The sequence below is a fragment of the Hyperoodon ampullatus genome, assembly GCF_949752795.1.
Source record: "Hyperoodon ampullatus genome assembly, chromosome: 5".
NCBI lineage: Eukaryota > Metazoa > Chordata > Mammalia > Artiodactyla > Ziphiidae > Hyperoodon > Hyperoodon ampullatus.
The window spans coordinates 33992434-34136612 of record NC_136918.1 but is presented as its reverse complement, the minus strand read 5'-3'; the positions used below and the strand labels follow the sequence as shown (position 1 = coordinate 34136612).

Sequence of the window (144179 nt, the reverse complement as noted above, 5' to 3'; positions counted from 1 at the left end):
CAAGATATGGAAACAACCTAAGTGCCCATCAATGGATGAATGGATAAAGAATATGTGATATATAGATGTATATCAAATGGAATATTACCCAGGCATAAGAAAGGTGAAATCTTGCCATTTGTGACAACATGGAGGGAACTTGAGAGCATTATGCTAAGTGAAATAAGTCACGTACAGAAAGACAAATATCATATGATTTCATTCATAAATGGAATATTTAAAAAATAAAAATAAAAATAAATGAACAAACCAAACCAAACAAACACACAGAATATAGAGAACAGAGTAGTGGTTACCAGAGAGGAAGAGGCCAGGGGGAAGGCAAAATGAATAAAGGGGATCAACTGTATGGTGATGGAAACAAACTGAAGTTTTGGTGGTGAGCATGCTGTAGTGAATACAGAAGTAGAAATTCAGTGTTGTATACATGAAATATGTAATGTTATAAACCAATGTTACCTCAATAAAAAATAAAATATAAAAAATCATGAAAAGACATATAATAAAGTACAAGACCAAAAAAAAAGAAAAGAAATAGCTACATTTTGTTGAATGCTTGCTATTTTAGCACTTCTCATACTCTTTTTTATTAAAGTACAGTTGATTTACAATACTATATTAGTTTCAGGTGTGCGACATAGTGATTCGATATTTTTATAGATTATACTCCATTTAAAGTCATTATACAATATTGGCTATATTCCCTCTGTTGTACAATACATCCTTGTATCTTATTTATTTTATACCTAGTAGTTTGTACCTCTAAATCCCCTCCCCCATTTTGCCCCCCCATCTGGTAACCACTAGTTTATTGTCTATATCTGTGAGTCTGTTTCTGTTTTGTTATATTCATGTGTTTGTTTTATTTTTTAGATTCCACTATAAATACTCCTTATACACATTTTACTTACATGGATATGTGAATACATCCATTACAAACATGATCTCATTTAGTCCTTATAACAATGCTATAAAATTGGTATTACTAATACCATTTCATAGGTGAAGAAACTAAGGTTGGAGACATTTCCCCATGAACATACATCAAGCAAGGAGCAGAGCTTGATTGAAGCCAGATCTCTCTAAAGCCTGTGTTCCTAACCATTAAGTTCTGTGCTACCCAGATAAACTACCCCATAAACTGTGGACTTTGTTATTTCATAAGCACTAAATCTGTACTCAGCCTACAGACCACCTGAGAAGCCTTCATGCACTAGTGCTCAGTGATTGATCCTTGACACCACTTGTTTGGGGAAAAGTTCCTGAGGCACTCATCACACTCCCTGAGAAGTCACCTGAGTTGGATTCCCAGCCCTTTCACTTAGTAATTGGGTGGCCTTGGGCAAGTTACTTCACCTTTTACTCTCCTCATGAAGGCAGTAATTCCCACCTTACAAAACTGTAAAGATAGATAATGCTAATACTAGGAGAACATCTGGCACAGCCTGATCATCCTAGACAAATGCGAGTCTCCGCCTTCATCTCTGCCTTCATCCCCAAATGGGAGTTCTCCGCCTTTCTCAATGGACTAGCTACCATTGCCTATGTCTAGGCTAAAGACCTTTTAATCTATACCTTCAATCCTAATCTCTTATTCTTCCTCTAGATCTGTATTTCCTGTTTCCCACCAGGAAGCATAACCAACTCCGAATCATCTTACACTTGAACAATTATTCCCAGTTTTTCAATACCGAATACCATCAGTGCCATCTTCATTACCATCTTTCTGGTCCTTGAGCTTACTTCTTTAAAGTTACCTCCATCTCTCTCTCCTTCTACCTTGTCAGACATTATGTGTGCAGCATAACTACTCTTTCCCAAGAAAAAATGTTTCCACTCCTAGTGCCATATTTTAAAAAGTATATTAGCAAATTGTTTGATAGTTGCCAAGAGAGTAGATCTTAAAAGTTCTCATCACAAGAAAAAAAATGTTTTTGTAACTATGTATGATGACAGATGTTAACTAGACTTATTGTGGTGATCATTTCACAATATATACAAATATCAAATCATTATTTTATCATCTGAAACTAATATAATGTTATATGTCAATTATACCTCATTAAAAAAAATCATACTGTGAAAAAAAAAGTACATTGGCAAACTTGAGTAAATCAGAACAAAATGATCATGATGATGGGGGCCTGGAAACTGGCACACTAGAATGAACATATGTATATCAAGGAAATAGGGAGTTTCCTCCGTTGGAACAGAAGCCTAAGGGTTGTCATTGGGAAGAAAAAGTTCTTTCTCTGTGGGCTTCAAAGTACAGACCTGATCCATAGGAAGTGAATTTCTGCTCAACACAAGGAAATTTTGAGGACTTGAGTCTCTGCCACTGAGGTGGGTTATGGCCATTTGGGGTTCTCTGTCTCTGTTTCATCTGCTTGCTCCTTCCATTCTCTGTGGGGAGGAGGAAGATTTAAGCAAAAAGGACATAGTCACCTTCTGCTGTAAGAATCTTTAGGAAAGAGCTTGCTAAGTTTCAAGTATGTGCATACCAGCACCTCTGCTGAATGATTTTAGACACACTGGAATCATATGCTACCCATTTGGGGCCTGTTTGAAACCTGGCTTCCCAGCATCAGTGGCATGAAACCTAAAGGCTGCTAATGGCAAAGAAGAGATTATAATCCCCCTCTGAGCCAACCAGACACTTCAACTCATAATATTGCCTTGAATAATAAAATGGTATACTTCTTTGGTATATCTAGCACGTTCATTTTCAGCTTGGAGAGCCCCAGTTTCAGACTATTGTTTGGGTCTTTATTTATCTGCCTTCTAACCAAGGCAGTCAATGTTAGCAAGACAGAGACTTCTCTTTATTTTTATTATTATTATTTTTGCAGTATGCGGGCCTCTCACTGTTGTGACCTCTCCCGTTGCGGAGCAAAGGCTCCAGACGCGCAGGCTCAGCAGCCATGGCTCACGGGCCCAGCCACTCCGCGGCATGTGGGATCTTCCCAGACCGGGACACAAACCCATGTCCCCTGCATCGGCAGGCGGACTTTCAACCACTGCGCCACCAGGGAAGCCCTAGAGACCTGTTTTAAATGGCCCTTCTGCTCTTAAGAGTACAAGGACCAGAGCAAAGGGACTTGGCAGATAGGCCCCACTGGCCTGACTACAGAAGATGTGGTGGTAGGATGAAGCGGGGCAGGCTCCTGAGGGTGGGCATGGGGAGAAGGGTAGAAAAAGTTCAGAGGACAAGCAGAGGTGCCTACCCATCCAAAAGGAAACTGCATAGAAACAGAAAAGAAATATTTTGCTCCATCCTCCAGAGTCTGAATGTGTTCACTGGTCCACAAATGGAGGGACATGAGAAGAGAAGTACATAGGGATCTTGGGCTCTGGACGTGCTCAGACCAAAGAGAAAGTAGAATTGATGGCTGACCTGCAGGTGTTGGAGCAGTGTGCCTGGGTTCTGATCCAGATCCCACCACTCACTACCTGCCTCAAGCAGGCTGCTTAGCCTCTTTTGCCTCATCTCTAAAAAGGCCATAATGTCCATGGGCCTCTGAAGGGGATTAAAGGACTTAAGTTTAAATCGGTTAGAACAGCCTAGCATGGGGAATTCCCTGGTGGTCCAGTGGTTAGGGCTCTGTGCTTCCACTGAAGGGAGCACGGGTTCAATCCCTGGTCGGGAACTAAGATCTCACACGCTGTGTGCAGTGCGACCAAAAAAGCCTAGCATGAAGGAAGCCCTCAAAAATGTTAACAATCATTTTCTTTAGATGGGAAGTTGACCTTCAGTGGCTTCCAAAGTTCTTCACCCTCTGAGATGTTTTGTTAATCTTGTGACTTTTTTTCTCCTTCACCTCATGTCCTGGCTCTCTCTTTTCCTATCCATTTCTATAGCTATTCCCCTGATCCAGGATTATATCCTTGTCCTTGATAGGATGAAACAAAAGGAGAGCTTCGCATCGTCCCCATTTTTGTTGGCTTTCAATTGTCCCCACATGGATCTCTTGAACACCAGCCCTTTTCTCCTGACGTCTGCTTTCAGCTCCTTCAACTCCCTTACCGTGTGGTTCTGCACAACAGTGAAGAAAATATCAAGGCTCCAAAACAACATGAGGCAGGTAAGCTCCTACCCAGCCTCCTGACGCAAGTCAGTGCTCACAACGTGACTCACCAGGTAGGCTGGGACAGTTGTAGCATCTGCCCTGGGCTTGCCTTTGCTCCCACCCCCAGCAGCCTGGCCACCAGGAAGCAGGTTCTCCTGAGTTCTCCAGACTTTATCTTTTGATTCAGGCCAGAGTGAAACCCAGGAGCCCCTGAACTCCAGATAAACAACCTGAGAAAAGGCTCTCTCTACCCTGCCTCCAGGTCAGCCCCCAGAACCATGCTTCATCTTAACCTCTGCAGACAGGTCCATTTTCTGGACAGTTTCTTTTTGTTACATTCAGTGTCCTTCTCTCAAGCAGGCACACAGCTTACACAGCAAATCCTGATTGGCAGGTGCATCAAGGAGTTTCACAGGCAAGTTCAAACATGTCTGAAGCCAACCTGAAGGATTGTGCCTCCCCTGTCCTGGCCTCCTGCCATCCAGCTACACAAAGCAGCAGTACCTCTTCCTCTACACATCAGTTTGAACATGTCCCATCTCAGCCTCAGTTCCCTCTGGCTTGAATTTGCACTTCTTATGTTGAAGTTAATTATATGTACTTTTTGCCTCTCAGTCTTTGCCCTTAACATGTCTTAGTCGGTTCATGCTAGTATAACAAAATATCACAGGCTGGGTGGCTTATAAACAACAGAAATTTATTTCTCATGATTCTGGAGGCTGGAAGCCTGAGATCAGGGTGCCAGCTTGGGTGGGCGAGGACTTCTTCCTAGTTCATAGCTGGTGCTTTCTCTAGTGTCCTCACCTAGTGGAAGGGGCTGGGGAGCTCTATGGAGCCTTTTACAAGGCACTAATCCCATTCATGAGGGCTCCGCCCTCAAGACTTAACTACCTCCCAAAGACCCGACCTCCTCATACCATCACACTGGGCATTAGGATGTCAACAAATGAATCTGGGGAGGGACACAAACATTCAAATCATAGCATCATCTATGTTTTCCTCATTAATGTTGTGCTCAGGTGCCTGAGGATAGCGAGGTGAGTTGGCTTCTTGTCACCACATAAGTTGTGTGGGTTTCCACTTTTCTGTTCTCATACATGTCATTTCCCTAGCCTAAACTAACCTGCCTTCTGCCATGTCACCCCCACCAAACTCAGCCCAGAAGATGATTCAGTGTTGGTACTCCAGGCTCACCTTTGGCTTTGCAATTCATGGTTACAAATGTGCAAACATCTCACAAATATGAGGCTTGTTATAAGTGACTTTGTGCTTAGTGGTAGCCTGTGGATTACTAATCAAAATGGCAACAAACACATGCTCCAACTTGGATGGCTTAACCATGAGGACATTATGCTAAGTGAAATAAGCCAGTCATAAAAGAACAATATTGTATGATTCCACTTGTACGAGGTACCTAGAGTAGTAGTCAAATTCTTAGAGACAGATAGTAAAACAGTGGTTATCAAGGTCTAGGGGGAGGAGGGAATGGGTGGTTACTGTTTAATTGATACAGAGTTTCATTTTGTGATGATGAAAAAGTCCTGGAGATGGATGGTGGTAATGGCTGCACATAACAATGTGAACGTACTTCATATGAATGAACTGAACACTTAAAGATGGTAAATTTTGGGAATTCCCTGGCAGTCTAGTTGTTAGGACTCCGGGCTTCCACTGCAGGGGGCACAGGTTCAACCCCTGGGCAGGGAACTAAGATCCTGCATGCCACGTGGCCCAAAGAGAGAAAGAGAGGAAGGGAGGAAGGAAGGAAGAAACTGTGATAAACGAATTGTAGACCATGAAAAGACTGGAATTTCTAACTTGGCTGAAGGGATATTTGAAACAAGAGTAATATGTCAGCTAAAATAAAACCTTAAGTTTAAGAAACATTCTTTTTTTTAAAAATGGTAAATTTTATGTATATTTTACCACAATAAAAAACTTTTAAAGTAATACATAGTGATTATAGAACTTTCCGAAAATATGAATACTAAAAAGAAGAAAATAAAAATACACTTAAAAGGTTATTTTCACTTAATATATTATAAACATCTTCCTAGTCACAAGGATAATCGTCTATACAACTTATTTAAAGGCTACATCATATTTATTTTATTTTATGGATATATATTAATTAATGTAATCAATATTCTATTAGTGAATATTGAGATAATTTCATTTTTTAACTATTAAAAAGATTACGACAAGAAACATCCTTTTAGCTAAATCATTATAACTATTAGGAGGTAGGTGTGGTTATAAAAGGACAAAATGGTGTATTTTTGTGGTGATGGAATTGTTGTGTATCTTGACTGTGGTGGTGGATACACAAACCTACATATGTGATAAAACTGCATAGAACTAGTTACACACACACACACACACACACACACAAAAGAGTACAAGTAAAACTGGGAATGCGTCAACAAGATCTGGGGATTGTATTGACATCAATATCCTAGTCGTAATGTTGTACCATAGTTTTACAAGATGTTATCATTGGGGGAAAGTGGGTAAAGGGTACAAATTATTCCTTATAACTGCATGTGGATCTACAATTACCTCAAAATAAAAAGGCTTAATCTCTTTAAAAGTGAAGGGAAAATGATGCACATCAAAAATTAGTTTATTAAGATAAATTTTTAATAACTGAGTTAAAAGCACTATTTTAAAGGCTTTTGATGCATACATACTACACTCCAGAAAAGTTTTACTATTTATGCTCCTGCCAATCTTATAAGAGCTCTACCCATAACACTAAATATTATTACTAAAAATACCCTTTAATCCAATCACAAAATTATTTCTCATCATTATCTAATTCCCTCAAGGTTTTAAAATCGCAACAGACTGTCATTTATACATATTTAATTAAGTAAAAGTTGTCTCTTGTTCTTTTCATTTTTATATTGGTTAATGCCTTCTCATTCCCATTTGCTGAGAAACTTCCCTTTAGGGAATGCACATTAGAATTTGAAAAGTGCTTTGTGTAGAAGACATTGACGAACATTGTTAATTTTTTTCTCCCTCTCTCCACCCTCAATAGCATTATCAGCTCTATGACAACAGACCCTTTACCCATTTAAGCTCACTCTTACACCCCTAGTACCTAGAGAGCATTTGGCACAGAGTGAGTGCTTAGTAAATAATTATTCAAGAAAGTTTAGAAATTAACCAAACTCTGCTCCTTAAGTTCTGTGTCTTCACTCTGGAATGAGCAGCAGACTCTCAGGGTGGGCTCTGGCAACTATTAACATTACAAGGGTGAGTCTTGTGGGTGTGGAAAGGAAGGCCCCCTGTGGAGCTGATTTCTTGGTTCAGCTTTGCAAATGCAAGGAGGGTGATCTGAAAAAGTATGGGAGTGATAGTTGGCCTATAGGCTTGTAAAAGGTTGGCCATATTATGCCTCAAACCCTAAGCTCAGTCAAAGTGAAACTTGTGTTATAGTCTTGGTGATACAATACTATTCAGTCAATGAGAACCGCAAGCAGTAAAAAAAAAAAAAAAAAAAAAAAAAAGGATGCTAGACAATTGTGGATAATCTCAAACCCACAGTAGCCCTTCCCCATCATATACCTGCTCTGCAAGGTAGCTCAAAATGAGTATATGACAAGTCTCAAATGTTTTTTCCCACTCTACCTCTGTAGCAGGACAGGCAGAGACAAAAACATTGTGAAAAATGTCATGGGGCTCAGCCCTTCCTATTAGAATGTAAGCTGTCTGAGGCACAGATTTCTTTTATTCTCATCGATGTCTTCCAGAGCCAAAAACATTTCCAGCCAATAGTAGATACTTAATAAATATTTCTTGAACTTTTGGGGAAAAAAAAAAATGAGCAAGATGCTCTTGTTTTATGATGCCTGTTCTCAAAGACCAATACCTTCTAGACAAATACCTTGATCTACCCCCCTAGTCCAGTCTTTTGAGAGCATCCTGGGTGCTAGGAAAGACTCCACTGTGAACCTAGGATTCTGTTTGTGTCTGAGCCTGGTGCCCAAGACCTTAATCCCCAGAGCAGCTCCTTAATCTTCTCTTAACCATGGGAGGCTGGGTTTTGAGGCCTGAAGCAGTAGCATAAGACTTGATAAACCAGCTAGGAAGAGGGGCAAGGCACCAGCATGAGGACATGAAGAGTTTCACCCTAGCTGCCCAAGGATGCTTTTACCTAACTGAGAGTCTTTTGATTTCTCATTGGAATTTTCCCCTCTGATCTCACTGAGAAGTTCAAAAAACAGGTACTAACCCAGTACATAGAAACTGGCTTGGGGATTTACTTAACGGTCTTTGGAGAAGGGTTGATGTTGACTTACGGTTTGCAAAGCAGCGTTCTCTCCCTAGTCCCCAAAACACACCTCACCAAAATTGTGTGCAATCACAGTTACCACTCAGTTTAGCAAAGCAAGAGCAAATCGTGACTACCAAAGGCTCCAGGCCTCACATGAGTCATCATTCAGCTCTGTGCATACAGCCCAGATGTAATTCACACAGACATATAGCTGTTGGCTATGTTCTTATACGCATTTGGACCTGCTTCCTGGAATCAGAAAAAGCAGGCTCTACCTGTGACTTCTGCCAGGTTACCCTTCCCATCCCCCCCTCCCCGCCAATATGAAACCTGGCTGGAAGTATTTCCTTGGTACTGTGAAGTTGGGCTAGGGATTGGGAACCTAGCTCCTCACTTGCCAGGTCACAGGTACACTGTGCTCAATTGACTGAGCCTCTGCCTCAGCTTCTCAATGAGGGTTCTTAATCACAGAACCCATTCCAAGCTCATTCCATTCAGCCCCTTGCCTCCTGGCAGCTCACTGCTAAATAATCCAAGAGAAACATTTAGATATCTCCATTACCAGAGATCCCCAGAGATATTTTATACAACATACAAGCTTATGGAATCATTTTACTTATTTATATTTTTTCTCCCACATAAAAAAAATTCCTCTTGGAAAAACTGAATCTTATTATTTGCCACAGTTCTTTAGTCAGCAGTGAGTTCTAGGTCCAGCTCAGAGTTTCAGTTTTTCCCTTTTCTTTTTAGTCTGCTTCTCCAAGTACTTCATCTCTGGGTAAGAGTGTCACACATCTCTGAATCCCCCTTGTCTCACAGACAAAAAGTTCACCTCTTTGTCAGACATGTTTCTATCATGATTGCTGCCCAATTTTCTCATCTCTGCTTGCTTCTGCCCCCAAATCAGTGGCATCCATCATAAAGCCTAGTGCTTCTGAATTTTTTCTTTCTTCACACATCTTCCCCTCGGGGCAAGCTTTCTCTCTTTTGCCTATGAATGTTTTGGTTAGTCAGTGCATGCCACAGTGTACTTTCATTCCCTCCTCCTGTATTAATGGGCATCACTTAGGTTGCTTCCATGTCTTGACTATTGTAAATAATGCTGCTATGAACATTGAGGTGGTTATATCTTTTTGAATTAGTGTTTTCATTTTTTTCAGATATATACTCAGGAGTGGAATTGCTGGGTAATAAGGTAGTTCTATTTCTAGTTTTTTGAGGAAACTCCATACTATTTTCCATAGTGGCTGCATCAATTTATATTCCCACCAACAGTTTACAAATGTTCCCTTTCCTCCACATTCTCACCAACATTTCTGGCATGTAGCCCCCCCTCGCCGCAACTAGAGAAAGCCCGAGCACAGCAACAAAGACCCAATGCAGCCAAAGATAAATAAATAAGTAAATATTAAAAAACAACAACAACAACAACATGGTACTGGCACAAAAACACACATGTAGATCAATGGAACAGAAAAAAACCCATGCACCTATGGTCAGTTAATCTATGACAAAGGAGGCAAGGATATACAATGGAGAAAAGACAGTCTCTTCAATAAATGGTGATGGGAAAACTGGACAGCTACATGTAAAAGAATGAAATTAGTACATTCCCTCACACCATATACAAAAATAAACTCAAAATGGATTAGAGACCTAAATATAAGACCAGACACTATAAAACTCTTAGAGGAAAACGTAGGAAAACACTCTTTGACATAAATCACAGCAAGATCTTTTTTGGTCCACCTCCTAGAGTAATGGAACTAAAAACAAAAATAAAGAAATGGGACCTAATGAAACTTAAAAGCTTTTGTAAAACAAAGGAAACTACAAACAAGATGATAAGACAACCCTCAGAATGGGAGAAAATATTTGCAAATGAATCAATGGACAAAGGATTAATTTCCAAAATATATAAACAGCTCAAGCAGCTCAATATTAGAAAAACAAACAACCCAATCCCAAGATGGGCAGAAGACCTAAATAGACATTTCTCCAAAGAAGACATACAGATGGCCAAGCAGCACATGAAAAGCTGTTCAACATCACCAGTTAGAATGGGCATCATCAGAAAATCTGCAAACAACAAATACTGGAGAGGGTGTGGAGAAAAGGGAACACTCTTGCACTGTTGGTGGGAATGTAAATTGATACAGCCACTATGGAAGACAGTATGGTGGTTGCTTAAAAAACTAAAAATAGGGACTTCCCTGGTGGCGCAGTGGTTAAGAATCCACCTGCCAACGCAGGGGACAAGGGTTCGAGCCCTGGTCAGATCCCACATGCCGTGGAGCAACTAAGCCCATGCACCACGACTACTAAGCCTGCGCTCTAGAGCCCTAAGCCACAACTACTGAAGCCCACACGCCTAGAGCCTGTGCTCCACAACAAGAGAAGCCACCACAATGAGAAGCCCATGTACCGCAATGAAGAGTAGCCCCCGCTTGCCGCAACTAGAGAAAGCCCACGCACAGCAACAAAGACCCAACGCAGCCAAAAAAAACCTAAAAATAGAATTACCATATGACCCAGCAATCCCACTACTGGGCATATACCCTGAGAAAACCATAATTCAAAAAGACACATGCACCCCAATGTTCATTGCAGCACTATTTACAATAGCCAGGTCATGGAAGCAACCTAAATGCCCATCGACAGATGAATGGATAAAGAAGATGTGGTACAGATATACAATGGAATATTACTCAGCCATAAAAAGGAACGAAATTGGGTCATTTGTAGAGACATGGATGGATCTAGAGACTGTCATACAGAGTGAAGTAAGTCAGAAAGAGAAAAACATATCGTATATTAACGCATATATGTGGAACCTAGAAAAATGGTACAGATGAACCGGTTTGCAGAGCAGAAATAGAGACACAGATGTAGAGAACAAACGTATGGACACCAAAGGGGGATAGTGGCAGGAGGGGTGGTGGTGGTGGGATGAATTGGGAGATTGGGATTGACATGTATACACTGATGTGTGTAAAATGGATAACTAGGGCTTCCCTGGTGGCGCAGTGGTTGAGAGTTCGCCTGCCGATGCAGGGGACACGGGTTCATGCCCCAGTCAGGGAAGATCCCACATGCCGCGGAGTGGCTGGGCCCGTGAGCCATGGCCGCTGAGCCTGCGCGTCCGGAGCCTGTGCTCTGCAACGGGAGAGGCCGCAACAGTGAGAGGCCCACGTACTGCAAAAAAAAAAAAAAAAAAAAAAGATAACTAATAAGAACCTGCTGTATAAAAAATAAATAAAATTTAAAAAAGAGTAACTAGGAAAAAAAATTAAGAAATCAGAACACTTCCTCACACCATATACAAAAATAAACTCAAAATGGATTAAAGACCTAAGTGTAAGACCTGAAACCATAAAACTAGAAGAAAAAGTAGGCAGAACACTTTTTTGACATAAGTCATAGCAATTTTTTTTTTTTGACTCTATCTCCTAAGGCAAAAGAAATAAAAGCAAAAAACACAGTTTCCATTTTAAAGAACCAGATATTTCAGAAAGGACTGGTCCTGGAGGCAGTGTGGTATTCCAATGCCCATGGTATGGCTGAAGCTCCGGGGACAAACTGGAGACCACCTCACCCTTCTAAGGGCACAGCTGCCTCTCAGCACCAGTCCTGTTTCCAGGAAAGGTTGTGGACCCAGTTTTGACAGATCTTCCAATTTTTCAAGAGAAGCTATAAAACATAATTTGATATAAAATCTTTTTATTTTTAAATATTAGCAACTTTTTTTTTTTTTTTTGGCCACACTGCATGGCTTGCAGGACCTTAGTTCCCTGACCAAGGATTGAACTCGGGCCATGGCAGTGAAAGCACTGAGTCCTAACCACTGGACCTCCAGGGAATTCCCATTAGCAACTAATTTAAACACTGCATAGACCAAATATATCTGGTGGTTCCATGGCTTTGAACTCTTATGACTACGTATTAAAATTTTCTGTATATAATTTGTTCTATTGTTTGCCTTAAAGACCTTTGTGATTCTTTTTGCCACATCCTCATCAAAATTCCCCCTTTGTACTTTCTAATATGTCCTATCATCACAAGTACACTCTGTTCCCACTGTCTTAAATCCCAGGCAGATGGAAGATACAACACCTGCCAATTCTTGTCTTTCCTGCTTTGTTTCGTTAAACCCTAAAATCAGCATATTGTTAAACAACTTCACATATATCAGTCCCAGGTCTTTCCCTAAGGCTGATAAGATTTGATAAAACTAGTTTAGCTGCTCCCTATGTTATACTACAAAGGCCTCAGAGTATTTGTCTCCCCCAAGCCCCGGTAATTAAACATTTGTCCTTTATGAATCTTGGGATTCATAGGACTTATGCTTTTTTCTTTTTAATTAATTAATTTAATTTATTTATTTTTGGCTGCATTAGGTCTTCCTTGCTGCATTAGGTCTTCGTTGTGGCCCGCAGGCTTTCTCTAGTTGCGGCGAGTGGGGACTACTCTTCGTTGCAGTGCGCGTGCTTCTCATTGAGCTGGCTTCTCTTGTTGCGGAGCACGGGCTATAGGCACGTGGGCTTCAGTAGTTGTGGCGTGCGGGCTTCAATAGTTGTGGCACGTGGGCTCTAGAGTGCAGGCTCAGTAGTTGAGGTGCACAGGCTTAGTTGTCCCGCGGCATGTGGGATCTTCCCAGACCAGGGATTGAACCTGTGTCCCCTGCATTGGCAGGTGGATTCTTAACCACTGCGCCACTAGGGAAGTCCCCTTATACTTTTTTTAAATTTTTATTTTATATTGGAGTATAGTTGATTTACAATGTTGTGTTAGTTTCAGGTGTACAGCAAAGTGATTCAGTTATACATATACATATATCTATTCTTTTTCAGATTCTTTTCCCGTATAGGTCATTACAGAGTATTGAGTAGAGTTCCCTGTGCTATACAGTAGGTCCTCGTTGACTATCTATTTTATATACAGTCGTGTGTGTATGTTAATGACAACCTCCTAATTTATCCCTCCCCCCATCACCTTTCCCCTTTGGTAACCACAAGTTTGTTTTCTAAGTCTGAGGACTGATGCTTTTTACACTGTGGCAGTGTTGTTTCACTGAAAGCTCTTCTTTCCCTGGCAGAAAATGTTCATGGTTTCTTCATGTATTTACTTTTTACTGTTTTTTTTTTTTTTTTTTTTGCGGTACGCGGGCCTCTCACTGCTGTGGCCTCTCCCGTTGTGGAGCACAGGCTCCGGACGCTCAGGCTCAGCGGCCATGGCTCACGGGCCTAGCCACTCCGCGGCATGTGGGATCTTCCCAAACCGCGGCACGAACCCGCGTCCCCTGCATTGGCAGGCGGACTCTCAACCACTGCGCCACCTGGGAAGCCCTTTTTACTATTTTTTTTTTAAATTGTGGTAAAATATGTATATCCTCAGTTTTGTCATTTTAAATATTTTTATGTGTACAGTTCAGTGGCATTAAGTGTATTCACAATGTTGTGCAACCATCACCACTATCTGTTTCCAAAATTTTTCATCTCTCCAAAAAGAAATTCTGTACCCATTAAAACAGTAATTCCCTTTCCCTACTCCCCCAGCCCCTGGTAACTTCTAATCTACTTTCTGTCTCTATGAATTTGCCTATTCTAGTTATTTCATATAAGTGAAATCATATAATATATGTTCTTTTGTGTCTGGCTTATTTTACTTAGTATAATGTTTTCAAGGTTCACCAATACTGTGGCATGTGTCAGAAGTTCATTTGTTTTTATGACTGTAAGATATTTAATTGTATATCACATTAAATGTATATATTACATTTTGTTAATCCATTCGTTAATGAACATTTGGATTGTTTCTACGTTTTGACTGTTGTGAATAATGCTGCTATGAACATTGGCACTGAGTCCCTGATTTCAATTCTTTTAGGTTTATACTTAGGAATGGAATTACTGGGCCATATGATATTTCTATGTTTAACTTTTCAAGGAATCGCCAAACTGTTTTCCACAGCAGCTGTACCATTTTACATTCCCAGCAATACATGAGGTTTCCACTTTCTCCACATCTTCCCTGACATTTATTTTTTTTTTAATTTTATTGTAGCTCTTCTAATGGGTGTAAAGTGATATCTCATTGACATTTTGATTTGTATTTCTTGATGGCTAATGATGTTGAGCATCTTTTCATATGTTTATTGGTCATTTGTCTATCTTCTTTGGAGAAATGTCTATTCAAGTCCTTTGATCATTTAAAAATTGGGTTGTTTGTTTGTGGTTTATTTTGAACTTAAGGGTTTTGAAGGCCTCACCGCCGTAGGTCACAGGCAGTCAGTCTGCACTTTGAAGAGTTTATTTACAACCTAGAGTTACTCTCAACCTAGGAAGATAGACTCTGGTATCAAGGTTTATCCATTTTTAAATTCGGGGCTCACTGGAGAAACTCAGAACTCACTGGAGGATCGCTCAGCCATAGAGTTTGTCCCTCTGGTCCTATCATATCATAAGATAGATGAACCAAAAACTAAAATTAAAATAAAAACAAACAAGGAATTCCCTGGCGGTCCAGTGGTTAGGACTCTGCTTACACTGCCGGGGGCCCGGGTTCAATCCCTGGTCGGGGAACTAAGATCCTGCAAGCAGCATGGCATGGCCAAAAAATAAATAAATAAAAATAAGTAAAAAAGAAAAACAGACAGAAGCAGAGGATAAGATTTGAAGTTAGTCTAGTTTACTGTTCCTCATTCATCAGTTTAACAAATATTTCTTGAGCACTTTATAAGCAACAAGTGCTGTGCTAGGTACTGGGGGTACAGTGGTCAATGACACAGATGTGGGTCATGTGGGAGGCAGAATAATGGTCCCCAAAGATGTCCACATCCTAATCCTGGAACCTGTGAAATATGTCACCTTACATGGCAAAAGGGACTTTGCAGATGTGATCAAGTTAAGGATTTTGAGGTGGAGAGATTATTCTGAATTACCTTGGTGGGCCCAGTGTAATTATAAGTGTCCTTAGAAGAGGGAGGGAGGAGGATCAGAGTGAGAGAAGATGGAAGCAGAGTTAGAGATTCGAAGACACAATGCTGCTGGCTTTGAAGATGGAAGAAGAGGCCATGAGCCAAGGAATGCAAGGTAGCTTATCAAAGCTGGAAAAGACAAGGAAGTACATTTTCCCCAGAGCCTCTGGAAGGAATGCAGTCCTGCCAACCCCTTGACTTTAGGACTTCTGACTTCTAGAACTGTAAGATAATAGATTTGCCTTTTTCTAGGCACTAAGTTTTTGATAGTTTGTTATAGCAGCAGTAGGAAGCTGACACAGTTCCTCATCCCCCAATACAGGCCACTGAGGTGTGGTGGGCAGCAATCAGCACACCTGGGTCTGACTCGTGTCAGTGTCTAGTAGCTGTGTGACTTGGGGGAAAGTTCCTTTATCACACTGAGACTCATTTTCCATGTCTATAAAATGGGGATAGCAATGTCTGCCTCACAAAGTTGTTGTAAGAAGTAGAGATAAGTTATGTAAAACAGTGGGCATTTAGTAGGCTCTTAGTAAGCAGAAGCTATTATTTTTCCCATCACTGTTTATTTTCTTTTAAATGCTTTCCTTTAATTAGGGAAGAAGATGGGAAATCAAAGACATGGACCTTATTTAGAATTAGGATTTTGGAAGGGGAAGGGATTACAAAATGCTTACGTGGGAGTAATTAGGGGAGATTCTCTTCTAGGGAGCAAGGCAGTGGCCCCAGCTGCCCTTCCCGCTCCCTTTTCCTCTCTCTTAGTGACACTATCCTACTGCTCCGCCTCCAGGTATCATACACAAGGATTCTCTTCATCCCATTTTTTTTTTACTGTCATCAAGCCCTGCTTCCTTTTCTCCATCTAAACCCACCCACAAGACAGGCCCTTGTTTTGTTTATCCTTCTCAGTCATGATTCAGGTCATTTTGGTTATATTTGTTCATATTTGGTCATGTTTGCTTTCTATATGCCGTGTTGATACACAGTCCAGATTGATCTCCAGTCCTTGGTCATAAATTGTAATGAGTGTCTTCCTTCTCATAAAGGACAGGCTCCAGCAGCCAGTTCTGCACTGGGTATCTCATTTTCTCTGCCTGTAGTAGCTCATTGGCCAGGATGGACACCTTACCCAAGCCAGGAATTAGAATTTGTGATCTAATCAGTCCTGACTCAGAACTAATTGGAACCATATCCATCAATCACTCTCTCAGGAGAGTGCTAACAGCTATATAATACCAGGGGAGAGGGAGGGGAGGAGAGAAGAGCTCAACAGACATGCAAGATGGCCCAATGCCTCTGCAGTTTCCTCTTCTACAGCTTTACTGTACTTCTGTCTTCAGATTCCATAAGAAAGGACTATACATATCCTTATACATTATACATAGTGTACATACATAGAATATACATATACATAAATATGCATATCCATGTACATGAACATGTATATAGCATATACAAATACATATTGAAATAAATTTCTAGGCCACTCCTTCCCAGTGTACCATGTCAGCAAATGGAAATTTAGATAACTTTCATGGCCCTGTAAATGCTCCATGTGATCAGAAATGCAGCATATCCAGTCAGCCAACCCCCAAATGCCAATCCAGCTCTGGGCTCTATACTTATTTTCTTCTTCCTTCTCACCCCAAACAAGGTTGACTGTGTGGCCCTAGTTCATCAAATATTTTCTATTTTTCTCTTCTTTGTTCTTTATTCTTTATCCTATGAAAGCTATCTGTCTTCTTCCCCATTTTGCAGTTCTCTGGACCCTTGGGAATGGAGGCTGCCTGCTTCATGAAGTGTTAAATAAGGTTTGTTTGTATCACCTAAATTGTCTTCTTTAATCATTTTTAATATACATTTCTCATTTTTCCCTTCAGCCAACTTTAAATGAATTCTGTTATGGCAACCAAAGTGTTTCAGCTAATTTAAAAGTAAAGATCTTTGGGGACAGCGAGCTCTAGAATTAACCCTAGAGGAAAACCATGTAATATAAATGCTGCCATACATCCTCATCTCATTTTATTGCTGAGACAGAGGCCTAAAAACTTTAATGGCCAATGTCCTCCATCATCAAATGCCTTCATCCAAGAGAAAGTCTTTGGAAAACCACACGATGCAGTCATTACCAACATCGAACACTGATAAAAGCATTATATCACTTCTTGAAATGTATAAAAGGTAAGATGAGTTCAGGATGTCCACAGCCCCGGCCAACTGATCTCAATTTCTCTGCGTGTGGGAAAAAAAGAAGCAATAAAAATCATGCACTCAAAGTTTCCTTCTTTCTTTCTTTCCCTTCCTCCCTTCCTTCTTTCTTTCCTTCTTTCCTTCTTTCTTTCTTCCTCTATTCTTTCAGGCCCAAGGTAGTCTGAAAAGAGGCACTTTTGAACAAAAATCCTCTCCATGGTTGCAGACATTAATGTTTCGAATACCTTGTAGGTTTGATTGTTCACACTAAGCTAACTCACCAAACCAGGCAAGTCCTACCGTGTGTTTGTGCAGCCAATAACCCCTGTAGGAAAGATCCAAAGATTGAGTGGGAATATGCTGAATGCCTGCCTTGGGCCAGGCATCTGACTTCTATTCATTCCTCACAGTTATCCAGTGAGGAGGGTGGTGTTTTTCCCATATGACAGGTAAAGAGCTGAGGTTCAGGGTGGTCAAGTAATCTGTTCAGGATCTCACAGATAAAATGTGGTGAATACCATCTCAGTCTAGGGCCTGCAAAAAAATTTTTTTAATATATATATATAAATATTTATTTATTTGGTTGTATCAGGTCCTAGTTGTGGCAGGTCTGCAATTTTTAGTATACTAAGCACAACCTTCAATTGAGAAGGACCTCCTTCCCAGGAAAAGAGTTGTAGAGTTTTCCCACTAGGTCTGGAACAGAGCTCACGCTATAGCCTGTGTCAGGAAAATACTCTGAACATTTATCCAGTGGACTTCCTATGGTTCTGTTGCTATGGATTCTAGGTGTTAACCTAAAACAATAAAACTGCTGGTTATTTTACCAGCAAAACAAGTTTATTCAGGAACAGCAAAGAATTGCAATTTGGGACATGCAACTATGGTGAACCACATGTAAGTCCCGTAAAGCAAAGGAGAGGAAACTCTTTTATAGAGGAGAAGGGAAGTTGAGAGGGACTATTAAAAACAAAAAGTCCATTGGAAGAAACTTGGTGTTCTAAGTATAGTGGCTTTTCATTGGCTGACCTGTTGCCATGCAAGGAGAAAATCTTCCTCCTAATGGTGGTACTAAAGTAGTGTAACTTCCTGCCCGAGATGAAAGGTATGTCTCTTCCTGTTAGGATCTCTGTTGATGTCGAATGGAACATGCATGAGAGCTCCCCTTTCTGGCCTCCCAACTTCATTTTAGTGAGGTTCCCCTTTATTAATTTTCACAAGGGTTCTACTTTCAGAGCTTATTATAACTGCCTTCTGAAGTGGTCAGTGAGAGCGTGAAGGGTTAGATGGACAAGGCCTTGGGCTGGGAGCAACCCAGTGTGGGGTTCTCATCTCTGCTTCTGATTCCTGTGCCTTTGATTCCAAGTCCATAACAAGGAAATAATAATTCTTGTCCGTTCTACCTCACAAAGGACAAAGAGGAGGAGAAGTCACTGCCAAGAGTGAGTCCACCAGTGGGCCAACACACTGAGGTCCAATGTCCAAGGTCCCCTCTCACCCTTAGCAAGATCCCTGTGATGGCAGAAAAAAACATGGCAGATTAGAAAACTCAAGCAGATGCCTCCTGTTAATGTCTATATGCTTCTCCTAGCCCTACATACTATAAGAGCTGCCCTTCCCTGGGGCAGGGGAGGGACCCAGCAAGGCAAGCCAAACTGTCCAAGCCTTATCTAGGTCACCTTGAAGCAAGATAAGCAGGGCTTCAACTGTATTTCCTTGAACACAGAATAAAAGGACAGGGATGAGATTAAGTAGCAGGGAAAAATTAATTGCTCCCCTCCCCTATGGCCTCCCATAAATGCTATTACAGCACTTATAACTATCTATCTTATTGTTTATTTTCATGCCTGTCTCCCTCTGATAGTGAGCAACTTGTAGTCAGGGATCTTTTCATGTTACCCAAGAAAAATGTGAATACATTTTCTGTGTTAAATAAAAATAAAAACATTATAGAGAAGCCTGGGGTCCTCTTTGACCCTCTTTCTGTTTAGCATCCCCAATCCCAGTCCTCTCCTGGGGAGTAGTAACCTTACTTAGCAGGATGAGTGTAGGTATTTTTCTATGTATTTCACCAAATGAGTGTCATACACATATGTAGCTTACACAAGTTCAACTTCAGCCAAAACGGAACAAAACAAATAAAACTCTGAGAGAGACATTGTAATTTAACTAGTACCATTCCACACACCACTGAGTCAATGGCCTGGAGAAGTGTAGGATGAATGACAGAATCCCTCAGTTAAACTCAGGTTCACCAGCTGTCCTGGTGCTTCTCATAGTGTGACCATTTCACCACCCTTGGGGATGATTTTAAATATTTTCCAGGGTATTTCTGATAATACTTGATTTTTGCCTTAGACATTAACTTTTGGACCCAATCCCTATAAGAGTTGTACTACATACACACACTCGGGCTCCATGACATACCATGATGCCCAGTGCAAGATCTGAAATACAGCCATAAAGTTAATTCCTCTATCGGGACCCACAAAATGGAGGCAGCCCAGTGCCCTCCACACACACACACACACACACACACACACACAAATCTAAACCTAAGTCAGCAGCACTTACGGGAAATGCCTCACTGTCAAGGAAGCCTAACACCAATCTCAGTCCTCCAGCTCAGCTTTAGCTGGGTTACCTGACCCTAGAAAATAGGGCCTCCTAGCTAGTCATGCCCTGTTTCGTGTTGCCACTTCTAATGCAAAACTTGCTCTTGCCCAAAATCCCTGGGAAGAGCAGTCCACTGCTGGTGAGGCCCTGTACTTCCCCAGTCCATGGACTGCTTTTCCTTGAATAAAGGGCATCACACTAAATTGTTTTAGTTTTGTCATTTGACTCTAGGATGAATGCTCTGTAATTTTTTAGGACAGAGGAAAGGAAAGAAGGAACGATCTTGGAGTGGTGGTACCTTACGAAAGAAGAAAATCCTGGCTACAGATTATTCTGAGTAATGGTATTTCTGACTTTGCTGAGATGATATCCAGAGGGAACCACCATTCTGCTTATGTGTAATGTGAGTCTTAAACAGTGGCCATTTGGGGGCTACCCTTCAGAGCAGCAAGTGCGGGCTTTCTGTTCTGAACGTGACGTCACGCTAATAGGGCCTCCATCAGCAGGAAATACCAATGACCCCTGTCCACACGAACTCCGTGATTCCAAAATCTGACTTCAGCCAGATGTACTTTTATTTATTTATTTATTTATTTATTTTTTATTTTATTTTTTTTTTTGCGGTACGCGGGCCTCTCACTGTTGTGGCCTCTCCCATTGCGGAGCACAGGCTCCGGATGCGCAGGCTCAGCAGCCATGGCTCACGGGCCCAGCCGCTCCGCGGCATGTGGGATCTTCCCGGACCGGGGCACGAACACGCATCCCCTGCATCGGCAGGCGGACTCTCAACCACTGCGCCACCAGGGAAGCCCTATTTATTTATTTTTAAATTTATTTAATTAATTTATTTGTAGCTGCTTTGGGTCTTCGCTGCTGCATGTGGGCTTTCTCTAGTTGTGGCGAGTGGGGGCTATTCTTTGTTGCGGAGCATGGGCTCTAGGCACGTGGGCTTCAGTAGTTGTGGCACATGGGCTCAGTAGTTGTGGCTCGTGGGCTCTAGAGCACAGGCTCAGTAGTTGTGGTACACGGGCTTAGTTGCTCCGCGGCATGTGGGATCTTCCCGGACCAGGGCTTGAACCCATGTCCCCTGCATTGACAGGTGGATTCTTAACTACTGCGCCACCAGGGAAGCCCAGCCAGATGTACTTTTAAACGGAACCAGTTTGGCTATATTTTCTCTCAAGACCAGGGGAACTTTGGGCCTTACTCTCCTCACTACATTCTCAGGGATCTGGTCTCCTGGCAGGTACTTAGGGTTTTTAGGGTCCTGGTTGATGATTGCTATCAAATCTCTCCTACCCACGAGCTCCTCCTTAACCCAGAGTTTCACTTTACTATCAAATTTATTGTTTTTTGGATATTCGGGGCAATGATTCCTGCAATGGGGAATTCCTTGCAAAGGAGAAGAAAAGTGGATGGCTGATTCTTACAATGTTAAAGATTGTCCCAGAAAAAAAATAAATAAAAAGGTCATCCCAGAGTTGGCACAGCCAGCTCAGAATTGCCAGATAATTTCCCATCAGATCTGGCCTTCCACAGGAAACAGCTGCATTAAGGGAACATCCTAGCTCTTGCCCAGCTGTTCCGGAGGGTGGGGCAGAGCAGAACTGAAAGCATGTAGCTAAGTTCTCATTGTGTAAGCCTTTTAGCCCAGCAAAGGTATCAGAACCAGAGTTGTTCATCCCTTCTGAGCAACATAGAAAATGGGGATTAGAAGGGCTGCTAGAAATAATCTAATCCAGACATGTCATTTTAGATTTTTTTTTCAATCCATTCAGTTTACAAATGAGGAATTTGAGGCTCCAAAAGGGGAAGTGTCTGGTTCAAGATCACATGTTTGCATTATTGGCAGAGGGGAAATGAGAACTCAAGTCTTCTGACTTCTAATTCAGTATTCATTCCTCAACACTGAGCTTTGGAAACACTGGGTGAAACAGACAGGCCAGACCTCTGAGCCTTTAATATGCTAATAAAGCCTTCAGACTTTCCCAAACCTTTTTGACTGGATTACTGTTTTAATACAGTGTCTATTTACATTCTCCAAAAGAGGATTAGAGGATTCCTCATAACAATTTAGGAAATGCTACCTATGCCATGCCGTTATTGCTAAGTACTACAGAAAGTAATTATTCACACATAATCCTTACAATTAACATTATGCAGCACTGATGCTGAAACACAGGATAATCAACCCGTGGCAAACATCACCTGTCATTCTAAAGCTCAGCCATGAGCTGTGCATCTGAAAATGCATAAGTGTATGTGTTGGGGGAGGGGGAATGTGGGCAAGACCAGGGCTAATGGTCACCAAGGTGCAGTCCTTCCAGCATATGGGATTTAGGGCTGGTGAGCCTCCATTCAACATGCATTGGTTGTGCTTCTGAGACGTGTCCTACATCCTTGCCCTCAAGGAGATCACAGTCTAGTAGGGGAGCCAGCACATAAAGAAGAACTGTGATGATGTAATGACAGGGACATGCACAAGGCAAAGTTAAAGGTACTGAGGAGAGGGAGTGAAAAGTTAGGCCTGGAGAAGGGGTTCAGGGGCAGTGGCTAGAAAACTTCCCAGAGGGGTCTTTCCACCGGGTGTTAAAGGCCAAGTAGAATTCACTAGATGGCTGAATGGGGTGAGGAAAAGACTATGTACAAAGGCAGAGAGGGGAGAAACAATATGGGTTTGGGGGCAGCTAGGTAGCTGAGTATTGCTGGTGAAAGGAGGGGCATCACAGGGATATCTGGCAGGGAGCTGAGTATGAAGAGCCTCCTGCACTGTGCTGAGGTGTTTGGACTTCATCTGTGCATAACTGAAGGCGTTAGCCCAGTCTCTCTCCATAAATACCGACCATTCTGTGACTATGCGGAGAGTCAGCTACCTCCTCAGGTCAGATTAAGATTCCAAACTGCCTTGTGAGCAGATGGCATTGTGAGTGTGGAGCTTCAGCGAGAGACACTGGCTGGGGCTGAGTTTCACAATATCCTCTTCTACCACATACAGTTTTGGGGTTTTTTTTGCGGTACGCGGGCCTCTCACTGTTGTGGCCTCTCCCGTGCGGAACACAGGCTCCGGACGCACAGGCTCAGCGGCCATGGCTCACGGGCCCAGCCGCTCCGCGGCGTGTGGGATCCCCCCAGACCGGGGCACGAACCCGTGTCCCCTGCATCAGCAGGCGGACTCTCAACCACTGCGCCACCAGGGAAGCCCCACATACAGTTTTAAAATGGAAGCTACCCACAACTTAGAGACACTACACTGTTCGAGACTGAAGAATTTAGAGTCAAATCTATCCTTATAGCTCTTTTTATGATTAAGATAACTTAGACTCTGAGAAGTGAGGTGATATAGCCAAAGATATCAGCAGTAGACCCAGGATGAGAACCTGTGTACCCTGTACCCAAGACCAGGGCTTTTTTTTTTAACTTGCAGTTAAGTTATCCAAACCAAGAGGAGTTTATCATCAAGCTTGTGCCCATTCATTTAGTCAACATCATTTATTCACTCTCTTCTGTAAATTTGGTTTTAGAGACTGAGGATTCATGGATGACAAAAACCTGGTACCTGTCCTGGAGGAGCCCAAGTCAAAGGTGAGGATATTAGACCATGGGAGGCCCTGGTGGCTCTGGGGACTGACAGCATGCTGAGTGAAATAGGATGGTCCTTCCGTAGCTAGCTTCAGACGATCATTGTGTGAATGAATGTAGGCTCCAGGTTGCCTCTTTAGAGAGAAGCCAGAAATCTAGGTTTTTGAGTAAAATGTTCTGATTTTTAAAACACGGTAAGGGCCAAACAAGATAGATCTGCAAGTGAGTTTGATCTATGGCTGCCATTTTGTGATTCCTGTTCTAGGCAATCGTTTTATATATATATATACACACACACACACACACACATATATACATACACACATACACACACACACACACACACACACACATATATATAAAGGATATTCCAGTGGGCTTGTTAAAAATACAGAATTCGTGGCTATATTCCAAGGTATTTGGAATCAATAGGCCTGGGTTGGGACCCTTTAATCTCCACTCAACAGAAACACTTCTGATGCAGGTGGTCCACAGACCACACTTTGGGAAACCCTGATCTAGCTGTTGTGTTTCCCACTTAGAAGCTTTCATCTCATCCTCTTAATCTTGGGTCCCAGTGGATTCATGCCGCTGATTTAACTGTACTACAGTTCAGTTAGGAAACGCTGTTGTGGATGCCAAGCCTTATACATTCAGTTCATGTCAGTGATGGCAAGCATCCCATGCAAGCTCAAAGAAGGAACAGCAAAGACAAACACAGGAAAAGGCCAGAGGTGTATAGATAGTTTGTAGGAGGATGGAGACAGAGAGAAAGCCAGGGTGGTAGGGGAGAGGTCGAAGTTAACTGCTGCATCACAAAAATTCACTGAGGGTGTGGGCTTCAGAGGAGTCACCCACTGTTACACAGTGACTCTAATCTCTGTCCCTAGCTCTTCAATTGCTTATCTGGCTAGATACTTGATCTGCTAAGAGATGGCCCAGGAGCCTCTTAGAGGAGAAATGATTCTCTGGGTTGCAGCAACACCCTCCCTCCCAGTAGACTATCTGATTTAAACTTTCACCTAAGAGTAACTGTTTGGGGCCATTTTAATTTAATTTAATTTAATTTAATTTAATTTAATTAATTAATTTATTTTGGCTGCACCGCACGGCATGTAGGATCTTAGTTCCCCAACCAGGGATCAAACCCGTGCCCCCTGCAGTGGAAGTGTGGAGTTTTAACCACTGGACCACCAGGGAGGTTCCTGGGGCCATTTCTGGATTCTCAGCAGGGGACAGGCTTCTTCACAGAGCATAAGTTTCAAGGGGAAGAGTATAGGTCATTGGAAAAGCAAAACTACAAGGACAGCCTTGACCTGGCCCCTGCTTACCATGCCAGCCCCATCTCCACCTACACTAGTCCAGCAATCCCCACGTTTGTGGATCTCACACTTAATGCTGTTTCTCATCTCCATGCTTTTGCTTGTGCTGCCCCCTCCCAATGCCTGGGATGCAGTCTGTCCCTTTTTAACCCTCCTTCACCAGTTCAGTGCTTACTCTTTCATCATCTAAGACCCTCCTGACTACCAGGCTGGTTGAGTTCCTCTATCTGTGCTCCCGTGATGCCCTTTCCATACAGTTATCACTCCTTTACTACATTTGATTATATAATCCATTTGGAGATCCATCTTTGTCTTTGGACTGGGAGCTCTTGAGTGCAGGGCTACTTCTTATTCATTTCAGTATTTCTAGAGTTTATTCCAGTGCCTGGCAACAAGCAGGGGCTCAACAAACATTTACTGAATAAATGAGGTTTAACACTAGGGAACTATGCAATCTTAGCAAATCACTTAACCTTCTGGAGTCTAAGATTTTATCTGTACAGTAAGGTAATGATACCTCCCCCCTAAAGCTGTTATGAGAATTAAGTGAGATAATGTACATAAAAGCATTTAGCATAGCACCTGGCTAAGAGGAAGTGACCAATAATATTTTTTAAGCTAAAAGATGATTGAAGAAGTCATCTGTTCTAGCTTCTTGCTTTCATTAAGCCAGTCTCCTCATGCTGCAGGATCTAAATACCATTTTAGTTTAAAGGAAGAAGATGGTAACCACATGCCTCCTTCTAGGGATACACACTAGATTGGGTTTCAAAGAACAACACTCTGAAGGGCAAGTTTTCCAGAGTGCACTCTGCCTGGGTCACACCTAAGTAGATGAGCAGAGTTTGCATATGTAACCAAGTCAAATACTCCTTTTACCCAACTCTCATGAAACAATAAACATTCCAGACTTCCACTACTCTTTAAATCAGGAAGGAAAAATGAAACAGAATCAATGGTCCCAGGCTGACTATGTTCCAAAGATAGGACGTTACTTCTAAACTCTAACCCATCAGTCCTTCTTACTTCCCACGCTTAAGATAATATCCATTTGCCTTTGTAATTGGGAGTGGAGGAAGAGTGAGTAGGCATAGTGGAGAGGAAGATAAAGTGGCTGTTGTTTCATTGTAGTGACTGAAGTAAAATAAAATCAACATACCTTGTTTGTATCATTTTTACACTTAAATTTGCCCTTGAAATAAGGGTGGAAGCTATAGAAGGTCTTAACATATGGACGTATGAGCCTCCCCAAGTCTCATTTAGGACTAGAAGTTTGCCTTTTTTAAGGCAAACAGAAGGAAGCTGCCCAAATCCAGAGTGCAGAGGACCTATCCTCAGGGTGCAAGTCTTTGGACAGCTTGATTCAATCTAGTTCAACGCATATTTACTGCCTACTTTGGGCCAGGCACTGTGCTAAGAGCTGGGAGACAGATACCAATAAGATGTGGCACCTGCCCTAAAGGAGCTCCCAGGCTGGGGCCCCCTTCCTAAATGATGTCCAGGTCTATCAGTGGATGTGCCAAGTGGGAATGACATATGCCATCTCCCCTCCTGTGCCTACACTCATGCCCATTCAGCTCCAATGCAGTCTCAGAATTGTTCTCAACATAGCACATCTGATTGACCACCTGGCCAGGAGTTGAATCTATCCTACAGCTGGTAAAGTATGTGCTTTGGAAACAGGCAACTCTAAATTCAAACCCCAGCTCCAGCACATACTAATTGTGTGGTCTTGGGAAAATTCCTTACCGTTCCTTGAGCTTCAATTTTATCATCTGTAGAATGGGACAGGCTTCACAACAACACCGTGAGGTTGGCACTATTACTGTCCCCATTTTAAAGATGAGAAAACTGGGGCACAGATAGGGTAAATAACTTGCCAAAGATCAAAAATAGAAAGAAGGAGAGCCAGAATTCAAAGCCAGAGGTCTATTTCAGATCCTTTTCTGGTAGCTGCTGGGCTACTCTCCTCTTAGGCTGGTCAAATACTCTCTAGGTGCCAAGAAGCACAGAACTGCCAGACTCGGATGAAATATTCAGTAGAGGGTTTATTAAGGGCAATATTCCATTGGCTGAGACATTAGCTCTGGTTGGAGACAGTTTCTTTTGTCTTCAAATAAAAAAGGCTATGGTGGAGAGGCCTGCTGGATTTGCGAATATAAAGGCTCACGTCATATTTAAACTATGTGGCAGAGTCTGACTCTTGAAAACAACTCAACTGATAACAGAAATATGAGAGTCAGAGATCACTTGACACAGTAGTTCAAGCCCATCTGACTAAAACATGTGCCTCTGGGGAACATTGTTAAAGTCACCACCCATTTCTAAGACAAATCCACGGTGATCAAGGCACAAGTTTAAAAGTAAAAAAGAAAATAAGGCAAAACTTAACTCAGGACTGAGCCATATTAAGTGGGCTGATATTTGTAGAACTCTAGAACAGTGCCTGGCACCTAGTAAACATGAAGTGTTTTGTAAATAAATGAAATACAAACATGTGGGCATGGAGGAAGACCTAGTCAAAAGCACCCATGCTTGGATGGCAATTGATCTTTTTTTCACACCCTTCCCCACTGACCTTAGAAAAAATCTTTCACTTCTGAACCTCAGTTTTCTTCCTTGTTAAATGAAATTATAACAATTAAAAATTCAACGGACTTGTAAGAACCAAATGAGACCAGTGAGATATAAGGATGAAAATATGTCATTTGTAAATCATAAAGCACCATACAAATATCATTATTATTACTATTATTGAAGGACTAGAATGAGGTTCTAAGAGAGTCAAATTTCTGGCGCTGGTGCCCAGGATTTTCTGCCCTTCTCCCCAGCCCCCTCCCTGGCACAGCCCAACCCCTAGCTGAGGGCCCAGCCAAGTAGGGAGTAGGGGAGAGCTGTGTCCCTGGCACCCGGGGCTGGAACACGGAGTGCCCTCTCTCTTCTTGCAGAGCCAAGGATGTACAGAGTTATTGGGAGGAGCTGCATCTTGTGTGCCAGGTCAGCAACATTCAGGGTTAGATAGACTTTTGTGGACTGCCTTGAGAACCCAGTGACCCAGGGTAACCTCATTCCTGTGGGCACTGGCATTGTGAGTTTCAAATGACTGGCTTTGTAATTACACTTCACAATACATTACCTATTCCAGAAGAGGGGACTGCTTATGCAGAACTAAATCGAACTGCTTGAACTATTGTGTGACCATCAGAAAAAAGTACAAAGCCATGGCATTACCATAAACTGTGAGAATTACCGCACAGAAAATTCCCTTTCTTTCTCTCTCACTCTCTCTCTTTTTTTTTTTTTTTTTCCATTTTCTTTTACTGTTCAGGAGAGAACCATAGTTACCTATTGATTTGTCTTTAAGGTTAAATCAAGGGGAAAAACCAAAGTGACTCCTCAGGAATATGTGAAAGACAAAAATTCCATGGATGCCATGTGTAGGATTTAACTACCACGAAGGACAAAAAGCAATATAAAGCCACCAAGGAAAGATGCAACTGCAAGGTAATAGGGAGGAAGTCTTATATGGCCCATGAATTTAAGAGGGAAGCAGAAACCCCCAGGTTGATGGCAACTCTGTAAATACAGCTTTTAAGCTACTTTTAAGCTACTGCCATTTATAGCAGAGATCAATGATTTCTGTCTAGAAATATTTAGACAGGTTTCTTTACCTGAAATAATGTGAGAAGGTAATTAACATCAGATGTTATTTCATTTACACTCCCTGAAACTCCAGCAGGTAAGTATTAATAACCCACTTTTAATAGGTTAGAGAACTGATTCCTAGGGATGGTGTATAGTTTGCCCAAGGTCATACAACTATAAAATGGTAGAGCTCTGGCTAAAGAATTGTCTGCCTTTAGTCAGTGGTCTTTCAATCACGCCATGTTGTCTCCACGTGTAGCCCTATGATAGAGATCTCACACTACCGAACTTGCAAACGGTAGACAGGAAGAGGATCAGTCTGGAAAGTAAAATTTGGTTCTCATACATATAGTAGGGAGTTCAGTCCACCTTAGAATAATGCCTTTAGCTATCTGACAACTGATGGGTATTTAATCTGGGAGATGCTGTTCTATCTGGTTCACTTATTCATAGAAGAATCATTTGTTTATTCAACATACATTTATTGTACCAAGCATTTTTCTAGGCAGTAGGGATAGAAAGATAAGAAATAGTGCTATGCTGCATAACTTACATGTATGTTATATATATTCTTTTCTGTGTATCAATAATTATGGAAAAAATGAACCTACTTGCCTTGTGGAACTTCCTTTCCAGTGAGGCTGTAGAGGACCAATCGTTAAGTGCACTATAAGTGCTGTACTACAAGCATGGGGCGTTTTGAGAGGTCAGTGCTTTCCACAGTGTCAGCAATTATTCCTAAGGCAAATTCACACACATATGCAAATAAGCCATCTTGGGGAATTCATTTTAACCATGTTTGGAATACTTTCAGACTTCAAAATTGTTTTGGCAACAGGTTTAGACAATAAAGACCCCTAGGGAATTCCCTGGAGGTCCAATGGTTAGGACTCCGCACTTTCACTGCTGAGGGTACGGGTTCAATCCTATTCTGGGAACTAAGATCCTGCAAGCCTCAAGGTGTGGCCAAAAAAAAAAAAAGGACCCTCATACCTGTGCTGTCCTGGCACAAAAAACAAAACGAGTGGTGTAGGCTAAGTTTGGCTCAAATCCTAAGATGATTCTGATCCTCCCAAAGACATAGTGTATCCCAGCTAAGTCCCCAGATGTGTTCCAAGTGTCACAGAAGATTTTGGGTAGCTAAGGATCACAGATGAGCTTTCTTATTGTGAGCAGGGCCATCTGTCAGAGGGTTTGAGGCTGAGAATGAACACTTTGCATGGGACCTCTCTTTCCCCAGCCCAATACTTTTATATATGTGAACATGATTTAAATAATTGGGTATAGCCTAAAACAAACACCAGGAATTAATAGATATAAGCACTAGAAGAATCATACACTTGTTCATTCATTAATGTATTCATTCATTCAATATTTAGCGTCCAACAGGGCCTGTGCTTCAGTGGGGAATATGAGATGAACACACCTCTCAGCTCCCAAGAGCGCGCAGTCTAGAGGGGCAGGCGAATCGTGAACACAGACACTTTGTGCAGAGCGAGCTAAGAGCCCATAGTGGCTGTTGGAACAGGTGGGCTTCTTTTTCTGAGAGTAGAGCAGGACGTTATGTTAGAATTTGATTTTGGAGAAGGAGGAGGAAGGTACTAAAAGCAGTGAGCAGAGGGACTTCCCTGGTGACACAGTGGTTGAGAATCTGCCTGCCAAGGCAGGGGACATGGGTTAGACCCCTGGTCCGGGAAGATTCCACATGCCACGGAGCAACTAAGCCCGTGCACCACAACTACTGAAGTCTGTGCACCTAGAGCCCGTGCTCTGCAACAAGAGAAGCCACCGCAATGAGAAGCACATGCACCGCAACGAAGAGTGGCACCCGCTCGCGGCAACTAGAGAAAGCCTGCATGCAGCAATGAAGACCCAATGCAACCAAAAAAATAAATAAATAAGATAAATAAATTTATTTTTAAAAAAAGAGCAAGAGTAAGTGCAAAGCCATGTAGCTGTGAAAGAAACTGATGTGTTCAGGGATGGCGACAAGTCATGTGTGGCAGGAAGAGCAGAGCACAGGCACAGGAGCCAAGGCTGCAGAGGAGAGCAGGGACAGATCATGAGGGCTCTTACACTGAGGAGCTCAGAACGTGATGGGTAGACAAAGAGGCACAAACCCTAAGAAATGTTTAAGCCCAGGAGTGCCACAGTCACATTTGCATTTTAATAGATCACCGAAGAAGCAGTGAGAACAATTACAAAGGGTGAGAACAAAGGTAGGGGACCACTTAGAAGGCTACAGCAATGACTTGACACAAGTAATATGAAAGCATTTTCATTCTCAAAAATTTAAATGTTACAGAAGCTCTTCCAGGAACAACACATTATCCTACTAATGGATAGTTAGGCTGTTACTAATTTTCTTATTATAAACTATGAACATGCTTGTACAGATAGTTGTTCAATAAATTGCTTATGGAAAACACTGTGTCTTTAAAAAGCTAGATAACCATCATCTTGTCATGGCTAAATTGATTTTTCCAGGAGTTAAGGGATGTATAAGATGATAAGGTAACTCTTTAAGATTACTTCAGGACTGAGACCAGGATTATGGAGAACAATACTCAGTCCATCAGAATCCAGTTTGATATAGGGAAGAACTCTCACAGCTCTGGTTCTGGTCTGAGTGTTTGTGTCTTCCTCAAATTCATATGTTTAAATCCTGACCCCCAATGTGATGATATTAGGAGGCTGGGCTTTTGGGAGGTGATTAGGTCTTGAGGATGGAGCCCTCATGAATGGGATTAGTGTCCTTATAAAAGGGACTGCAGAGCTCTCTTGCCCTTTCCACCATGTGAGGGCACAGCAAGAAAGAAGCTGGTGTCTATGAACCAGGAAGAGAGCTCTCACCAGACACTGAATCTTGGACTTCCAGCCTCTAGGACTGTGAGAAATAAATGTTTGTTGTTTAAGCCACCCAGTCTATGGTATTTTTGTTATAGCAGTCCAGACAGACTAAGACAGCTCTCATGGACATGCTTGGGAAGCAAAGGTGAATAGGATGAAAATGTGATTTATTTTTCCTCTGAGCCTGGACCTAAAGAAGAAACTGGTGACAAAGGGGAGAAATTGGGCTGAATGGAAGAGCCTTTTCAGAGCTCACACATGAAGCTGATGGACCACACAGCACCCAGGAGGTAGTGTCCCACTGGATCCTGGAAGGTCATTTGGACATTTGAGGCTTAAAACAAGTACTCTCCACTTTTCCCTCTCTGTGGCAACTCTCTTCCTAGTGGCTTCTTGTTAACACTCGAAACAACTGAAACCCTTCCAAGGTCTGGGTCAGGTTTGTTTGGGGTCACATTTTCCTCAGTTTCTGTACCTAACAGATTGGTGTTAATTCTTTGCTGAAAGCCCTTCAGGGATCAAGATTTCCCAGTATCTTCCCTGTAGACTCATCTCAGGGTCTCCCATACTTTCACAGTCAGGGAGACACCCCATGTCTCCCACCTAAAGCCGAGCTCAGGGTTCTTTGTTCAGATTTTAGAAACAAGGTTGAGGACAGGAGATCAGTTGTGATATTAGAGTTATGGCATCACAGGAGGCTGGAACTCAAGATGCGCAGAGAAGCTTTTGAGCACTGCTCTAGGCTAAACTGTCTGAAGCTCTGAGTATGTGCAGATTTAATAATGGTTAGTTCTTTAGTCATATAGTAAAAAAATTCTTTCACTCGAGAGAACAAAGGATTCCTAAGAAGTGTCTTAAAACTGTAGTGGTGGATCCATTTTTGAATTCTCTTTTCTGCCCCTTTTTTTTAAAAGATTTTTTTGTTGTGGACCATCTTCAAAGTCTTTATTGAATTTGTCACAATATTGCTCCTGTTCTGTGCCTTGGTTCCTTGACCCTGAGGCTCCCAGCTCCCCAACCGGGCATCCAACCCTCACCCCCCGACACTGGAAGGTGAAGTCCCAACCACTGGCCTGCCAGGGAAGTTCCTTTCCTCCCTTCTTAAGCTACACACAAGTGATGTGAAAGCATGAAACAGGCATAAGTTGGGGAGATGTGGCTAGAACCTCTTTGACCTGGGACCAAGCAACACTTAAGTATGAAATCTTCCTCATCATGGATACTTGAAACAAATGCCTTCCTTCTTGGTCCTCATTGCTAAAGAATTATGGCTATAAGGACTATAATTACCATCTGGCCCAGATCTCCTGCCAGATCTTCCTTACAGCCAGTCTGTGCCAACTATAACAACCTTTCAAGAAGGAGATTCCACAGACGCTGAGGAAAACTGTTTCAAATGACTAACAGCCCATACTTAAAGAATATTTCATTTCCTCCAGCTTGCAGAAGGGAAAAATCACAGGAAAGGACATGGCATTGTCAAAGTAGATTCAGTCAAAGAGGTTTTTACCTACATGCAGCTCTGTTATTAAGTTTGGATCATGGATGGGTCCCTCTAAGGCCCTCCCTTGTCGTATCCCATTTTCTCTCTACTGATGGAGAAGAGAAGAGCCCAGTCCTCTTGACTGTGTTTCAGGTGTGTGTTCTCATGTCTCCAAATAGATTGGGAGATTTGGGATAGCAGAGACCACACTGTTTCAGCTCAGCCACTAACTTGTTGGGTAATTCTTTTTTTTTTTTTTTTTTTTTTTGCGGTACGCAGGCCTCTCACTGTTGTGGTCTCTCCCGTTGTGGAGCAAAGGCTCCAGACACGCAGGCTCAGCGGCCATGGCTCACGGGCCCATCCGCTCCGCAGCATGTGGGATCTTCCCGGACCAGGGCATGAACCCGTGTCCCCTGCATCGGCAGGCGGACTCTCAACCACTGCGCCACCAGGGAAGCCCTTTTTTTCTTTTTTAATTTGGGTAATTCTTTAAGATTAAGGCTGCTAGAACATAGGATAGAGAAATGCTGTAGCCACAGTATTTCAGCCAAATCTCTTATAACAGCCTTTCAAATTAGGTGGAGAAATATAAGCTGGGTGAGAATGGAGACACTCCACCACACCAAACGGTTCTGATTGATTGGATACATGTGAATCCAGAGGGAAGACTCTACCAGGCTTTGTCCTGGTCAAAATTTTACCCATGACTTGAATGAATACAGGTGACAACCTGATGAATCTGCAAAGGACATGAAGCCAAACTGGTGGCCTATGGGTCGAATCTGGTCACAAACACTTTTTGTTTTGATTCCTACATATTAAACAATTTTTTGAAATAGTGGTGAACATGTAAAACTTGAGGGGCTTTCACATGAAAGCTCATATTTCTGGCTTCTCTTAGAAAATCAGAAGATTTTGCTTCACTGGGACTTTCTGGCAACAAGTCTGTTGGAATGAAGTAGTGCTCCTCTCCTTAGGTGGGGCACACACTCTCCGCTTGCTACAGTCTCCACCTGGCCTACTGCATTCATTTACCTGACCCTGTGCAGCATCTGTGTCTGTGACTCTTGTTAACCAAAAAGGCCAAAAAAAAAAAAAATCTGTTACTCTCTACCCTGCAGAGAGTCATCACAGAATTTGCCCTCAATAGCAAGATACATACAATTCCAAGTGCAATATTTTCTTTGCCTTTTGTTCAACTAGCAAAGCCTATATCATGTTTGGCTCTTTGGATCTTGATTAAAAGCTGAGCATGAGGGCTTCCGTGGTGGCGCAGTGGTTGAAAGTCCGCCTGCCAATGCAGCGGACACGAGTTTGTGTCCTGGTCCGGGAAGATCCCACATGCCGCAGGGCGGCTGGGCCCGTGAGCCATGGCCGCTGAGCCTGTGCGTCCGGAGCCTGTGCTCCGCAACAGGAGAGGCCACAACAGTGAGATGCCTGTGTACCGCCAAAAAAAAAAAAAAAGAAAGAAGCTGAGCATGAAATAACATGGTGCAGTGAGAAAGGATCATAGAAGCCTGAAGAGCTCAGGCTTAGGGAGGGCTGGAGACAGATTAGAGAACTAGCTGATCTTGGCCTCTGGAAGCCTGACCAGGCACTCCAAATAATTAGCAGCATGGCCTACCAACACCACTGATTTCACAAATTGCCAAGAACAACAAGAAATTGTTGCCACAAGCTCTCCAGGATTGAAAGCACATTGAATCAGACATCTTGCATGGCTGAGGACACTGTCTCTCTGCTATGCTTCTTTGAGATGAATTGATACAACTGGGCTGCGGTCTGTGTGAAATGTCTTCAACCTGTTCTGTTCTGAGAACAGATGAGAACTTGGTTTAAGATCTGATCAGTTAAATTCTAAAACATTTGGAATGGTTCAAAAGAGCTAAAATAGGTTTTGTTGCAGGTGAAAGTGTCATGAACAACTATAATTGCCATAAAAAGTATGGCTTATAACAAAGCCAGAGTTGTTTTGAAAGATGGAAAGAAGGAGCAGAATGTCCCTTGATGCTGTTGAGCAACTTTTCACAAGGTTGTATGTTTGCCCAATACCACTTGAAAATCTATAACGATGGTAGGAGGAAAAGAAAGGAACAATTAGGAGAGAATTCTCATGTCTTTTTTCTGGCCAAATGAGAGTCAGAAAATAGAGAAATGCAAACAGGTGGTAAAGATCCATCACTTACCTCTCTCACAGTCATCTGGGGAAGAAGACTTCCTTGCTGGAAGTTTCTTTTTGTATCTTATGGCTTGCAAGACCTGGCAGTGGAGCCAGGTGTCATTTTTCTACTTAAAATCCAGCAATGAATGGGAACAGAAGCCTTCCCAAGAACCTAATTCAGGGCAAGGGTGTACTTAGGTCCAAGTAGAAGATAGGTCTAGAAAGAATGTTATTCTATATTAAATAATCTAAATCTCATCATGTAATTAATTCTTTTGCTTGGAATCATTCAATGGCTCCTCTTGTGTTTTAGAAGAAGTCCAAATTTCTCCTTGGCCTAGCATCTGATCCTTCACTACCTCCCTAGACTCATCTTCTGTTATATTCCTGTTGATACCTGGCCATCCTGGCCTTTAAGTTCCTCTTATATCTCTTCCCTCTCATCTTTGAACGTGTTCTTCCCTCTACCCGGAATATTGCTTCACTCTGTCTTCAATTCATCCTTCCAGTTATAAGCTTACATATCACTTTTCTCAAGAAGGCCTTCTCTGGGACTTCCCTGGTGGCACAGTGGTTAAGAATCCACCTGCCAGTGCAGGGGACACGGGTTCAAGCCCTGGTCTGGGAAGATCCCACAGGCTGCGGAGCAACTAATCCCATGTGCCACAACTACTGAAGCCCGCACACCTAGAGCCCATGCTCTGAAACAGGAGAAGCCACCGCGATGAGAAGCCCGCGCACTGCAACAAAGAGTAGCCCCCGATCGCTGCAGGTAGAGAAAGGCTGCGTGCAGCAACGAAGACCCAACACAGCCAAAAATAAATAAATAAATATATGTATTAAAAAAAAAAAAGAAGCACTTCTCTGATTGCTACATTAGGTTTAAAAAAAAAAAAAAAACACCCACCCAACAATCTGTTTCTCCTCAGGCTCCATACTATTGATACATCTATCTTTTTTTGTTGTTGTTGTTAAGTAAGTGAGTTTTTTTTTTTTTTGGTTTATTTTTTGGCTGCTTTGGGTCTTCATTGCTGCACACGGGCTTTCTCTAGTTACGGTGAGTGGGGACTACTCTTCGTTGCAACGTGTGGGCTTCTCATTGCAGTGGCTTCTTTTGTTGTGGAGCACGGGCTCTAGGCGCACAGGCTTCAGTAGTTGTGGCACGTGGGCTCAGTAGTTGTGGCTTGCAGGCTCTAGAGCACAGACTCAGTATTTGTGGTGCACAGGCTTAGTTGCTCCACGGCATGTGGGATCTTCCTGGACCAGGGCTTGAACCCGTGTCCCCTGCATTAGCAGGCAGATTCTTAACCACTCTGCCACCAGGGAAGTCCTGATACATCTATCTTGACACTTCTCACTTATTTTAAATTTCTTGTTTAAGATCTGCCTTCCCAGCTCTATACATAGACTTTGGGGGCAGAAGCTATGTCTTATTTATGGTTGTTGCCTTTGCAGTTAGCAGAGTACCTGGCATATAATTCATGTGCAATGAATATTTATTCAATTAATGACTATAATGAAATGCTTTCAGAGAAGAAATAAGAAACAATATTCATTGGCTTTGAAAATCTGAGACCATTTAATCTCCTTTTCTCTAGGCAGACCTCATTTTAGGTCAAGAAGATGAGGGGGCTTCCCTGGTGGCACAGTGGTTGAGAGTCTGCCTGCCGATGCAGGGGACACAGGTTCGTGCCCCGGTCCGGGAGGATCCCACATGCCACGGGGCGGCTGGGCCTGTGAGCCATGGCTGCTGAGCCTGCGTGTCCGGAGCCTGTGGTCCGCAAAGGGAGAGGTCACAACAGTGAGAGGCCCGCATAACGCAAAAAAAAAAAAAAAAGAAGATGAGGAAAAGGAGAAACCATCACTATTTTCTTTTAATTTTTTTTTATACAGCAGGTTCTTATTAGTTATCTATTTTATACATATTAGTGTATATATGTCAATCCCAGTCTCCCAATTCATCCCACCACCACCCCACACCCCCGCTTTCCCCCCTTGGCATACATACATTTGTTCTCTACATCTGTGTCTCTATTTCTGCCTTTGTAAACCAGTTCATCTGTACCATTTTTCTAGATTCCACATATATTCGTTAATATACCATAAGTGCTCAGGATCTAGCAATCTGCCCTCGAGGTGCTCACAGTCTGGGAGGGGGGGTGGGAATGGAGGAGTTCTTATATATATGAAAGAGATTATGTCTGTTCTTGCTTATCAAAGATTTACATTAAAAACTTCATGTAAATGCGAACATAGCCCCACAGAGACCTTAAGTGTAGAATCCATGGTAGTTATTCAGACCAAAAGACTAAAAAAAAGACTGGAAAAAATTTTAAGAAGACAAAAAAAGAGGGCCCAAGGCAAAACCATCAAATACGCAATCCACTATCCACTTAGCTAAACTAGGACCAATTCCCTGTTGCCCCAGGCCTGTCAGTGGGCTGATATCTCTAGCTCCCTTCCTGTTGCAAGCTTTCTACCACTTCACCTTCCTGAGTCTCCTTTCACAGATGGGAAAGAGATTGAATTAAGTCCATATGTACAAGGGTAGACCAGTAAGAGGGTCCTTAGGATCTCCCTTCTCTAAGGCGGGAGGGTGTCTCTCCAGGGCAGTGCTGGGCCACCCAATGAGCAGACTAGGTAGCTGCTCGGCACACCGTAAAGCCCCGCCCTTCCAAGTATTTCCAGAGATTGATGGGGGAAATCCAAACTTTGTTGGGCTCTTTTTCATTTGTTTCACAGGTTGGTATTATTTTTATTTGGAATTATATATGAGAAACACCATCTTTTCAATGCTTAGGGCCTTGAAGTTGCAACTCCTTCCCTGCCAGGGGCTTTATGGCCACATCTGAGACCTTGATCCTAAAATCACCACCCAGGGGAACTATTCTCATGCTAAGAATTCTAAGCCATGCAGAATCAGGGGAGGTTGTGGAGAGAAATGATGCTAAAACTTGCAGAATAAGGTAAATTTAATCTGGACGGCTTTCCTCATAAGATTCTACTTGCTTTCTAGGGGTATCCCAACCTATAAACTTTGTGGATACTCTTCCTGGGAGATGTTCTATGTAAAAGGAATTCTGTGGTCAAATAATTTTGGGAAATATTGCACCTTCTATCTCTCTTAGAAAGATATATGATGTACATCAGCATATTAAATCCTCCAAGAAGTCCTGCAATAAAGGAACTGGTGTAAAAAAAAAAATCAATGTTTTTCAAATGTATCTAATCACAGCAAGAAAAAATTTAAATCAAGTAGCACCTATTAATATCCTGCAATATTGTGTGGAGGACATATTGAAAAATGCTACCCTAGTATTTACTTTTTTGTTGTTGTTGTTGTTGTTTTGGTGATGGGATGCGGTGTTTTCAAAAGAGACGTTGGCACATATCCTGTCAAGTAAATCAATGTTCTCTTGTCAACCGACTTACGAGACGTTGGCACATATCCTGTCAAGTAAATCAATGTTCTCTTGTCAACCGACTTACTTGATGGGAACAGTAAATTCGCATGCTGACCCCCAGAATTCACACCCATGTGGTTTCATGATAAAGCATTAGCTGGCTTTTCTTTCTCTCCTTTCCGAGGGTATTCACCAGTTGATGATGCAAAGGTCATGTGGCTCCCATTGACTTTGCATTTTTATGGGCTTGTGTCAGCAAAACACTACCTGCACTAGCCAAATGAGTCTAAAAACAGACAGGCTGAGCACATCATATTGAAGGAACACGTGTTCTCATTTTATAACAGTTTGAAGAGCTAATGTCACTGTCTACTGTTTATTTAAGCAAAATACTTTCAGGTTCAATAGGGATTCAGGGGAGAGGTGCTGGGGGAGGCAAAGAAAGGGAGGAAAAAAATCATTTTATCAAACTCTGAGCACAGCTCCAGTCTCTCTTCGTCAAGGTTCCTTCCTCCTCTCAAACAAAAGCCCTGAGAGTGTCTGCTTCTTTTACTCCCACAAGGAGCCTTGAGCTTGGGAGGGGAGTGTTTACAGTGAAACACTCGCTAGCTTAGAGCCCTTCAGCTGAATCACCCCATTGGACTGGGAAATGGCTAAGGATTTCAGTCTAAGCTGGAAGCAGGGAGGATGGGGCTCCTGGTTCATTGAAATTCTGTTTCACCACAGTAGTAGTAACATCTGCTGTGAATGTGAACATTTTGTCTTCTCAGAATTTCTGTTTTTCTCTTTTCCTTCCTTCATTTTTTAAAAAATAGAAATTGCGGGTCCACAGCCTTATTCTCACAGCAGCTCTCATGGGATTAAGTACTGCTCCCCACTCCCCTCCTGTCTCCAGTTTCTCTGCAGCCTGTCCACCTCTTCATTCCAGCTGCCACAGCTGCAGGCTCATAGAGAAGGCAGGTCTCCTGTGCTTCAAGGAAATAAATTACTCTTCCCTCCTCTGCCCATCAGGGTGAGAAAGAGAAAATGTGGCCAGCATTGGTTCAGTGCTAACTAGATGCCAGGCACTGTGCTAAGCACTTTCTATATATTTTCTTATTTCATCCTATTTCCATTTTACAGATGAGAAAACTCAGGTTCACCGAGGTAAGTAACTTGCCCAAGATCACATGTCCTAAGTGACAGAGCCAAGATTTGAAGACTGATGCCAAATTTTGTGTCCTTAACCACTATCATAAATTCATTCATTCATTCAACACATGTACCAGGTGATGTTTGAGTACTGGGGAGACAGAGGTGGGGAAAAAAGAATTGACACTTTCAAAAAAAAAAAAAAAAGAATGGACTCTTTCCTTGTGCAGCTTACATTCTAGTGAGCAGACAAAAAATGCACAACAAAGCATATAATGTCAGGTGCTTTTAAGAAAACTAAACCAGGGTAAAAGGGAGGAGAAATGGGGAGGGCTGCTACTCTGTAGAGAGTGAGTGGTCAGGGAAGGCCTCTGTGAGGGGGTGACACTGAAGCAGGGATCACCCCATGCACCTGCGTTTTCACCCAGACACCCACAAGCTGGTGATTCCAGGCAATGTTCTTAGGACTCTTCATTTACGCATCCTGACCCTGACAGATCTCTTTTGTTACCTCTGGAAAACTCCATTTCATGTGGGAGGCAAAGTTGGTATTCTACCATAGAAATATGTCGGATGTCTTCAGAGATGTCCAGGGGAAAGGTGCTCTCACCAAACACAACCATTCATTTTACTTGGTAAACCCTATTCTTCTAGTAACCATGGCTAACACTTGCTAAGCACGTAGCATGTCATGTGTCAAGCTTTACATGTGCCATTTCATTTAACGCTGATAATCACTCAAAAGGGAGATTGTCTTACCTTCAGCTGTCATAACAAAATACCATAGACTGGATGGCTTAAACAACAGACATTGATTTTCTCAGTTCTGAAAGCTAGAAGTCCAAGGTCAAACTCACCAGTTTATGGTGAGAACTGTCTTCTAGGCTTGCAGATGGCTCTTTCTCCCTGTGTCCTCACATGGCAGGGGGCCATGTGTCAGAGAGAGAGAGAGCACTGTGGTGTCTCTTCTTACAAGGGTACTAATCTCATCATGGGGGCCCCAAGCTCATGACCTCATCAAAACCTAATTATCTCCTAAGGTCCCATCTCTGAATATCATCACATTGATTAGAGATTAGATGAATTTTCAGGAGACACAATTCAATCCATAGCAGAAATGTTATTACTCCCATTTTCAGGCAAGGAAACAAGTACAAAGAGTTTAGGTAACTTGCCTAAGGTCACATGCATGCAATCAGTATCCATGTGCATGGACACATAAGCCCATGTTCTTGACCACTATGCTATGCAGCTTCTTTCCATGTGGAAGGATGCATTGATGCAGCATCCAGCTGGAAGACTGGGGAATGCACCTTAAACTCTTCAAAAAGATGAACATATCCTTCTTTGAAGGCATTAAAAAAAAGTGCCTTTCCTTATTTCCCTTGTTCAAATTGTATGCCCTCTTTTCTCCTTAGACATTGAATGAAAGTCAGACTCAGACCCCACTGTACAACAACAAAAAGTTTTTACTTAAAAAATTTTAAAACGGGGGCTTCCCTGGTGGCGCAGTGGTTGAGAGTCTGCCTGCCGATGCAGGGGACACGGGTTCGTGCCCCGGTCTGGGAAGATCCCACATGCCGCGGAGCAGCTGGGCCCGTGAGCCATGGCCGCTGAGCCTGCGCGTCCGGAGCCTGTGCTCCGCGACGGGAGAGGCCACAACAGTGAGAGGCCTGCGTACCGCAAAAAAACCCAAAACAAAACAAAACAAAAAATCTATCAATCAACACTCCTGGCTCTGATGGCATGACTGTCATGTAAACTTCTGGTAATAATTTAGCTTATCCTGTTGAGTTTCTTGCATGGAAAGTGCTGACACCAAACTTGAGTACTCTGTACTGTATTTTTCATTATTAACTAACACTTATCTTTGCAGTTGCTACACATCAATCTGTTGTGCATTTGGTTAGCATGGGCTAGTCCCCAAGTCTCATCACCACTGGGAGCAATGACAAAATAGTTTCTGGGTCTCTAAAGCTGAGGCCTTTTCCAGACTCTATGTTGTCCCTTACCCTTGGGTTGGCATGTTCATCCTTCACACCTGCCATTTCTCCAGTGAAGGTGTACACTCACAAGGCTTCTTTTCCTTGATTGGAGCCTGGATGATCTTGGTCGAGGGTGGCTTACTTTTTTTTTTTTATTAATTCTTTCAGGATTTGTTTATTTCATCAGTAGTGGAATTAGTTAATTCTTTTTTCTTTTTTTTAATTTTGGCTGCATTGGGTCTTTGTTGCTGCACGTGGGCTTTCTCTAGTTGCGGCGAGCGGGGACTCCTCTTTGTTGCGGTGCACAGGCTTCTCATTGCGGTAGCTTCTCTTGTTGCAGAGCACTGGCTCTAGGCACATGGGCTTCAGTAGTTGTGGCACACGGGCCTCAGTAGTTGCAGCACGCAGGCTCAGTAGTTTCGGCACGCGAGCTCTAGGGCGCAGGCTTAGTAGCTGTGGTGCGCGGGCTTAGTTGCTCCGCAGCATGTGGTTTCTTCCCGGACCAGGGATTGAACCCGTGTCCCCTTCGTTGGCAGGTGGATTCTTAACCACTGTGCCACCAGGGAAGTCCAAGTGTGGCTTACTTCTATAGCTGGCTGAACTCATTGGTTATTTAGAGATCTTTATCTCAGTCAGTATTGGACTATAAAAGGATAACTTTAAATCCTATAGCTATTACAACAACCTTCATGCTATTTTTTTCTTGGATAGAGGAGTTTGGAATTTATTCCATAAATAATGAAAAGTCTTTGGAAGATTCTGAGTTTCAAAGGGGCATGATCAGAGTTGTGATCTGTGAAAAGTGTAGAAAAGACCAGAATTGGAAAGGCCTGTAAGAATATTACTGCACTGTTGCAAATCCAATCTATTTACAGCACCGTAGCCACTCTTACCTCCATACAGTTTAGATGGACTTACTTTTTTCTATCCTGACTGCCATCACCCTAGTCTTATCACTAGCATCGCTTCTCACTTCATTTCCTGTAATAGCCTCCTGACTAGTCTCCCTACTTCCTCTTTTTCTCCCACTAAAATTAATTCTTTATGTGGCAGGTAGAGAGTTTGTTTTTTAAAACATACCTTTATTTTGATTTAATTCACCTACCATGAATTCGCCCGTTTAAAGCGTACAGCTAGGGACTTCCCTGGTGGTCCAGTGGCTAAGACTCCCAATGCAGGGGGCCCGGGTTCAATCCCTGGTCAGGGAACTAGATCCCACATGCTGCAACTAAGAGTCCGCATGCTGCAACTAAAGATCCCGCATGCCACAACTAAGACCCAGTGCAGCCAAATAAATAAATAAATATTAAAAAAAAATAAAGTGTACAGTTAAATGGGTCTTAGTATATTCACAAGATTGTGCAACCATCACCACTAATCTAATTTTAAAACATTTTTATTACCCCTCAAAAACCTCATACCCATTAGCAGTCACTCCCCATTCCTCCTTCCTCCCAGGCCTGGCAACCACTAATCTACCTTCTGCCTCTATAGATTTGCCTATTCTGGACATTTCATATAAATGGAATCATACAATATGTGGCTTTTGCTTCCTTGCTTCTCTCACTTAGCATAATGCTTTTGAAGTCGATTTTTGTTGTAGCATATATTAGCACTCCATTCTTTTTATAGCCAACTAATATTCCATTGTGTGGATATAACCGCATTTTACATTTCCACTAGCAGTGTATGAGGGTTCCAATTTCTCCACATCCCTCATGAACATTGGTTTGGTTGTTCTCTACCTTTTATTTTATATATATATATATATATATATATATATATATATATATATATATATATATATATATATATATTGCCACACCACATGGCTTACAAGATCTTAATTCCCCGACCAGGGATTGAACCCGCACCCTTGGCAGTGAAAGCGTGGAGTCCTAACCATGGGACTGCCAGGGAATTCCCTTCTCTACCTTTGTGATTGTAGCCATCCTAGTGGGTGTGAAGCGCTCTTTCATTGTGGTTTTGACCTCTGTTTCCTTGGTTAGTAACTATGTTGAGAACTTCTTAATGTAGTTATTGACCTTTGCTATATCTTCTTTGGAGAAATATTTATTCAGTTCCATTGTCCATTTTAAAATTTGGTTATTTATCTTTTTGTTAATGAGTTGTAAGAGCTCTTTACATATTCTGGATATAAGTCCCTTGTCAAATATATGCTTTGCAAATATTTTTCTCCCATTTTATGGATTGCCTTTTTACTTCCTTTATGGTATGGTTTACAGAACAAATGTTTTTAATTTTCATGAGACCCAATCTATTTTTCCTTTTGTCACTTATGCTTTGATGTTGTATCCAAAAGGCTTTGCCTGACCCCAGGTTGTGGACATTTACGCCTATGTTTTTCTTTTAAGGGTTTTATTGTTTTAGCTCTTACATTTATGTCTTTCATACACTTGGAGTTAACTTTTGTGTATGGTGTGAGGTAGGGGTCCAATTTTATTCTCTGTATGTGAACAGCCAGTGTCCCAGCACCATCTGCTGGAAAGAATAGAGAGATCTTTTAAAAACATAGGTCAGATCACAATCCTCCTTTATTAAAATTTTCAATGATTTTCCATTGCACTTACAATAAAATCCAAATTTCTCTGCCTATCTCTTCACTTTCATTTCACACCACCCTCTTATTCACCATGCTCCAGGTCCCAGGTCTCTCATCTCCCCAAATAAGTAAAGCTTGCTATTCCCTTAGCTTCCTCACGTTTCTTTATTCTCTCACTTTAAATGCCATCTCCTCATAGATGACTTTCCTTAACTGTTCTTTCTAAAGTAAGTTCTCTATTCCATCTCGCTTATTTTCTATATCATCTTTTATTTTCTTCATGGCCTTAATTACCTGTATATCTGTATCTACTTTATTATATTATTTACTTTCTTTGAGTAATGCTTCTTTGCCTCTGCCATAGCGTTTCGCATATGGTGTACATTCATTCAATTGTTAGAAACTATTATTTACAATTAGAAGGGACTTTAGAAATCACCTAAACACTCTTATTTTACAAATGCAAAAATCTAGGTCTAAGGAGGGTGAACGAGTTGTCTGAGGTCAGAAGGAATACTTTGATACTTTGATACCGAGAGCTCTAATTTCCAGGACAGTTTCTTTTTCATTTATAACACTGATTTGCCTTACGCCAATATCATGCTTTTTTTTTTTTTTCCAAAATAACTAAAATGAAGAAATGGTTTTGTAATTCCTTATAGAAATGATATTATTTTTCTAAGCTTTTTTGCTACAATGACTGAAATGGGCCCTCAAATGGAAGGCCTGGCCCGGGTTAGGAAGGCCGGAAGTCACCCTCCAGTAGGGCACTAACTCCTTTGTTTCCCCCTCCTTGGTTGTCCCACCGCCTCCTCCGTCTGCTGCCCACCGCCTCCCTTTCTTCGGAGTCCGCCGCCCCAGCACAACCATCGCCGAGGCTCCGCCCCCTTCAGGGCCCCGTGCCCTGCTCCAAGATGGCGCCAGGAGCTTCTGCACTGGGGGAAGTGAGCTCACGCTACTCCGGAAGGGAAGGGGGGGAGAGAGCAGGCCGGCGGGTGACCAGCCGGGGGGCTGTGGGTGGGGTGGCGGCCGCAGCTGTGGCTTTCACATTTGGGCTGGAGAGAGGGCCAAGGACTTGTCCCGCCCCTGGGAACCCAGTCGAGGGCCCAGGGCCGGGGGCGTTGGAGGAAGTCGCCCCGAGCGTCTCGCCTCTACCTGGAGGCGAGACGACCCTGGGAGCCGGCGTCCCGCCCTCGGCGGCCTCCTTCTCCGACCCTCCTCCCGGGCTGCCCGCGGGCGGCTCCAGCTCCTTCTCGAGGGCTGCGGCGGGAACCGCCGAGCGGGCTGGACCGGACCCTCCCGCTGAGGACCGGCCGGAGGAGCAGAGGGAGCGCGGCGGGTCAGTCCGTCAGCGCAGAGGTCAGGCCGCGGGTTCCCGTCCGTGGTCCGTCCTTCGCCCAGCACTCCTGGCTAGTGTCCGCGACCTCCCCACGCCTCTCCTGCTTCTCCTTTGAGCATGCCACCAAATCCTCTGGCAGGGTGATTTTTTTTCTCCTTACTTTTGCCCGGAAGGAGATATATATTGAAAGGACATCTGTCCTCATCGCTACCCCTCTCCTCTTAAAAGTTTTCCTTCAGGGGGAATGCTTGTATTCCTCCCCTGGACCATTTGATGATTACTACTGCAGCCGTCGTCTGATTTAGCAACTGGGATCACCTTCAGATCAGGTCTTAAATCTTATCATTTACAAAATTACATAGTTGTTCTCTCCCGCCCAAGAAGGGCAAATGGACTTTGGAGTTAAGATGCAGGGGGGTGAACCAGTGTCAACAATGAAAGTCTCCGAGAGCGAAGGAAGGCTGGAGGGCCTGGCCACCGCGGTGACCCCGAACAAGAACAGCATTAACAGCAGCTGTGGGGGTGGAAGCAGCAGCAGCGGCAGCAGCCGAGGCGGCAGTGCCAAAGGCTGGCAGTACAGGTACGGCCCTTTCTCCACGGTGATAGCCTGAGGTCGGGGTGTGCTGGAGTCTGCATTCCTGCAGTTGCTGAAGGATGATGTTTTTTCACTAACTTAAGAAGTAACTAAATCATTTCATTTGGACCTGGGGTCTCATCTTTATTAGCAAGATTTAATTCATTCATTTGTCCATTCATTCAACAGGTATTTATTGAAGGCCTTTTGGAGAACACATAAATGTATCCCTGAACTTCCTCTACGACTCTAGAGCTAATTTTTTCTCTGATTTGATTCTATACTCACTTTTGTTTTTCCTATATTGTAATTTGTTTACAATAAGTCTGCCTCCCTTGCTTGCTTGTTGAGGGTAGGGACTGTTGAACTCAGCTCTCTCCAGAGGCTAGCAAATGCTAGGTGCTCAAAACATGTTTATCCAGTGATGGATGGAATCATTCAATCAGAAAAGATTCTTGCCCTCATGGTGTTTGCGATTTAGAAGGAGAGATGTACATAAATAACCTGAATACAGAGGCAAAAGTACAACTGCTAGTGCCTCCGAAACTCTAAACTAGTGAGATGTTTCAGTTTGACTCGATCAGGCCACTCACACCTCTCTGTCTTTGAGAGATTCTACATTTATTAATTTTCATTGATATGAATGAAAAACTGAAGGAACAGGAAGTGAGTACTGGAGAAGCAATGATAGTTTTATTTTTTGTTTTTGATATGTAAAGGATAGGTGGGTATAACCATCCAGAATCTTTTTTTCCAAATTGAGAAATATTTGACATGTAACATTATATTAGGTTCAGGTGTACAACCTAAAGATTTGATATTTGTTTGTATTGTGGAATGATCACCCCAATAGATCTAGTTAACTTCTGTCACCACACAGAGTTAATTTTTTTAAATGAGAATTCTCTTAGCAACTTTCTTATTTTTAAAAAATATTTATTTATTATTTATTTATTATTTTATTTATTTTTGTCTGCGTCGGGTCTTAGTTGCAGTGCGCGGGACCTTCGTTGAGGCGTGCGGGCTCTTCATTGCAGCACACAGGCTTCTCTCTAGTTGTGGTGCGTGGGGCTTCCTCTTCTCTAGTTGTGACGCGCAGGCTCCAGGGTGCACATGGGCTCTGTAGTTGTGGTGCGTAGGTTCCAGAGTGCGTGGGCTCTGTAGTTTGCAGCACGCAGGCTCTCTAGTTGAGGCACACCAGCTCAGTAGTTGTGGCACGTGGGCTTAGTTGCCCCACGGCATGTGGGATCTTAGTTCCCTGACCAGGAGTTGAACCCGCATCCCCTGCATTGTAAGGTGGATTCTTTACCACTGGACCACTAAGGAAGTCCCAACAACTTTCAAATGTTTGATACAGTATACGGTATCTATATGGTATCTATAGTCACCATGCTGTACATTACATTTCCAGGACTTATTTATTTTATAACTGGAAGTTTGTACCTTTTCATCACCTTCACCCATTTCACCCACCCCTCCCTCTGGCTACCCCCAATCTGTTCTCTATATTTATGAGTTTTGTTTTTTATATCCCATATATAAGAGAGATAACACAGTATTTGTCTTTTCTCTGTGACTTATTTCACTTAGCATAATGCCCTCAAAGTTCATCCATGTTGGTGCACATGGCTAGATTTCCTTCTTTTTTATGGCTGGATAATATTCCATTGTGTATATATACCACATTTTCTTTGTCCAATCATCATTGTCCATCTGATGGACACTTAGGTTGCTTCCATGTTTTGGCTATTGTAAATAACACTGCAATGAACATGGGGGTCCAGATATCTTTTTGAGTTAGTGTTTTCCTTTCCTTCAGATAAATACCTGGAACTGGAATTGCTGGATTATTCAGAATCTTAAGAATGAATGAAATTGGAATATCTCATGGTATTGGAACTATAGGAATGAATTCTTAAATTTTGGTTAACTGACTGCCTGTGTGCCTAGCTCTCGGTTCTTTTTAGCTTTTGTGCTGTTTGTAGTTGTGAAATTTGAAAGGGATTAAATTCAAGATTTCATGAAGGATATACATTTATCATGAATAATATTCATACATGTGAAATATGCAGGACTATATTAACACACAGAAACAAAGTGTAGAAGATTATAACTTTTTATTGATAAGTGATTATATGACAGGAAAGTATATTTAGTTACTGTGAGATGTCTAGGTTCACTTTTGGAATGCATGATGCTTTTTCTTTTGTGGTTTAAGACTAACCATATAAAATTATCAATAACTTGGCAGGGTTATTTTGATATGACTTAAGGAAGCAAGATAAAATAATATTTCATGTAGCCAGAGGTGAGTCTTCTGACATCCTCAACTCTTTGAAACCCAGTCTTAATTGAATTAAAAAGTGAAACAGGTTTCTTAACACTGTCATAAAGCCATATACTTTACTCCTATACTTTGATTCAGGACCCTATTATCCCTTACTTAGGGTATTATTTACTGGTTATATAATTTTCAAACTAGAATCTGTTGGAAGCACAAATGAAAAAAGTTATCAGGGGAAGTGTAACAGGAAATGGCAACTGACAGCATAGGACAGTCAAAGATTTGAAAAGTTAACATGCAGACTAAGCTGTATTACTTCCTAGTAATGCAATCATAGTTACAATGACCTTAAGTCATCCAGAAAAGCACAGTCTGTTTAAGCAAAGAGCTGTAAGATACAGTGGTGAACAATTTCAAGGAAAATAGCTAAAACTTTAAAAAAATACTTAAGTATCTGGAAAATTCAGTTATGTGGAAATCTTCCCCAAGGATGCAGATACATAACGCATTACTGCATTTACATACTGACCTATCTCTTTACTTAAATGAGGCTTGTTCGAAGCTAATCCTTCAGCCTACCTCTCAATCGAATTTGTCCCCTTGTCCTCTACGACACTGATCAAACAATTTTATCCATTGTCCTGCATTGCTCCTTTTTCCCTGGCTTCTTCCTGTGAGGCCCAAAGCTCTAGACTTTAAAAACAGCAACAATAATGAAAACTAACCTAAATCCTTTCCCCTTAAAAACAGTTTACACTCAAACTGCCTCCATTTCCTTAACCCTCATTTATTGCTCAACCCGTGACAGTTGGTTCTGTCCTTACCAAGGATATGAGTAAAAAATGATGAATGTTTTTAGATTCCTATTCCAGTTGATATCTCTGTATCCGTTATTATTCTTTTCATGACTTTTTTGACATTACTTTCTTTTGGTTTCTCCTTTATTGCTCTAACTGTCATGTAATTGCTCCTTTTTCATTTCTTTTGTTGGCTCTTTTCCTTTAGAAGCTGGTGTGATACTTCATCATCTTCTGTTCTTAAGCTCATGTTTTCTGTTTGTTATCTCAGTCTTTTCCATGGCCTCAACAGCCCTCTCTGTAACTTGAGAGCCGTAAATTCAACTGCTTACCTGTAATTTGCTACTATCCCGTTTTAAAAAATGGAGATTTCAGGTTATGTCTTAGGGAGTGGTTGAAATTTAGTAAAGACTGTTGTTCAAACCCTGGGCTTTGGCTTTGCAGACTTAGAAAATTAATTAACATAATGTTTTCAAGGTTTATAAATGTTGTCACATATATCGTTACATTTTTCCTTTTTGTGGCTGAATAATACTCCACTTATGTATATACCATGTTTTGCTTATCTCTTCATCAGTTGATGGACATTTGGGTTGTTTCCACTTTGTGGTTATTATGAATAATGCTGCTTTGAACATTTGTGTTCTAGTTTTGTGTGGACATATGTTTTCATTTCTCTTGGATATATACCTGGGAGTGGAATTGCTGGGTCATGTAGTAACTGTTTAACTTTTTTTTTTTAATTTATTTTATTTTTGTGTCTTTGTTGCTGCATGCAGGCTTTTCTCTGGTTGCGGCAAGCGGAGGCTACTCTTCGTTGCTGTGCGCGGGCTTCTCACTGCAGTGGCTTCTCTTGTTGCAGAGCATGGGCTCTAGGCGCGTGGGCCTTAGTAGTTGTAGCACATGGGCTCAGCAGTTGTGGCTCACGGGCTCTAGAGCACAGGCTTGGCAGGTGTGGTGCACAGGCTTAGTCGCTCCGTGACATGTGGGATCTTCCTGGACCAGAGCTCGAACCCGTGTCCCCTGCATTGGCAGGCGGATTCCCAACCACTGCGCCACCAGGGAAGCCCCTGTTTAACTTTTTGAGGAACTGTCAGACCATCTTCCAAAGCTGCTGCACCATTTTACCTTCTTATCAGCAGTGTGTTAGGGTTTTAATCTCTTCACCTTCTCATCAACACTTGTTATTGTCTGTCTTTTTGGTTTTAGCCATCCTAATGGGTATGAAATGGTGGTGGTGGTGCACTGTGGTTTTGAATTGCATTTCCCTGATGACTCATAATGCTGAGTATCTTCATGTACTTACTGGTCATTTGTCTTATCTTCTTTGGAGAAATGTCTGTTCAGAGGTTTTGGCCATTTTGTTTTTAATTGAACTATAGTTGGTTTACAATATTGTGCTAGTTTCAGGTATACAGCAAATGTCAGAGATATAGATATATATAGATATATATATCAGATTCTTTTCCATTATAGGTTGTTACAAAACATTGAATATAGTTCCCTGTGCTATGCAGTAGGTTCTTGTTGTTTATTTTATATATAGTAATTTGTATCTGTTAATCCCAAACTCCTAATTTATCCCTTCCCCCTTCCCCTTTGATAATCATAAATTTGTTTTCTATGTCTGTGAGTCTATTTCTGTTTTGTAAATAAGTTCATTTGTATCTTTTTTTAGATTCCACATATAAGTGATATCATATGATATTTGTTTTTCTCTGCCTGACTTACTTCACTTAGTATGATAATCTCTAGGTCCATCCATGTTGCTGCAAATGGCATTATTTTTTTGTATGGCTATGGCTGAGTAGTATTCCATTGTATATATGTACCACATCTTCTTTATCCATTCATCTGTTGATGAACATTTAGGTTGCTTCCATGTCTTGGCTATTGTAAATAGTGCTGCTGTGAACATTGGGGTGCATGTATCTTTTTGAGTTAGAGTTTTGTCTTTTCCGGATATATGCACAGGAGTGAGATTGCTGGATCATATGATAACTCTACTTTTAGTTTTTTTTTTTTTTAATTTATTTTATTTTATTTTTATTTATTTTTGGCTGTGTTGAGTCTTTGTTGCTGTGCACGGGCTTTCTCTAGTTGTGGCGAGTGGGGGCTACTCTTCGTTGTGGTGCGCAGACTTCTCATTGCGGTGGCTTCTCTTGTTGCGGAGCACGGGCTCTAGGTGCATGGACTTCAGTAGTTGTAGCACGCGGGTTCAGTAGTTGTGGCTCGCGGGCTGTAGAGCGCAGGCCCGGTAGTTGTGGCACACGGGCTTAGTTGCTCCATAGCATGTGGGATCTTCCTGGGCCAGGGCTCGAACCCGTGTCCCCTGCATTGGCAGGCGGATTCTTTTTTTGTTTGTTTTTTTTTGTTTTTTTGGTGCCGAAACCCGGGAGGCAGGCGGATTCTTAACTACTGCACCACCAGGGAAGTCCCGGCAGGTGGATTCTTAACCACTGTGCTACCAGGGAAGCCCCTATTTTTAGTTTTTTAAGGAACCTCTGTACTGTACTCCATAGTTGCTACACCAACGTACATTCCCACCAACAGTGTAGGAGGGTTCCCTTTTCTCCACATCCTCTCCAGCATTTATTATTTGGAGACTTTTTGTTGATGTCCTTTGGCCATGTTTAATTTGGATTTTGGGGTTTTTTTTTGAGTTGTAAGGGTTCTTTATGTATTCTGCCTACAATTTCTTTATCAGATATATGATTTGCAAATATTTTCTCCTGTTCTGTGGGTTGTCTTTTCACTTTTTTTTTTTTTTTTTGCCATGCCACGTGGTTTGCCAGATCTTAGTTCCCCAACCAGGGATTGAACCTGGGCCCATGGCAGTGAAAGCACCGAGTCCTAACCACTGGGCTGCCAGGGAATTCCCATCTTTTCAATTTCTTGATGAAATTACTTTCAGCACAGAATAATAGAAAATATTAGAAATAATAGAAAATTATTTTTATGAATATTTGTTTTCATTTAGTTTTAAGATGATTTGGTGGTTTTATGTTTAATTATGTTAATTATAATTAATTATGTTTAATTTTAATCCACCTGGCGTTTATTTAGAAATATATGAGATAGTGTGTTATCTATTATTGTGTTACAAATTATCCCCAAATTAAACAGCAGCGTTTTTTTTGTCTCACAGTGTCTGTAGGTCAGTAATGTCTGTGCAGCATTGCTGGGTGGTCTGGTTCTGGGTCTTGCACAAGGCTACAGTCATCTTGAGGCTCAGCTGGGAAGGATCCACTTCCTAGCTCATTCTTGTGGCTCTTGGCACAATTCAGTTCTTTTGGCCTGTTGGAAACAGACCTCAGTTCCTCATGAACTGACCACTGGTGGCCCCCTTTGGTTCCTGGCCACATGGGCCTCTCCACGGAGCATCTTACTACTTGGCAGCTTGTTTCATCAGAGTGAGGAAGTGAGAAGAGAGTGCTAGCAAGAAGGAAGTCACAATCTTTCGTAACCTAGGCATGAAAGTGAAGTCACGTCACTTTTCACTATTCATTAGAAGAAAGATGAGGTTCAGCTCACACAAAGGTGTGAATACCAGCAGGTAGGGATCAATGCAAGCCATGCAAGAAGGTGCCCGTCGGAAATGTTAGTATGAATGGACTCAAGATTGTCATCTATGATTGAGATAGATTTGACAAGTACACAGTTGGAAGTAAAGCTGAGAGTTGGAGGCTGAATTTGACTGTTGGGGAATGAGAGGAGCTACTTGGAGATCAGTTGCAATGACTTAGACATGAGCTAATAAAGGGAAGGTGTTAGTAGGCTGGAAAAGAAGGAAATCATTAGAGGAAGAGTGACAGACCTTGGTGGTTGATTAGGTGATTGAGTAGAAGGTAGTAGTGAGGGAAGGAAGTAAAAATTGACTTCAGTTATCCAGATATAAAACTTTGAAAAGTCTATAGGAGAAACAGATTTGGGGGAGTCAAATGATGCATTTGCTTTTAGGTATGTTCAGCTTAAGTTGCCAGAATGTTTAAGTGACCTTAGAGATATGGTGCATTAGAAATGTAGATAATTGCCTTTGTAGTATCCAGAATGTTTTCACTTCTGTTATCGCATTTAATCCACTTGGATGAAGATAGGGCATCTAAGGCTTCGTTATCCCCATTTTACAGTTGAAGAAAACGGAAATCAAAATGAGTTGGCCAAGGTTATATAGCTAGTAAGTGAAAGAACTTTTATTCCTAGGTAGTTATTTGCATAAAGGTATTAAAAGTAGATGAGCTGTCTAAAGGAATGAATAATTACTGATAAATAATTAGTTTAGAACATGGTGGTTTCATCATTTACTAGTGTTTTAACTCATGCAACAAATACTTTTGAGCGTTTACCATGTGTGAAGCCCTCTGTTAGTTAATTCCAAATTAACGTGTGCTCTCAGAACAATGAAAGTAGGGACCCCAAGGCTTGGTTTGGGAGGGTCATGAAAAAGAATCAGAAAAGGGAAGAGCCTCAATTACATTTGCAAAATATGTCATGACAGACTTTTTTAAAACCAAAGCCGAGATGTGAATTTATTAGATTAGCCTTAAATTTTCTTCTTTCCAGAGTAATTTATACTCATGTGATTTATATTCACCGTTTAAAATAAAAATAGATTTCTTTTTTTTAGATTCCTTAATTCTAGATCCTTCTTTCCTTTTTCATAGTAACGTTCAAAGTTTATAAAATGTGTGTGTTTCCATTATTTTTCTTCATGTCAGCTTTCAGAAAAATTTTCAAATCTGCAAATCTGCCACTTGTTTATTTAAAATGGACAGATGAGAACTACCCAGAGGAGGAATCGAGAAGCAAATTGGGGTGTATGATGGGCCTGCTTTTTCCTCTTTTGGGCTCTGTGCTAGCTAACCTCTGTTAACAAACAGACAGATCTCTTTTCCTCATCATCAGTTAGTATGCATTTCAGTAAATGAGTAGAAGTCTGCAAATGTATAGTATAGAAATAATTTTTGTGGTCAGACCTGGTATCTTCCACTCTAAATACTCTGTTACAGGGAAAAGTACCCATTTGCAAATGGGGAAATGACATTTGCCTAAACATAACCTAATGTTTGCTGTGTTTGAGATTTTACCACTTCTTTTGAGGTTGATTTGAAGAAAAAGTCATAAATGTTTGCTTTTTTCTCTGTAGGGGTTAAAGGGAAGTTGGATCTATATTTCTGTACCCTAGATTTTGTTTTCCTATCTGAAATCTGCTACAGATGATAATAAAAACAAGGGAAAGACAACTTATAGGCATGAAACTGAAAACAGTAAAATACTGTTCCAAAAATCTAGTGAGAACTCTACCAAGCCTTGAACAAGATTTTGGTTTGTTATGGTATACTGTGATTTCTTATATTTTTGCTTTACGAGTTTAAATATAATCCATTTGAGTTCATATTTTCCTAGAAGTGATACTGTATTAAAACTATACAAAGAGGGGACTTCCCTCGTGGTCCAGTGGGTAAGACTCTGCACTCCCAATGCATGGGGCCCGGGTTCGATCCCTGATTGGGGAACTAGATCCCACACGCATGCCGCAACTAAGGAGTCCGCATGCCCGCAACTAAAAGATCCCACATGCTGCAATGAAGATCCCATGTGCAGCCTAAATAAATAAATAAATATTTTTTTAAAAACCCCAAAAACTATGCAAACAACTTAATGTTAGAACATACAAATTAGTTTTTTTTTTAGTATTTTCTGAATAAGTCACGTAATTTAGGTCCCAGAGGTAATTGTCCATCAAATTGACTTGTGGGAAATTATGTCTTTTGTTTTTGGTTTTGAATATAGTAGAGATAGCAGGGCCCATGGTGTAATGGTTAGCACTCTGAACTCTGGAAATAGTGGAGAATATTCTTGATGTAAATTATACTACTTTGAGAGAGGGAAAATCTTTCCTAGCTAAGAATCTTCCACTGTACTGATTTTGTTTAATAAAATGATTTGTGTCCAGACTTGTTCAGGTTTAACTTAAAACTAAATTGCCTGATTAAACAGTCACATTAGTGTTTTGGCATTACCATCTGGGTTTTAGGACAATTTATAGAGTAGTTTAGTTTGCTGGTGAAAGAAAGGATTTTCTTTTTGGTTAATAAGGTACTGTAACAAAACATGATTTCCCACCTGGAGTTTCCCTGTACTTGAGTTTGGCTGCCATTGTGGTTTGCTTCCATTGCTACTATTGAGGTTGGCTGGAAGGTCCCTGGAGGAGTAGACTGAAGTCTATGGTTGTTACTGGCTGTAGCTGGAAACCTTACTCAGAGGGATAGAAGGGAGAGAAAAAGAAAAGGAACAGGAGGGAAAGCAGGGACAGAAAAAGGACATAGCAAAGAGAGACGGAGAGAGAGGGAGTGAGGGAGGGAAGAAAGGGACAGAATGAAAATGATATAAATGGTGAGATGAAATGCCACCAGTGTTGCTTCTGGAACAGATTTTCTAACCTTGATAGAGGCCTTTTTAATATACTGCCTGAGCCCATACCCTTAATTCTATAAAGAATTACTTGTTTAACAATTTTATAGATGTTTCACATTATAACTAACATAAATGAAAAGTATTTTTCATTTAATTTTGGGGAATAGATAATATGTTCACTTGATCCAAAAAAATATTAAAAGGTGTGTAATGAAAATCTTCCTTCCACCCGCTCCTCCACCTGCTCAGGACTCCTTCCACGTAAAAATAGAGGGTACACACTCTTGGCTTCCTGTGTGTGCTTTCAGAGATTTTTTTAAAAAGAATTAAGTAAATACAATATACATTTGCCCCACTTTTAATTGTATCACAAATGATATCATACTATGTGTGTGTATGTGTGTGTGTGTATGTATACACACACACATACCCACACATATATGTATGTAATATTAGTTCAGGCTCTCATAACAAAATACTGTACTCTGGATGGCTTAAACAACAAATTTATTTTCTCACAGTTGTGGAGGCTGGAAGTTTTGAGATCAGGGTGCCAGCATTGTCACGTTCTGGTGAGGGTGTCTTCCAGGTGTGCAGATGACCTTCTTTTCACTGTGTCCTCACATGGCAGAGGGGTGGGCTGGGGGGGTTCTCACTGTGTGCTCACTTGGCGGTTGGGGGGGGACGGGGGTGGAGAGAGAGAGGTTGAGAGAGAGAGGCGTGAGAGAGCTCTCTGTTTTTTCTTGTAAGGGCACATCTCATCATAAGGGCCCCAGTCTGTACCTAAGCATCTCCCAAAGGCCCCATCTCTAAATACCATCACATTGGGCGTTAGGACTTCAACTTATGAATTTTGTAGGGACACAATTCAGTCCACCTTTAATAAGTTCCCTGTCGATGGACATTTAATTTGTTTCCAAAATTTTGCCGTTATAAATAATGATGCAATGAATAACCTTCTGCACATTTCACAAGCATATGAATATATCTGTGGGAAAAATGCCCAGGAGTTGGAATTACTGAGTCAGTTTGTAGTTTTGATAGTAGTTATCATCAGATTTCTCCTCATTGGGGTGTACAGTGGCAATGATTGAGTGCTTATTTCCCATCAGCCTCATCAATGTAATGTGTTATTAGATTGGCAAAAATCTAAAAGTTTAATAGGTTAAAAAATGGTACTTCAGTGTAGTTTTAATTTGATTCTTATTTTTTTAATTATGAGTGAGGTTTTAGTATTAAATTCTGAATGGGATTTTTTTTTGCAGAAAAATTTAACAGGTTTATTTATGATTATAATAAAGTTGAACTGCTGAAACTTGTTTACTGAAACATTCTGAGTTGCATTAATGCTTTATGTTCCCACATTTGTTGTTGTTGTTGTTGTTGTTGTTTTTTGCAGTACGCGGACCTCTCACTGTTGTGGCCTCTCCCGTTGCGGAGCACAGGCTCTGGACGTGCAGGCTCAGCGGCCATGGCTCACAGGCCCAGCCGCTCCGCGGCATGTGGGATCTTCACGGACCGGGGCACGAACCCGTGTCCCCTGCATCGGCAGGGGGACTGTCAACCACTGCGCCACCAGGGAAGCCCTATGTCCCCACATTTATATTAAAAATTCAGGGACTTCCCTGGTGGCTCAGTGGATAAGAATCCGCCTGCCAATTCAGGGTACATGGGTTCAAGCCCTGGTCCGGGAAGATCCCACATGCAGTGGAGCAACTAAGCCCGTGAACCACAACTACTGAGCCTGCGTTCTAGAGCCCGTGAGCCACGACTATTGAGCCCTCGTGCCACAACTACTGAGCCTGTACTCTAGTGCCCATGTGCCACAGCTACTGAAGGCCACACGCCTAGAGCCCGTGCTCCACATCAGAAGCCACTGCAAGGAGAAGCCCGCCCACTGCAACGAAGAGTAGCCCCCCTGGTCGCCACAATTAGAGAAAGCCTGCGCGCAGCAACGAAGACCCAATGCAGCCAAAAATAAATAAAATTAAATCATTTAAAAAAAAAATCACACACAAATGAAAATGGAAAAACTGCCAATACCTGATTACTGTCCCCTATTTTTCCACTAGCAATCATATACTTAAGTACCTCTTGACCACATGGGAAAAAAATATCTAACGTGTTCAGAACTACCAGTAACAGGAAGGAGAGGATTTTTTTTTTTTTTTAGAAGAATGAAAGGTTTCCCATCATAGTGGATTCTTAAGCATGTTCTCCACGTATGCGGCATGCTAGCTGATGTCTTTTTTTTTTTTAATGAATAAATCCTTTCTGCAATTAACAGCTACGTTTTTTTTTTAATAAATTTATTTTATTTTTGACTCTGTTGGGTCTTCCTTGCTGCGAGCGGGCTTCTCATTGCAGTGGCTTCTGTTGTTGCGGAGCACGGGCTCTATGCACGCAAGGTTCTGTAGTTGTGGCTCGCAGGCTCTAGAGCGCAGGCTCAGTAGTTGTGGCACACGGGCTTAGTTGCTGCAGGGCATGTGGGATCTTCCCGGACCAGGGCTCGAACCCATGTCCCCTGCATTGGCAGGTGGATTCTTAACCACTGTGCCACCAGGGAAGTCCTGGATGTCTTTTGGCATAATTGTTATGGCATGGATAGCACACGGGTTGGTGTTTCCAGAAAGGCCAACCAGATAGGCCTAACTTGCCTCCTGCAAAGCACCAGTAGCTGCACTGTGGAAGTGCAGATCTGCTTTGAAGTCCTGAGCAATTTCCCGCACCAGAGGCTGGAAGGGAAGTTTGCCAATCAGAAGTTCACCGGACTTCTGATAATGTCTGATTTCACCGAGTGCCACAGTACCAGGCTTGTAACGATGAGGTTTCTTCACACCTCCAGTAGAGGGCGCACTCTTGCGAGCGGCTTTTGTAGCCATGCTTCCTGGGTGCTTTACCACTGGTGGATTTGCAGGCAGGCAGCTTTGTACGAGCCATGGTATAGAGACCTCTTACTTACCCACCTTCTCCTCTGGCTGGTGCTCAACAAGCTAGAGCTGGCGCTGGTGTTGGAGAGCTACGGCCTCTGAGTGGGATTTTATCCTGTTTTGTTATCATGGTAAATCGTGAATTAGTTTAAATCAGCAATTGGGAAAAGTCTATACAAAATATACTTATGCCTTTACAATTTTTTTCTTATTGTACTCTTGGTAGCTCAGAGTCATGGCTTCATCTTAGAGTGTACATTATATGTTTTGAAGTCATATTTTTAAAATTTCATGTGATTTTATAGTTATACAAGATATGGAATCATTTGATTATACCGATTTGTAATTGGGAGGTAATCCACTTCCTAGTAGTAATAGGGAGTTTGAAATTATGATGAAACTATTATTAAAAAAGATTATTTATTTAGTTTTTTGGTTGTGCCAGGCAACATGCAGGGTCTTAGTTCCCTGACCAGGGGTTGAGCCTGGGCCCTTGGCAGTGAGAGCGTGGAGTCCTAACCACTGAACTGCCAGGGAATGCCCAGATTTTTCTTTTATTTAAGTAGTAGAATGAACTTTTAAAATTTTCTGTTGTTTTTTGAATAATTAATATTTATAGGTTCTTTAAGGAAAAAAACTTGAGCGTTTGAATTTGTTGTTACTTAGGTAATAAGTGTAAAATTTTCAAAAGAAGAATCAACTCTTTAGTCAGGTTATATATATATATATATATATATATATATATATATGAAAATGAACATTGCTTGGTGCTTCTTGTGTGGTTGTCACCTTTTTTTCCCCCTTTTTTATTCAAATATGGAGGAAGGGAAATGGTTTTCTGCTTTTTCTTTATACTTTCAATTTTGAAAGAATTAACACAAGGGAAGAAAACATTCTTTCTTGAATTATAATATACAGACAGAAATTAAATGTTACTCTAAATGTATTTTTGGAACCAAGTATGGTTTAAAGCCAGAAAGAGGTACATACAAAAAGAGAAAGAGAATAGGCATACAGATAGGGAGGGTGGCAGTGGACTTTAGTACCCTGCTGTTCTCTTGGTCTGTGCTGTCTTGGTCTCATTGAAATAGCTTACTGCGAAGACCTTTTGAGAGTATATGGGGGATAAGTAAATGCTACTATGTGAACAAGAAAAAACACCCTACTTTTCTCTAAAAATTTTAAATGTGAAATATGATGTTGCTCTTATTTGCAAACTTTACTTTTGAAATAATTTTCTTTTGAGAAAAAACCTTTAGAATTTTGAGTAATGAGTAATGTACACACATTTTAGATTGAAAGGGTCATCTAACTAAAGCATGAGAAAACTGAGGCCCAGAGAAATTAAGTGATTTGGTCAGCGTCATTCATGGTGTTAGTCAGTGGGAAAGTCAGAACTAGGTCCTGTATCCATCCCTTTTAGGTGTGCATTCCACAGTATAACACTACCTCACACTTAAGCTTTAGAAACTTAATTTTGAACATAAGCGGTATTGAAAAGACCACTAGTAATGTCTGAAAGTCCTGTTTATAGGTAAAAATTCACCCTATTTTTGTTGGCCAACAATGGTGCTATAGGCTGGTATGAGAAAACTGGCCCTATTTTTGTACTGAAAGGTGGGAGTTATATTAGTTGTAGCCTTTGGAGAGCAGGTTGGCAATATCTATAAATATTAAAAATGCATGTACTTTTCACCTAGCAATTTCATTTTTCGCAGATGTACTCAAAGATATATGTGTAACTTGTTTTGTTACAGTATTGTTTGTAATAATAAAAGCCTGGAAGCAAATGTCTATCACTAGGGGGACTAGTAATACTGCTTTGCAATGGATTACTATGCAGATGCTGAGAATGAATTAGACCAAAATGAAATCATCCCTAAGAAAACTGAAAAAAGCAAGGTACAGTGTATGTAATCTCAACCATTTTTTCTTTTTTGGCTGCACCAGGTCTTAGTTGCAGCACGTGGGATCTTTGTTGAAGTGTGTGGGATCTTCAGTTATGGCATGTGAACTCTTACTTGTGGCATGTGCAATCTAGTTCCCTGACCAGGGATCAAACCTGGGCCCCCTGCTTTGGGAGCACGGAGTCTTAGCCACTGGACCACCAGGGAAGTCCCTAATCACAACCATTTAAAAAAAAAAAAGTGTGTGTGTGTGTGTGCTCGTGTGTGCACGCGCACACTTGTAGGTACATAGAATATCTCTGAAGAGATACATAAAAAGTTGAGAGAAGTGCTTGTCTCTGAGGAGGGGAACTGGTGGCTGGAAGACAAGGTTGGATAAGAAATTTTTGACTGTAGGGACTTCCCTGGCAACTAAGCCCATGCACCACAATTACTGAAGCCCGCGTGCCTAGAGCCTGTGAGCCTCAACCACTGAGCCCGCATGCCACAACTACTGAAGCCCATGCACCTAGAGCCTGTGCTCTGCAACAAGAGAAGCCACCGCAATGAGAAGCCTTCGCACCACAACGAAGAGTAGCCTCCGCTCGCTGCAACTAGAGAAAATCCGCGCATAGCAACACAGACCCAATGCAGCTAAAATAAATAAATAAATAAATAAATTTTTTTTAAAAGGAAGGAAACTTTTCAGTATATGTATGTAATACTCATTAGGAGACAGTTCTTAATGGGTCTCTCAGGTTTCTGCCTGTGTTCTTAGCAGAGGTACTGACTCTCCTTTGTTCTTTACTGTTTTTTCAAAAATATTTGTATAGCAAACAGTCTTGAAGGATAGAGATAGTATTTCCCTCCTGAGCAAAAGTCAGGTTTGTTTACTGTCCAATATAATAAACATAATGTCTCCTTGCCATGGAGGTCAGGTAGACTTACTGTCCTTAAAAGATTTGGGTTCCCTACACTCAGGGTTCCTTTTCTGTACCGCAACCTACCACATGTGCAGGCATCTCCTGCCCTCTCTGCATTGCCCCGTGTGATTGGGCTGATGATCTGTATACTGATATTGCTGTGACTACTGAAGTCTTTTGTCTCTGACTTAGGAGTTTCATGTATCCTGCCAGCATCCATGAAACTGGCAAGCTAACTGGTTAGCTTACAAATAGGGTGACATCTCAGACCCTTCATAGTTCTTGACAAAATACTTACTGGAAAAATACAATAATTATTTTTTTAAATAAAGAAGTGGGAGACTCAGGGCTTTTTAGGTCCCATCATTCTGACTTGAAAATGTCAGGCTGACAAGGTAAGAGAGATCTAAAGAACTGATCTAGAAAATGAGCCCTTTCCCCACAGAGGAATCGACTCCCTGGAGTGGGAGAAAACCAATACTTGCTGAGCATTTACCATGTTGAAAGGTACTTCAAATATATTTGGGTTGAAATACATTATCTCTTCCTATTTCCTCATTATAAATCCGAAGTTAGGTGTTCTTATCCGCATTTACAGATAAAGACACATAGGACCAGATGTGTTACTTGTGTAAAGTCACACTGGGATTCAAACCTGTGTTTGTGTTAAGCTCATGCTTTTCCCATTATAATAAACCACTTCCTAACTTTCTGGAAGCGTTAGAATTGACTTTCTGCTTTTCCACGTAGAAGTTTCTTCTGTCGCATCTTCAAATGGCCAGTTATCTGCATGAGGGATTTCTCAAATTTAGTTGTCTGTAACAATCAGATTATATATTGGACTTCTTCTGTTTTTGGTCTGTATAGGCAACCATTTTACAGCTGTGCTTCTCAACCTTTCTTCATGAAATCTCTCTTAACTGCATAAGACAGTAGGTACCCCCAGTGGATGCAGTTTGTGATTTAAAGTCAAGGCTGATATCACTTTCTTGGGAGTTATCTGTAGTATCTTCAAAATTCATGAGGATTTTATATTCTACTCTGTAATATATTTGTTATTGGGTTTTTCAGAGGTCTATAAGTAATATCATGAGTTCAGGACCAGTTGAGAAAGAGAACATTAGGGATCAGACAGGATGCAATCAAATTGTCAGGTTGTTTTGTTATTGTGGTAAAATGTACATATCATAAAATTTACCATTTTAACCCTTTATAAGTATACAGTTCAGTGGCATTAAATATATTCACATTGTTATGCAACCATCAGCACTATTCATTCCAGAATTTTTTATCATCCCAAACTAAAACTCTGTACCTATTAAATAATAACTCCTCATCCACCCCACCCCCCCAACCCCCCGGCAACCACTATTCGGCCTTCTGTCTCTGATTTTGACAAATCTAAGTACCTCATATAAGTGGGATTTGTCTTTCTCTTTTTTTTTTGCGGTGCGCGGGCCTCTCACTGTTGTGGCCTCTCCCGTTGTGGAGCACAGGCTCTGGACGCGCAGGCTCAGCGGCCATGGCTCACGGGCCCAGCCGCTCCGCGGCATGTGGGATCTTCCCGGACCAGGGCACGAACCCATGTCCCCTGCATCAGCAGGCGGACTCTCAACCACTGCGCCACCAGGGAAGCCCTGTCTTTCTCTTTTGATTTACTTCACTTAGTATGATAACCTCTAGGTCCATCCATGTTGCTGCAAATGGCATTATTTCACTCTTTTTAATGACTGAGTAATATTCCGTTGTGTGTGTATTTGTGTGTGTGTGTGTATCTCACGTCTTCTTTACCCATTCATCTGCCTGTGGACATTTAGATTGTTTCCATGTCTTGGCAATTGTAAATATTGCTGCTATGAATATAAGGGGTGCATGTATCTTTTCGAATTATAGTTTTCTCTGGGTATATGCCCAGGAGTGGGATTGCTAGATCATATGACAACTCTATTTTTAGTTTTTTGAGGAACCACCGTACTATTTTCCATAGTGGCAGCACCAATTTACATTCCCACTAACAGTGTAAAAGGGTTCCCTTTTCTCCACACCCTCTTCAGCATTTATTATTTGTAGACTTTTTGCTGATGTCTGTTCTGACTGGTATGAAGTGGTGTTTTGATTTGCATTTCTCTAATAATTAGCGATGATGAGCATCTTTTCATGTGCTTATTGGCCATCTGTATGTCTTCTTTGGAGAAATGTCTTTTTAGGTCTTCTGCCCATTTTTTGATTGGGTTGTTTGTTTCTTTGTTATTGAATTGTAGGAGCTGTTTGTATATTTTGGAAATTAAGCCCTTGTCGTTCGTGTCATTTGCACATATTTTCTCCCAGTCCGTAGGTTGTCTACTAGGCAAGAACTATCCTCCAAAAAGGCTTAGCTTTGGTTCATTACCTTGTAACATAAATAGCATGAAGGGAGGGAGCAGTCTGCTTATGGTTTCCTTTGCTGTGCTAAAGCTTGTAAGTTTGATTAGGTCCCATTTGTTTGTTTTTGCTTTTATTTCTTTTGCCTTGGGAGACTGACCTAAGGAAACATTGGTATGATTTATATCAGAATGTTTAGCCTACGTTCTCTTCTAGGAGTTTTATGGTGTCTTGTGTTATATTTAAGTCTTTAAGCCATTTTGAGTTTATTTGTGTGTATGGTGTGAGGGTGTGTTCTAGCTTCATTGACTTACATGGGACTATCCAGTGTTTCTACCTTTTGGCTGTTGTGAATAATGTTTCTGTGAACATTTTTATCTGTTGGAGTTCTTGCTTTCATTCTTTTGTGTATATACCCAGAATTGTAATTGCTGGATCATATAGTAGTTCTATGTTTAACTTTTTAAAAAATTTTTTAAATTATTATTATTTTTTTTTGCGTTATGCGGGCCTCTCACTGTTGTGGCCTCTCCCCTTGCGGAGCTCAGGCTCTGGGCGCTCAGGCTCAGTGGCCATGGCTCACGGGCCTAGCCGCTCCGCGGCATGTGGGATCTTTCCGGACCGGGGCACAAACCCGTGTCCCCTGCATCGGCAGGCGGACTCTCAACCACTGCGCCACCAGGGAAGCCCTATGTTTAACTTTTTGAGGAACCATGATGCTGTTCTCCACAGTGGCTGCACCATTTTACAGTTGCACCGGCAATGCACAAGAGTTCTAATTTCTCTACATCTTTACCAACACTTGTTATTTTCTGTTTTGTTTAGTTTGTTTTGGTTTTGGTTTTGATAATAGCCATACTAATGGGTGTGAAGAAATTGTTTTATTACTGGAAAAACTCACTGAAGAAAGTGCCTTTAACATGGGTTAAATATGTTAGCTAATATTTCACCCTGTAATTAGTCATGCCTATCCACCTCATCACAAGCAGCTTGAAATACTCAGGTCTTATTTCCATCAGAGCAGATGAGAATATCTTCTCTGGGTAGGCAGGCAGATACAAAGAAGAGAGCCCAGAACGGGCTGGGCCATTCATTCATACCCAGCTGTGGAAAGAGTGAGGGGAAGGCTGGGGAGAGAAGGACAGGAGCTCTCTGGAGAAGTCCTCCTCATGGAAATATGTGAGGAGGGAGCAAGTTTCTTAACATTTATGTAAGTTTTGACATTAAAAAGGCTTTAACTTCTTATAGTCAAGTAAATTTGCTCTAGAAAGATAGTCTAGTTTTACCCTGTTCTCCTAGCCACCTAGCCCAGTTTTGGATATGTGTAACCTAATTTGAGAAGTAAGGGCTTTTAGGAAACACAGTTCTACATCCCAAAAGAGCAATGCTCATATAGTCACATGGGAAAGTTTTAAAAATTTTAATCCGTACCTATTAGTAAGTATAGATAGCTCTGTGCCTGGACTGTCCCACCTAGTTAATGTAATTGAACATTTAAAAAATGTTTTATTTGATTATAAAAATAATATATTAAAATTGGAAAATGTGAAACAGTAAAGGGAGCAAATTAAATCATCCATAATTCTTCCATCCAGTGATAACCACAGTTAACTGTTTTGTGTACTTTTGTTCTGTGCATATATTTTACACACTATATTAAATTCTGTAACCTGCACTTTTAGTGCTATTAATAAGCGTTTCCCCATGTTGTTAGAAACTCATAAACATTTTAATTGGTGAATACTGTTCTATCATATTTCTTAATCATTTTCTTAATGCCTTTCATTTAGCTTATTCGTTTTTCTTCCTTTCCTCTCCATTCATTTCCTTGTCTCTCCACTTTATTTTTTTTACTATTATAAATAGTGCTACATTGGACATGTTTGCATATTATGTTTGTCTACATTTCTAATTGTCTGTCTGGATACCTAGAAGTGAAGTTCTTGGACCAAAGAACATTAACATTTTTAAGATTCTTAGCAGAAGGTAGGGAGTCTCCCTTGACTTGTATACTTTTTGGTATAGATTAAGACACAGTTGAAATTAGAATTAGTTTTAGCTGGGATTTATTTGAGTATACAGGCTGTGAATTGAGTTGTTGTTGCTGTTTTTTTGTTTTTTTGTTGTTGTTTTGTTTTTTTTGCAGGCTACTCAGTTGTCTTGTGGTTTTATAGAAAAATTGTGCTTCTGTCTTCCCATTGCCTAATTCATTCAGTGGAGATGTATTGAGCACCTGTTTATATCCCAGGCTATACACTAGGTGCTGCGTGGACTGCTAGGATGAGTAAGAAGCAGTCACTGCTCTGTGGAATATCTTTTTACAGCGCCAGGAGGTACATGTGTTGCAGTCATTCCCATCTGTTGTCAGTTGCTTTTTCCTCAGCTAAGCAGACTGCTCCCTCCCTTCATGCTATTTATGTTACAAGGTAAAGAACCAAAACTAAGCCTTTTTGGAGGATAGTTCTTGCCTAGTAGAAAGCAGGAATTTTGAACTGTGGCTTGACTGGCACCTCCTTTACTACAGCTTGCATAAATTTCTGCCTGTAATTAAATGCCTTAAGGTATCCATCTCTAATTCCTCTACCTGCGCTCTGGAGCCCACCTCTCCCCCATTCCCCTCTATCTCTCTCCTGAGTTGTGGTGAGCCTTTTTCTCGTTACTGTATCCTGCCTGTCAGGCACGTACAACTACTGTTGCCTTAAGCCCATAATATCACCTTAACCACTTCTCTTTCTCCCAGTCTCTCTTCAGTTATTGCCATCTGGCTCTGCCTTCATCGTTAAATTGGAACTGTTATCTCTTGGTTGTTAAATCTTTTTTTTTTTTTTTTTTTGCTGTGCCTCATGGCTTGTGGGGTCCTAGGGGCCACAGCAGTGAAAGCACCGAGTCCCAACCTCCGGACTGCCAGGGAATTCCCTTGGTTGTTAACTCCAATAGAAACTTCTCAATCTTCATCTTCCTTCACCCCTCAATAGTATTAAACATTCTTGACCAAAAACTTACTTGAAATATTCCTGATTTTCTTCCTACTACTCATCTACTTATCTCCTCTCTGTACTCCTCTTGCCTTTAAAACTTTTCCTTCGGGTCTCTCTTAGACTCTGTCCTTTCTCTTGTCATTTTATACTACTTCCTAGGTGATTTTATTTACTCTCCTCATTTCAAATACCACTACATGCTTATATGCTGATCACTACCAAAATCTGTATGTTCAATCCAAATTATGCTACCTTATTGCATATCTCCCTGTGGGTCCCTTAAATTCAACATGTTAAATTGTAACAAATCCAAAACTTCCTTTATGATCCCCATAAAGGCGTTCATTCGTATCTACACGGTTGTGCCAGCTGGAAATCTGGGTGTTCCCCTTGTCCCTTCTCTCTCACTCTCATTCTCATTTCACATCTGATAAGTCAAGTCCCGTCATTTCAACCTGATCACTGTTGAATCCTGTATCTTTGTTTATTGAATCCTGTGTCTTTAACACAGGATTCTACCCTTTCTACAAATGAAAAACTACCCTTTTCATTTGTATGACAGCTAAAAGCAGAGAGTCCCAGTGGGTCACTGTCTTTTTCTTCAAGGAGGTATATTTTTCTTATATTAGGTAATGGATTTGGGATGGAGAGGAATAATCGCCTTTTTTACTTCCCCATCCTTTTCCGTGGATTTTCAGAGTGCTTTGCATTTAGAAGGTACTGAGCAATAGTGTTGAACTGAAATAAAAGGATGTGAAACTGTTAAAAAAGTAGCTTAATTTTATTTTATTTTTTCATTTTAAAACTATGTTTAATTTTCACATATTTAATTTTATATATTATTTTATTTTGTTTTTATTAAAAGACAAATAAATGCTTAACATTTAAAAATAAATGAAGAAAGAAAATCAGTGAAGAATAGAACAGTCTCTGTGGCTTCCAAGGTTCTTGCCGTTTCTCTACATATAATATTGATCGGAACCTCTGTTCTCAAAATACAGGGTTTAGTCTACCTGGGTCTAACCATGGAAACAGACTTTTTTAACTGAATTCAGTGTTGGTGAAAAAGTAGTTTAATTTTAAAAGCTTCTACATATCTTCCTTAAGTCTGATGAAGAAGGGTTAAGAAATGTGTGTTATAGTAATGAAGAGTTAGGAATTGAAGCAGTCATTGTTAAGATACCTAGGAGGTGATGAACCTCAAATTAAATAGAATAATGCCACTTGGCATATAGTTCAGTTAACTGTATTTATAGACTATCAGCTTCAGCGCTAATTTCAATAAAATGTTAACAAGATCAGAATATACGCAATTTGTTGAGTGGTGAAGTTGCTGAAGGACTGAAGAAGAAATTAACTTTTTCATAGCTTATTTTTCTGTGTATTAGTCTTTTGGACCGTCATCTCTAATTCATAGAACACAGAATATTAGTATGATGTAATCAGATATGTGGTATATTCCCACTTTAACAACTAGGTTTTATTCATATTAACAGGTAAATCTTCTATTAAATTTCCACATTTTAAATAGGAGCAAAGCATGAGTGTTAGAAGTACTACATAATAACTATAAGGAAGTAGAGAGAAGAAAGGAGAGGGAATCCGAAAGATGTTCGCTCACAGAGCTTTTTATGCTGGCCACCAGATGGCACAGTGGTTCCGCATCAGCTGGTTGCACTGACTAGAGAAGGGGAAGGATGAGAGAGGGACAGTGCAACCAGCTGTTCCAGGAATGGATTGCTCTTCAATTGGTTCTTTGTAACCTCAGATGTCTGTTTTCTGTAGCAAAGCAGGCCAGCAGTTTATAAGTACATATTTGAATTTGTTTCTTTTGAAGCTGGCTTTATGCTACTACCAAATGAACCATGTCAGTATCCCTCTTGTAATTTTTGTGAGAAGGTTAACTCTTTAGATACAAGCATCAAAAATATTAAAAACACTAAAAATTAAACATAAAACAGTACTGTACTGTGGAATATGAGGATACACGTTCATTTTATTTAATGAATGATGCTACTGAAATTATACTCTTAAAGATTCATTGATAATCATTAAATGACTGATATAAATAACTTAGATATGACCAAAATGAGGAATACCTTTAATAATATGGGGGACTAAACAAAAATAAGGGACATGAGGCATAATCTTTGATTGCTTTGAAATGAAGATTTTGTTTTTCTTAGTTGTAGATAGTTTATTTGAAGTTTAATAAACATTCTCTGCACAGTTCACATATCCATTTGAAGAATATATATAGTCCTAGAACCAGAGGAATTGAACTTTAACTGAGTTGTAATGTTTTTATAGCATGCTAATAGCTATGAAATGATTCTTATCTAGTAATGAAAGCTTGGTGTAGAGAACCTAGATTAAAGGGGAAAATAAAAAATGGTGAATTATGGAATATCTGGGTACTTTGGGGAAATATTTAATTTAGGTTATGTGACACCCTAGGCCTTTTGTGGATTGGTACAGAGTGTAAATAAATATTCAGGTTATGAAGCTACAGGACAAAATAGACCAAGAATAAGGTTTTTTAAAAATTTAGATATTATTGATATAACATTAGTTTTAGGTGCACAATATAATTTTTTTTATATGTTGCAAAATGATCACAATAAGTCTAGTTAACATGCATCACTGGCTTCTCTGGTGGCGCAGTGGTTAAGAATCTGCCTGCCAATGCAGAAGACATGGGTTCGAGCCCTGGTCCCAGAAGATCCCACGTGCTGTGGAGCAACTAAGCCCATGTGCCACAACTACTGAGCCTGCGCTCTAGAGCCCACGAGCCACAACTACCAAGACCACGTGCCACAGCTACTGAAGCCTGCAGCCTATGCTCTGCAACAAGAGAAGCCACTGCAGTGAGAGGCCCACGCACTGCAATGAAGAGTAGCCCCCGCTCGCCACAACTAGAGAAAGCCCGTGTACAGCAATGAAGACCCAACGCAGCTGAAAATAAATAAATGAAAATAAATAAATAAATAAATAAATAAATTTAAAAAACATTCATCACTACGCAGTTACACTTTATTTTTCTTATGATGAGAACTTTTAAGATCTACTCTCTTAGCAACTTTCAAATATACAATATTATCAACTATAGTCACCATGCTATAAATAACATTCCCAGGACTGACTTATTTTATAACTGCAAGTTTGTGTCTTTTGATCACCTTCACCCATTTTGTTCACCTCCCACCCCCACCACTGGCAGCCACTAATCTGTTCTATGAGTTTTGGGGTTTTTTTGTTTTTATTTTTAGATTCCATATATAAGTGAGGGAATAAGTTTTGAGGACAAGAACAGTTCAGGACAGCTAAGCTCTATGTTAAGTATCTAAAACAGATGAGGAACTCTTTGGGAAATTATTTTTGGGCAGAGTCCAGGGGCATTGGGATTCCTCTGTCCCCAAAAAGCTGTTTAAGCCTGAAGCCTGGGGAAAACATGAGCGCCAGACTAGAAATCTCTGCCTTTTCAAGTACCAGTGGAACTGAAAGAAATAGCTTTGCTGTGACATAGGGCTGGAAGTAGGGCAAAAATCCAATGGTTTGGGTTTCTAGAGAAGAATCCTTCCTCTAGATGTGGGTTTTAGAAATTACTGAAATGAGAATTCAAATGGTACTGTCAGTTTTAACATGACAGAATACATGTGTAATTATCATAACTTTGGGTTGGCAGTTTAGAGGTTGACAACCTTTGTCTTCTTGAGATTAGTGACTATATGAAACCAAAAGGACATGAGCCGTTTCACTTAATATTAGTAAACAGTGTTGTTTGCTAGCCTTAGAATGGAAGAAAAATACAGAAAAAAAAGTAACATATACTCAGTCATGGGATCAGTTCTTTATTTCCAAGCACTTTGAAGAAATGAGGTTAGAAGGGCACCCAACATTGAGTTTATCCCTGAGGCATCCTCCTACTTGCTCTCCAGTAATAATAGCTACTAGAATCTTACAGTCATTTGGGGCATTTTGTTGTGTGTTTGTGTAAGAGAGTATCTTTATCTTCATCTCTTTTCACTTGTTCAGATCAACCTAAGTCTTTAAAAAATTTTGTTCTCTTGGTTGTGTCAGCTCTCTCTTGATTTTGCTTTTGATGTCCATGTGTTAAAGGTTGCCAGTTGTCTTTTTCCATTTCCTAGATTCTGGTTAGCTGAAATTTTACCAAGTAAGCTCTGTGATTCAGGGATAGTAGAGAAAATAAATGTTTAATATTGTTTGCATCTTATAGTTTAAAATTAAAACTTGAGAGTAGATGAGTTTAAAAAGAATTCTTTTTTTTTTTTTTTTAATTTTTTTAAATTAATTTATTTATTTTTGGCTGCATTGGGTCTCCGCCGCTGCGCACGGGCTCTCTCCAGTTGCAGCGAGCAAAGGCCACTCTTCACTGCAGTACATGGGCTCCTCACTGTGGTGGCCTCTCCCGCTGCGGAGCATGGGCTCTAGGCACGCGGGCTCAGCAGCTGCGGCCCACAGGCTCCGCAGCTGTGGCCCACGGGCTCTAGAGTGCAGGCTCAGTAGTTGCTCCGTGGCATGTGGGATCCTCCGGGACCAGGGCCCGAACCCGTGTCCCCTGGCTTGGCAGGCGGATTCCCCACCACTGCGCCACCAGGGAAGCCCCTAAAAAGAATTCTTAATGTAAGTTACAAAATAAAAAATGAAGCCCATATATCAAAAAGATACATCAACGTAGGTGAAACTTTAATATCTTTTCATAAGTATAAGGAACCTTAAAATATTGGAAACAAAGTATCAATAAGATACTGCATTTTCTATGAACCACTGTAACAGAACATTTCTGATAAATAGAAAAAGGGGGCAGGAGGTAAAGAAACTCACTTTCAGTAAGGCTAACGATACAGGTCCCAAATAAATCTTTACAGTGGTAAGACTTGCAATGAGCACTTTGCCGCATGCCTGTCTGGGGTGGGGGAGTGGGAGTGAGGTGTCATACTCATCAAAAACAGGATCTTCATTTTGGAAGCCCAAAGAATCAAAGACGTAACATGTCCCGCCAGATTGAGGAAGCACTATTCAACCTGGAGACCTTTTTAAGTTTATTCTAGAACCATAAAACTGGATTTTCTTTGTTTAGTATTAAGTTATAAAATATTTTTATTTATAATTATATTTATACTATATTTGTTTCATATTTATGTAATTTTATACGTATATAATGACTTTATATTTGAATATTGTATAGTAATTTATGGGGGATTACACTTGCTTTGAAGAACTCTGGTAAAGTCCTATGGATATGAAATATGGGGGATTAAATAGCTCTATTTGTTAACCTATAAATTTTACTTCTGAAGTAAGTTTGAAGTATTTGTAGAAAAGTATGTGTCTACAGCTTTTTTTTTTAATTAATTAATTTATTTATTTATTTTTGGCTGCATTGGGTCTTCGTTGCTGCACGCAGGCTTTCTCTAGTTGCGGTGAGCGGGGGCTACTCTTTGTTGCAGTGTGTGGGCTTTTCATTGCAGTGGCTTCTCTTGTTGCAGAGCACGGGCTCTAAGCGCGTGGGCTTCAGTAGTTGTGGCACTCAGGCCCAGTAATTGTGGCTCGCGGGCTCTAGAGTGCAGGCTCAGTAGTTGTGGTGCACGGGCTTAGTTGCTCCATGGCATGTGGGATCTTCCCGGACCAGGGCTTAAACCCATGTCCCCTGCATTGTCTGGCAGATTCTTAACCACTGTGCCACCAGGGAAGTCCCTACAGCTATTTTTTAAACTGTACAGTTAACTTCCTGGAATTTCTTCTAATTTTCACTGACTTTGGCCCTTTCTGATCTTTTTGAAACAGTGATCACATGGAAAGTGTGTATGGCTATTTAATGAAGTACACCAACCTTGTCACTGGGTGGCAGTACAGGTAAGTGTGATTATTCTGTCACATTTCTCTCCCAAGAGACCAGAAATGGGGCTGATAATTTTATATTCTGATATTACTTCAGTACAAATATGGCTGGGAAACATGTTAGAGAAAGATTTACCATGTTTTTTCTAAAAGTCTAATGACTTTCTTCTCCTTTTTAAGGGGTAGGAGGAGTTAACATCTGTCCAAATTGCAGCCTCCAAATGCCTCAGAAATTAGAATCATTTGTCCACTTGCCTTATGCATACTTGCAGTGGTGAGGCTTTTAGGGTGGTTTGGAGATGGCAAAGAGATTTGTATTAGGTGCCTGTTCAGGATTCTCAAAAGTTCTCTGGGACCTTGGAGAGTTTAAATAACCAGCCGAAGGTCAAACAAGCACTCAATAAGTAGTAAAGCCAGCTATCTTAAATACTGTGTGGAATTGGTAGTTGTAGGGCAGGGGATTAAACTTTTGTTTTTATTGTGGTAAAATAAACATAACAAAATTTACCATTTTTTAGTGTACAGTTCAGTGGCATTAAATACATGCACATTGTTGTGCAGCTATCACCTTCATTCATCTCAGAACTTTTTGCATCTTCTCATACTAAAACTCTGTACCCATTAAACAATAATTCCACATTTCCCCCTGCCCTGAGTCCTTGGCAACCACTATTCTACTTTCTGTCTCTTTGAATTGACTACTCTAGGTACCTTATAAAAGTGGAATCATACAATATTTGTCCTTTTGTGATTGGCTTATTTCACTTAGTATAATGTCCTCAAGGTTCACCTATGTAGCGTGGGTCAGGATTCTAGCTTTTTAGGGCTGAATCATAGTCCCTTGTATGTATATACCACATTTTGTTTATCCAGTTATCTATCAGTGGACATTTGGGTTACTTCTACCTTTTGGCTAATCGTGAATAATGCTGCTGTGAGCATTGGTGTACAAAATATCTGTTGGAGTTCTTGCTCTCATTCTTTTGTGTATATACCCAGAAATAGAATTGCTGGATCACATGGTAATTCTGTGTTTAACTTTTTGGCGAATCTCCATATTGTTTTCCATAGCAGCTGCACCATTTTACATTCCCACCAGCAATGCACAGGAGTTGCAATTTCTGTACAACTTCCCAACACTTGTTACTTTCTGTTTTCTGTGGGTTTTTTTGTTTTGTTTTGTTTTTTTAATAATAGCCATCCTAATGGGTGTTAAGTGGTATCTCATTGTGGTTTTTAAATTTACAAATGTTAAAGCTAGAATTTGAACCCAAAAGTTCTGACTCTGAAGTCTATGTTCTTGGCATTATAACATGCTGCTTCTTATTCACATGTCATTTGGAGACCTCTGCTTTCGACTAGGTCAAAAGCATGATGGAATAACTGGAGCTGAATTTGCATTTTACCTTAAACAACTAGAAAATGGGACATAGTATATGAAAGAATGGTTTTCAAACTTTCAAAAAATAGTTGAAGCGCTATGATGAACATGTGATTTATTAAAAGAGAGGGCAGTTTGGGCCATGTTTAGTTTGCAGTAACAGTAGGGCTTTCAAATAGGAGTGATATGCATGAAGTTGGAGGTCTTATGAGAGGTCAAAACTGGATGTGAAAACATAGAAGGGAGTCATTCCTGTTGAAGTGAAAAGGGTAGTTCTCTAAGGTTCTCAGTTTGTTTTTTTTTTTTAAAAAGAGCAAAGTCAAAGGAGCCTTTTCATTTTGCATTTTCCCACCTCAGTTTTTATGTAATTTTTAAAAAGCTTATACATTTAAATGACATATAAAATATATATATTTTTAAATTTATGTCACTCTGCTTTTAGTACTATTCTTTGTTCTCTTTTTAAAAAGGGAAATAGGTTAACTTTTCTCCCCCATGACATTCAACAACTTTCATTCATATTATATTATTGAGAAAGTCTCAGAAGTGGAACAGAAAGCTCCAAAATATACCCAAGCTTATAAGATTTAATATATGTTAATGATGGCATTTCAGGTCAGTGGCAACTTGAGACCGTGGGGAGAAGGGGCAGGTGTTTGTATCATTGCATGAGGGAGCCTTCCAAAAAGATCCATTGGCCACTGGTTGCCTGAGGAGTTAGCTAAGAGATCCAAGCCAAAGTTCCAGCTTAGGGAGGGGCACTGCCTCTGCCCATGCGATCCCTCCAGCTGTCTAAGAGGCCAGTTTTAGCAGCAGCAGGAAGTGGGGATGAAGACAACCCATCCTGTTTGCCACTGAGACCACAGAATCTCTTACCAACTTGCCCCATCAGAGAGGTCTCAGCTTGTCAACTTGATTGCTGCAAGACCAGTTTAGAAAAAACTTCCATTTTCTGCCAACCTGGCTGGAGGCTTGTGGCACAGCAGAGATATACTGGGTTCTCAGCATGGAATGTGCAGATTGAATGATAAAAGAGGAACAGAAAGGTTAAGACCATGTGAAAGGACTTTAGGCTTAGAGCTCAGTTCCTTTGGCAGGCCTAGCCACTTTGTCCCTGTGCTGCAGATAAAGCTTAAGTAACAAAAGCACTGCACCTGTGCCAGATATTCAAGGCAGTTTCCCTGCAATCCATTTCTGTTTGACTAAGGGCAACTTAGAGCAGCTTGGAGAAATCCAGCATGGGCGTGCTCTATAAATAACTACTTGCTTTGTAATGTAGTGCCCTAGGAATGAGCAAGACCCTCTCTTGAACCCACTTCCTTTCACTTTCAACTCTAATTCCTGAAGATGAGATCACTTCCCAGTTGGCTTAGAAGTTCTATACATACTCAGCACTGAAGTCTAGGATGGTCAGAGCAAAGCACATGGGTGCCCTTCCATCCAGAATCTTCACTAAAGTTGATTTTTGCCATCATAAGACATACTTCCAAGTCAGAATATTTTTTAGATTAAAGTTCCATTTGATGATACTTCACCTTAAGTTGTGGGCTATTCTGAAGATTAGTCATTTTCTCAAACTGACAGTCTGTCGTTTTGAAATTGCAAAAAATAAACAATTATTTAATTTTCCTTTTAACAACGTAGGTGACTTTTCTGCATGTAAAGATAGATGCTGAATCTTAAGTCTTTGTTTCTGCATTTCTTTAGCTTTTTGGTTAGGCTAACTTGATAAAAATACTATAATCAAGAGTCTCGTACCCTTCCAGGCAAAATAGCTGTATTAAGTTTCCTCACTACATGGATTGTCTCTCTGTCCCCAAACTACACATCTTGTAAAATATCTCCAGGGAAGTGGTGAAGGAAGAACATTTGAATTAATTCATTTATGATGAAAGACAGCCCAAAGTGCTCTGTTATTGCCAGTGGGTCCATAACATCATCTTGTGTTAGAAAGATATTCAGTTATTGGCTCATTTCTATCATTTTACCAATCCCTCCTTTTGTATATCTAGGTGAGTACCTCCCATGTTGTAAATTTACGGTAATGCTTTTGGGATAAGAAATATGTATTCACAGCAAACTTGAGATTTCCAAACATGTTATTCTCTAAATTTCCTTCGAAGTGACTGCTTGTAAGAGAAGAGACCAGTCTTTTTCCTTTGACTATTTGAAATGAATTGTGCTTATTGCTTAGAACAGTCGGAAGAGATTTCTTTCTTTTCTCGTTTCCTTCGTTCGTTCCTTTCCTTATTTCTTGTTTGTTTGTTTGTTCATTTGTTCCTTTGTTCAGAGCTTTATTGAGATGTAGTGCCCATTTGAAGTGTACAACTCAATGGTTTTTAGTATATTCAAGAGACTGTTTTCTTGCTAACAGACCCCTTCCATTTGCTTGCTGAATTTTTTGTAGCAGATTCATGACTTAGTCTGTTCAGGCTGCTATAACAAAATGTCACCAACTGGATACCTTATAAACAACAGAAATTTATTTCTCACAGTTCTGGAGGTTGGAAGTCCATGATTATGGTGCCAGCATGGTCAGGAAAGGGTCCTCTTTTTTTTTTTTTTGCGGTACGCGGGCCTCTCACTGTTGTGGCCTCTCCCGTTGCGGAGCACAGGCTCCGGACGCACAGGCTCAGCAGCCATGGCTCACGGGCCCAGCCGCTCCACGGCATGTGGGATCTTCCCGGACCGGGGCACGAACCCGTGTCCCCTGCATCAGCAGGCGGACTCTCAACCACTGTGCCACCAGGGAAGCCCCAAGGGTCCTCTTTTGGATCGCAGACTTCTCATTGTATTCTCACATGGCTGTAAAGGGCCAAGGGAGCTCTCTTGGGTCTCTTTTTCTTGTTTTCTGGCTGCACTGCGTGGCTTGCCGGGGATCTTAGTTCCCTGACCAGTGACTGAACCCCTGCCCATGGCAGTGAAAGCACCAAGTCCTAACTGCTGGACCACCAGGGAAGTCCCTTGGGTCTCTTTTATAAAGGCACTGATCCCATTCATGAGGATGTTACACCCTTATGACCTGATAACTTCCCAAAGGCCCCATCTCTTAATATCATTACCTTAGGGGTTAGGATTTCCACATGTGAATTTTGGCAGGGACACATACAAACCATGGCAGATTACTAAGGACACTTCATATGTTTTAGGAATTTAAGATGATGTCAGTAGCTATTTTTGTGTTAATTAAAATAATCCCTTCAAATCTTAGGGAAAATAATGTTAAACAGCCGTTTTAAAAATAGGCAAAAATGTGAGGGGCAGTTCACTAAGTAGAACTACAGATGGTCAATAAACACATGAAAAAATGTTTAACTCCTCTAGTAATTAAAGAAATGGAGGTTTAAAGCTCTCAAAAATATTAAAATTAATTTATCAAATATCATCAGAATATGTGAACATAATTTTTAAAATCACAAGCATGCTAAAAGACGAATGAGAAAAACAATAGTCTTGCTTTCCCATCTCCCTTTTCACGCATCCGCTTTCGACTTGTATTTTCTTCTCATTGTTTCTTTTTCTTTCCCTGAATAAAAGGCTGATCCCATTCTCTTCCAGTTTGGTATGGTTGATATGGTTGCCATGTTGCTTAAGACTATATCTTCTAGGAACTTGAACTGGATCAAATTGTCTACCTGGTTCTATTACAGAACACACTAACATGTCGAATGCCAAATTGCTCTAAACCCAAACATTAATTTCTTGAAATAAAAACTTTTTAGGTTTTTTTCCCTAAAGAAAAGAACTATTGCACTATTTAAATTGGAATCCGAATTAACATATTTCCTAAAGTAGTTAATCTAAAACCAAATCAGAACATCAAATTCTTTTCCAAAGTGTATCAGTATTTCATCATTTAGTTTCAAGTTCCTTGTTTCTGCATCTCCAGTTGCAGCTTTTTCATTTTTAAAGAGGATAAGTAATCTTTAGTTGTGGCCTATTTAATGTTACGTTCACAAAATCTCAATACCTTGGCATTATTCTTATTATTTATTTCACTGATTAAATCTTAAATCAGATTCATTTCTTACCTAGCATTTGTTAACTTCAGAGCTCATGCTTTGATTTGTTTCCAGTGAATTTTAAATAAAGATTCTCACTACCATTTGTCTTGGGCAACATACCCTCCCTGTTAATGAATTCTGGAGAGAAATCTTCCTCTGAAAGGATACTGTATCTTTGTTTCCTTTTTGCATTGTCTAGTATGCCTCTTCCCTATTAAATGCCTCTTTCACAGCTGAAGGTTTTATATCTTTTATTAAACTCATCCAATTTTTCAATAACATTTACTGCTAGGAAATTCAATCTAGTGTTTCCAACTACTTCTTGAGATGCTTTTGAATTTTATTTAATAGTAGAAACTCAAAAGTGTGTGATTAAAATTTGGTTTGCTTTAGTTTGACTAGGGGAAATATTTTAAAATTGTGACCTTTTTAAAAATCATTACAGGTTTTTTGTTTTAAACAATGAAGCTGGGCTATTGGAGTACTTTGTGAATGAACAGTCTAGAAATCAAAAACCCAGAGGTACTTTGCAGCTTGCAGGAGCTGTAATATCACCCAGTGATGAGGACTCTCACACCTTCACTGTAAATGCTGCCAGTGGGGAACAGTATAAACTCAGAGGTATGACTGAACTATGAGAATTAATAGTGTGATTTTCTTCTTCCTTGAGAAGTTGGTATACTTCCCTGCTTTCATTTAGGTTTTGGAAATAAAAATTGCTGTCATTGATGATATAGACACAATATTTTAAACCTTGGAATTGCTTTAAGGATTTATGAAATCTGTTTTAATTAATGACTTTTTAAAGTGGCACAGTGAACAAGCCTGTTTAAAATTGGACCCTCTAAGAAATTTGTGTAGAGGAAATCTTGATTACTGAAAACTCTAAAAACATAGACTTCTTTAAATTTTTTTTATGTCTTCCATGGATTTGTATTTTACCCCCTTTCTTGATTTGCTTGGTATGCTCTCTTTGTGGTTTTTAGTGAGTAATGTACATAATCGAGATTTATTAAAATGCTCATATTCATTAAAATAAAGTATAACTTCTGTTTAGATACATTTAATTTGTATATATAAAGTTTCTGTTTTTAATTAATACACATAAAGTATAACAATAACTAATTGAGCATGCTTCTAGAGATCTGAAAGAATATACTGAGGATACATTAAATGCTTAATAAAGGTTATTTCTTTAAGGAAGAGCATATTTTTATGAGAAAGTTAAGACATGTCATATACCCACCTAGCTGCATGTAATTTATCCTCCTAATGTATCCACATCTAGCTATGGTGTTACCTAACAAGGTTGATGCTTTGGCCTCTTTCCTACCTCCCTCTGGTCAGGGACATTTGCTCTAGGGAGAGTAAGACCAATCCCTGATTTTCAGTGATCTATTCTTCATGCTATAGACAATTAATTGTATTCTAAAAATAAATATAAAAGTGAATAACTTGTAGATACTTTTTATCAGCCACAGATGCTAAAGAGCGACAACATTGGGTTAGCAGACTTCAGATATGTACACAACACCACACTGAAGCTATTGGCAAGGTATGTGGATTCATATATGATATTAATGCACAAAAATGGGAAAAGATTTTTAACTTATTTTTTTACATTTTAAAATTGAGATAGTATTCACATACCATAAAATTTATCCTTTTAAAGTGTACAATTTCATGGTTTTTAGTATATTCACAAGATTGTACAACTGTTGCAACTGTCTGATTCCTGAACATTTTCATCACCTTCCAGAAAGCCCATATCCATCAACAGTCACTCCCTAGTCCCCTCTTCCCAGTCCCCTGACAAACACTAATATAATTTCTGTTTCAATGGATTTGTTTATTCTGGACATTTCATATAAGTGGAATCATACAATATGTGCTTTTTTGGTCTGGCTTCTTACAATAAGCACAATGTTTTCAAGGTTCATCCATTTCACTGCATGTATCATACTTTATTCCTTTTTAAGGCCGAATAATACTCTGTTGTATGGATGTACCACATTTTGTTTATTCATCAGTTGATGGACATTTGGATTGTTTTATTTTTATTTTTTTTGGCCATGCCGAGTGGCTTGCGGGATCTTGGTTCCCCAACCAGGGATTGAACCCGGGCCCATAGCAGTGAAAGTGCCGAGTCCTAACCACTGTACCGCCAGGGAGTTCCCTGGATTGCTTACATTTTGTGGCTGTTATGAATAATACTTCTATGAACATTTGTGTTCAAGTTTTTGTGTAAACACATGATTTCAGTTCTCTAGGTTATGCCTAGGAGTAGAATTACTGGGTTATATGGTAGTTCTCTGTTTAACTATTTGAGGAACTGCCAAACTGTTTTTCAAAGCGGTCAAACTATTTCATGTTCTCACCAGCAATACATGAGGGTTCCAGTTTCTCCACATCCTTACCAATACTTGTTACTGTCCTTTTTTACAGATATTATGGCCTTCCTAATGAGTGTGAAGTAGAATTTCATTGTGGTTTTGATTTCATTTCTCTAATGACTAATAATGTTGAGCATCTTCTCATGTGCTTATAGACCATTTGTGTATCTCCTTTTGGGTGTTTTATTTTTTAAGATGAAAAGGAGGGTCTCAGTACTTGAAATCTGAGGTTAGAAATGTCTACAAAATAATATAGGGAAGCACAGTTAAAGGATTCCATACCTACTTTTCTTTTTCTTCCTAGTGGTTTTTCCCCATAGCTAAAGTTTTTAAAGTTGTGATTTAGGCCTATAGTCTGATATCCAGCATAAAAGCTTTATTTGTGCTGCAAGATTCTAAGCATTGGCAGTGACCAGAAAGTGCTAGTTTGTTTCAAAGATACTTGAATGTTACATTAGAACATTTATTATATTGAGTATTGCTGAGTATATTTTTTGCTTCAATCGTGATGTTTAAAGATCTGAAATTAGAAATTTCTTGTTATTCTAATACATTCTAACGTGGATAAAAAAAGTTCTTGACAGCACACATGTGGAATTAATTTTCTAACTATGTTACCAGTTTACTATGGGATGTGTGAAATACTTAAACTTTGAAGGATTTAAATTTTATCATCTTCAGAGCTATTCTTGTAGTGAATTTTGAGGTTAATTTTATTTTTAAAACTGTCAGTGTATAAAAGACTCTAGTTTAGTATAGGTTGAGGGTTAACCTAAAGTTTATAAAAGGAATGATTTTCTTTGTTTGTCTAATAGAATAATCCTCCTCTGAAATCACGGAGCTTCTCACTTGCATCTAGTGGTAATTCTCCTATATCCCAGAGGAGACCCAGTCAAAATGCCATTTCCTTTTTTAATGTTGGACATTCCAAACTACAATCAGTGAGCAAAAGAACTAACTTACCTCCAGACCATCTTGTGGAAGTCAGAGAAGTAAGTATGAACTGAAGTCAAGTTAAAATGCATAAAATAATCTTAACTGCTTGGTTTTGACACACAAAAATTTTAAATCCTGTGTCTTCTGGGGCCCTCAATGTTTAAGTCTTAAAGAGTCCCTGACTCTTTAGGTGTCCTAAGTTTCCTCAAGTCTGTCAACTAGGTTCTGTGTACACTGTCATCTTTCAAAAGTCTGCATCTTTCATTTCTCAAGTAAGAGTACAGACTCCTTTAATGTAAAATTTATGATCAAAAGGGTTATTAAGCCTAGTGGAAAGACTATATGGTCAAACAACTGACTGTTTTCTTTAACTGGTACATGTAAATAGAGAATTTCACACACACACACAAAAATAGAATAGTTAAATCCTTGATGTTGCCTTATCTCACCATTTTCTTCATTCTCTTTCAAACTGAGTACCAAATACTTCTAGTTAATAAAGGATGCAGTTGTTAGGTTCTTAATAATCCGGGTGTTTTTTACTGAGTTAATTTTGGTAGAGCTTATAAATATCTGTGTAGTGAATTGTGAAAATAATATTATAAATCACACCCAAATGATTTAAGGCAGGAAGCTGGGGAGAATGTTCCCTCTATCAAGTTATTTTGGTTTGTATTTATAGATGAAGAAATTGAGATTTAAAGAGATGAAGTAACATCCTTGAGATAAACAAGCAATAGCTTTGACTCACTTTTTAGTCCTGTTATAAATAAGTGACAATTATAAATACCTTTTTTCATAAAACAATACATTTTTAGTATTTATGTTGATGATATTCAATCTATTGATAAATATTGGTGTTTGTGTCTTAAGGAAATCAAGGTACTGATATATTAATCTACAGTGAAGGAAAAGGAAATATTAAAAGTGGTTAAGATAAGGGATAGGATAAAGAAAACTATCTAGGGGAAGACTTGTATCATAGTGTGTTCCTTAACCCTTAAAAATTAGGCTGCCATGAAATTTTTGGAAATCTTTGATCATGGCTAATGATGGGAGCTTGAGGGTTCTTCAGAGATGCTGATAATGTTCTGTTTCTTGATCTGGGTGTTGGTTACATGGGTGTGTTTGGTTTATGAAAATTCATCAAGCCTATATACTTGTGAGAAGTGTACTTTTCTATCTGTAATACTGTATATCAGTATATATACTTCAGTAAAAAGTTCAAAACAAGCAAAACGCATGTAGTTGAAGTTGTCATGAATTTTGGTGCACATTTTCACGGAAAAGGAACCTTTTTGTATTTGAGATTTTAGCTATCTGTGGAGACCTCTGCTTGGCTGTGCTTGGATCTTTAGGACCTGCTGACTGAGACTATTGTCATATCTCAGCTTCTCTTCTACTGTGATGACTTTAATCACCCACGCTTCTCTTTCTTGCTCTAATGGTTCTTTTGTTGTTCTCACACCCAGGGGTAATTTCTTACAGTACCCACACTATAATGTTCTGTGATTTTAAATATACCTTTCATATCATTGTGATAGCATGTTAATGTTTAGCATGAAACTCTGACACTTGTATGTAGAGAGTGTGTGTCCCCAAAGTTTCACAACTACCTCTTTAGGAAGGACAAGTATTTACTTACAGAACTAATTTAATGGCAGCTTTCCTGAATTATGGCACCAGTAATTATCCTAGGATTTGAGGGTTGACCATTGTTTGGCAATCTCTGTGCCAATGCCACATACAAAAAAAAAAAAAAAAGTTTTAGTTGAGTGTCTGTGTCTTCACTAGGTTGATGTTTTTGCTTTTAAGAACTCAACAGGTCAAATTATAAAATTATAACTCTATTAGGAACATTCTGTATTCCAATGGAATAATTCTATTTGTGAGAAAATAGTCCATTTGGAGAGTTTATACCATTTTTTGTCCTTCAGACAAAATTTTTTAATTTTTTAATAAATTTATTTATTTTATTTATTTATTTTTGGCTGCACTGGGTCTTTGTTGCTATGCACGGGCTTTCTCTAGTTGCTGCGAGCGGGGGCTACTCTTTGTGGCATTGCGCAGGCTTCTCATTGTGGTGGCTTCTCTTGTTGCGGAGCACGGCTCTAGGTGTGCGGGCTTCAGTAGTTGTGGCACTCGGGCTCAATACTTGTGGCTTGCAGGCTCTAGAGTGCAGGCTCAGTAGTTGTGGCGCACGGGCTCAATACTTGTGGCTTGCAGGCTCTAGAGTGCAGGCTCAGTAGTTGTGGCGCACGGGCTTAGTTGCTCCGCGGCATGTGGGATCTTCCCGGACCAGGGATGGAACCCATGTCCCCTGCATTGGCAGGTGGATTCTTAATCACTGGGCCACCAGGGAAGTCCAAGAACACTTTTTAAATGCTTACTTTGGAGTAATTTTAAATTTACAGAAAAGTTGCAAAAGTATTGCTGGGTTTCTATATATCCGCCACCTAACTTTTTGTAATGTTACCATCTTTTATAACATAGTATCAAAACCAGGAAATTATATAGATACAATACTGTTAACTACAATCCTTATTCAAATTTTAACAGTTTTTCCACTGACATTCTTTTTCTGTTTTAGGATCCTGTCCTAAAATGTTGCATTTAGTTGTTATTACTACTTAATCTCCTTCTGTCTGTAATTGTTTCTCAGTCTTTCCTTATCCTTCATGACCTTGACACCTATGAAGATCCAGTTATATTTATTTAATGTTCCCAGATTTGCATTATCTGATGTTTTCTTATTATTTGAGTGAGATTATACATTTTTGGGGAAAATACCCTATAAGATATGTATTCTTAGTACCTATATCAAGGAGTTCATGATGTCAGTATGTCGTATTACTGGTGATGTTGGCCTTGATCACTTGGTTAAGGTAGCTTCTACTGGATTTCTCCACTGTAAAGTTGCTGTTTTTCCCTCTGTAGTTAATAAATATCTTGGGGAGGTACTTTGAGACTATGCAGATCCTTTTTCTCTTCAAAGACATTGAGAAAACTTTTGATACCACACTGACCTATGGTTCCAGGTAAGAGTTTTCAAGCTTTTTGTGGTCTTGGGATCCCTTTCAGTCTTAAAAATGCTTGAGGACCTCAAAGAGCTTTTGTTTTACATGGGTTAAATTTACCAATATTTACCTTATTAGAAATTAAAACAGGTATTTTATTTTATTTATTATTTTTTTATTAGTTATCTATACATAAAAACAGGTATTTCAAAAATACTTGTTTTAAAATTTTATTTTAAATTTTAAATGTTTTATTTTAAAATAAAAATTAATAAATTCATACACGTTAATATAAATAACATATTTTTATGTCAAACAACTATCTTTTCCCAAAACAAACAAAATAATTACACTCAATTTATCGCCATATGTAGTTTTGGTTGAAATATGTGAAAAAAATTTGGCCTCACACAGATACGTGGTTGGAAAAAAAGAGGAATATTTTAATAGCTTTTAAAGATAATTGTGGCTATTCTTCTCTGATACTCCACCAGAACTTGACAGTGGCAGTTTCTTAAGTGTTAGATGCAGTGTGGAATCTAATATATATCAGTGAACTTTTCATATTCTGTTTCATGAAAATACATTGGTTCGTCTTGCACTTTGAATGGATCTTTAACCTATGCACAATTTTGTAACACTATGCATTAGTCATTTGGAAAATATTAGTTCAGAGTTATGCAGGTCTTACAGATGTTGATATACAATATCAAAAATTCACATTCATTAAGATCCCCACTAATCTTATCAGAAAAGGCTTTCAGTATGGGAAACCTGTCAAGCTCATGGTAACTGACATAGGTTTTCCAAGATTGTAATTTCATTTTAAAGCTCAGATTTTATAATAGGCCACAAATACTGTCAGTTGTTTTTCTTGAAGTGGCAAGTCATTTTGTTTAATTTGAGGTGTCTACCACATACCCCCAAGCCTGAAGAGCCATAGTTTCTAACAGTCATTATTTATGTCAAGGAAAAACATCCCTGTGTTTCTCCTCTTTTCTACTGCAACACCCTATACTTCTGTCCTCCGGTCACCAAATGTGTGGAGGCTTCCTCCACACTAAGCAGTTCTCTGACCCTCTGCAGACTCCACCTAGGTGTTCTACAGTTCAATTCAGTTCTGACACTAGTTATCTGAGATAGTATCTGCCCCCACTTAAGATGCTATTCGCAAGTCCAGGTTGTCACCCGTGTTTGTAACCAACCACCTATAAATGGGAGGTTTCCATTACCCCTTCTTCAGGTTGGGTTATTTGCTAGAACAGCTCACAGAACTTGGGAAAACAGTTTACTTACTATATTACCAGTATATTATAAAGGACTATAACTCAGGAACAGCCAGAGGAGGAGATACGTAGGGCAAGATATTGGGGAGGGGATGCAGAGCTTCCGTGCTCTTTCTGGTTGCACACCCTCCCAGCACCTCTATGTGTTCACCAACCAGAAGCTCTCTGAACCTCCTCAGAGAGCTTCATGGAGACTTTATTACTTAGACATGATTGACTCCATCATTGGCCATTGGTGATTAATTCAACCTCAGCCCCTCTCTGCTCCCTAGAGGTTGGGGGGTGGGGCTGAAAGTTCCAACCCTCTAATCTACAGGGTTGAGTCCCCTGGCAATCAGCCCCCATCAAGGGATTCTGCAAAAATCACTCCATTAACTCTACTGTGGTTGAAAGCGGTTTGTTATGAATAGCAAAGGACACATTTTACCTTTATGCTCTGAAGCTATTACAGGAAACCAAATATTGTAACAGAAGATGCCCCTATGCTCTGATCACTTAGGAAATTACAACGGTTTTAAAAGCTGTGTGCCAGGAAGAGGTGGGATTCTTTCATGTCAGAATGGTGATCTGTGGAAAAAACAGCTAGTTCAGCTTGCAGCTCAGTCTCACAAGTGCTTTTCCTTAGGCAACCACAGTACTTTGGTATGCAGCAGAAGTGCACTTTTTTTGATATGCAACGGAAGTGTACTTCTCATTTTTCATATAGACTATTAAAAAATGTGTACTCAAGAGTCAAGATATAGTAAAACTAATAATTTTTACTAATTTTTCAAGAACATTCTTAGGTAAAACTGGCTCCCCCCCCGCTCCCCGCCCCCCCTTAAGTGCATGGAAGTGAAGAATACAATGATGACTAGTACTGTTGATGATGATGACACTGCCTTCATTCTGACTAAGACACCAGCAGTTTTACCCACCATTGCTTTCACACCGTCAGTGCAAATGCCACCAAGTGAAAAATGCAAATTAATTTCCTAAAATTATTGTGAAAATAGTTTCGACTCCATAGACCGCCTGAACAGAGTCTGACAAGGATCTGCAGAGCACTGTTTGAGAATTGCTGTCCTAGAGTGATGCAGCTCCAGGAGGTTGTAGTGCAAAGATATAAGTCAAAGTGAGTTTGAAAGGAGTGTTTTAATCAAAGTCCATGGGTAAGTCCGGCAATAGATAAAGTAACAGTTGGCAAAAGCAACTAACTATTGAGAATAGAGTCATACTGTGCTTGAACATAGATTTATTACTAAAGTGTTAAAGTGATCTATTTTAGTATTTACTGTTGATTATTAGTACAGTTTATCAGTCACTCCATTAATCAGTGCGTGCTTCATGGTACTATGCTGGTACTATGCTGTACCCTGGGAGGGGCTCACATGACTAGTCTAGTAAGGGAGACAGACATTTAAAATACAAGCAACAAGATCATGATTCTCATCTGGTTTTCAGACAAACTAGATGCCACTTAAGTGATGTACACTATCACCAGATTTGCCATATCTAGCTACAAAACACAGATTAAGCAAGTTTTCAGCTTTCCTGACGTTTTTTCTTTCTTGAGGAACTGGTTTCATAATGTCAGGAACAATCACCAAAGCAGCTTCACACAATCAGTTCTATTTCATTGTAAATATATGATCAACTCATTTGTTCACTTTGGAAAGAACCACAACCAAATTTTAACATTTGCACTATAACTATAATTTAAAGTTTATTTTTTCTAGTCGAGAACATCACTTTCTTAGGCATCTTCACTTCTAACATCAGCACTAGCAAGTGGCTTTTTTGGGCCATTTGCAAAAGGAAACACTTTCTTCTCTTAAGTGTTATGTTGTGATAGCTGATTATTTATGTTGTCAGTATTCTGCTTATGATTTATCCTTTATTAAACTTTTATTGGCTTATAACATAATATAGAAAAGTATACAGATAATAAGCGTACATCTTTTCTTTTTTCCTTTATGGTCTCTGAAGAGTGTAGTCAAGTGAACAGGTGTTTTTAATTTAAATGCCCAGTTTTTCAAATGTTTTTCTTATGGTGAGAATAAGAAGTTATATTCTCTAAGTTCAAGAAAGAAAGCAAGGGGACTTCCCTGGTGGCGCAGTGTTTAAGAATCTGCCTGGGGCTTCCCTGGTGGTGCAGTGGTTGAGAGTCCACCTGCCGATGCAGGGGATGCAGGTTCGTGCCCCGGTCCAGGAAGATCCCACATGCCGCGGAGCATCTGGGCCCATGAGCCATGGCCGCTGAGCCTGCGCGTCCAGAGCCCGTGCTCCTCAACGGGAGAGGCCACAGCAGTGAGAGGCCTGCATACCGCAAAAAAAAAAAAAAAAAAAAGATTAGCTCTTTGATTTGTTCTGTAAGAACAGTTCTTCCTTGCCTGGAAAGTAATAAGTTCAGCTTGGTTTCAGATATAGTTGAGCAGTAATTTTTTCCCTCAGCAGTACTAGCACTTATTGTGACTTGTTTAAGAAATCTGACAAGTGTAAAAGTTAGTATTTGCTCATAACATTGCTAGAAGCAGAGGGGAAGAGCAATTATATTAAAGACCCCTAGACCAGTGAGAAATACAAAAGAGGCATAATACAAGCTTCCCATTTCTAATTATATACCAAGAAGTTCTTTTAGAATGAAGAAATAGGGTAAGTATGTAATTTGGTCTTCAAACTGGAACAGGTTTAGATATAATTACAGCGGACTCTAAGCATAAACCAGGACTGTCTCTAGAAATTTGGAGCTTATGCCTCAACTAATTATAGAATTTTGTCTACAATTTCTTATCTGGCTTTCTGCTCTGTTTAATTAGCCATAGAAGTTCTTTTCATTAGACCAGAGGTAAACCTAATGGATCTGTTTGGCCCCCTTCCCTTGATCTTCATCCCAGTTCTTAATTAACCTTCTAAGCATGCATCCATGTATAAAAGAACCTGACACACAAGTGTGCATCTTATAATTTTCATGTAACTACCTCCTGGATCAAAAAATTAAATATTACCAACACCCTAGAAGACCCTCTCAAGCCTCTCCATCATTACACCCTCCTCACTATCCTGACTTCTAATACCATAGATTTATTTTGCCTGTTTTTTAAAACTAGAATCAAAAAGTTTGTGCTCCTTTGGGTATGGCTTCTTTTTAGTCAGCGTATGTTGGAGATTTACTTACGTATTGAGTGTAGCAGTTCCTTTCTTTTCACTGCTGCATGGTATTTATTATATGGATATACTTTAATATTTTTAATTCGTTCCAGTGTTGATAGACATTTGAGTTGATGAACATATATACATACATATCTGTTGGTTATGTAACTAAGAATGTTGGATCATGGATTATATTTATTTAGCTCTATATATTTAACTCTAGTAGATATTACCAAACTGTTTTCCAAAGTGTTTGTACTTATTCATAATTTTGGATTATTGGGAGTTAGTCCTAGCATTTATATACAAAAATATTTACACACACACAAACAGTCCCCAACTTACAATAGTTCGACGTGCGATTTTTTGACTTTACAATGGTGCGAAAGTGATACACATTCAGTAGAAACCGGTCTTTGAATTTTGATCTTTTCTTGGGGTAGTGATGTGTGGTACAATATTATCTCCTGATGCTAGGCAGCAAACCACAGCTCTCAATCAGCCACGTGATCATGAGGGTAAATAACTAATACACTTGTAACCTTCCTGTACCCATACATCCATTCGTTTTTCACTTTCAGCACAATAGTCAATAAATTAAATGAGATATTGAAGACTTGATTATAAAATAGGCTTTATGTTAGATGATTTTGCCCAACAGTAGACTAATGTAAAAGTTCTGAGCATACTTAAGGTAGGCTAGGCTAGGCTAAGCCATGATGTTCTGTAGGTTAAGTGTATTAAATGTATTTTTGACTTAAGATATTTTCAACTTATGATATTTTCAACTTAATAATGGGTTTATCGGGGTGTAACGCCATTGTAAGTGGAGGAAGATCTGTATAGATACCTTCATACCCACACTTTTCATTTAACAACCCTTTTTTCTGGTAAGGGTGACTGTTTGATCCAGTATTACGCATGTGTTTTCAGGGGCTATTTCATGTATGACACACTTAATTTGCTTGGTAGGATCATTTCGCATCTCTCTTTCACTAGCCCTCCAATGAACTGTATTAAAAATTGTCTGGAACAGAGTCTCTGAAATCTAAAAGAGTCTCTCCACTATAGAGTTTCTTTGTGAGTTAAAATAATTTCCAAAGGGTGGACAATCTGAGAACCTTCTGCTCACAATTGAAAATAATTAAACATAATAAATTCAGGGGGTTTGTTTGTTTGTTTGCTTTGCCGCACCGTGTGGCAGCATGCGGGATCTTAGTTCCCCCACCAGGGATCAAACCCGAACCCCCTGCAGTGGGAGCACAGAATCGTAACCACTGGACCACCAGGGAAGCCCCTAAATTCAGTTTTCATTTTTAAAAATAGGGTTGCTCATCATCGTTGTTATTCCACTGGCTCTGTTAGGAACTGTATAGATAGGCCTCCTAATCAAAAAGCGTATTGAACTCTTTTAACTTGAAAAGCTTATATACAGTGTTTGCTTAAAATCAGCCTAATGGGACCAGAAAGTTAGACTGGGAAAGCAGAAGCATGTAAACTATCATGATTTCACTGTAGGTTCAAATTGAGCCTGTCCAGATGTGCTGTGAATAAAGTGGTTGAGAGCCCAGACTGGGAATTATTTTTACATTGGAGTGAAATATCTAATGCTGCTATTAAAAATGATCTGGAATGTTCTTTCTGATGACTTATATAAATGTATACTGTTAAAGAAATTTATATCAAGGTAGAAGTCTTTTGATCTTTGTTTCTGCCAATGAAAAAGTGTAGCTGCCAAAAGTTACCGTCTTTTGAGAAGCACTATTAAATGCTTATTGAGAATAGCCAAACAAATTGAAAATAGATTTCTAGGCCTAATATGCCCCAAAAATGGCAACTGTATGTTTACATGTTATACAGAATATTGTAATTAAAATGGCAACTGTATGTATACATGTTATACAGAAATTATGAGTGGGACACACAGAATTGTTGTTTTCCTTAGATGATGTCTCATGCTGAAGGACAACAAAGAGACTTAATTAGAGGAATTGAATGCCTTCCTGCTTCTGGCCATCTTAGTTCCTTGGACCAGGATCTCTTAATGCTCAAGGCTACTTCCATGGCAACTATGAACTGCTTAAATGACTGCTTTCATATTCTCCAGTTGCAGCATGCATCACATCAGAAGGGCTCATTGCCTTCAGGTAAGTTATTGCTTAAAGGTAGGACTTAACATTGCAGGTCAAAACATGGAAAGGACCAACTGTATCCTTTGTAATTCTACTCCAGAAAATCTTAATCAAAACGAAACGAATAGAAAACCAGCAAGCCTCTTGGGTTTTTAATTATCACACTAATGTTATACAAAGTCTTTTTAACTGTGTCCTTTTTCAAATCTAAAACCATTTTAGGTCTCATATAATTACATATCCCTTTAGAAACCTCAAACTCAACATGTCAAAAACTGAACTCAAAACTCACATGTTCTATATTTCTGTTAAATTTGGTGGCATCACTCTCTCTCGACGATCAAAGTAGAAACGTTGGAATGATTCCTTGAGTTTAGCTTTAGTCCACTATTCATTATTTCCATATTGAGATATATATATATTAAAGTCTAGAACTTCCCTGGTGGCACAGTGGTTAAGAATCCACCTGCCAACGCAGGGGACATGGGTTCAAGCCCTGGTCCGGTAAGATCCCACATGCCGCGGAGCAGCTAAGCCCGTGTGCCACAGCTACTGAGCCTGCGAGACACAACTACTGAAGCCCACACGCCTAGAGCCCATACTCTGCAACAAGAGAAACCACCGCAGTGAGAAGCCTGCGCACGGCAACGAAGACCCAACGCGGCCATAAATAAATAAATGATTTAAAAAAATAAAGTCTATCAGTCACCTTTCAGTTTGAAAAATAAGATGTACATCTAGTATTTGAGAGCACCTATTTGTTGAAATTAATTTACTGGGGAAAAGAATGTTATTGCATGGGATAACAAAAAATGAGTTTTTCTATTAAATGAGATGAATAAACTCATCATTTTAAAAATTGAGATATAATTGACATATAACATTGTGTAAGTTTAAAATGTTGATTTAATACATTTATATATTTGTGTACCACCAAAGTGTTAGCTAATGCCTCAATCACATTGCATAATTGTTATTTATTTATTCCTTTTTTTCCTTGGCCATGTCATGAAGCTTGCAGGACCTTAGTTTCCCAGGGCTAGGCAGTGAAAGTGCCAAGTTCTAACCACTGGACCACCAGGGAATTTCCTGTCATTTCTTTTTTGTAGTGAGAACATTTAGGATCTAGTCTCTTAGCAGCTTTGAAATATTTAATATAGTATTGTTGACTACATTCTCTGTGCTGTGCATTAGATCTCCAGGACTTTTTCATCTTCTAGTTGCAGGTTTGTACCCTTTTAATAACATCTCCCCAACTCCCCCACTCCCATCACATTGTATTAATAGTAGTAACTTAGTGTTTCCCAATACTCATTGTTTTCTTATCCAAGGAACTCCCCTTGCTTGTGGAAGAAAGATATTTGAGGAAGATGTTGAGACTTTGTGCAGGAAAAAGTTTACCAAGTCAGATCTTGATATGGATAGGGTATGAATCCCATCCTCATGTGCGCCTAAATTCAATATTTCAAGCTAACAAAAACAAGCTAATGGCAATTGTAGATATAGGTCAGGGCAGTATTACAGAGGCCAATAAGTTATGTATGTTCCACTTAAGGAACTCATGGTCCACTTGGGGAAGAAACATGTAAATAGTTAACTATAGTATGTAAAGTGCCACTTACAATGGGAGCAAAGTACTGTGGGAGAACATGTGAATGGACTAATACTTCTGGTAGAAAAAAAGTCTGGGAAAGGCACAGAAAAGCTAAGAAAACCTATTAGTTCAGGAGTGGGAGGTAGGGGAGAAGGCATTCCAAAGAGAAAAGCCTAAATTGTGCACTGTGAGCATGGACTGTTGTCTTAGAGGAATTCTAAATAGTCCAATATAAATTTTCTCTTGTTATAAAGCACTCATTATAAAAAATTTAGAAACTACCATGCAATTGAAAGAAAAATCATATGTTATCTTACCAAGCAGAAGTTGCCCCCGTGAATATATTAGTACATTCCCCACCAGGCTTTTCTTTTTTTCTTTTTAATTTTTGTTTTACCTCATGGTTGTTTGAAGATGAGTGTTTGTAAAATAGATAACCAACAAGGATATATTGTATAGCACAGGGAATTATAGCTATTATCTTATAATAACTCTTAATGGAGTATAAGCTATAAAAATACTGAATCACTATGCTGTACACCTGAAACTAATATAATATTGTAAATCAACTATACTTCAGTTAAAAAAATAAATACTTGATTAATTAAATACTATGTAATTTTAAAAATTCTTAGAATTTCATTTGTGTAGTTTAAATTAATAGTCTTATTTTTTAAATGATTGCTTTGTGATTAATGAAGCATGCCCAATATAAATTTGTATTTTTTTAATTAAAAATGTGAAACACACTGTAAACTTTATAGAAGTGTTTAAAGTAAAAGGTATTCTCCCATATCACTATTTTTTGGAGCACAGATTTGTGGGTATTTGAGGGAATTAACTAATATTGGTATTTCTCACCATAAATTGCCATATTTTCCAAATTAAGTAGGTAGAAATTTATTCTTGTCAGTTGAGAATGAAGATAAAACTGTGAAGAAAAAAAACTGAATTACCTTCCCACTCAAATTTTGAAATGATCCAACAAATGAAATCTGAATAAAAATTAGTGTTTAGTCCCATGAGGTCTTAATGTATATTATACAAAGGCACAGCAGTAATTATTGATGTAGAAGGGTCCTGAGACCAAATGATTGGTTTGATTAAGAGTTTTGTTATGGTTTATCAGTTGAGTGATCTCTTAAAACAGATCTCTTAAGTCTAGTGTTTGTGTGCATTTTATTTCGAGAAGTAAGGAAATCTAGATATTGATATTAAAAACAGACATTTCAAGGTAGGAACAAAGTGGTTTCATTTCTTTGGAATTTTGAAAGAGACCCCATGAACTTATCCAGGGCATTCCCCTAATTATGAATCCCCCCGCCAGTGCCAAGTGAAACTGAACTGAGTGGCAAGGCAAGATGCTCTGGTAGCCTGATAGGTACTTTGTAATTTATTCCTCTACTCAAGTCTGGGGTTTTGTTATAGACTAAGTAAATTCCATACTCCTTTTAATTTCTGCTGTGGTAGTCTGAGCATCCCTTAATGTAGCACTATATAACCAAGTTTCTGTGAAACCTAGATCAGCCTCTGAAATCAAATGGAACATTTTCCATTATTGATTAGGCATAGAATCCACTTTGTTAAACTAGTTGAGGGTAATAAGAGACATTGAGTCATTAATTGAGAAGATGACAGGTCTCTAAATGTGACCACTATCTTTCACTAGGTCAACTATTATTTATTCAGTAGGAGAGCCTTTCAGTTTAAAAGTATATGGAGCTTTTTTATATGATTGGAAAAAACATAATGGACATGTATTTGCAATTCGTAAATTAGATCAAGGGGTTATCTTGATTAGTTAGAAAATTGCTACTGAGAATAAGGTTCAACCCCAAATTGAAGCAGATTTTATTGTTTCACAGTCCCAGGTTCCTCCTGTAATTGTGACTTCTTTAGCCTAACTGCATACTTCTTATCACTAGAGGGACAGGGTTCATGCAGAAAGGCCAGCAAATCAACTGTTAGGGTAGGAATACACTTTATGATTCATAGATTTGCATAAGAAGTGAGTTTAGTCCTATTCAGGGTTGATTCATTTAAATGGTATCTGATTTCAAGTTGCAGGTTGCTGTGTTTTAAAATACCCAATCATGATGCTCATGCTAATGAGATACAAGTCACTGTCTTGCAGAGTCTCTTAACAGGTTAAATTGCTTTTAGTCTTGTAGACTCAAAATTGTTTAATAAAATCCACATTTGCTGAACTTTCCAGATTATGAGCAAGTTTCAGCGAAAGTTTTCTCTTACTTCATCAGGAACGACAATCGAGTGGTTAGAACCAAAGATACCTTTATCAAACCACTATAAAAATGGAGCTGACCAACCCTTTGCAACTGAGCAGAGTAAGCCAGTGGCAGTCCCAGAAGAGCAGTGCGTTGCAGAATCTGGACTATTAGCAAGGGTAAGGTAATATGAACATAGAGTTTTGGAGTAAAAATTAGGAATCACTGAAAAGCATCTTTTTATTGTCAGGACATGCAAATCAACATAATGAGAGCATACTCTAGACGTTGTTCTACTTTGAACTGCACTGGCTTTGGAAGGGGTCTATTGTGTAAAACTTGTACATAGTTTTCCAGGTTAAATTATGTGGCCTTTTTAGTTTTCGTTTACTTTTGCTTCATATAAATGTATTTTAAAAATGAAATTTGCATGTTTTTCTTTTTCTGGAAAATCGCTTTTCTAATAGAAAATTATTTGCATGATATTTATCTCTTACATTTCTTAATTTATCATTATTTGCTAGGTGTTTACTATTAAGTTCATAAGTTTAAAAGTTTAACATTAAGGTTTTGTTGATAGTAAGCACTTCACCAAACCAATTTTTAAAAGTGTTAGTCTACTTAAACTAGCACACAGTCTTAGGGTTTAATATTTTTATAAAGTAATATTAATTCCACGTTTCTCAGAAACTAAAGTGTTTTCTTCTATTCATAGTTCCACCATTGTAACAAATCATACTGTTTTTTTGCCTTTTGAGTTTACATCTGTTATATTTATGGTTATCATAATTACATAGATAGTTTTGTTTTAAGCTCTTTTTACTTGCTACTTCTCATAAGTATTCTTATATGTTATTCTGGCCTATATAATAAAAGTTTTTAGGTTGAAGTAGGCTATTGAATGTCTAGGTTGTTTGTTATTTTTTGTTCTTATAAATAATGCTATATCATTTTGTCTACTGCTTTATTTTTTTTTCTCCCCTTTATTTGGATTATTTCTTTAGGTTATATTCCCAACTAGAATTACTGAGTCAAGAGTAATGCACGGTTTATGGTTATTTATATAACAGCAAATTATTTCTTAAGAGAAACATATGACACAGGTACTTCCAAAGCTGGCAAAGGTCTTGACTCAGTGAGGCAGACAGTGGCAGTAGGGTGGGTGGGGGAGAAGAAAGAAAAAAAATCCTTTTTTTCCTATAGCTTTTTGACTAATTCATCTGTGGAGTCAAGAAGTTAGTAAGTATTCATTAAGTTAGCTAATATGTGACAAGTCCAACATTAAGAGTTAGAGGAGACACAAAAATAGAAGACAGTTCTTTCACTGAAGAGACTTAAAATCTATTTAGAGTCACAACACCTATATACTGAAACAATGAGATGATAACATAAAGCAGTATTTTTTATTTTTTTTTCATCTTAATAGATATCACTTAGATTCTTGGGATATGGGCATTCAGGGAAAGAAGAGGGGTATATGAGTAGAGTGGATGAGGAATGCTTTGGAGAGAAAGTGGAATTGAAATTGGGCTTTGAAAGGAGACAAGGTTTGAAAAGAAGAATAGTAGTACGGGAATCTCAAGATGGGGGAGTAACACAAGCAGGGATGCTAAAGCATGTGTACTTATTGCAGAAAAGGCTTGCCTGATGATTTTGAACCCAGGTCCTATCATTTACTAACATGTGGGCCAATTGATTAACCATGCTTAGCTTCCTCATCTGTAAAGCAGGGGTAGTAATACCTTATAAGATTGTTATTTAGATAAAATAAATTTAGCAGAGTACCTGGTTTATGGAAAATGACCCCAGGGTTGTTGGATTTTACAAATCCAGATGACCATTCATGTTGCATGCTATGTGGAATGATAATCCCCTGAGCACTGCTCCATAGAATACAGTGTAAATTGTGCCCCCAAGGAACATAAAACTCATGGAAAAGAATTTAGTCTTAATGTGATACATAATGAAATTATGAGCATGGGGAGGGATGCGATATGTTTAAAAAGATTGGTATATGATATGACTTGGAATTAAAGTGTGGATAGAAGGCTATGGAAGTAGAAATGAAGACAAATGAATAGGTAATGTGCATTTCAAATGAAAAATCAATTGAGCTTGTGATTGACTGGATATAGGGTTGGATCAAAGATGACTCCAAGTTTTTGAGACTAAATGATTAAAATTGTGCCATTCGCAAAGCTAGCAAAATTAGGAAGAAAGAGCTTTTTGAAAGAAAAGGTTTAGTATAGTTTATGAACATGTTGAATTTTATTTGAGAAGAGGACATATGATTGTTAATGTATATGAAAAGCAACTGGAAATGATGTAACCAAAGCTTTGGAAAGAGATCAGGACTAGAGATATAATTTACAAGTGAAAAGTTATAAACTATAGGTCATATACTCCAACATTTTCATACTTCTAAATGAGAATACAAAGCATGTTGGAGGTCAGGATAGAGGCATATGTTAGAGATGGGGCACAGAGGTGGGGAGGAGAGGATCGTTGAATTTCCAAATCTTTTGAAATGTTGAGTAGACCAAGTGTATGACCTAGTGCAAATAGAAACAAATAAGTGCATAGATTTTTTTTTAATTACAAAAGACATTAGACCCCACTCAAGCATACCAGAAAAGACTTGAATTTTTCAAAAATTTCACATATGCCTTCTTTGGAATATGAGTGTCAATGCAAGCTCGAAACATACATTACAGTAGTGGAAATTTTGCTGTCAAGTGATAGAGGAGGTAAACCTCAGTGAGGCTAGAATGAAGCCCACAGTTCCTTAGTGTCCAAGTCAGAAATCAGGAAGACAAAAAAATGGGATTAGTATGAGTTTTGTGGAATATTGGGGTTTCCCTCTGCCATGCAATCTCCAAATAGTATGAATTCCTAGAAATTCAACAGGCCTTGCCACTGTATTTGCTAACCATTCTGGGTTTTTAGGGATTTTATATGTTTGAGCATGTTTATTTGAATTTTTGTAATGCTTTTTTTTTTTAACCTTAAGCTTTCCGTATTTTTTTAAATTTTATTTATTTTTGGCTGCATTGGGTCTTCATTGCTGCACGCGGGCTTTCTATAGTTGTGGCGAGCGGGGGCTACTCTTTGTTGTGGTGCACGAGCTTCTCATTGTGGTGGCTTCTTTTGTTGCGGAGCACAGGCTCTAGGAGCGGGCTTCAGTAGTTGTGGCTTGCGGGCTCTAGAGCGCAGGCTCAGTAGTTGTGGCACACAGGCTTAGTTGCTCCGCGGCATGTGGGATCTTCCCAGACCAGGGCTCGAACCCCTGTTCCCTGCATTGGCAGGTGGATTCTTAACCACTGCGCCACCAGAGAAGCCCTAACCTTAAGCTTTTCTTTAAGAAAGGCATGACAATCTCTAAGAAGGGCCATTGCAAAAAGAAAAGAGAGCTTCCAAATTCTTCCATTCACATCATGCTTTAGAATCAGTATTTAATCATGAATAGAATTCCTTTTTTTTCTATTTTAGTAAGTGGTTTGACTATTTTTATAAAAACAACAAAAACTGTATTCTTTTAGTTTTCCTACCAGATTTTTTTTTAACATCTTTATTGGAGTATAATTGCTTTACAATGGTGTGTTAGTTTCTGCTTTATAACAAAGTGAATCAGCTATATGTATACATACATCCCCATACCAGATTATATTTTATCTCTTTAGTTTAATATTATTTTCATTAGAGGAAACCACAAAGTAAACTTTGTGTATAACTTTGTGTATAATAATGTTTAAGGCTGTATTTGCATTATTAATCTGTCCTAGGTTCTGACCTCAAATGTAATAGTACCTTTCAGAAGGTTGGAGAACATTATTTAATTAAGATCTGTTAGTTTTCTTCCCCCTCAACATTTCTCAAATGAAAAATTGTTATATTTGGAATTCACGTATAGAAAGAGGGATGATCGAGTTTTCCCCTGTTTCATAATGAGTAAACATTCACTGGTATACTTAAACTATATTGTGCAACTGACTTAGCGTAGAAAACAGGAAGTAGTTCCTGATAGACTTACTAGCCATTGAAAAGGGGAATTGAGAAACTTGCCTTTGGGATCTTTCCTCAAGGTCATAAAAACAAATAATTCTGATATACACAATTGTTGTGTTTGGTCTCTGAAGAAATGAACTAGACCATTAATTGATTTATCAGAATTTGAGCTAGTAAAGATTTCTTTGTTCCAAGGAGAGAGAAGAAAAAGGAGAAAAACAAAGGCAAAAGAATAACCAGAAACCCATTATTCTTTAACTGTGTCACCAAGTTTTGTATTTTGTTTTTAATATCTTGAGAACATTAAGTTCTTGATTTTATGCCTGATTAGGATTCGTTTTCTTTGCCTAGCTACATAGAACAGATGGGCTTCTTGTTTGATAGGATTTGATTATGGGACGAGAAAGTTAAAAGCAGAGACTATTAGCAGAATCATTTCCTTTTTAAAATCCTCCTAACTTAAAATTTAATACAATACCAAAGATAATGTACTCATGAACGCTGTCTTGCACAAAGGTAATGAAAAGAAGTACCACTGAGAGAGATGGGACACCATCCCCATATAAACATGGAAAGTGACATCTGATAAGATTATAGAATCTTGGGATTTGAAACTTTTATTTGTTGCTTAAATAGAAATAAGAAATTAGGTTTCTCTTAACCAGTTATTTGGAGCGAAGACCCTATTGAGATGAGAGTAAACAGTTTTGGTTTTTCAAGGGGTTGTTTTATTGATTGAAGAACTATGCAGAGAACATTTTGTGGCATTAAGGCTGCATAAGCGGGCTTCCTTGGTGGCGCAGTGGTTGAGAGTCCGCCTGCCGATGCAGGGGACATGGGTTCGTGCCCCAGTCCGGGAAGATCCCACATGCCGCAGAGCGGCTGGGCCTGTGAGCCATGGCCTCTGAGCCTGTGCGTCCGGAGCCTGTGCTCCGCAGCGGGAGAGGCCACAACAGAGAGAGGCCTATGTACCGCAAAAAAAAAAAAAAGAAAAAAAAAGAAAAGTGCATGAACAACTACAAGTTTTCTATACCTGCACCTAGAATTCTCTTCATCCCCAAAGTTTCTTCCTGACAACTCCAAGGATGTGTGAATATCTAAATATAGATTACAGAAGTTAGACTTGACATGTATAGTCACTTTAAAATTTTACTTTTATAGTGTTAGCTTAATAATAGGGCAAATATTTAATCCTCAAAACATCTTAAATTATAGGTAGTGGTAGGGTCCCCTGGCAGGTGGTCAAAGCCTGCAAAGCCTAAGTTTCAGGTGAGACATTTTCACTCTGAAAAATCCTGTTTTCCCAAAATATGTGTGTTTTATGTGTGATACTTATGACAAAACCACAATATGTTCAATGTCAGTGATAATGGGTTCATTGAAGGAAATCTATTCCATGGCCAAGTGATGGAAGTTGTATTTTCAGAAAGATTTTTGTCTGTTCTCAGATTCATTTAGGCCCAATATAAATGTCTTCATCTGATGTTTATATTTTTATTCTTTTTTTTTAACATCTTTATTGGAGTATAATTGCTTTACAATGGTGTGTTAGTTTCTGCTTTATAACAAAGTGAATCAGTCATACGTATACATATGTTACCATATCTCTTCCCTCTTGCGTCTCCCTCCCTCCACCCTCCCTATCCCACCCCTCTAGGTGGTCACAAAGCACCGAGCTGATCCCCCTGTGCTATGCGGCTGCTTCCCACTAGCTATCTATTTTACGTTTGGTAGTGTATACATGTCCATGCCACTCTCTCAATAAGCACTAGTAACAGTAGACTTTTGCTTTATTTTGCATCAAGGAACCTGAAGAAATAAATACAGATGATGAGGTGGAGGATACTTGTGACAACAAGGAGGATGACCTGGGAGCTGTTGAAGAGCAACGCAGTGTTATCCTACATCTCTTGTCACAGCTCAAGCTGGGCATGGACTTAACAAGAGTAAGTAATGGGATAAACAGTCTAAGGAGATCATTAGATTAGGACTATACCTATGATTGTTAATGTTGTCAGGGCTTTTTAATCTTTATGAGTTGGTTTCTTAGTTGCTTGATCAGCATTTATTTTCGTAAAAAATGTGATAGGTTTTTTGTGCAACATTAAGTCACATGGCAAATAAAGACCTATAGTCTTGTTTCTGTACAAAATAAAAGGGGTCCATTGGGATACACAATTGGAAAATCTAAAGAAAAGGATATAATCCCACAAAACCATTAAAGTCATTGATACTTCTACTTTATTCTTACTTCCCATTTTGGATAGTGCATTTTGGGTATTAATCTATAACAGAGATCAGCAAACATTTTCTGTAAAGTACCAGATAATAGATATTTTTAGCTATGTGGACATAGATCTCTGTTGGAACTATACTTGACTCTTGAACAATGTAGGTGTTAGGAGCGCCAACCCCCCATGTAGTTGAAAATCCACATATAATTTTTGACTCCCCCAAAACTTAACTACTAATAATCTATTGTTGACTGGAAGCCTTACCAATAACATAAACACTCAATTAACACAAATTTTGTTTCTATGTATATGTATTACTAGTATATACTAGACATCAAAAATGAAAAGATAATGTGAAAAAAATTTATATTTATTTACAGATATAATGATTCATGCATTGATAATGAAGAAGCAGCAATATGATTGCTTTATGGTAGCCTAGTGTAATCAGCTTCATGGTAGCCTAGTCTATACACTAATGAATGAATTGTTATAAAATTTTTATGACATACAGTATTGCAGTCATATTCGTGAAGCAATATTGGAAACATTGTTACATTTTTTTTAAAAACCCACATACCTGTGATAATACACAGTTTTTCTCTCATTGTGAGAGAGGTACGGTACTTTAATGTAATTCTTTGAGAGCGAGGTTATAAAACAGCAAGAAAATGAGGTTATAAAACAGTAAGAGAACTAACATATTATTCATTTTATATTACATATTACTCACCTTAAGCCTGTGTAAGAATAGACTATCCAATACAAGTCTTGCACATGATGTTCTACATGTATATTTTTGTATGTTTATTGGAAAAAATCCATGTATAAGTGGACCTGCAGTTCAAACCCATATTGTTTAAGGATCAGCAGTACTCAGCTCAGCCTTTGTAGTGTGAAAGCAGCCGTAGATAATATGTTGGATGGGCATGGATGTATTTCAGCAAAAGTTTATTTACACAAACAGGATGCCAGATTTGGCCCAAAGACCCTAGTTTGCAAACCCCTGGTCTACAGCCTTGCTACTTTAAAAGTGTGGCCTGAATTAATTTGATAGTGAGAGTCCTTTCACTATATATGTGTATATCAAATCACTACAGTGTACACTTTAAATATCTTACAGTTTTATTTGTCAATTATGCCGTAATAAAACTGAAAGAAGAAAAAAAGTGTGGTCTGAAGATCAGTAGCATCGCCATCACCTGAGAACTTGTTAGAAACGCATAATTTCAGCTCCCAATCTCAAAGTTAGAGAACCAGCATCTTCATTTCAGTAATATGTATATATACATTAAAGTTTGAGAAGCACTGATCTATAGCTTTTAATTTTAGGCCCATCTTCTCCATTCCCAGTTTATCTAATTAGTGTGCCTTAATTTGTTTTAACAATTAATCCATGACATTGATTTAAAAAGCCAGTAAGGTTCAAAACCTATGTATGTCAAACATTTACTACTGTGGAATTACATACTTTGAGTTACTATTGACACTACTTTGCATTCGTGTGGGATTTCAAAATTGACTTCACGAGGTATATTTCAAATTGAGGTTTTTGAAGGTAGTGGAAGTGTAAATTAAAAGGTTGTTTGATTCCAGTGAGTTACTCACCTGAAAATGCAACTTAAATATAGAAAGCATTTTACCTTTAGCATTCACTTTGAAGCATTTCAAAATCAAGAACACATTTCTTTCTTTACTTAGACATGTAGTAATTATAGGAGGGTTTTTAAGTAAATTGATTGAATTAATAGCCTACTGAGAAGCAGACATTTTAGGAATAAAGAAACCCATTTAAACATTCATCTTTCTTCTAACCTTAGTATTCAACTGGGTATCATTTTTATTCTAGAAATATTTTTTATATTAGTGGTTCAGAAAAGACTATTAGTTGTAAAATAGGTTAAAATGAGCAGTCAGGTAAGGAGTTTATTTGGTTATTATGGTATTTGCTGTCCCTTAGTAGATTTAGGTTTGTAAGGCATAAGAACAGTGTTGGGGTTTATGAGGCATAAGAACATTTGAAAAGAATCTTCTGTGATAGTAATCCAGATGGTAAAGTCTCTCTTGACATGAATAATGAATTTAATATCATTTCCCCACATTTGTGCATTGTTAATTGAAGAAATACATATGTATTGTATTTATATATAAAATCATTAGCATTAACTGATCACAAATTATGAACAGCCATATAACATTTAAAAGAATGGTACTTTTTGAGCAACATTAAAGAACCTGGTGACTAAACTGCAGTCACATATATACCTCCTGTCTAACAATGACACTGATACAACAGATGTTTATCAAGCCCCTCTTATATTCCAGACACTGTGCTAGGTGCTGGGGCTACAGCAACCAAGAAGGTAACCATGGTCCTGGCTTGCATGTTGTGAATAAGTAATAGCCATTTTCCCCATTATTTTGTTCTTTTTAAAGCAATATTATAGGGACTTCCCTGGTGATGCAGTGGTTAAGAATCCCCCTGTTAATGCAGGGGACACAGGTTTGATCCCTGCTCCAGGAAGATCCCACATGCCACGGAGCAACAAAGCCCGTGTGCCGCATCTACTGAGCCTGCGCTCTAGAGCCTGTGAGCCACAACTGCTGAGCCCACGAGCCACAACTACTGAAGCCCGCATGCCTAGAGTCCTTGCTCTGCCACAAGAGAAGCCACTGCAATGAGAAGCCTGTGCACCGCAACAAAGAGTAGCCCCTCAATTCTCTGAAGATACTAGTTACTGTTTTTTTATATTGCTCTCTCTGGTTGATTTGCTGTTGTTGTTGTTGTTGTTTTAGGTGGTGCTGCCTACATTTATCCTAGAGAAGCGTTCCCTGTTGGAAATGTATGCAGACTTTATGTCTCATCCAGACCTGTTTATAGCCATCTCTGATGGAGCTACAGCTGAGGACAGAATGATTCGTTTTGTTGAATACTACCTTACCTCATTTCATGAAGGCCGTAAGGGAGCCATTGCTAAGAAACCGTACAATCCTATCATTGGAGAAACGTTTCACTGTTCCTGGAGGATGCCAAAACACGATGTAGCATCCAGTGTCATTAGCAGCTCTTCCACCCAGGCTGTCACAAATCATGCTCCTTCATCAGAGGAAGCTTTGAGCCAGGTGGGATCAGACTGTTACACAGTCAGATTTGTTGCTGAGCAGGTTTCCCATCATCCTCCAGTCTCAGGATTTTATGCAGAATGTGCAGAGAGGAAGATGTGTGTAAATGCGCACGTCTGGACTAAGAGCAAATTCTTAGGCATGTCGATAGGTGTGACAATGGTTGGGGAAGGTAAGTAGAAAAATTATTCTCCAATTTTTAATATCAAACTATAACCTTAAATTTGGGGAAGCTAGAGAAATATTAGTTATAAATTTGAACTGCTATGTGTACTACTTTTTTTCCCAATTCCTAGTATGTTTCAGAATACTGGTGGTGGGGGGAGGGGGTATATCTGTCAACAAATATAAATTCTTTTTTTTAACTTTTTTTTCTGATTTTAAATGTAAATTATTTTTATTATAGAAAATTTAGAAAACTTAAAAAAGTATCAAGGAGAAAATACAAGTATCTCTAATCCTTTCATCCAGAGATAGATAAATTTAGCTAGTATTCTGTATTTTTTCTATGTGTGTATGTTCATACTTTTAGTTTTATAAAATTAGGATTCTCTCTATGTAGTTTTTTGCACTGAATATTCATTTTCCCAAGTTATTGATAATGCTTTAAAACATGTTTTTGTTATTATAAACAGCACTCAAGAAATATTTTCTAGGTAAATCTATATCTACATCTTTTGTATTTCATAGGAGATATTCATAGAATATTTTAAAATATATTGCCAAACTTTATATCTACTCCAGCAAATGATTATGAAAAAACAATGTAAGGAAATACAATATTTTTTGGCTAAGAATAGAAAAAACAAATTAACAACAACAAAAATATCTCCACAGAAATCATTGCAGAGTTAATGAAAATATAATGGTCTGCCATTTTAATGTTAAGGAACACTCTCATGCATAGGAAAATTTCTTCTAAATATAAACTTACAGTATAAGCATGGCATAATTAAGCTTATGACCCTAACATTTTGAAATTGTGTTATTTTAGCCTTGAAGAAAATATATTATCCCCTTTTTAAGCTTTCCTCATCTTTAACTCCTGTTGTGCTGTGAGTCTTACCAATTTTCAAATGTTTCAAACTAATCAAAACTTTTATGACATAGAAGATATTTTATTAGTTAAAAAAAAAAAGTTTGCTATCTCTAGTTATAAGCTGCATCACATTAACCCTAGGCTCTTCACAAATCAGTTTACTTACTTTAGAGATGAAAAAACTGAAGCCTAGAGGTGATGGGATGTGTCCAGGATCATAGAAGTTAAGGCATAGTCGGAATTAGCCCCTCATTCTTTGACACACTCTCCCCGAGGACAGTTACTCTTACCAGTTCATGAAGCAGAGAGTATCTGGTGATAGTATCCTCTCCCACTCCAAGAAAGGAAATACCTCAAGAAATGAGGAAAAGCATTAATATCTTAACCATGCATTGAGAAGGATGTATATGATAGTTATTTTTTGATTTGCTAGTTATATATTCATGGATTTGCCTTTTTAAAATTAAATTGCTATTGACACTCTCAACAGAAAGTAAATTAAATCAGAGAATGGAACTTCTGACAGTTTATTTTGCTTCTATCAGCAGCCATGTTTTTATTGAAAAGTAGGGGAAAATTCTGTTTAATTATCTGATAAATGAGATTTTAGAATACTTTGAATCTCAGTTATCCTAACTAGTCTTATTTTCCCATTCAATAGAAACTGATTATATATTTCTTAGACGTTAAATTCCATAGTGAATATTACTTATGTTAACTACATTCCGAGAAATCAAAGATCATGAACCTAGTTTATAAGGCCAAATGTTTTTAGAAAAGTATGTGATATCCTTTCCAACTTAGAATTAATCAACAGTTATTATTAAATACTTGAAATATAACCAAGTATGTTATGTATGTCTTCTCGCAGCTCCCATTATATATAAATATATCACATACAGAGCCATGTTCCCTTTCAAATGGCTCAATATTAATTGTTGCCCATTGTGAAAACTGTTAAGGGCAATACAAATTAATAGTTGGCGTTGCTTTATGTAAAGTAGACTACTTTAGAATCTCAGTCTGTCTATTTGTTTATCCTAAAAATAGACTATATTAAAATATTTATCATAATTTTTGCCCTTATTTGTGAACATTAAGAACACAGTAGTTAACGAGCATTCATTAAGACAGACATGCCAGGGCTTCCCTGGTGGCGCAGTGGTTGAGAGTCTGCCTGCCGATGCAGGGGACACGGGTTCATGCCCCGGTCCGGGAGGATCCCACATGCCGCAGAGCGGCTGGGCCCGTGAGCCATGGCAGCTGAGCCTGCGTGTCCGGAGCCTGTGCTCCGCAACGGGAGGGGCCACAACAGTGAGAGGCCCGCGTACCGCAAAAAGAAAAGAAAAAAAAAGAGAGAGACATGCCATCATAGTTCAGACTAGTAGTACACATCCAGTTCGGTATTTGTTTTTATGGTGAACTAGGTAATAAGCTTAGGTTAGTAATGTAGCTCAAGTCTCCTTAATGTCTCTTAATTATCTAGTATAGATGGATTATTCATTTATATAATTCCCCTTTTTTTTGTAATTCCCTTTTTTATATGTTTTTTAAAGCCATCTTTATAGCATCACTTAATATGGAACAAGCCCCATTAGAATAATATTTGTTTGAAAACTACCACTTCTAACTCTTGTAGCTTCACCTTAAATACTTCAGAATTTGGCAAACAAAATTATTATGAAGACCTTAATTTATATCATAACATTACTTTTTTTCTTTCTTAATACGCACAGAATAGAATGAAGAACACTTTCTCCTCCCTCTTGCCCCCCATCATACCATCTGAGATTAAGGTCTATGACTCTATAATGTTAGGTATTTAGTTATTCCAAAAACTGCTTAAGTTATTAGTACTAACTAATGATCAGATCTTATGATGATACAGTATAGCATGGACTTAAATTCTGACTTAAGGTTTTAGTTTACTTTTAGGAGCATTAGAGAGAACTCTTAAACAGTTTCCACGGCAACATTTTCTGGTCCCATGAACCCCAAAGGGATAATAAAGTCATAATGAAAGTAACCTCGATTCACTATTACCAGGAATTGTTGTCAAATGCAATTGTAAATGAAGCCAATTTCATCCAAAGCTAAAAGAAAATTAAGCAAAATTATGATGTTCATTTACCAGGCAGCAGAAAAACTTAATATGGATTTTTCATAGTTGTCTTTTTTTTTTTTTTTAAGATATTAACCACTTTTATGTTTTCACATTCAGGAGTCCTCAGTCTACTAGAGCATGGAGAAGAATATACGTTTTCTCTACCATGTGCATATGCCCGGTCAATTTTAACTGTTCCTTGGGTAGAACTGGGTGGCAAAGTCAGTGTCAACTGTGCAAAAACTGGGTATTCAGCCAGCATCACTTTTCATACTAAGCCATTTTATGGTGGCAAACTGCACCGGTAAGAATATTTTAGTGATACCTGGCTCTTATTCTATCAGTTTGATCTTGTATTATAACTCCTTATTCTTTTTCTGCTTTGTTTTATGTGAAATGGGATTGGATTTTTATTCATGTTTATTTTTTGTTTAATATATTTGATCTTTGAAGGCATTCTGGAAATCACGATCTGGTTTTAAGATAGTGACAGATCTATCTTCTCTTGTAAACTAGAACTCCTAACAAATGGATATGTAGCTTCTGGCCCAATTTCTGCCTTTAAAGGGATTCAGACTTGGATCCAGACCTCAGTAGAGGTAGTATCGCTACAAGTTAGGATGAAAATACATCTAATCATAAAAAATAGTTCAAGAAGCACAATATGGAAGCCAATATCTTAGGCACCAGTATTGAATGTAGCTTTGTTCTAATTCCATCTAGGAATCGGCCAGTTATTATATCCCTTTCGTGGCTTGTTGGTCTTTTCAGCACTCGTCCAGATCACCCAACTACATGAAGATAAGTTTTCTAATAGGATCCTCAAAAGGATACTGACTCTTTCCTTAAGCTTTTGGTGTCTATTCTGTCTGTCCTGAAGTAAGAATAGTTTTCTTTTTCTACAAAGCTTTTATTGAAGAATAACATACATACAAAAGTATAGAAGCTGATTTGGGGCCATTTCAAATAGTGCTGCTAGAACATTGTGAATGTATGTATGAATTTCTGTTTGGTAGATACCTAGGAGTGGAATTGCTGGGCTGTAGGGAATGAAACTTTAACTTTATTACTGCCAAACAGTTTTCTTACATGGTTATACCAAAATGCACTCTCTTCAGTCACGTATGAGACTTTCAGTGCATATAGCTATTTTACTTCTTCACCGGACAACTGGTACTCAACAATCTTAGAAGTGGAAAGAAAGATTTATTGGCTCCCAGGCATTGAATGGGCCTTAAAAAACACAGATTTCAAAAACACTGAAGCAGAGAATTAAAAATAAAATTACAGATCACCCAAACAGAATCACTGGAGATTGTCAGAATAGTTCGCCTTTTATCCTTAGAGAAGGTTTTAATATGGTTCACACTTCGTTATATGTGCTTCTACTTACTCCTCTCACCATAGTGATCACAGGATTCAAACTTTACAGTTAGAAGGGACTTTAGAAGTCACTACACCAACATTTGCTAGGTGTCTAAATCCTTTTGCATCATACCCGATAACTGATTTGTTCATTGTGTTGGTACATTATTATTAGTACAGAACTCATAATGCATGAGGCAGCCTATTCCATTTTCAGACTCCCCTTATTTATATGAAGTTAAAGTTGAAATCTATATCCCTGTAACATTCCTGCATTGGTGAAACCATTCTTGAAAGTATATAATTGAGTCAAATGCTTAGGGGACACAACTACAGTGATAAATTTTCCAAGTCCAGCACTTTTTATTGACAATGATATTGATGAATTTCTTTTCTTTTTTTTAATTGAAGTATATTTGATTTACAATATTGTGTTTCAGGTATATAGCATAGTAATTCAGTATTTTTGCAGATTATATTCCATTATAGGTTATTACAAGATAATGGGTATAATTCCCTGTGCTATATAATATATCTTTGTTGCTTACCTATTTTATATGTAGTATCAACAGTTTGTTAATCCCATACCCCTAATTTGCCCCTCCCCCCCTTCCTTCTCCCTTTTGTTAACTACAAGTTTGTTTTCTATATCTGTGAGTCTTGTTTCTGTTTTACATATACATTCATTTGTATTATTTCTTAGGTTCCACATATACGTGATATCATATAGTATTTGTCTTTCTCTATCTGACTTACTTCACTAAGCATAATATTCTCTAGGTCCATCCATGTTGTTGCAAATGACAATATTTCATTCTTTTTTATGGCTGAGTAATATTCTGTTTTTTAAGATATATATCACATCTTTTTTTTTTAATATATATATATATATATATTTATTTATTTATCTATTTGGCTGCTCCGGGTCTTAGTTGCGGCATGTGGGATCTTTGTTGCGGCATGCAGACTCTTAGTTGTGGCATGCAGACTCTTAGTTGTGTCATGCAAACTCTTAGTTGCAGCATGCATGTGGGATCTAGTTCCCCGACCAGGGATCAAACCCTGGCCCCCTGCATTGGGAGTGTGGAGTCTTACCCACTGGGCCACCAGGGAAGTCCACGACTGTGGACTTTTTTGAAATCATTATTATTCATCATAAGGTTCCTCTCCTCTGTGAACTTTCTTGGGTTGATTAAGAGATAAAATCCCTTTTAAGGATTTCCCATATTTATTCTATCCATATGCATTATCACATGTTAAGCCATGAGTGGGAACTTTCCCATATTTATTATGATTCAGTGGGTTCCTTTCCATTATTAAATCTCTGCTACCAAGAAGGAAATAAGAGGCTGTTAAAGGCTTTCCCACATACGTTCATTTGTTTTCTACACATGAATTTTCTGATAGTTTTCAGTTAACACCTATTTCGTATCTAGTACACATAATGTTACCTCACTTGCATGTTCAGAATTTTCTTCAAATTTTGTAACAGTTCAACTATATGATAGCTATTCTGATTAATTTTTAAGTCTTGATTATGTTTCAAACGTCCCTTTATAAAAACTCAGATTAGGGCTTCCCTGGTGGCGCAGTGGTTGAGAGTCCGCCTGCCGATGCAGGAGACACGGGTTCGTGCCCCGGTCCGGGAGGATCCCACATGCCGCGGAGCGGCTGGGCCCGTGAGCCATGGCTGCTGGGCCTGCGCGTCCGGAGCCTGTGCTCCGCAGCGGAAAAGGCCACAACAGTGAGAGGCCCGCGTACCGCAAAAAAAAAAAAAAAAACAACAAAAACTCAGATTATAGTTTTGAGCTCAGGTTAATTTTTTTGTCAAATGCAGAATATGCAAACATTTGTCCTGAACCAGTGCTTTATCTTGCCTTAAATTATAATAATAAATATAAGCTATAATTTATCATATTGCCAGGACTACCTTAATTTAGAGAATCAAAATTCATCCCCCAAATCTTACCGTTGCCATGACATTTAGATGGTTCCTTGCTGCAAATATCCTGCATAGAAATTTTCTCTTGGTTTTCATACTTTGACTCTTTTAAGACTCCTAATAATTTTAGATAGATATCCTTGGTTTGTTAGTGATCAGTCATTATATTTGCCATCTTATTTCTTTGAATTTCTTATTTAAATTGGCTTCTTTTCTCCCTTCATACTTTTTTACCTATCCACAAAGCCACAAGTATTGGATCTTTTTGTTACTCGGAAGTATACTTTTGGTTGACTCCAAAGCTTCCTCATTTTTTCCACTCTGATTTCCCTTAAGACCAATGGTTTTACCTAATTTCTCGTTTAAAAAATTCGTATTTGGGGCTTCCCTGGTGGCGCAGGGTTTGAGAGTCCGCCTGCCAATGCAGGGGACACAGGTTTGTGCCCCGGTCCGGGAAGATCCCACATGCCGCAGAGTGGCTAGGCCCGTGAGCCATGGCTGCTGAGCCTGGGCGTCCGGAGCCTGTGCTGCGCAACGGGAGAGGCCACAACAGTGAGAGGCCCGCATACCGCAAAAAAAAAAAAACACACAAAGATTCATATTTGAAACAGACTTCTCTATTTTGATATCTTTTCTTCTTCAATTTTATAGAATATTTTAACTAAGACTCTTTTTCATGTCTTTATTAATAACCATGCCTCCCTCCTCAGACATAGCCTAGTTTTTCTACTGCTGTCTGCAATCAGGCAGACACAGTATCTGCTGTCTGCATTTGATATAAATATATTATCTTCCACTTGTCTTTCCTTACTCCCTCATTTTCCACAACTCTCTCTGATGGAGCCAAACAGGCCTACTTAACTATTCCTCATGCCCTTGTCCATCTCCTGATCCCATTTTCCACACTCACTTTAGGATGGTGGTTTTTTAAATATATGTAGCAGTATAATGGCATTAAGATTTATGTTAACTAACTGCTAAGTGGCATACTTTTCTGCACACTGAAGATATAGAAAAGTAAAAAGACAATCTCTGCCTAAGGTTTTAGTCTAATATTAGAATGCAGGACCCTATCTTTGGAGAGCATTTATAAGGCTTTTAGGAAAAACTCATGTATAATAGACAATTAAAAATAAAGTCTGTTATTATAGTCACCATAGTGATGGAAAAGGACAATAATGCTGTGAACCTGGGATTAGGTAATTATTGTACCCGAAAATACTCTTCTGCTAAAGTAAAAAGAGCAACATGATGCTCAACATACTTCTTATTGTCTGATAAAGGACACCTATCACTTCTTCAGGAGAGACAAACTACTTTCCTGGTATTAAATTTTGAAGGGATTTGTATCAAGTATTCTTATGTAGTAGCATTGAGTAACATAATAGGACAATGTCATCTTTAGTTCTGCATAAGATGTAATTCCCTTCATGCGGTATTTCTTACATATACATCAATAAAACCCAAAGCTGAAGTCTTAACTTTCAATCTTTAAATAAAATTTTTCTATATGAAGCCAAGTTAATATATCCAATGATTTTCTGGTATTCTAAATAGCTATAGAGACAGGGTCTAGATAGTCTAAAAAGTCAACTTGGGGACTTCCCTGGTGGTCCAGTGGATAGACTCCACGCTCCCAATGCAGGGGGCCCAGGTTCGATCCCTGCTCAGGGAACTAGATCCTGCATGTCTAAACGAAGATCCTGCCCGCGGCAACAAAGATCCTGCGTGCTGCAACTAAGACTTATTTTGCGCAGCCAAATAAATAAGTAAATATGAAAAAAAAAAGTCAACTTGATGTCGTTCTTAGAAAGTGAGACAGTAAATGCCTTAGCAGTTATCAGTTATCCTCACTTTAGAGATGAGTAGGATGACAACTTAAAATTTAACTCTTTGGTAAGTATTTTAAAGGCAGCGTATTCCATATCATTATTTGATACAAGACCTAGATTTATATGCTTTAGATATTTAGATATTCATTTACATATTGTCTGTGATTGCTTTCCTGCTGCAGTGAGAGAGTCAAGTTGTGACAGAGACAGCCTGGCCCACGAATCCTAAGATATTTACTTTCTGGTCCTTTATAGAAGTTCACTAACCCTGCATTAGACTGTTAAGAAGAATTGTTTTAAGCAAAATGAGGCGAGGCCCCTCTTCCTCCTTATGCTCCTTTTGCAAGTTCCTCATGGCCTGCCTCTAGCATGTGCAATTCTTGTTCCCTGCCCCAGTTCTTGTCACAATGCTCTTGCTGTGTAGCTGCACTAAGCAGCAAAGACCCCGTGTAACCCAGCACGCATGAACAGGGACCTAGGGCTTGTTACTTTTTAAGTGGAAAGGCTTGTGAAGGAGATAATGATAACTTGAGAGATTGTGGCAGTAAAAGAAAGATCCAATGAGAAACGGATTATTATTTCTCAGTTTGCAGAATATAGTTCTGGGTATATGTGGTTGGAAGATGGAAGAGGTAAGTGTTCAGTGTCATCTCTTCATATCATGTTTGGCTACAGATAAATTTTCAAGGAAGGCAACAATGTTGGCAAGTGGGATCAGAGAGGAAACATGGATGTCACAAAAAACATTCAGTCCGGCAAAAACCCTTAGCAGTGTAGTTATTTAAGTTCAAACGCTTTGAGGTATAACCTAGAGTTCCCACTCCTGCTGTAATCAAGCAGACTTGTAGTCATGGTGTTCTTTGTGTCCAATGAGCTACAATTATGCCTAACGTTTAATTTTGGATGTTTGGTCTGCTCTTAGATTCCAAACCCTCGTACACCTTGATCTCTAAGATCTGGCTCATTTGCTTATTGGCTCCTACACCTCTGCCTTGAGCTCTGAATTTGTAGACCATTCACTTCTCCTGCTTAAAAACTATGGACTCCCTAAATTCAACTACAACCTTCTGGTTCCCAGGCCCTTAGCTTATATCTGGCAAACGCTACTTATGGTTCCTGAGCTGTCGCCTGAACCTGGGCTTTGGTTCTTTGGATTCCGCCCCCCAGCTTTTTTTAATATTCATTCATTCATTTATATTTTGGCTGAGCCTGGTTTTAGTTGCGGCATGCGGACTTCTTAGTTGAAGCATGCATGTGGGATCTAGTTCCCTGACCAAGTATCGAACCTGGGTCCCCTGCATTGAAAGTGTGGAGTCTTACCCACTGGACTACCAGGGAAGTCCTTGGATTCTCTTTTGAATCCACATAAACCATAATCCCTGGCACACTGGCCAGAACCTAACATTTGCCCGCTATTCTTTTAGTTCTGAACCTCTGTCGAATCTGACCCTGTTGTTGTTTGTGTCCGACAGTGAACATAAAGTACTTCATTAAAAATAATTAGACCTGTTTCTATTCCAGCCTTCATTTGAGCTGCATCCTGTCTGTCTGTTGATAATCCAGCCAGATAACTCATTAAACTTTCAACAACATTAGTGCTTGAGTTCTCTGAGTTTTGTGTAGATAGTGATAATTTTTGTATACCAGTGCTCTTTTTGTCAAGAGAATTAACAAATGTTTAATGTATCTTTTATTTTTTTCTACCTCTTACTGATTTGTCTGGTTTCTATATTTAATTTAAAATTAAGCTTATGTGGTTTTATATAGAATCTGTATATCCAGAATTTAAAATATAGGGACTCTAAACTTTTAAATAGGACTAGTTTGAAAAAAAGTTGAATAGGCTGTAGTGTTGTAACATTTTTATACTGTAATAAAAAAGAAATGTTAATATTTTTCATATTCCTAGTTTTAATATTATAATGGCTGTTTGTAGCAAGCATTTAAAATACCACACTTTGTGATCATTTATGGTAACTAAGTCTCCAGTTTGATTCCTAGTATTCTTTCTCAAATTAAATTGATGTTATTTGAAAAAATTATCTAGGAAACTATCAGGGATTTACAAAGATTTTGTAACTGACAAATTGACTTGTAATTGTAACTGACTTTGGCGCTGACAAATTGAAGTGATCTGTGTAACTAATTTAAACAGAATTCACAAAGTACATTCTGGGTTTCAGAATTCCTAAGAAATAAGCAATATTACTTACTAGAGCATATCTTTTTTTGTTTTCTGCCTGCTTCTAGGGTTACAGGTGAAGTAAAGCACAACATCACCAACACTGTTGTATGCAGAGTACAAGGGGAATGGAATAGTGTTCTTGAGTTCACTTACAGCAATGGAGAGACAAAGTACGTGGACTTGACTAAATTGGCAGTGACGAAGAAAAGAGTAAGACCTCTGGAGAAGCAGGACCCATTTGAATCCAGGTATGTCATCCTTGCATCCATCCAGGAAAGAGTCAGAAACTCTGGATCCTAATCTAAGCCTTTTCACTAACTTCCAGCCCTGGGCAAGTCACTTCACTGCTTTGCATCAGCTTCCTCATCTATAAATTGAAAGTATTGGTCTGATCTGATGCTCTTAAACCCTGTACCAGCTATGACATTATGTGATACATAGTCACATTTTAGTAAAAATAAAACATTAACTGGGCAAAAATATTAACATTTAGTAGTCAAAGGATTACTATCCTTATAGTAATAAAGGATATATAAAAACTCTTCCAAATTATTAACAAAAAGATCGGTACCCCAGTAGAAAAATGGGCAAAGACACAAAGAGGTAGTTCACAAAAATAGAAAAAAAAAAATGCCCACTAAGAAAATGAAAAATTGTTTAGTGTAATTAGAATTCAAAGAAATATAAATTAAACAATAAGACAAATTCATTTTTTAAAATGGTATCTCTTTTGGAAAAAGTATGAGCGAATAGACATTTTCATATTGCTGGTTAGAGAGGTAAACTGCTACAGCCTTCCTAGAGGGTATTTTGGCAATATATGTCATAGGCCTTTAAAAGTAAATGAAGTAGATCTATATGTGTTAACAAGGTAGTCTCCAAGATATATTGGCAGTGGTTGCTTCCAGAGAGGAATACTGGGGTCTGGGATAAGAAAGAGACTTACTCTTCACAGAATGCCCTTTTGTACTGTTTAAATTTTATATCATGTGGAAGTATTACTGTATCAAATACAAGGAAGCATTAAACATCTTAAGATCACATAAATGAAGCCAAACAATTTATAAGTAGATGTGTAAAGGGATTTAATACCTTTTAACCAAAAACTCAGGTTCGGTCAAAAAATAAAACAGCAATGATTGAAAAAAATTCTTCTATGGGTGTATTTAGGATTTATTTAGGAGAGTTTGTCAAGGTTTGGTATGTGGACCCCTGGGGCCCTTGGGACCTGTACAGGGGGTCTGCAAGTTGAAAAAACTTTCATAATACTGCTAAGATATTATTCGCCTTTTTCTCTCTGTTTGCACATGCATTGGTGATACAAAAGCAATGGTGGGTAGCACTGCTGGGCCTTAGCACCAATCAAGCAGTGGCACCAAACTGTACAAGTAGTCATGGTATTCCTCACTGCCATGCAATTTTTTTCTTTTCAGCCTTGCAATTTTTTTAAATACCATTTTCTTTTTAAAATGTGCTTGAAAAGCAGTACAGATTATGAGTTTTATTAAATCTGGAACATTGATTACCTGTCTTTTTTAATATTCTGCATGACAAATTTGGAGTATACATAAAGCACTTGTGTTAGATAATAAAGAAGTACAGTGGTTATCTGGAGGAAGAGCACTTGTTCAGTTGTTTGAGTTACAAGCAAATTACCCTTTCTTGAAACACTATTTTTACTTAAATGATTGACAGACAAACTAAGGCTGTTCTAATTTTAATGTTGGGCAGACATTTTCCTTATAAATGAATGATGTGAACATGGCACTTCAAGGAAAACAATTGGCAGTATTTTTTTTTTTAAGATGTTGGGGGTAGGAGTTTATTAATTAATTTATTTAATTTTGCTGTGTTGCGTCTTTCGTTTCTGTGTGAGTGCTTTCTCTAGTTGTGGCAAGCGGAGGCCACTCTTCATTGCAGTGCATGAGCCTCTCACTATCGCGGCCTCTCTTGTTGCGGAGCACAGGCTCCAGACGCGCAGGCTCAGTAGTTGTGGCTCACGGGCCTAGTTGCTCCGCGGCATGTGGGATCCTCCCAGACCAGGGCTCGAACCCGTGTCCCCTGCATTAGCAGATTCTCAACCACTGCGCCACCAGGGAAGCCCGGCAGTAGTTTTTGCTAATAATAAAATTTAAATGGAAACAACGTAAGTGCCCATTCACAGATAAATGGATAAGGAAGTTGTGAGGTATATATTTTATATATATATATATATATATATAAATATATATAATGGAATATTATTCAGTCCTTAAAAAGATGAAAATCCTGCCATTTGTGGTAACATGGATGGATGCTTTATGTGAAGTCAAGTCTCAGAGAAAGAACAAATACTGTATGATCTCATTTACATATGGAATCCAAGGGAAAAATAAAAAACACTGCACTGTTGATGGGAATATAAATTGGTGCAGCTGCTATGGAAAATAGTATGGAGGTTCCTCAAAAAACTATGTACTCCCATGTTCACTGCAGCATTATTTATAATAGCCAAGATATGGAAACAACCTAAGTGTCCATAAATGGATTAATGAATAAAGGAAATGTCATATACACACACACACACACACACACACACACACACAAAACACACAATGGAATATTACTCAGCCATAAAAAAGAATGAAATCTTGCCATTTGAGACAACATGGATGGACCTTGAGAGCATTATGCCAAGTGAATTAAGTCAGACAGATAAAGACAAATACTGTATGATCTCACTTATATGTGGAATCTTAAAAAAACAAAAACAAAAACCAAACAGCTCATAGATACAGAGAACAGAGATTGGTATATTGCTGAAATGCCAGAGGTGGGCAGCTGGGGAGTGGGTGAAATGAATGAAGTAGGTCAAAAGGTGCAGACTTCCAGTTTTAAAATAAATGTCATGGGGATGTAATATACAACATGGTGGCTATAGTTAATACTGTATTGCATAATTGAAAGTTGCTAAGAGAGTAGTTCTTAAAATTCCTCATCACAAGAAAAAAATTTTTTTGGTAATTATGTACGGTGATGGATGTTGACTAGTCTTATTGTGATGAACATTTCACAGTAATACAAATATTAAATCATTATGTTGTACACCTGAAACTAATATAATGTTACATGTCAACTATACCTTAATAAAAAATTAATTTAAAAAATTCACAGAAAAGGAGATCGGACTGTGGTTACCAGAAGTGTGGGGTAAGGAGTGAAGGAATTGAGTGAGCTTCCAGTTATAATAAGTACTGGGGTTGTAATGTACAACATGATGATTGTAGTTAACACTACTGTATGGTATATTTGAAATTTGTTGAGGGAGTAGATCTTAAGAGTTCTCATCACAAGGAAAAAAGTTTTTTTTTCTATTTCTTTAATTTTGCATCTATATGAGAGGATGAATGATGATTAACTAAACTTACTGTGGTAATCATTTCACAATATATGTAAGTCAGGTCATTATGCTGTACACCTGAAACTGATACAGAGCTGTATGTCGATTATATCTCAGTAAAAGTGGTGAAAAAGAGACTTCGCTGGTGGTCCAGAGGTTAGGACTCTGCGCTTCCAATGCAGGGGGGTGCGGGTTCAATCCCTGGTTGGGAAGCTAATATCTCACGTGCCACCTGGCACGGCCAAAAAAAAAAAAAAAAAAAAAACTGGAGAAAAAAGTGGAGCTTTAAAGACAGAAATCAAAATTTTGGAAAACTTGTATCTGTCACAATAAACTGAAAACTTCCCTAGTAAAGAGTTTTCTGATGAAATTGGTGGTGAAACTAATGAATGTGATCTTTAAAATATGATAAAGGGCTTCCCTGGTGGCGCAGTGGTTGAGAGTCCGCCTGCCGATGCAGGGGACACGGGTTCGTGACCCGGTCCGGGAAGATCCCACATGCCGCGGAGCGGCTGGGCCCGTGAGCCATGGCCGCTGAGCCTGTGCGTCCAGAGCCTGTGCTCCCCAGCTGTAGAGGCCACAACAGCGAGAGGCCCACGTACCGCAAAAAAAAAAAAAAAAAAAGATAAAATATGTCAACATCTGGAAGATCATTTTTCAGATGACCAATGCATGTTATTACAAAATTATGCATGGGTAAAAATTCCATTCAAGGTGCAAATTAGACCAATGGATTTCCATGTAGCAGAGCATGAAAAATTCATTGACATTTTTCAGTTTCTACATTGCAGCTAATCTTTTAAAAGCAACTATTTGCTGAGTTTTAATATGGTATCAAAGAACTGAGTTATTTGAAATATCTATTAAAATATTCTTCCATTTTCCAGCTATATGTCTGTGTGAAGCCATATTTTCCTTATATACTTTAACTAAAACAATATGTATCACAATAGATTGAATGTAGAAGCAGATATAAGGATCTGGCTATTATTGAACCAGATGTTTAAGAGACGCTGCTGTATTCTCTTTGCTAAACTTTTATTATAGATTTTTGTCTACATTCCTGGGGGTTATTGGTCTTTTGTTTTCTTTGGAAGAAAGTTTTTTTGTTTTGTTTTGTTTTGTTTATTTTTTGCAGTACGCGGGCCTCTCACTGTTGTGGCCTCTCCCATTGCGGAGCACAGGCTCCGGACGCGCAGGCTCAATGGCCATGGCTCACGGGCCCAGCCGCTCCATGGCATGTGGAATCTTCCCGGACCGGGGCACGAACCCGTGTCCCCTGCATTGGCAGGCGGACTCTCAACTCCTGCGCCACCAGGGAAGCCCTGGAAGAAAGTTTTTAACCACAAATTTAGTATCTGTAGTACCTAGGGCTATTGATGTTATCGGTTTCTTCTTGAGCAAGTTTTGGTAGTTTGTGTCTTTCAAGGAGTTGGTTCATTTAATTTTTCAAATTTATTGGCATGTATTTCATAATATTTCCTTATTCTTTTAATGTGTGTAGGATCTGTAGTGGCCCCACACTCATTCCTTATATTGGGGATAACTTCTTTTCCTGATCAGCGTGATTAAAGGTTTATTAATTTTACTTAAAGAACTAGTTTTTGGTTTCATTGACTTTTCTCTATATTTCTGTTTTCTTTTCCATTGATTTCTGCTCTTAATTCCTTTTTTCTGCTTATTTTTTGCATCACTTGCTATTCCTTCTTCTAGTTTCTTAAAATAGAAGTTAGGGACTTCCCTGGTGGCACAGTGGTTAAGAATCCGCCTGCCAATGCAGGGACATGGGTTCGAGCCCTGGTCCGGGAAGATCCCACATGCCGCAGAACAACTAAGCCCGTGCACCACAACTACTGAGCCTGCGCTCTTGAGCCCGTGTGCCACAACTACTGAAGCCTGCATACCTAGAGCTCGTGCTCCGCAACAAGAGAAGCCACCACAATGAGAAGCCTGCACAACACAACGAAGAGTAGCCCCTGCTAACCGCAACTAGAGAAAGCCCACGCTCAGCAACAAAGACCCAACACAGCCATAAATAAATAAATAAATAAATAAATAAATTTAAAATAGAAGTTAGGTCAGGGTCAGCAAACTTCTTTTTGTAAAAGGCCAGAGAATAAATATCTTAAGCTTAATGGGCCAGATAGTCTCTACCACAGCTACTCAATTCACCCTTTGTAGTGTGGAAACAGCCACAGACAGGAAACGGATAGATGTTGCTATATTAAAATAAAAGCCTATTTACAAAAATGAGCATTGGACCATAGTTTGACCCCTGGTTTACATCACTGATTTTTCTTCTTTCATAATATAAATGTTTAATGCTATATATTTCCCTCTAGGTCTGCTTTATCTATATCCTGCAACTTTTGAACATTTATTTATTTGTTTATTGAAGTATAGTTGGTATACAGTGTTGTGTTAGTTTCTGGTGTACAGCAGAGTGATTCAGTTTATACATATAGTATATACATATTCATATTTTTTTCATTTTGGATTATTACAGGATATCAAATATAGTTCCCTGTGCTAGACAGTAGGACCTTGTATCTATCTTATATATATTAGTTTTATCTGCTAATCCCAAACTCTTAATTTATCCCTCCTCCATCCCTTTTCCCCTTTGGTAACCATAAGTAGTTCTCTAAGTTTGTGAGTCTGTTTCTGTTTTGTAAATAAGTTCATTTGTATCATTTTTTATTTTAGATTCCACATATAAGTGACACCATGTGATATTTGTCTTTCTCTTTCTGACTTGTTTCACTTAGTATGATAATCTCTAGGCCCATCCATGTTGTTGTAAATGGCATTATTTCATTCTTTTTTATGGCTAAGTAGTATTCCATTGTATATACATACCACATCTTCTTTATCCATTCATCTGTAGATGTACATTTAAGTTGCTTCCATGTCCTTTTTTTTTTTATTCACACTTGTAGGTTTGGGTTTTTTTTGGCCATGCCCTGCAGCATGCGGGATCTTAGATCCCCGACCAGGAATTGAACCCGTGCCCCCTGCACTGGGAGCATGGAGTCTTAACCACTGGACCGCCAGGGAAGTCCCCCGCTTCCATGTCTTGGCTACTGTAAATAGTGCTGCTATGAACATTGGAGTGCATCCAATTTTTGAATTATAGTTTTCTCTGGATATATGCCCAGGAGTGAGATTGCTGGAACATATGACAACTCTATTTCTTGTTTTTTAAGATCTCAGGGGACTTCCCTGGTGGTCCAGTGGTAAGACTTCGCATTCCAATGCAGGGGGCGCAGGTTCGATCCCTGGTCAGGGAGCTAATATCCCACATGCCTTGGGACCAAAAAACCAAAACATAAAACAAAAACAGTATTGTAACAAATTCAATAAAGACTTTAAAAATGGTCCACATAAAAAGAAAAAACTTGATATTGTTTTCCATAGTTGCAGCACCAGTTTACATTCCCACCAACAGTATAGGAGGGTTCCCTTTTCACTACACCCTCTCCAACATTTATTATTTGTAGACTTTTTGATGATGGCCATTCTGACTGGTGTGAGGTGATACCTCATTGTAGTTTTGATTTGCATTTCTCTAATAATTAGTGATGTTGAGCATCTTTTCATGTGCCTATTGGCCATGTGTTTGTCTTCTTTGGAGAAATGTCTGTTTAGGTCTTCATCAAAGATACTGGCCTGGCTTGTAATTTTCTTTTTTGTTATTTTTGTCTGGTTTTGGTATCAGGGTGATGATGGCTTCATAGAATGACTGGGAGTGTTCCCTCCTCTTCCATCTTTTGGAAGAGTTTGAGAAGGATCAGTATAAGTTCTTCTTTGTATGTTTGGTGGAATTTCCCAGTGAAGCCATCTGGCCCTGGACTTTCGTTTGCTGGGACTTTTTTTAAAAATTACAGACTCTATTTTACTTCTAGTGATTGCTGTGTTCAAATTATCTGTTTCTCGATTCAGTTTTAGTGGGCTGAATGTTTTTAGAAACTTGTCTGATACTGCTGAACTGAATGAATAAGCATTTTCAGAACTCTAATGGAAAACTGATGAATTCATAAAAGTGCTAACAAAAGATCAAGATGAAAAAGAAGTAATTACATGGGACTGAGTGAACTGATGAGGATGATTATAATTTTTGTGACTTTCTGTCTGAATAAAAAAAAAAGAAACTTGTCTGTTTTTTCTAGGTTGTCCAATTTGTTGGCATATAATTAGTTATGGTATTCTCTTATGTTTTTTTTTTATTTCTGTAGTATCGGTTGTTATTGCTCCTCTTTCATTTCTTATTTTGTTTATTTGGATCCTCTCTCTTTTCTTCTTGGTGAGCCTGGCCAGAGGATTGTTGATTTTGTTTGCCCTTTCAAAGAGCCAGCTCTTGGTTTTATTGATTTTTCTCTATTGTTCTTTTAATCTCTATTTTATTTATTTCTGCTCTGACCTTTATTATTTCCTTCCTTCTGCTGACTTTAGGTTTTGTTTGCTCTTCTTTTTCTAATACTTTTAGATAGTAGGTTAGGTTATTTATTTGAGATTTTTCTTGTTTTTTGAGGAAGGCCTCTATTACTGTGAACTTCCCTCTAAGAACTGCTTTTGCTGCGTCCCATAGATTTTGTATGGTTGTGTTTTTATTGTCATTTGTCTCAAGGTGTTTTTTAATTTCCTGTCTGATTTCATCATTGACCCGTTGGTTTCTTTTTTTCTTTTTTTTTTTATTGGAGTAAAACTGCTTTACGATGTTGTGTTCGTTTCTGCTGTACAATGAAGTGAATCAGCTATATGTATACCTATATCCCCTCCCTCTTGGACCTCCCTCCCCCGCTTCCTCCACATCTAGGTCATCACAGAGCACCGAGCTGAGCTCCCTGTGCTTTGCAGCAGGTTCCCACTAGCTATCTATTTTGCACATGGTAGTGTATTTATGTCAAACCTAATCTCCCAGTTCATCCCACCCTCCCCTTCCCCCACTGTGTCCACATGTCCATTCTCTACATCTCCGCCTCTATTCCTGCCCTAAAAATAGGTTCATCTGTACCATTTTTCTAGATTCCACATATATGTGTTAATATACAACATTTGTTTTTCTCTTTCTGGCTTACTTCACTCTCTATGACAGACTCTTTGTCCATCCACATTTCTACAAATGACCCAATTTCATTCCTCTTTATGGCTGAGTAATATTCCCCTGTATATATGTAGCACATCTTCTTTATCCATTCATCTATTGTTGGACATTTAGGTTGTTTCCATGTCCTGGTTATTGTAAATAGTGCTGCAGTGAACATTGGGGTACATATGTCCCTTTGAATTATGCTTTTCTATAGGTATATGTCCAGTAGTGGGATTGCTGGGTCATATGGTAGTTCTATTTCTAGTTTTTTAAGGAACGTCCATACTGTTCTCCATAATGGCTGTATCAATTTATATTCCCATCAACAGTGCAAAATGGTTCACTTTTCTCCACACCCTCTCCAGCATTTATTGTTTGTAGATTTTTTTTAAAGAAATTTATTTATTTATTTTTGGCTGCGTTTGGTCTTTGTTGCTGCATGCGGGCTTTCTCTAGTTGCGGTGAGCAAGGGCTACTCTTTGTTGCAGTGTGTGGGCTTCTCATTGCAGTGGCTTCTCTTGTTGCCGAGCATGGGTTCTAGGTGCATGGGCTTCAGTAGTTGTGACATGTGTGCTCAGTAGTTTTGGCTCGCGGGCTCTAGAGCTCAGGCGCGGTAGTTGTGGTGCACAGCCTTGATTGCTCCGCAGCATGTGGGATATTCCTGGACCAGGGATCGGTTTTATTTTCATTACTCTAGGAGGTGGGTCAAAAAAAATCTTGCTGTGGTTTATGTCAACGAGTATTTTTCCTGTTTTCCTCTAAGAGTTTTATAGTGTCCAGTCTTACATTTAGGTCTTTAATCCATTTGGAGTTTATTTTTGTGTGTGGTGTTAGGTGGTGTTCTAATTTCATTCTTTTACATGTAGCTGCCCAGTTTGTCCAGCACCACTTTCTTCTTCTTTTTTTTTTTTTTTTTTTTTTTGGCTGCGTTGGGGCTTCGTTGATGTACATGGGCTTTCTCTAGTTGTGGCAAGCAGGGCCTACTCTTCATTGCAGTGCACAGGCTTCTCATTGCAGTGGCTTGTCTTGTTGTGGAGCACGGGCTCTAGGCGCACAGGTTCCAGTAGTTGCGGCACACAGGCTCAGTACTTGTGGCTTGTGGGCTCTAGAGCGCAGGCTCAGTAGTTGTGGCTCACGGGCTTAGTTGCTCCATGACATGAGGGATCTTCCCAGACCAAGGCTCAAACCCATGTCCCCTGCATTGGCAGGCGGATTCTTAACCACTGTGCCACCAGGGAAGTCCCCGAACATCACTTATTGAAGAGGCTGTCTTTTCTCCATTGTATGTTCTTGCCTCATTTGTCATAAATTAGGTGACCATGGGTGCGTGGGTTTATCTCTGGGCTTTCTATCCTGTACCGTTGATCTATATTTCTGTTCTTGTGCCAATATCATATTGTCTTGATTACTGTAGCTTTGTATAGTATAGTTTGAAGTCAGGTAGCCTGATTCCTCCAGCTCCATTTTTCTTTCTCAAAATTGCTTTGGCTATTCGGGGCCTTTTGTGTTTCCATACGAATTGTAAAGTTTTTTGTTCTAGTTCTGTGAAAATTGCCATTGGTAGTTTGATAGGGATTGCACTGAATCTGTAGTTTGCTTTGGGTAGTATAGTCATTTTCACAATATTGATTCTTCCAATCTAAGAACATGGTATATTTCTCCATCTGTTTATGTCACCTTTGATTTCTTTCATCAGTGTTTTATAGTTTCCTAAGTACAAGTCTTTTTCCTCCATAGGTAGGTTTATTCCTCAATATTTTATTCTTTTTGTTGCAATGGTAAATGGGATTGTTTCCTTAATTTCTCTTTCTGATTTTTCATTGTTAGTGTATAGGAATGCCAGAGACTTCTGTGCATTAATTTTGCATCCTGCAACCTTACCAAGTTCATTGATTAGTTCTAGTAGTTTTCTGGTGGCATCTTTAGGATTTTCTACGCATAGTATCATGTCATCTGCAAACAGTGACAGTTTTACTTCTTCTTTTCCAATTTGTATTCCTTTTATTTCTTTTTCTTCTCTGATTGCCGTGGCTAGGACTTCCAAAACTATGTTGAATAAGAGTTGTGAGAGTGGACATCCTTGTCCTGTTCCTGATCTTAGTGGAAATGGTTTTGTTTTTTCACCATTGAGTATGTTGTTTACTGTGGGTTTGTCATATATGGCCCTTATTATGTTGAGGTAGGTTCCCTCTATGCTCATTTTCTGGAGAGGTTTTTTTTTTTTTTTTTTTTTTTGCTGTACGCGGGCCTCTCACTGTTGTGGCCTCTCCCGCTGCGGAGCACAGGCTCCAGATGCGCAGGCTCAGCAGCCATGGCTCACGGGCCCAGCCGCTCCGCGGCATGTGGGATCTTCCTGGACTGGGGCACAAACCTGTGTCCCCTGCATTGGCAGGCGGACTCTCAACCACTGCGCCACCAGGGAAGCCCCACTGGAGAGTTTTTATCGTAAATTGGTGTTGAATTGTGTGCAAAGCTTTTTCTGCATCTATTGAGATGATCATATGGTTTTTATTCCTTAATTTGTTAATATGGTGTATCACGTTGATTGATTTGCATATACTGAAGAATCCTTGCATTCCTGGGATAAATCCCACTTGATCATGGTGTATGATCCTTTTAATGTGTTGTTGGATTCTGTTTGCTAGTATTTTGTTGAGGATTTTTGCGTCTATGTTCATCAGTGATATTGGTCTGTAATTTTCTTTTTTTGTAATATCTTTGTCTGGTTTTGCTATGAGGGTGATGGTGGCTTTGTAGAATGAATTTGGGAGTATTCCTCCCTCTGCAATTTTTTGGAAGAGTTTGAGAAGGATTGCTGTTAGCTCTTCTCTAAAGTTTGATAGAATTCGCCTGTGAAGCCTTCAGGTCCTGGACTTCTGTTTGTTGGAAGATTTTTTTTTTTTTTTTTTTTTTTTTTTTTTTTTTTGTGGTATGCGGGCCTCTCACCGTTGTGGCCTCTCCCGTCGCGGAGCACAGGCTCCGGATGCGCAGGCTCAGCAGCCATGGCTCACGGGCCCAGCCGCCCCGCGGCATATGGGATCCTCCCAGACCGGGGCACGAACCCGTATCCCCTGCATCGGCAGGCGGACTCTCAACCACTGCGCCACCAGGGAGGCCCTGTTGGAAGATTTTTAATACAGTTTCAGTTTCATTACTTGTGATTGGTCTGTTTATATTTCTAATTCTTCCTGGTTCAGTCTTAGAAAATTGTACCTTTCTAAGAATTTGTCCATTTCTTCATGGTTGTCCATTTTATTGGCATATAGTTGTTTGTAGTAGTCTCTTATAATCCTTTGTATTTCTGTGCTGTCTGTTGTGATTTCTCCTTTTTCATTTCTAATTTTATCAATTTGCGTCCACTCTTTTTTTCTTGATGAGGCTGGCTAAAGGTTTATCAATTTTGTTTATCTTCTCAAAGAACCAACTTTTAGTTGTATTGATCTTTGCTATTGTTTTCTTCATTTCTATTTCATTTATTTCCACTCTGATCTTTATGATTTCTTTCCTTCTACTGACTTTGGGTTTTCTTTGTCCTTCTTTCTCCAGTTGCTTTAGGTGTAAGGTTAGATTGTTTATTTGAGATTTTTCTTGCTTCTTGAGATGAGATTGAATTGCTATAAACTTCCCTCTTAGAACTGCTTTTGCTGTGTTTCATAGGTTTTGGGTTGTCCTGTTTTCATTGTCATTTGTTTCTATGTATTTTTTTATTTCTTCTTTGATTTCTTCAGTGATCTCTTGGTTATGTAGTAGTACACTGTTTAGCCTCCATGTATTTGTGTTTTTTACAGTTTTTTTCCTGTAATTGATTTCCAGTCTCATAGCATTGTGGTCAGAAAAGATGCTTGGTATGATTTCAATTTTCTTAAATTTTCCAAGGCTTCAGTTATGACCCATGATGTGATCTAGCCTGGAGAATATTCTGTGTGCACTTGAGAAGAAAGTGTATTCTGCCACTTTTGGGTGGAGTGTGCTATAAATATCCATTAAATCTATCTGGTCTATTATGTCATTTAAAGCTTGTGTTTCCTTATTTATTTTCTGTTTGGATGATCTGTCCATTGGTGTAAGTGGGGTGTTAAAGTCACCTAACTCTTATTGTGTTACTGTTGATTTCCCCTTTTATGGTTGTTAGCATTTGCCTTATGTATTGAGGTGCTCCTTTGTTGGGTGCATAAATATTATTTATAATATAAATATTTATAATTATAATTATATAATCTTCTTCTTGGATTGATCCCTTGATCATTATGTAGTGTCCTTCCTTATCTCTTGTAGCTGTCTTTATTTTAAAGTCTATTTTATCTGATATGAGTATTGCTATTTCCCCTTTATTTTGATTTCCATTTGCATGGAATATCTTTTTCTATTCCTTCGCTTTCAGTCTGCTTGTGTCCCTAGGTCTGAAGCGTGTCTATTGTAGACAGCATGTATATGGGTCTTGTTTTTGTATCCATTTAGCCAGTCTGTGTCTTGGTTTGAGCACTTAATCTTTTTACATTCAAAGTTATTATTGACGTGTATGTTCCTATTACCATTTTCTTAATTATTTTGGGTTTGCTTTTATGGGTCTTTTTCTTCTCTTGTGTTTCCTGCCTAGAGAATTTCCTTTAACATTTGTTGTAAAGCTGGTTTGGTGGCGCTGACTTCTCTTAGCTTTTGCTTGTCTGAAAGGCTTTTGATTTCTCTGTTGAATGTGAATTAGATCCTTGCTGGGTAGAGTAATCTTGCTTGTACTTTTTTCTCTTTCATCAGTTTTTGGTTTTATTTATTTATTTGTTTGTTTGTTTGTTTATGGCTGAGTTGGGTCTTTGTTGCTCCTTGCGGGCTTTCTCTAGTTGCAGTGAGTAAGGGCTACTCTTCATTGCGGTGTGCGGGCTTCTCATTGCAGTGGCTTCTCTTGTTGTGGAGCACGGTCTCTAGGTGTGCCGGCTTCAGTAGTTTTGGCTTGCAGGCTCTAGAGCGCAAGCTCAGTAGTTGTGGCGCACGGGCTTAGTTGCTCCACGGCATGTGGGATTTTCCTGGACCAGAGCTCGATCCCGTGTCCCTTGTATTGGCAGGTGGATTCTTAACCACTGCGCCACCAGGGAAGCCCCTCTTTCACCACTTTAATTATATCCTGCCCCTCCCTTCTGGCCTGCAGAGTTTCTGCTGAAAAATCAGCTGATAACCTCATGGGGATTCCTTTGTATGTTATTTTTTGTTTTTCCCTTGCTGCTTTTAATATTTTTTCTTTGAATTTAATTTTTGTTAGTTTAATTAATATGTGACTTGGTGTGTTTCTCCTAGGGTTTATCCTGTATGGGACTCCCTGCACTTCCTGAACTTGGGTGACTATTTCCTTTGCCATGTTAGGGAAATTTTCCACCATAATCTCTTCAAATATTTTCTCAGACCCTTTCTTTTTCTTTTCTTCTTCTGGGACCCCTATATTTCGAATCTGGGTGCATTTAGTGTTGTCCCAGAGGTCTCTGAGATTGTCTTCAATTCTTTTCATTCTTTTTTCTTTTTTTCTGCTCCTCGGCAGTTATTTCCACCCTTCTGTCTTCCAGCTCACTTATTCGTTCTTCTGCCTCAGTTATTCTGTTATTATCTTCTTCTAGTATATTTTTCATTTCAGTTATTATGTTGTTCATTTCTGTTTGTTTGTTCTTTAGTTCTTCTAGATCTTTGTTAAACATTTCTTGTATTTTCTCAGTCTGTGCCTCCATTCTATTTCCGAGATTCTGGATCATCTTTACTATCATTACTTTGAATTCTTTTTCAGTTAGGTTGCCTATTTCCTCTTCATTTATTTGGTCTTGTAGGTTTTTACCTTGCTCCTTCATCTGTGACATATTTTTTTGTTGTCTCTTTATTTTGTTGTTGTTTTTGATGGGTGGGATTGTGTTCCTGTCTTACTGGTTGTTTGGCCTGAGGCTTCCAGCACTGGAGTTTGTACGCTGTTGGGTACAGCTGTGTCTTGGTGTCGAGATGAGGACCTCTGTGGGACCTCACTCCGGTGCATAATCCCTGGGGTCTTCGTTATTCCAGTGGTTTGGACTCGGAGCTCCCACCACAGGAGCTCTGTCCCAACCCCCAGCTCATGAACCAAGATCCTGCAAGCCATGTGGGGTGGCAAAAAACAAAAAGAAAAAAAAAAGAAAAGAAAAAATGGAGCAGAACAATAACAAAGAGTAAAAAATAAAATTAGATTAGAAAACTAACAAATGTTAGAAAGAATAAAAAAATAAAAATATAAATGAAGCAATGACCTGAACGTAAAAAATAACCACCATAGTAAAAAAAAAAAAAAAAAGGAGAAAAAGAAGAAAATAAAGCATGAGAAGGCCTTGGCTCAGGGGGGCGGGGCTTAGGCAGGGGTGGGGTTTAGGTGGTGCGTGGGGCCTGTGCTTAGGAAAAGGCCCTGAGGGGGTGGGGGTGGGGCTTAGGCGTTCCTCTGGCCTTGGAGGGCAGAGGACCAGGTCTAGGATCCCAGCAGGCTCACTGGGCCCGAGTGGGTGGGGGAAATGCTAGGCGTGTTTCCCCCAATCCTCCAATCCTGGTGGCCCCCTTCTCGTTGGCATCTCTTCTTCTCCCCACTCCCTCCCTCCTATATCCCTGCGACCCACGTAGCCAGAGGGGACCACGGAAGGCAGGGGACCAGACCCGGAAGCCCAACAGGCTTCCCAGGGCCTAGTGGGCAGGGAAACTCCCATGGCCCCTCCCCTAATCCCGTGGCCCCAGATGGTCCCAGATGATCATCTGCCTCTCCTCCTCTTCCTCCCTCCTCCCTCTCTCCTACGCCCCTAGGACCCCCGCAGCCAGAGGGGGCCTTGGAGGGCAGAGGACCAGGCCTGGGAGCCCAGCAGGCTTCCCAGGGCCCGAGTGGGTGGGGGAAACACCCTCTGCGCCTCCCCTGATCCTCCGGGCTTGGAGGGCCCCTCCCACCCACCTCTCCTCTTCTCCCCCACCTCTCTCCTGTGCCCCTAGGACCAACACGGCCCAGAAGGGGCCTGGGAGGGCCGAGGACTGTGCCTGGGAGCCCTGCAGGCTTCCCAGGGCCTGATGGGGCAGCAGAGATGCTAGGCATGCTCCCCGCCTGATCCTCGGAGCCCCCGAGGGTCCTTCCAGGAGTGGGAACCCCTCCCCAATCCCAGCCACCCCTCAGGTGCCCGGTGCTGTCCAGCCTCCACTTTTCCTCCCCCCTTACTCCCCACCTCATCCTACCTGGTCACTTGGGTTCCTCCCATGTCCTTGGGTGTCGAGGTCGCCCACCAGCATCTGGCAGGCACCCTAGTTGTGGGGAGATGCGAATTCCATATCCTCCCCTGCCACCATCTTTGACTCTGCCCTGACTTAGTGGTTTCTTAGTAGCATGTTATTTAATCTCCATGTAACCTTCTTTTTTTTCTCATTTCTCTTTCTGTGGTTGATTTCTAGTTTCATGATGTTGTGGTGAGAAAAGATGCTTGAAATTATTTATTTATTTGCTTGTAAATTTATTTATTTATTTATTTATTGACTGCAATGGGTCTTTGTTGCTGCATGTGGGCTTTCTCCATTTACGGTGAGCGGGGGCTACTCTTTGTTGCAGTGTGCAGGCTTCTCTTGTTGCAGAGCACAGGCTCTAGGTGCATGGGCTTCAGTAGTTCTGGCCCATGGGCTCAGTAGTTGTGGCTCATGGGTTCTAGAATGCAGGCTCAGTAGTTGTGGCACACAGGCTTAGTTGCTCTGTGGCATGTAGGATCTTCCTGGACCAGGGCTCGAACCCGTGTCCTCTGCATTCGTAGGCAGATTCTTAACCACTGTGCCACCAGGGAAGTCCTTCAAATAATTTCTTTTCTCAAATTTGTTGAGGTTTGTTTTGTTTCCTAGTATGTGGTCAGTCCTAGAGAATGTTCCATGTGCACTTGAAAAGAATGTGTATTCTGGTTTTTTTGGATGAAAATATCAATTAAGTCTAACTGTTCTATTGTATCATTTAGGATCTCTGTTGCGTTATTGATTTTCTGTCTGGAAGATCTGTCCACTGATGTGAGTGAGGTGTTAAAGTCTCCTACTATTATTGTATTCCCGTCAGTTTCTACCTTTATTTCTGTTAATATTTGTTTTTTGTATTTAGGTGCTCCTATATCACGTGCATATATGTTAATAAGTTTAATATCCTCTTCTTGTATTGATCATTTTACCATTATATAGTGTCCTTCTTTTTGTTTTTTTATGGCCTTTGTTTTAAAGTCTTTTTTTTTTTAATAAATTTACTTATTTATTTTTTTATTTTTGGTTGCATTGGGTCTTTGTTGCTGTGTGTGGGTTTTCTCTAGTTGTGGTGAGCGGAGGCTACTCTTCATTGTGGTGCACAGGCTTCTCATTGTGGTGGCTTCTCTTGCTGTGGAGCACGGGCTCTAGGCACATGGGCTTCAATAGTTGTGGCCCATGGGCTCAGTAGTTGTGGCTCACAGGCTGTAGAGCATAGGCTCAGTAGTTGTGGTTCACAGGCTTAGTTGCTCCGTGGCATGTGGGATCTTCCTGGACCAGGGCTGGATCCTATGTCCCCTGCATTGGCAGGCGGATTCTTAACCACTGCGCCACCAGGGAAGTCTGAGTCTTTTTTGTCTGAGTATTGCTCTCCCCGCTTTCTTGTCATTTTCATTTGCATGAATTATTTTTGCCATCCCCTCACTTTCAATCTATGTGTGTCCTTTGCCCTAAAGGGGTTCTCTTGTAGACAGCATATTATAGGCTCTTGTTTTTTTATCCAATCTGCCACTCTGTCTTTTTTTTTTCCCACTCTGTCCTTTTTTTTTTTTTTCTGCACTGTGCAGCCTGTGGGATATTAGTTCCCTAACCAGGGATTGAACCCGCACACCCTGCAGTGAGAGCGCGGAGTCGTAACCACTGGATCAACAGCAAAGTCTCCATTGATTGGAGCATTTAGTCCATTAACATTCAAGATAATTATTAATAGATATGTATTTATTGCCATTTTGAACCTGTGTTCCAGTTGATGTTGTATTTCTTCTTTGTTCCTTTTGTGGTTTGGTGGTTTTCTTTTGTATTATGCTTGTGTTCTCTTCTTTTTGCCTTTTGTGAATATACTGTATGTTTTTGATTCGTGGTTACCCTGGTTTTAAAGTATGTTAGCCTATTACTATATATACTTGCTTTAGACTGGTAGTCATATAGGCTCAAACACAGTCTTTAAAAAAAAACCCTGCATTTTCTTACTCTCCTCTTCCATATATTATGATTTTGATGTCCTCTTTTACATCTTCATGTTTATCCTTTTGCTGTTCATTGTAGTTATCATCACTTTCCAAAAAAAAAAAAAAAAAACCTTTTTAATCTGTGTACTGGCTTATTTAAGTGATTTACTTTCCAATTGTGATTTTCTCTTTACTGTAGATTCTTGCTGCTTTTCTATTTGGAGACGATCTTTCAATAGTTCTTTTAGGATAGGTTTAGTATTGCTGTATTCTCTTCATTTTTGATTGTCTAAGAAATTCTTTATCTCCTTCTGCTCTAAATGATAATCTTTCTGGGTAGAGTATCCAAGGTTGCACCTTTTTCCCTTTCAAGACTTTGAATATATTTTGCTACTGTCTTCTGGCCCACAGTGTTTCTGTAAAGAAATCAGCTGATAGCCTTATGGAGGTTCCCTTGTTAATTAACTGTTTGTTTTTCTCTTGCTGCCTTTAGAATCCTCTCTTTAACTTTTCCCATTTTAATTATAATATGTCTTGGTGTAGGTCTGATTGGGTTCATCTTGTTTGGGACCCTCTGTGCTTCCTGTACCTCAACAACTGTTTCCTTCTTTAGATTAGGGAAGTTTTCAGCCATAATTTCTTCAAGTACATTTTTGATCCCCTTTTCTCTTTCTTCTCCTTCTGGGATCCTTATTACACGTAGATTGGCATGCTTTATATTAGCCTATAGGTCTTGTATATTGCTCTCATTTCTTTTTTAATTTGTCTTTCTGTCTGCTGTTCTGATTGGGTGATTTCCATTATTCTACCCTCCAGATCACTTATTTCTTCTTCTGAGTTATCCAGTTTGCTATTTATTGCCTTTAAGCTCAGCTTTTGTCTTGGCCAATGAGTTTTCTAATTTTAATTGGTACCTCTTTAATAGTTTCGAGTTCCTTTTTACAGTAATCTGCATTTCTATCTATAGCCTTTCTTAATTCCTTTAGTATTTTCATTATCTCCTTTTTGGACTCAGAATCGGGTATTCTGGAGATGTCTATTTCATCTTTAGGGGAATTCCCTTGATCTTTTAATTGCAAGCGATTCCTCTGCTTCTTCATTTTACTTGTATTTCTCTGACTCTGTGAGTTTAGGAGAAACAGTTAATCAACTGTGGTTTTGAAGGGCTGTTTTTATGTGAGAGTGTCCTGGTGTAGCCTCTGTGAGTCTGATATTTTTAGGATAAGGGCTGTCTTTAGTATGTATGACTGCCACATCTTTCCTCAGCGTGTGTTGGCTGTTTCCCATTGATAGGGTGTGTGATTGTTGTGGTGACTAGAGCCTGCAATGGACGTTGAGCAGGGTCTCCTCTTTGTCACAGCCCTGTTAGGGGCAGGGCCTGCTCCCCAGTTGTTGGAGTAGACACCCCCAGATCTGTTTCTGATCTGTGGTACGAGGTAGGAAGGACTGGAGCGCTTCCTCTGGGAGAGGAGCCACTGAGTATTCCTCCGTTGGAGCTGTCCACTAGGAAGTGAGCTCTGTGGTGTTGCCTGTCACCCATTGTGCAGGCTCACAAAGTACACTGTTTTTGGCACTGCCCTCAAGCCTTGCCTCAACCATGGGAATTCAGGCAGTCGGCCAGGTGTCCCTCAGGCTCTGTGCTCACAAAGCCACTAGCACAGATCCATTGGTGCAGAACTGCTGAAGTCAGGCACCAGCACTGCCATAGTCGCACACCTAGACCCACCGTGGGAGCTACTGAGTCAGCCCAGATCCCTGGCCCCACCCCTGGTGTGTACCTGCAGAGCCTGCAGCTGCTGTCACCAGACCCACCCTGGCCATGGGTGCACCAGTAATCTTCTCAGATGTCCCAAAGGCACTGAGTTTACAAAGCCACCCATAGCATGTAAATCTGCAGATCGCACAGCTGCTGGGATGCTCAGATCTCAGCCCTGCTTCTAAAGTCATGCAGTCCCTGGGGATTGGCTCGGATTTCATCCCCACCTCCGTGTGTGGTTATGTGCTCCCAGAACTCATAGAGGCAGATCCATCCTGCTGTGAGCACACTGAGAATGAGGCTGCTATGACGGGCCCCACCCCTTCCTTTGCACGCATATGTTAACAATGGGGCTTCAGTGGCAGACCCAGGCTCCTTCCTCTGCACACCCCTGGTTGTGGCTTGGGCCTCACTCCTGCCCCTTCACACTGTCTCCGTGTAGCCATTCCCAATCCACTCCCCTGGTCTGTCCTCTGAAGCCTGAGTTTCAGCACCCAGCCCCTGCACACACCAGCAGACATGCGTCTTGGGCTAGAGAGTGCATGGAGTTGGCCAGGACCTTCTGTGCAGGTCTCTCTCTGTTCTGCATGCCACAGGCTGGCTACTGCACTCTCCTTCAAACCTCTGAAACTCTCTTTCCATCCCAGCTGGTCTCCCTGCCAGTGAAGAAGTTTCCCAGGGTGAGGGAACATTTCCTCTTTCACAACTCCCTCCCAGGGGCACAGGTCTTGTCCTGATTCCTTTTTTTTAAATTATTTTTTTATACAGCAGGTTCTTATTAGTCATCAATTTTATACACATCAGTGTATACATGTCAATCCCAACTACTTAGTGATCTTTTTTGCAGCTTTGGTTGTATGAGATCTCTGCCAGCATTCAGCAGGTATTTTGTGAGAATTGTTCCACATATAGGTGTATTTTTGATGTCTTTGTCGGGGGAGGTGACCTCCATGTCCTTCTATTCTGCCATCTTGATCTGGCTTCTACCTTTTGAACTTTTTGATATGCGTTTTCTGATTTCCCTTGTGGGTTTTTATTTCTCTCTTTTTTTTTTTTTTGGACTTGAACTTATTTAGTAATGTGTTGTTTAATTTCCAAATATTTGGAGCTTTTCCTGATATCTTCTCAGTATTCATTTCGAATTTAATTTCATTTTGGTCAAAGAATGTGCTTTGTGTGGTTTTAGTCCTTTAAATTTATTGAGATTTGTTTTATAGCACTGAATGCATTCTATCTTGGTAAATGTTTTGGGTGCACTTGACAGGAATGTGTATTCTGTTGATGTTAGGTGAGAGTATTCTGTAAATGTCAATTAGATCAAGTGGATTAATAGTATTTTTCTAGCCCTCTGTATCTTTTACTGATCTTCTGTGCACTCTATCAGTTGAGAAGAGGTATTGAGATCAGTTACTGAAATTACCAATTTTAATGGAATATTTCTCTTTATAGTTCAATAAGTTTTTGTGTCATGTTATTTGGACCTCTGTTGTTTGGGTCATACACATTTAAGATTATATGTCCTTTTCTCAGGAATGGTAACACAGTTGTTGGAAACATCCTCAAGCTTCCTGGCAAATAGGAACCATACTCTGTTTCTCCAGAATGCTGACCCTGAAAAGATTGCACGTCCTCTTGCTGCATTGCCCCCAACCCTTGGCCATTATGAGATGATCCTCCATCCGTGGTCATAGTTCTTGCTTTGAATTCTACTTTAATATTAAAATTGCCACTTAAAAATATTATTGAGATATATTTTACATATCATAAAATTCACCTGTTTTAAGTGTACAATTCAGTGATTTTCGGTAGCTTTCCTTAGTGATACAGTTTTTACCATTAACTAGTTTTAGAATTCTTTGATCCTCCCATAAGATCCTTCATGCCCATTGATAGTTAATCCCTGTTTCTGCCCCCAGTTCCAGGGAACCTACTTTCTGTCTCTATAATTTTACTTTGGCCATTTCAGATAAATGGAATCATACAGTATGTGATCTCTTATGCCTAGCTTTTTTAACTTAGCACGTTTTTGAGGTTCATTCATGGTACAACATGTATCAATATTTCATTCCTTTTTATTACTGAATAGTACTCCATTATGTGATACTACATTTTGTCTATCCCTTCACCAACTGATGGACATTTCCAGTATTGGACTATGATGATTAATACCACAGTGAACATTCTTGTGCAGATCTTTGTGTGGACATGTTTTCACTTCTCTTGGGTAAATACCTACGAGTGGAATTCCTGGTTTGTGTGGTAGTTTTATGTCTAACTTTTCAAGAAACTGCCAAACTATTTTCAAAAATGGCTGCACCATTTTACATTCCTGCCAGAAACATATGAAGGCTCCAGTTCTCCTCATCTTCATCAACATTTGTTATTGCCTGTCTTATTTAGTATGCCCATTCTAGCTGATGTGAAATAGTATCTCATTGTGATTTTAATTTGCATTTCCCTAATGGCTAATGATGTTGAGCATGTTTTTATGTTCTAATTAGCCATTTGTATATCTTCTTTGTTAAAATGTTTGCTTATAAATTTCACCCATTTTTTTAAATTGAATTGTTTGTTGTCTTATTGTGTTATAGGAGTTCTTTGTAAATTCTGGACACAGATCCTTTATTGGGTATGTGTTTTGTAAATATTGTCTCCTGGTCTCTCACTCATCTTTTCATTTTCTTAATGGTGTTTATTTCAGTAATCAGTTTTTATTTGATGAGGTGAGATTATCAGTGTTTTTTTAATCTTCTTCTAAGTTTTATTGTGAGGTGAGAGCCTAAAGTCACCTTTTTGCACGTGGATATCCAGCTGTCCCAGCACCATTTGTTGAACAGACTATACTTTCCCCAAAGAATTGTCTTGGCAGATTTCTTTGGCTTGGAGTTTGTTGAGCTCCCCCTGCCCTGCCCCCGTGCTGTGCCTACAAACTCTCTTAACTCGTCAGTTGGAGCACTCATAGGACCCCCTCATTTGTTTGCCTGCTCTCAGGAGTCACTGTCCTGTGCTGCCTTTTGTTCGACATCTGAAAACCATTGTTTCATTATATTTTGTCTGGTTCTATAGTTGATTAAAAGCAGGAGGGTAAATCTGGTGCCCATTATTTAATCACGTTCAGAAGCAGAAGTGGTCTCTTCTATTTCAGCTTTTTAAAAATTTATTTCTTGGGGTTCCCTGGTGGCGCAGTGGTTGGGAATCTGCCTGCCAATGCAGGGGACACGGGTTCGAGCCCTGGTCTGGGAAGATCCCACATGCCGCGGAGCCACTAAGCCCATGAGCCACAACTACTGAGCCTGCACGTCTGGAGCCTGTGCTCCGCAACAGGAGAGTCCGGGACAGTGAGAGGCCTGCGCACCGCGATGAAGAATGGCCCCCGCTCGCTGCAACTGGAGAAAGCCCTCGCACAGAAACAAAGACCCAACACAGCCAAAAATAAATAAATAAATTTATTATTTTTTAAATTTATTTCTCCTTTTGCTTATTGACTCCTAAGTTTCTTAAAAATAAAAATCTTGGTTATATAACTTAGGAAAATATAAATTATTTTTAATTTAAAAAGAAGCAGAGGGCTTCCCTGGTGGCGCAGTGGTTGAGAGTCTGCCTGCCGATGCAGGGAACACGGGTTCGTGCTCCGGTCCGGGAGAATCCCACATGCCGCGGAGCGGCTGGGCCCGTGAGCCATGGCCACTGAGCCTGCGCGTCCGGAGCCTGTGCTCCGCAATGGGAGAGGCCACAACAGTGAGAGGCCCACATACCGCAAAAAAAATAAAAAATAAAAAGAAGCAGAAGCAGCAGCATCTTGGACATTAACATCAGCAACATAGTGTCAGCATTCTTGTAACTCATAGGCATGAAATTATAGATCTGATTCAGGAAATGTAATTTATTAAAATTACTGTTAATTTTGAGGGTATCAATTCTATTTAATTATCTTTTTTGAAGAATGTAAAATGTGTGGTTTTCGGATTTCAGGCGATTGTGGAGAAATGTGACAGACTCTCTGAGGGAATCTGAAATTGATAAGGCCACAGAGCATAAACATACCCTGGAAGAACGCCAGAGGACTGAAGAAAGGCATCGTACTGAAACAGGCACACCTTGGAAAACCAAATATTTTATTAAAGAGGTATATGTCCTACATGTCTTCAGACTAAAACTCATTATCTACTTAGTGAGAACTTTAGCTTAGTAGGCTTTCCTGAATTATCACTTATATATCTTTATTTCTAAAAATAGTCCAGCTTAACCATGAGCTTTTTCATGAGCTTTTCACAGTTTGTCAAAGTAGAATAGTTTACCAGCAGTTCAAAAGAAATAGATTTGGGGATTTAAATTGGCCACAAAATACCAACATTAATCTTTAATCTCAATAACAGAATATGCAATTGACAATTTGTTGCCTTTTGTACCACAGTGAAACTCTTTGTTCACTTCCAGAGACCACATTTTAAGGATGCATGAAAAACTTAAATGGCTGCACAGAGGATAGTGAGAAGTGACTAGAATCTTTGCAATGTTTAAGGAAAAAGGAGTGATGTGGGGGGTGCTTAGGCTGGAAAACAGAAAATTGGAGCCATTCATTATAACTTTCTTCAAATATAGGTTAGGCTTATCGCGTAGAAGTTTCTTATCAGCTCCAATAGCAGACTTGAGCTAGGCCCAGACTACCAGGAAGCATTTTGAGCTTAACATAAGAAGGAATGTATAACAATAAAAAATATCCAATAATCGGGCTTCCCTGGTGGCGCAGTGGTTGAGAGTCCACCTGCCAATGCAGGGGACACGGGTTCGTGCCCCGGTCCGGGAAGATCCCACATGCCATGGAGCGGCTAGGCCCGTGAGCCATGGCCGCTGAGCCTGCGTGTCCGGAGCCTGTGCTCTGCAACGGGAGAGGCCACAACAGTGAGAGGCCCGCGTACTGCAAATAAATAAATAAATAGATCCAATAATGACAAGTGTGCATTTTATAGTAATGTGTTCCCCATCGCTAGACTCATGTAAGAGACCATGGCTTATGTAGAAGTGTTTACTTCACTAGTTTTGCAGGTAAGACAAAATGATTCCTAAAGTCTTTTCTAAATTTAAAGTTTTGTTTTATTTTGTTTATTAATTTCTGGTAGAACTCAGAGTAAGGTGAGTAATGGACCAGAGCTGATGCCAAGAAAAGTTTTCTTGTCCATAGCCAAGTCTAAGGAAACTCATTGAATTTTAATATTGGTCTGTCAGGAAAGAATCTGGAAAAACAGTTTGTGAATTTTGCATAGTTATTACCCTTAAAAGCCCACAGTTTATTGTAGTAGTTTCATTGCTTTAATTTTTCTCATCTTTGGGTATGAAATATAAATGCCAACTGTTTTCTTCCTTTCTTCCTTTCTTCCTTCCTTCCCTCCCTCCCTCCCTCCCTCCCTTCCTCCTTTCTTTCTTTCTTTCTTTCTTTCTTTTTGGCTGCATTGGGTCTTCGTTGCTGCATGCGAGCTTTCTCTAGTTGTAGTGAGCGGGGGCTAATCTTTGTTGTGGTGCATGGGCTTCTCATTGCGATGGCTTCTCTTGTTGTGGAGCATGGGCTCTAGGCGCACGGGCTTCAGTAGTTGTGGCACATGGGCTCAGTAGTTGTGGCTCACGGGCTCTGGAGCACAGACTCAGTAGTTGTGGCGCACAGGCTTAGTTGCTCTGTGGCATGTGGGATCTTCCCGGACCACGGCTTAAACCTGTGTTGCCTGCATTGGCAGGCGGATTTTTAACCACTGCACCACCAGGGAAGTCCCCCAAATGTTTACATGGATAGAAATTCAAAGAAAAGTACTTTACACCTCTTCATTTTTATATGAAAAGATAAACCTTTGTAACTACTATGCAAAATTATAGTCTGGTAACCTTAGATTTTTTTCATTTCAAGCTCACTAAGATAGCATACCAGAAGCAGATTCTAAAGAGGAGAATTTTTCTAAGGGAAGGCTCCTATAAATCATTAAAAATGAACTCTAGGGGCTGAGAGCAAGAAGCTGTAATGGGTAAAAGATGCAACCGATTTTAAAAGACTTTAAAAGATAGGCCTCCTGGTTCTTGCGACTAACATGACATGTAAACATGCTACTTCTCATGTATTCTTTATTTGACAGATATTATTAAGAACCTACCACTTAATCCCTTTATTATACTTTGTGATGTTGGATAGACAGATGTAGAAAGTGATAGCAAGATATGGCAGTTGTCTAATAAAGTAGTGAATTTCTGCCTAGATAGTCTTCACTAACTGCCTGATGAAACAGTAGATTGGAGATGCTGGCTCAGGTTTGGGCCTCTTTAGTTGGTAAGATGTAAGATGGCTTTCTAAATGGTGTGCCATGACACAGTGGTACAACAATAGATGGGTTAGATTTGTGTCCTATACTGATTGCCTAAGCCCATGGGGCCATTGCGTCACATCCTGTGTGTGACAGGACCATGGACTGTGCTGTAAGAAGCACTGCAGAGTAGAAGTGAGGCTGACGAGGATGGTAGTTAGCTGACACTGGTACCACAAAGTTCATAACAACTTTGGCGCTATTGCCATCAGGTATGGCTCTTTGCTAAGAAGAATCATATGTTATTGAAAAGTCAATTTTGTCTCCCCTGTGGTCCTAAACACAGTGCTGGGCACTTAGTAGATGTTTCATACATATTGTTATGAGTGACAAGAGCTTTTCCATTTGTTTGGTACTTTGATTATTGCTGTCAGACCAACAGACCAGTTTGGAGTTGGCTTTAGTTAGATGGAGGAGTAGAGTCACTTGATATGAAAAGAGGAGGTAGAGTAACCTGAGAAAGTATAGATGAACTTGAAGTGTCTCTAGTATCATTTGATACTACCTACCTTCTTGTCCTGACCACTTCTCATTGACATGTCATTTATTAGATCTTCCATTTCCTCCCTTTTGCGATTAGACACATCCATCAGGATCTATTGGTCATATCCTCTTGAGTGGATGTTTAAAATTTCTTAAGATGTGTATAAATGCAAGCAGGAAGGCTTTTGCAGAATAGTGGACCACATTGGAGTCAGATGTGCTAAGCCTGAACCTCAGTCATACCTTGGATAGTTTATCTACCGCTTCTAACTTCAGTTTCCTCATCTGTAAAATGTAGGTAATTATATAGAAGGTGCACTGCAAAGAACTCTGCCCCTTCCTGGGTGAAGTTGGACAACTCATTTCACTTCTCGGAGCCTCAGTTTCTTCATCTGTGAAGTGAGATGGTCAGGTGGCACGTCTTAACTTCTAAACCTAGCATTCTGTAATGTGGTTAGGAGACATCTTCTGTGTTTTTGTGTTTTGTGATAATTATCGACCAGGTGATTTAATTTAAACAACATAATGGTTTCTGTTGTTAAAGAGAAATTATTCTGACGCTTATTAAAAATGAAAAGGAAGACTTTATTCAAGAATATTGCAGTAGAGGAAAAAGATTGAATTCAACTCTGAATGTGTTGATAAGTGGGAATTTATAGCCAGGGGGCAGGATAAGGGAGTGGATGGAAGATTACTAAGAGGAACTTGGTCAGATGTCAAGAATGGTGGGTCGGGGGAGGCACCCGATTAGATCAAAAGTGTGAGAAGAGTTTCATTGGATATCAAAGATGAGAGAATTCTTGATAAGCTAGTTCATCAGGATTTTTTTTTGCTAAAACTGAGTTTAGCAGGCCTAGGATGAGGCTTAGTCAAGAAGAGAGATAGAGGAGTCTAACTTTTAAAGTTTGGTCAAGGAGAGAGTCCTCGTCACTATGACCCACATAATTGCTGGGAGTAAGCCATTTTTGGAGTAAGGTAGGGTAAATATATATTTTTAAATATTTTTTTGAAGATTTCTTTTTTTTTTTTTTTTCCGCGGGCCTCTCACTGTTGTGGCCTCTCCCGTTGCGGAGCACAGGCTCCAGACGCGCAGGCTCAGCGGCCATGGCTCATGGGCCCAGCCGCTCCGCGGCATGTGGGATCCTCCCAGACCGGGGCACGAACCCGTGTCCCCTGCATCGGCAGGCGGACTCTCAACCACTTGCGCCACCAGGGAAGCCCGAAGATTTCTTTTTTGATGTGGACCATTTTTAAAGTCTTTATTGAATTTGTTACAATATTGCTTCTGTTTTATGTTTTGGTTTTTTGACCAATCCCTGACCAGGGATTGAACCCACACCCCCTACATTGGAAGGTGAAGTCTTAACCACTGGACCGCCAGGGAAGTCCCTAAAAAAATTTTTTAATGCAAATAAATTGAGGGCGATATAGGGGTTACGTACAGAGGTTCAAATCTGACTTACTTCGCTTAGTCGCATAAACACCGAACTACAGTCTTAGCTACTGTGACCTCAGGTCTGCCAAGCTCTCACCCCAGTATGCTGCTTCATGCATTTGCTGCAGCACTTTTTTCCTCACTTGGTCTTCTCCTGTCTTTCGTTCACTCTTTGACTAACTTTGTCTCCTTTTGGTATCCTTCTATTCACAGGAACCAGGGAAAACTAACAAGGTAGAGTCAGGAAAGAACTAGGAAACAATACTCAGATCCTAGAGATGCCAGTTGAGATGTAGAGAACAGCTCATACCTTGGTGACCATTTCCTGTGCTCCACCTGCTGCCTGTCACTCCATCAGTGGGGCTCAATCTGCAGCATCTTGGCAAAATTGGCAGAATTGCTACAAATGACTTCTGCAAAGTAAAATATTCGTGGAGCACAAACTAGGTCTTCCCAGACCAGAACTTCTCACCTAATCCTAGCTTAACTACACATATTTTTTGGTGTCTTAAGCACCAAGGCTTTTTCTTCACAAACTCTTGTTTTTAAATGTGAGAACAGAATTCCATTTCAATGAAGGCATTGCATCTAGTTTTGGTTACTGATTCTGAAAATAATAGAGGAATGGTTCTTTATTTTTCTGCTTGTTTCAGGGAGATGGCTGGGTTTATCACAAACCCCTTTGGAAAATAATTCCAACAGTACAACCAGCAGAGTGACACACACTATCTAAGACTCGACCAAATGAACTTCTCTATTTACCCTATACTCTCTAAGAATGGAGTCATTGCACTGAGTGACCTGCTTCCTGATTGCACAGACTGAAACTAACCACAAGAATGTACCAGTTAGGGCACCATAGAACTGCAGCAAGACCAAAGTGTTGAAGAAGCACGTTGGACCTCTCACCAAGCTGTTCATGTGATGTGAGCAATATCATCTGAAGCCCTTTCACCTGAATTATTAGATGATTAATCTTTTATCCAGTTCCTGCTCCAAAAGCTAAGTTTGAATCCCCTCTTTTTGCATGGGGGCAGTTCTCACAACAGTGAGAACTCAGTGATTTTGATTTCTTTGTAGTGAAAATTGAAGTCTCTTTCAGAGTTTGTGCTTTGCTTTCTGTCAGTAACTGAAGTATTCACTACTCTTACAACAAATCAAGAGGAGGAAGAAGATGACCCAGAAGTGGCTTCAGCCATTGTGCCTGAAATCAGTGTTAAAAAAAAGTCAACCAGGTTGTCGTAACAAGGCATTCTGTTCCTTCAAAGAGACTGTGTGCCTGTGTCTGAGGAACTTATCCATTATCCACCTCTGTTGGAACTCTCTTTTAAAAAGTATATTTATAAATTGATTAGAATTATAACCATGGAGAAGTTTTTCTTCTGAGCATTTTAATATACTTGAAAACAACATTGACTTGAAAAATTTCAGAGCATTTTTCAACCTAGTTTTATTAAATATTATACTTGAGAGACAGTTTTTTAAAATGTGGTCATGTCAATATGATGAGATTTTGGCCCTTCTCAAGAACTGAGGCATTAAAGAACAAGCAAATATTAAAAAATAAGACTTACTGTTTTCCTTACCTTTTTTTCACTTGTAGGTTAATATCCAATATTACGTGCTATCCCTCTGGATAAGTATGCTTTATCTTACCTCTGTTCATTCAGAATTTAAAACAACTATTCATATTTGTCAGTAATTCAGAAGTTATATATGTGACTAGGTGCATGTATGGTATGTTTTGTTTTTTCAAGGAAATGCAAATGCTGAAGAAACAGTATGAAATAAAAAGGTATCAGGAAAAAAAGATATCAGGAGGTTATATTCAGGTACAGTCTTTTTTTTAAATAAGTATTTTATTGAGGTTGAAGAATTGCTGGCAATTAAAAGAATAGTGCTAATTATGGCTTTCATCATTCATTCAAGTATTTATTTAGCACCTACTTATGGTGCTCAACACTTGTTACTTCA

General features: G+C 39.6%; 1 protein-coding gene and 1 pseudogene across 2 annotated transcripts; one reads left to right on the top strand and one right to left on the bottom strand.

The window, feature by feature from the left end:
- Positions 1-45982: 45982 nt before the first annotated feature.
- OSBPL11 (oxysterol binding protein like 11) lies at positions 45983-142924 on the top strand (the record flags this gene model as incomplete). The annotated part of the gene is made up of 13 exons (XM_079704913.1): positions 45983-46173; positions 72552-72620; positions 78436-78611; positions 79466-79545; positions 81199-81375; positions 90700-90901; positions 94739-94884; positions 100516-100656; positions 103741-104239; positions 107328-107514; positions 114600-114782; positions 137916-138069; positions 142859-142924. The coding sequence occupies 13 exons, from the start codon at positions 45983-45985 to the stop codon at positions 142922-142924; spliced, it is 2271 nt and encodes a 756-aa protein (XP_079561039.1).
- On the bottom strand, positions 53019-58605 carry LOC307053148 (histone H3.3A-like; annotated as a pseudogene). Its single transcript has 2 exons — positions 58181-58605; positions 53019-53026 (listed from the first exon to the last, which is right to left on the bottom strand). The product of its transcript is annotated as a histone H3.3A-like (transcript).
- Positions 142925-144179: the final 1255 nt, after the last annotated feature.